Source organism: Lagopus leucura, unplaced genomic scaffold (genome assembly GCF_019238085.1).
Source record: "Lagopus leucura isolate 7727_CA_CO unplaced genomic scaffold, USGS_WTPT01 140-1_obj-0_obj, whole genome shotgun sequence".
Taxonomy (NCBI): Eukaryota; Metazoa; Chordata; class Aves; order Galliformes; family Phasianidae; genus Lagopus; species Lagopus leucura.
In genome coordinates this window covers 1-111,733 of record NW_024965601.1, presented here as the reverse complement: position 1 = coordinate 111,733, position 111,733 = coordinate 1, and the positions used below count along the sequence as shown (strand labels likewise).

General features: G+C 58.2%; 5 protein-coding genes across 7 annotated transcripts; 1 reads left to right on the top strand and 4 right to left on the bottom strand.

Annotated features, from left to right (window-relative positions):
• Nucleotides 1-106: 106 nt before the first annotated feature.
• Nucleotides 107-8,806, top strand: ARL8A (ADP ribosylation factor like GTPase 8A). The gene is made up of 7 exons (XM_042892700.1): nt 107-288; nt 3,644-3,724; nt 4,500-4,573; nt 5,280-5,373; nt 6,499-6,566; nt 7,280-7,350; nt 7,487-8,806. Exons 1-7 carry the CDS (start codon nt 166-168, stop codon nt 7,534-7,536), a joined length of 561 nt encoding a protein of 186 aa, XP_042748634.1. The 5' UTR covers nt 107-165; the 3' UTR covers nt 7,537-8,806.
• Nucleotides 8,807-10,408: 1,602 nt separating this feature from the next.
• On the bottom strand, nt 10,409-14,737 carry GPR37L1 (G protein-coupled receptor 37 like 1). The gene is given in 3 exon segments (XM_042892699.1): nt 10,409-11,654; nt 13,689-14,692; nt 14,695-14,737. Coding segments are annotated over 3 exon segments (1,845 nt in total). The 5' UTR covers nt 14,723-14,737; the 3' UTR covers nt 10,409-10,841.
• A 20,882-nt stretch (nt 14,738-35,619) lies between these two features.
• Nucleotides 35,620-41,486, bottom strand: ELF3 (E74 like ETS transcription factor 3). 3 transcript variants are annotated; one of them, XM_042892702.1, is made up of 9 exons: nt 41,465-41,486; nt 38,737-38,905; nt 38,225-38,446; nt 37,970-38,056; nt 37,763-37,882; nt 37,489-37,578; nt 36,994-37,110; nt 36,658-36,853; nt 35,620-36,561 (listed from the first exon to the last, which is right to left on the bottom strand). In XM_042892702.1, exons 2-9 carry the CDS (start codon nt 38,897-38,899, stop codon nt 36,441-36,443), a joined length of 1,116 nt encoding a protein of 371 aa, XP_042748636.1. In that variant the 5' UTR covers nt 38,900-38,905; nt 41,465-41,486; the 3' UTR covers nt 35,620-36,440. The 3 variants fall into 3 exon arrangements, with proteins under 3 accessions (XP_042748636.1, XP_042748635.1, XP_042748637.1); XM_042892701.1 differs by lacking the exon at nt 41,465-41,486 and adding an exon at nt 39,467-39,547; XM_042892703.1 differs by lacking the exon at nt 41,465-41,486 and adding an exon at nt 39,467-39,547 and having other exon boundaries at nt 37,003-37,110.
• Nucleotides 41,487-44,498: 3,012 nt separating this feature from the next.
• Nucleotides 44,499-73,341, bottom strand: KIF21B (kinesin family member 21B). The gene is made up of 35 exons (XM_042892704.1): nt 73,282-73,341; nt 64,144-64,366; nt 63,724-63,906; nt 63,422-63,571; nt 63,193-63,327; nt 62,687-62,854; nt 62,086-62,201; nt 61,445-61,640; nt 60,701-60,890; nt 60,528-60,591; nt 59,894-60,118; nt 59,531-59,612; nt 58,958-59,081; nt 58,523-58,714; nt 57,802-58,001; nt 57,498-57,605; nt 57,128-57,196; nt 56,750-56,979; nt 56,262-56,409; nt 55,994-56,188; nt 55,468-55,569; nt 55,188-55,353; nt 54,855-54,915; nt 54,489-54,546; nt 54,189-54,394; nt 53,654-53,728; nt 53,389-53,502; nt 52,716-52,754; nt 50,923-51,059; nt 50,464-50,644; nt 49,513-49,677; nt 48,888-49,005; nt 47,744-47,914; nt 47,171-47,370; nt 44,499-45,986 (listed from the first exon to the last, which is right to left on the bottom strand). The coding sequence occupies exons 1-35, from the start codon at nt 73,317-73,319 to the stop codon at nt 45,932-45,934; spliced, it is 4,884 nt and encodes a 1,627-aa protein (XP_042748638.1). The 5' UTR covers nt 73,320-73,341; the 3' UTR covers nt 44,499-45,931.
• A 1,549-nt stretch (nt 73,342-74,890) lies between these two features.
• On the bottom strand, nt 74,891-103,427 carry CACNA1S (calcium voltage-gated channel subunit alpha1 S). The gene is made up of 44 exons (XM_042892698.1): nt 103,057-103,427; nt 100,154-100,259; nt 96,782-96,921; nt 95,884-96,017; nt 95,193-95,345; nt 94,754-94,959; nt 94,120-94,223; nt 93,473-93,621; nt 92,882-92,963; nt 92,528-92,688; nt 91,704-91,929; nt 91,157-91,364; nt 90,783-90,903; nt 90,370-90,484; nt 90,152-90,245; nt 89,939-90,008; nt 89,675-89,807; nt 89,388-89,517; nt 89,193-89,252; nt 88,532-88,638; nt 88,065-88,152; nt 87,716-87,823; nt 87,196-87,248; nt 86,825-86,971; nt 86,371-86,572; nt 86,021-86,179; nt 85,638-85,748; nt 85,305-85,388; nt 83,156-83,212; nt 82,621-82,749; nt 82,274-82,339; nt 81,910-82,001; nt 81,393-81,552; nt 80,864-80,991; nt 80,339-80,435; nt 79,734-79,836; nt 78,721-78,822; nt 78,476-78,600; nt 77,975-78,103; nt 77,383-77,573; nt 76,654-76,718; nt 76,114-76,211; nt 75,534-75,638; nt 74,891-75,364 (listed from the first exon to the last, which is right to left on the bottom strand). Exons 1-44 carry the CDS (start codon nt 103,215-103,217, stop codon nt 75,104-75,106), a joined length of 5,520 nt encoding a protein of 1,839 aa, XP_042748632.1. The 5' UTR covers nt 103,218-103,427; the 3' UTR covers nt 74,891-75,103.
• Nucleotides 103,428-111,733: the final 8,306 nt, after the last annotated feature.

Here is a 111,733-nt window from a genome sequence, read left to right as displayed (position 1 = left end):
GGCGCGCGGACAATACCGGGGCGGCGGCGCTGCGCGGCCCGGCGGTGCGGCGGGGTTCGGCGCGGCCCGGCCCGGTTCCACCCGCTTCGGCCCGGCTCTGCTAGGGTTCGGCTCGCCTCCGCCCGGCTGCGCACGGTTCGGCCCGGCGGGGCTCGGCGCGGCAGCATGCTGGCCCTTTTCAACAAGCTGCTGGACTGGTTCCGGGCGCTGTTCTGGAAGGAGGAGATGGAGCTGACCCTGGTGGGGCTGCAGTACTCGGGCAAGACCACGTTCGTCAACGTCATCGCGGTGAGTCCGCGCCCCGCACCCCGCGGCCGTCGGGGCCGGGCCTCCCCCCCGCACCCGGGCGGCCCCGGCCCGGCGCGCTCTCTGCGGGAGCCCCGGCGCCGCCCTCGGTTCCGCCCCGGGGCCGCCGCTCCGTCACGGTCCGGTCCGAGGCCCGGCCGTCGCTCCGCCCGCTGCCGCCGGGGTTCGGCCCCGCGAGGCCCGTTTGTCTCGCGCTTCCGTCCGTGACGGCGGCGCGGATTTCGCTCTCCGTGGGGCCGCGATGAGCTCCGCTCCCGAGGCGCGGCTCCGGCGCCCAGCTGGGGCTGCAGCCCGGCCGCCGCGTCCCCCGCTGGGTTCGTCTCGCCCCGCCCGTCATCCCGCGCCGCGCGGCCCCGCAGCCCGAACCCCGCCGGCTGTCCTCGCAGGGCCGCCCCGCAAAGCCCCTTCTGCCCCCCGCGTTCGGGCCGTTTTTGGGTTCTCCCCGCCGTCTCCAGACGCGGTGCGGTGCGATGGGAGCCGCCCGCGGTGCGTCCCGAAGGTTTGGGGCTGGGCTCTCGGGAATCTCAGAGCTTCATTGGGGTCTGTCTGTCTGTCCCAGTTCCCGGCTGTGGCCCCGTTGCACGCGCCATCCTTGCTCCTCGGCTCTGAAGCAAAGCGAGTTATTTCTGCTCGCTCAGAAGCTGCTGTGCTGTCAAAGGTGGTTTTGCAGATAATTTGGAAGCTTCAGTGCACTGCAGCTGTTCTCTGTGGGTGGGTTTCCGTTGGTTGGGCATGGCAGGAATGGAAACCAGCCTTCCCACAGAACCGATGTCACGGTGCTGCACCTCCTTGCGCTGAGCCCCGAGATGCAGCTCTGGGTGTTCCCAAGCTCATTGCTGGCAGCTGCTGCATGCGCTCAGCACACAGCCTGGTGCTCCCACCCCCCTCGGTGAGCAGTGGCTGACAGGGAGCTCCGTGCCTGCTCTGTCTGTAAGTCCTTCCAGGGCCCACGTTGTTGCTGCCATTCATTGCTCTGCTTTGCAGTCTCATGTTGGGGTGGGACACAGCAGTGCCATGTGTGGGCTGGTCCTGCTGCTGCCTCTCTGTTAGTAGCAACAGAGGCTGAATTAAGAAAAATCCAGCGGAAAATAATTTCTTCCCTCTTGAAGTGGAGCTTTACTCCAAACCTGCTGAGCTGTTTTGTCTGTGTGTGCCTGGAAATAGTGGGGAAGCCCCCCACCTTCTTGCTTTTCCAAAAGCCCTGTCCCCGTGTGTCCCTCCTCCCCAGCCATGCCTGATGGCTTCTGGGGTTTCCAGTTCTACACGTGAATGGCTCACATGTGACAGTTTTGCAGCATACAGGACTCCAGCGCAAGGCTCAAAGGCTCATCCCACTTAGCCACTGTGGCTGGTGTAGGGAACTGGGACGTCTGGTTATTCCGGCAGCTCTTGAGGGAGGTTCCAGTGCTTGGGCTAAAGCTGGCTGCGTGTTCTGCTGGTGTTAAGCAGCTGGTGATGGGGTGTGCAGCACCTTGCAGTCACTTTGGCTCTGGTTATTGGGCAAGGTGCTCAGGCTCTGCAGGTGGGCCTCCTGTCTGTGAAGTTATTTGGACAGTTCAGATTTTCTTTGGCAGACGCACGCTGAAAACAAACAGAGATCTTTGAGGTAACGTCCTGCAAATGTGAACTTGCCAGAGACAACTGGAAAAAAATCAAGATGCCAAAAAATCCCAACCCAACAGGATCTGCGTGAGGAGCATGTGAAGCATCTCATCTGTCTTTAAGGTGTCGGAACAGAAGCGTTAGAAGGAGAAGTGGCTGTGATTCAGGCTTCTGGGTGAAAGAAAAAACAACTGAACTCTTGAAAAGCATCTGATTTCAGCACTGATGCAGAGATTCTCCAAGAAATCTGTGGGTCCAGATGACATTCTACAGTCTGAAGATTTGTGCTAGCGCTGGGGCTCATGGAGGCTTTGCATCTTCCAGCATTTTTCGCTGCTGTTCTTCACCTGGCTACAAAAATGGAAGTCAGGTGCTTGGAAGATGGGCTGGCTGCCTGCAGAGCTGCAGCCCTGCTGCTGCCGTGCCATGGGAGGGCTTTGCTGCAGGTGGCCACGGTCAGCCAAAGGCAAAGGGAACTGCTGGTGTGTCACCTGGCTGATGTTCCTTGTCCTCGAGTTCCCCCACAGCATAACCTAAGCTCTAGGTGCAGCAAAGAGCTGTGTTGTAATTATTATTATTATTTTTTTTTTGAATGAAAGAGCACAAACTTAAAAGGAAGCCTCAGTGAGAATGTAAACATCAGTGGGTGCAAATGGGTGTGAAGATAAAAGGGCAGCGTGGGACTCAAGCAGCTCAGCTTGGAAATCTGTGGTCCAAACCGTCTCAGAGCCTCAGGGATGGCTGCAGCTTTGAGGAGCTCAGTGGAGCTTTGTTTCTCTGCCTGGCTCTTGTAGCATCTCCTGGTTGTGCCCTGGGAGAAGGCAGCAGCTGGGCAGTGGGGTCTGGCACATTTGGGACTGTGGTGCGATGCTGAAGAAGCAAAAACAACACAAAGATTCTGATGGCGCCCTGGGGGTGTCACGTGCCCGGCCTGGGCTTATTGGATGGGGGAGTGGGTTGGAGTGCTGGAGTGGTTCTGCAGCCCTGCTCTCCACCCTTCTTCCCTGCCGCTGGTCCCCAGGGTGCTTTCTGAGTGCACTTTGGCTCAGAGACCTCTTGGCTGCTGTTCTTTGCTGTCAGAATGCAAAAGGGAAATGAAAAACGGAAGCGGCGCGTATTGCAGAACTGCTGGAAGAGGTTTGGAAAATCCTGAGGACTGGCTAAATTCTGCTTATCAGAAAATGGCATCAATTGCCTTCTCTTTGTGTGGTTTCAGGTCTGGGGCTGCAGGATTTCATCCCGGCTTTAAATGGGTTTTATGAATGGGCTTTCATTGTTGTCCTGAAGTCACCTTGGCGGGCCTGGGGGCTGGAGCTGATTGGAGAGGAGCGTCATTATCTCAGCAGTGTCAGATCCAGGCGGAGGTGGGCTGTGAAGGCCCAGCACTGTCCCAGCCCTCCAGCAGGGAGGCGGATCTCCCCGCAGCACAGGGATGGCTTCTGCTCACCGCTCTGACGGCAGTAACCCAGTTTTGTGGTGGCAGTGGGCTGCTGTGAATCTGCAGCAATTTCATGCTTCAGCCCAGCGCGTGGCTGAGCTCTGCTGCCTGTGTGTGGATAAGGCTTCAGCAGCCAAGGGGCGGCTCGTGGGGATGGGGGGGTGGGAGATGAGGCCCCCGCAGGGGATTTGGGTTTGTTTCTGGCCAGACCCTCAGCCCCTGCGGTGCTGCTGCACTCCCTGGGGCAGGCTGATTGGGTTTCTGAGCCTCCTAATGCTGTTTGGCTTGTCCTTGCAGTCAGGCCAGTTCAATGAAGACATGATCCCAACGGTGGGCTTCAATATGAGGAAGATCACCAAAGGGAACGTTACCATAAAGGTGAGGTGCAGAAGATATCTTCCCAACTGGGGGGAAAGTTGGGGTGAGGGCTGACCTGTGGGCTCTCCCGTTGGAGGCTGAAGGATCCCAGCAGTGCCAGCTGCTTGTTCCTAAGGATTGCTATTAGGAAGATCTGCCCTTTAGGTTTGCACAGTACCTTCCAGAGGAGATTGTGAGTAGGGATGGAAGAGATCTGGATCTTTGCAGTAAGAGCCAGGCCAGGCTGTAAAGCTGGAGCTTGCTGGTTAGGATTTGTAGACATGGTCACCTTGCTGAGAGTGGGAGGGTTGGGGAGAAAGGGCGCAGCTTTTAGGTGTGTTCTCTGCCTTGAGGGTGAAGGGAGAAGAGGTTCCTGTCCCCCTGGGTCTTCCAGGTCCCCAGACTGTACTAGGAGGTAACTGTGGGCTGGTCATCTTCTGCAGCTCAGCTGGAAATGCTTCAGTGTTTCTGAGAGCAGGCCTACTGCTTTTCACTGGCAAATGCATCAGTTCCTCCAGGCTCCTGGGATGGTGGGCATGGGGAAGAGGCCCCGGGCTCTGGCCAGGGTGGCTCTCTGTGTGAGCAGAGGCTTGTCAGAGCCTCTCTAAGTCACAGGAGGCACTGACCCAGGACTAATGCTCTCCAGCTGCTTGCTTTATCGAGTCTGGAGCCTCATCCTTGGGTTTGAGATCAGGCGCTGGTGGGCACAGAGGAGGAAACGGGGCTGCATTTGGTGCGTGCTGGGAGGGCAGCCTGTGATGGGGGGTTGTGCTAATGGCTCTTCTTCCTGTCACAGCTCTGGGACATCGGCGGCCAGCCGCGCTTTCGCAGCATGTGGGAGCGGTACTGCCGTGGAGTGAGTGCCATCGTGTGAGTATCCATCAGCGGCAGTGACAACATGCAGCTTGGCCAGCCGTGGGGCCGTCCCTTCATCCTTCTCACCCTACCTGAGGGTACTGAGCAAGGCTGAGCAGCTCCACCACTGGGCAGAGCATCGCAGTCTCAGTGCCTCATGGGCTTTGAGCACAGGGCAGCAAATGCACCTCGAGTGTCTCCAGAATCCCAGCCCTGTGGAGCCTTCCCTTCCACTCAGCATTCCTCAGCCCAGCTGTACGCCTTGGATCTTGCCTTTCCCTGCTCCCTTGGTTGCTTTGTGCTGCTCAGCCGTAAGAGGGACTGAGCAAAGGTCAGAGGGGTCTTGGCCCTTTTCAAGAGGATAATGTGAGGGCTAATGGCCAGCAGTGTATTCCCGGGTCCATGTTTATGCTGCTGAGTGAACCTTGTGCTTAGAGGAATCTGTGCAATGCTTGCTGCTGACTGCCAGCAGTCTGTGAGTGTCCTTGCATGTCCCCTACTTGCAAATATTGCAGGAAGTTCACTCCCAGAGAGTCCAAGATGGAGACAAGTCTGGCAAAGACGTTCATGGAAAGCAGACTCCTAAGAACAAATATTTACCTGCAAGCTGAGGTTGGAGTTGTTCAAACCAAGTTAGAAAATCAGATTTTTGTGGTCTTCACCAGCTGACCAGTTCTCTCTGCTTGCCACATGCCTGTGCTCAGGTTTCCTTCCCTTTCAGGTACATGGTGGATGCTGCTGACCAGGAGAAGATCGAGGCCTCGAAGAATGAACTTCATAACCTGCTCGACAAGCCGCAGCTCCAGGGCATCCCGGTGAGCTGCTGCCTGGGTAGGATAAGGGTGTCCTATCCACTCGTCCACTGCACACACACCATCCCACTGCACTCCTGCTGAAACTGGGGAAGTGATGCTTTCTATCCCAGGGCTGGGCTGAACAGCACTTCCAGCCCTAGGAGGGAGGCTTAGAAGAGACCAAGAGAAACCCTTATGTGTGAGACTGTCCCCCTGCATGAATTTGCACCTTTTTGTGAGGGGAGACCTTCAGGTTTCACCACCCAGTAGCACAGGTGCTCGGCTGTGATGTTTGCAGGAGATGAGCTGTCAGCAGTGGGACTCGAAGTTGGCAGCTGCATGTGCCAGGGTAGGATGCTGACGGAGCCTCTGGAATTGGCATCCTTGGAAAGGAGCTGATCTAGGACCTTGCACCACATCCCAAGCATTCGTGGCCAACTAAATTAAGCCTCTGACATAAGGCACTGCATTTGCAGCGCTTCACAGTGCTCTTTTTTAAGAACAAGGCTACTCCAAATGTAAGTTGGGGGACGCTGTATTGCGGTGCTGCTGCAGAGGCCCTGATTTACAGCTGCCTCAGTGCTGTCCTTGTCAGATGACAGTCTTGTGGTTCGCTCAGGAGCGATGAGGAAGTCCTGCCTGAGGTTTATTTTCTTTGCTTAGTCCTAGGATTTCTTTGTGGATGTGAAAAGCCTTGAAGTAAGAGATCAGGGGGTACTGCAAACAGCCATTGCTTTTTTTGGGCTGGCTGCCTGCAGGGAGCAAGGCTCTGCAGGGTGTTTGTATCCTGATAATGTCAATTTTAGCCCATCCAGCTTCACTTGGATTTTTTGCTCAAAGATAAATGGCTCCTGGTGGAGTGTCCTACATGCCTCAAGGGAAACCGGTGTCCTTCAGAGAGGATAGATTGGGCAGCTTCTCAGTGGGACAGGAAAGTATGCAGGAGATGCTGGGTACAAGCCAATGAACACCGTTAATGGAGGTGCTCTGCCTTCTCATTGCCTGCTGAAGGGATTTTCTTTGTCCTCTGGTGAAGTAGCCTGGACTTCTCACATCCCAAACAGGTCTTGGTGCAGGGTGCCAGGCTCCGTTCCCTGCACACTCTGGTGCCCAGGAGCTTCACACGTCCCCTCTCCCCTTCTACAGGTCCTAGTCCTGGGGAACAAGCGAGATCTGCCTGGTGCCTTGGATGAGAAGGAGCTCATTGAGAAGATGTAAGTGCAGGTGGCCGGGGCTGGGACAGGAGCTGCCTGAGCAGCACAGCCCGCGGGCTGCAGGAGCCGGGGCGGCAGCTGGGCTCTGTGCCGCTGGGGGGCGCGGGGGCCCGGCAGGCCGTGCTCAGCGCTCTGCGGAGGCACAGGGTGTCACCGTGCCAGGAGCTCGGCCCGGGGCACCTCGGCGCTGCTCAGAGATTGCCCTCATCCTTTGTGCACCCTGTGCAGTTCCCAAGTCCTTTGTGCCCCATCTCATTTCAGGGCCGGGCTGGATGGGGCCCTGGGCAGCCTGGTCTGGCATTAAATGCGCAGGTTGGTGGCCCTGCGTGTGGCAGGAGGTTGGAGATTCGTGATCCTTGAGGTCCCTTCCAACCCTGGCCATTCTGCAATCTGCCAGCTGTGCTGTGTAACTGAATTGTACGATGCTCTGAGCAAAGCTGTGAGATTTCTTGGCCAGGATCTCCTGGAGGCCAGGTTGCTCCTGCCTGTCATGCAGCCCCTGTGCCAGCCTGGCTGTCAGACAGCAGGAGCAATGCAACAGTGTCTTCACTCGGCCTTCCTTGGAGTCCCCAAGATCCTGGGGACTTTGCCCTTACAGGGGCACCCCCTTCTCAGAGCCTGAGTCCAAAGGGACTTGAGGCATCACCCATTGCTGCAGAGAGTGTAGCCTGCAGAGTTTGCAGCACTCAGCCAGAGCTCTTCCTCTCCTGCAGGAACCTCTCTGCCATCCAGGACCGAGAGATTTGTTGCTACTCTATCTCTTGCAAAGAAAAGGACAACATTGGTGAGTGCCAGTGGCTCAGTATGCCGGTGGGTGGGGACCAGGGCTTGTTGTAGTGCACCCAGGTTGCTCTCCCTGTGCAGGAGGGGGAGATAGCTGAAGGGAGAGGCTTTTTTTTAAACACCCCTTGCCTTTGCAGACATCACCCTACAGTGGCTTATTCAGCACTCGAAGTCCAGGAGAAGCTGAGATCCCTTGGACTGCAGCTCAGATCGGGAAGATGCCATTGTACAAGCCCATACCCTTTCCTTCTCCTGCTCTGTCCCTCCAGCTCTTTCTCTCTAGATGGGTATTTTTAGGGGACCCCAGACTCCACTCGCATTGAGGTGGAGCCCTTGTTTTTATTGTAAAGAAAATGTCCGACTCTGCCCTCCTTTCCTCTCTCTGTCTCTTCTTCCCATTTTGGCACTGTTCTGTTGTTGTCTGTGTATACAGTATATATATATGTATATATATTTTAATTTTTTAATTTAAGCACTAGCGCTGTTACTAAACTGGGCCCTGTGAGCTGTAGGAAGGCTGTGGGCTGCCCGAGTTCAGCACTGGGAGGAGGATGAGGTGCGTGGCAGACAGCAGCCCCCAGGATGGGGCCGGATAGGGCTGCAGGCAAGTCCCCCAGGAGGAGCTGCAGCACCCTGGGGCTGTGGGGGGCACATCTGTGCTGTCCTTCCCCAGGCTTCAGTCCCCACAGCAGGGTTTGTGGGGGCAATGCCATCTCCCCCCCCCACCCCAAAGCTCTTCACCCCAGCGTGGGGATGGGATTGGTCACAACCCACTGCCACCAGCCTGCACACATTGCCCTCAGCTGCCCCCGCCTCTCCTCGCTGCCCTGGCCGCCTCAGCCCCGTACCCCCGGGTGCCCCAGGGGTGCCCAGTTGTGCCCTGGCCCTGGCTTTGCTGCCCAGCCTCGGGGTGCTGGGTGGCACAGCTGGCTCCTTGCCTTGCACGTGGGGAGGGGAGAGGAGAGGAGGCCTCCAAGAGCCAGGGTGTCTTTGTCCCTTTGTGCTGAGTTACTGGGTCTGTGCTGGTGCAGCCTTGGGGTTGCTTGGGGCTGGTGGGGGTGGGATATTTCTGGGTAAAGGGGGCATGCTGGCAGCAGCAGGGAGGATGGGGCCAGGTCTGACATAGTGGGAAGGCACTGGCCCTGTCCCCAGCCCCAGTGGGGTTGTGGGGATGACGGGCGATGGGGGCTTTCAGCTCCTGCGTGGCTCCTGGGGGTGGTGAGGCCGGGGGTTCCCTTCTGTTCTCATTTTTGCAGAATTGCACAAAGAGAGGTTTCTTTTTTTTCTTTTTTTTTTTTAATTTAATGGATTGTAAAGTGTTGTCATCCCTCTCCGCCCCATTTTTTTTTTTTTTAAGAGATATTTTGGCGCAAATTTGACCTCTGTTGGGAAATGATTCTTGTAACTGTACAATTTTTTTGCCTCCTAATAATAATAAATTAACAATTTTGCGTTGGTGGGTGTGGTTGCAGTCATTGCTTCCTCTTTGCCACTGTTCCCCCCTCTCCCCCCCTCCTCAGGGCTATCCTTGTGCCATGGGAGTGCTGCCCAGCCCCCTGTCCCTGCTCACCCTGCAGTACCTGGTGCCTCTGTCCGGATTGCAGTCCCCATGGTGACACTCAGGACCTGCTGGAACCCATCCGATGGCTCCTAGTGCATTGTTTGTTTACTCATGGAGATGGGCTCCAAGCCCTCCAGCTGTGGCCATCGCTGCTGGATTCTCCTCTCGCCCACACTGTGTTCTGGGCCTATCCTGGGACAGCAGTGCTGGATTTGGAGCAGCTGTGCTGGGGTGTCTGATCTCTGCCCTCCTGCCTCTAGCAGTTCTTCCCTGTGGGCTGTGAGCCGTGGTGGCAGGGTGCCCCGTACCGTGTGTCTCTTAGAGGCTGCCCTACTGCACCTGGAATTGCGCTTTGTGCTTACAGCACCCTGCCTGCCTGCCTGGGTGCGGGGTCTGAGTGAGACTGGGGTGCAATAGGCACCACGCATCGCCTGCATGGGCTGCACAGCCCCCCCTCCCTGCCCCCAGCCTGGCTCCTTCCTCCCCACACAGCCGCAGCAACAAGCCGGCCTTTGTTCGCCCCTGGCCGGGGCTCAGGACGGAGCGGCACTGAGTGAGCGCCTGAGAGCGGCCACCTCGCCCTTCCTCCCGCCTCGCTGCTGCCTATGCAGGGGGCCCAGCCCTGGGGAGCCGTGCCCTAACCGGGACCCTGCCGGGCATCTGTGCCCCAATGCACGCCCTGTGCCGTGAGGAGCTCCCAAACCCCCACAGCCCCAGCAGCGTCAGCACAACGCGGGGAGGGCTGGCAGAGGGAAAGGAAAGACTCAGTTTTGTGCTACTGGGAAGAAAACTGGGGCTTTTGTTTCCCTGGTAACAGGGCTGAGAAAGCAAAGCTCGGTGGGTGCTGCTGCACAAAGCCCACAGTGAGCCCCTCGCATTCACCCGCCCGTAGCAACCGTCTCCCTCTGCCCGGCATCCCGCGCTGGGGCGGCTGCCAGCCACACACACAAGGAGCTTTCACAGCTCGGCTCTGGGGGCAGCACGGGGGGGCCCGGCACGGCCAGCCTGCCCTCGCTGCTCCCAGCAGCCTGCCTTGGTAAGCCCTGGTGAGACGTGGATGCTGGGTTTGGAACGTGTGCTGGTTTGAGATCGGCACCTCGGGTGGGTTTTGTGCCCCTGATGGGCAAAGTGGACGAGGAGCCAGGAGCGCTGCATGGGGCTCTTTGGATGGGATGTGGGATCTTGGTTCTGCACAGTGCTTTGCAGGCTGTAGGGCACCGCTGCCCAGTGCTGAGCTTTGCTGGGACCAACCCAACCCCACAAAACACTGAGTGCTTGGAGGAGCTCAGCAGAGGCTGCCCTGGCTCTCAGCAGCACGCCATTACCCTCAGCCGCTGCCTGGCCCAACGCTGCTGTTTTCCTGACCCCCGTGTGTCCTCACCCCACTGAGCTGCCCGTGCCCACCCAGAGCCCCCAGGTCTAAGGGAAGAGAGTGGGGTCACACAGCCCACCGTGCTCTGACCCCCCATTGCTCTGCATGTCTACGTGCACAACGTGCTCTAGTTTACTGGTTTATTGAGCTCTTACAGGGCACTGCTGGGATCTGGTCGCTGGGACCTTCTCCTACTGTGGAGGGGGCTGGCAGGAGGGGACGGGACAGGACGAGGGCAGTTTGTGTTTGCTAAGTCCTCTGCAAACCCTCCTTGATAGCAGATGGGACCTTTCCTGCACAACTCCATCAGCAGAGCAGCAACTTCCCAGCCTGGCCAGGCACAGAGGGAGCTGATGTCCTTTGGGCAGAGGCAAGAAGGCCACTCATGTAGCCACGGGGACGGGACACCCCTTGCCCAACACGGGGTTTGAAGCCCATGGTGCAGCCCCTGAGCTGACTCTCCTGCTTGCTCCACGTCCGGGCACGGGGCACTAATGGCAGAAACAACGTTTGGTCTTGGGAGGAGGTGGTGAAATGCTCTACGGCTCCTGGTTGGCACTTAGCACGGCGTGCCGAGAGCCAGGAGGGGCGGAGGGGACTCCCGGGGCTTGTCAAAGAAGATGGAGGAGGACATCTCTGTCTTCAGCTTGCTATCGGCGCTGCCCTCACTGGAGGCGGCGTCGGGACCGCAGCCCTCGCAGCAGCAGCAGCAGCAATCCATGAAGGCCTGGCCCAGGGGTCTGCAGAGGCACAGGAGCAGGACGGGCGTCACCGAGCACTTGAAGAACAGAAAGAACTGGTTGATGAGGTTGAGCAGGTCCAAGGTCTGCTTGGACATGTCGGGGGACATGTAGGCCACCACGATGTTGCAGACGTTCTCAGGGGTGGTGCAGAGCCCGTAGATGACGGTCAACCCGATGATGGTGCAGTTGAGGTGGCTCTCACACTGGCTGTGTTTGGTCCCACGGCACTCGGCCTTCTGCTCGGTGCCACGGATCCTGCGGGTCACCAGCTGGCAGCTCACAGTGAAGAGGAGGGGCAGGCAGAAGTAGCAGCCGAAGTACCACCACATCCGGGCGTTCTGGTAGGTGAGCACCAGCGAGTAGACGGACTCGGGCAGGTTGGACGAAGGCTTCATGGTGCAAAACTCGGTCACCACGCCGGACACGGGTGACGTGTCCTGGGCCAGCTGCCAGAGCAGGACCTCGGGCACCGACAGCGTCATGGAGCCCACCCAGATGACAGCCAGCTTGGCAATGATGGACTGGCACTGCTCGATGGGCCGGGCGCTGGCCTGCGGGCTGGTGGCTGCGTGGAACCTGTCGATGCCCAGGGCGCAGAGGCTGAAGGTGGTGACTCCCAGGGATGAGACCTGGTGAAGAGGAAGCAGAACAGGTGGGACTTCAGTGGGGGCCTCGGAGGGGTTGACTTGATGATGGCACTAGAAGATCCAACAGCCCCAGAGCCTCCCTCCAAGGTTTGGCAGAGGTCGCGTCCCAGGTGTGGAGCCACCTTCCTGTGACTCCTGGAGGGGCGCCGGATAAGTGTCCCTTGACCCACATGTCCCTGCACTGCTCTCTGTTCTGCACAAAGCTTTGATGGATGCTAGTCTGTCCATCCAGCCAGGGTGGGAACAGCAGGATTGTCTCTCAGGCTCTTCTTCTATTCTGGATGTTTTTGGAGAGGAAAAGCATGGACCTCTGCTCCCATCAAAGCCTTCCCATGGCCCTGGCTGCCCAGGCTGGCTCGTCCCTGCCCTGTTCTGCAGATCTGCTGCCTGCTTCCCAGGCAGCCCAATAGAGCTGAGGACACTGTTGTCACAAACCAGCTCGGGGCAATTTCCACTGCATTGAGGAGAAACACCCCTGTTTGCCAACGGGAAGAGGCCAAAGGAGGCAAAGGGAGGGCTGCCCAGGCGCCGAGGGTCACAATCAGCATTCAACCCCGCAGCCCCTGGCCAGGAGCACAGCAGTCACATGCTGCTGCCCGAAAGCCCCGTGGCTGTTCCTGGCCTCACGAAGCCACCAAACATCCCCCTGTGCCGAAGGACATTCCCAGCGCTTGGGAAACCTTGTGATGTGTGTGCAGCATGCAGCAACCTGCCAGTGGGTTTTGCAAGAAACAGACCTGGCACCTCCGACCCAGAACAGCTCTGGCATCCCCGCTGTGCCCTTTGCAGTGGCTCTGAGTTGGCCTCGTTAGTGCTGCAGGGCACAGCAGCTCATGCCAAACACCCAGCATCACCACTCAGTTTCTGTGCAGCGTCTCCTCTGACAGCACCATGGCCCTCAGCACAGCATTGCCATTGCCATCCCATACCCAGCCCCACCGCCCAGCAGTGCTGCTCGTGTCCCAGCACTTCTGCTCAGCACCAGCTGTACCACCGCCTCTCCTTTACCCTAAGGCTGCCCCCAGGCTCTCCTCTCCTGGTCCTTGGGGACTGTGCTGGGACACACATCCCCAGAGCTGCGCTGTGCCCATCCTTCAGCATCCCCCTCAGCAAGATCTCAGCATCCCTCTTTGGTGGATCCTGAGGCAGTCCAGTGCTGCTGGCTCACTGATCCTGGAGGTGCCACCCTCACAGGTGCAGCAAACTGGACCGCCCAGATTCAGGTCACAGCAGCACCTCCCCATGAAGGGCTCTGCTTTGGGGGCATTCCCCTTCCCTTTCCATTCTCACCCAGCACTGAACCTGCCTTGGCAAATGCCCATCCGTACTCCTGCCCCTATCTGAGTACTCCTGCTGCCTCGTCGTGCCATGGGATGCTTGGGGTGGAGGGCAGGAATGCAACAAAGCCCTCACTTAATAAGTCTGGGATGGGAGACCTCCAGGAATGAGCAACTTCTGCTTCGCTGAGCAACAGAGGCATTGCTGGGATGCTGGCAGCCCATCATCTCGTTGTGCCGGGCTGCAACCTGCAGGTGCTGGCTGCGGTCAGGGCACACATAGGGCTGGGCCTGGAATCACCCAGACCTGTACCCAAAGTAGCATCTCTGGGTGCCCTGCGCAGGTGTGTGCATCCAGGCCACGAGCAATTGCTCCTGGGGCCTCCTGCACTAATACCCAGCCTGGCCGCCCCCAGGAGCGTGCAGAGCGCACCTCCAGAAGATTTGGGGTGATTTGGGGACTTAACGTGGACTTGGTAGCGTTAGGTTCCTGGTCGGACTTGATCTTAAAGGTTTTTTCCAACCTGAATGACTCTATCCCATGATTCTATATCTTGGGGTCGTTTTTTTCACCCATAAGGAATGAGCAGAGATCTCAGGTTCCCAACCGCATCCCTGCCCCAGCTCTGCTCAGCAGTCAACATGGAAAATGTTCCCCCAAGGTGAGGTCTCGGCACACGGTGCCAGGCCCTGGGCAGCGATGGAACCCCCAAAAGAAGGGGGCAGAGCAGCTCCTTACCTCCATGAAGGGCACGATGCGGCACGAGATGTCCCCCAGCAGCCTCTTCTTGGTGATCTCGTTGAAGATGACCACAGGCAGGCAGAAGAAGAGGATGAGGAAGTCCCAGAAAGCCAGGCTGGCCAGGATGGAGTTCCAGGCGCTCTTCATGTAGTAGTTGTGCCACACGATGCACATCACCGACAGGTTCCCAATGATGCCCACCGCGAAGACAATGAGGGACAGGAACATGACGGCGTAGGCGCTGTAGGAGTTCTCCGTCACCGGGTACAGCGGGTTCTGGATTTGCAGCCTCTTGTCGGACACCGTGGTCAGGTTGGCGGCGGGCTCAGCCCCCCCATCCGTGGGGACCCCCCGCTGCTGCTCAGAGGGGTCGGTGCTGGACGGCACCATGGCCCTGGTGGGGTGCAGGCTGGCGGCGTTGATGGGCCGCGGGAACTCCACCCGCACCCCCGGCACGTACTGCTGCACCGACTTGGAGTCCTCCACCGTGCCCCGACGCGGCCGCGCCTTCAGCTCTGCGTTATCCTGCGCAGCCACCGGCAGCATCCCGCCTCCACCTGCGCCCTGGTTTGGGCGCACGCCGCCTTCTGCGTGCCGCCCGGCTGCGCCCGGCATCGCCGCGGCCCCCGGCAGTGCCAGCAGCAGGAGGACGAGCGATGGGGGCGAAGGCATGATGTCCTCCGCACCCTCTGCGGGAAGCGTCTGACGGAGCAGCCCCGGGGCTGCGGGGAACGAGGAGGGGCCGGAGGAGCTCCGCTCGGTCCGGCTGCGGCCGCTGCTGTGGGCTCTGCGGGGCGCTCCGGGCGGGATAAAGGAGCAGCAGAGCCGGGCCCTCTGCTGGTCACCCACCGCTGCCGGGACGCTGCCAAAAGCTGAGAGCCACAGCCCGGGCTGCGCATCCTCCACTGCACTCCAGCGACCCCCAGCATCTCCCCATGGGGCCCTGGGCAGCCTGAGCTGGTGGGGGGCAACCAGAACCAGAACCAGAAGACAAGGGTTGGGATCTTCCAGGGCCCTTCCAACCCAAGCATTCCATCTGTGGTTCTGCGGTTCTGTGATCTTTAAGGGACCTTCCAGCCCAACCGTTCTGTGAGTCTATGATTCTGGCTTTACAGCTCCATGACTCCACAACTCCGTGGCTCTGTGATGGTATGACACGATTCTCTGAACCCAGACCGAGATGCCCATGGTTTGGCACCTGGGACCGGCTGCAGTGCTGCCCCCCAGCAGTGGTCTGAGGAGGACTGAGGATCCCTGACCTCCTGCCTTCACCTCTCCCCATTCCCATCACCTCTGCTGTCACAGAACAGTGTGTTATGTAAATTAAACTTTATCCTACGCACTCCTTAGAAAACAAACAGAGCCAACAAACAAAAGCTGAATTCCTTTGGTCCTGGCTAACCTAACATGTGAATCCATTCACTCATCACTTTACTTCACGAGGTTTCTAAGCCACAGGTTCTCCCCCTCGGTTTGTAACCTGTAACTCACATCCATCCCAACTCCTGCCCTGTGCCAGCGGTGGGAGCACTCCTCCTTCCTCCTTCCTCCTTCCTCGCACAGGTATCCCCGCTGTCACACGGGGAAGCAGCTGTCGGATCTGCTCCAAAAGCTTCTGGGGAGAGCTGACCTATTTCTGCCTTCCAGCTCGGAGGTTCGGTCTGTGCCATCTCTGTGAGTCGATGGGCTCTGAGGAAGACTCTGGGCAACGAACGGGCTGCAAGAGGCAGAGAGAAGTGGAGGATTCTCATGCCTGGATACTTCTGAAGGTGAAGCAGCACTCCAGCTCCTGCTGGGGTCTGCAGGAGCACAGTGAGAATGCCTGAGGGCTGTCCTGGGAGCAGTGGCTGCACAGATTTCTGGCCAACCTATAAAAAGGGGAATGGCTCAGCTGGAGCTCAGCAGCGACTGAGCAGCAGGTGAGGCTGCTGAGTGCTCCAGGTGCTCTGTTCCAAGGACACCAGTAGCCAGGGGAACAGCCAAGCAGATCTAAAATGAGTTGCACATTCTCGTTAGTGGAGACCAAACCCCAAAAAGGTGATCTCTAAGAGAGGGAAACCAGAGCTGCTTTGCAGCGCCCAGAGGCAGCGACGCAGAGCCGGGGCACGGCCCTTGGACAGCCGAGCGCTGCCGGCGTTCGGATTACGCTGGATAACCGAAGGATGGGTGACTCCTCCTCCTCCTCCCCCCCGGCGACCCGCAGCGCAGAGACGGGCGGCGCTCCCTGCAGGAGGAGGAGGAGGACGGAGCGTTCGCAGTGCCTGCAGCCGCTCTCTGGATGGAGCCCTCGGCCGCTGCCGCCTCAGCCCGGCGCTGTTTGCAGGGAGCGGGGCTATTTTTAGTTTCATTTCATTGCACAACAGCGGGTGCGGCGTGGAACCGCCTGCAGACAGCAGCGGAGTTCACTGGGGCAAGGTGACACCGCGGCACGGCAGCGACCTCCGGCTCTGCTGCCCGGGGAACCGCGGCCCTCCCTGGGCTCAGCAGCGCCCAGCCCGCGGCGGCCCCGAACCGCGGGGCCCGGAGGCTCTTTGGGAATGGCGCATTTTTCCTCTCGGCCCACATTCGCAGCCGGGCTGAGGCTGTCTCTCTGGAGATGAGTGCGCCGGGCTCTATGAGCATCTCCTCAGAGCGCCGCATCAGTCGGAGCTCCCAGCTGTCAGCCAGGACAGGTTTCTGCCCAAATCCCCTTTTCCTGATATCCCATCCAACCCTCTGCACACACATCACATCCCATCTGACACGTCCCCCTCGGGCCCATAGGGACAATACCACAATGGGCCTGGAGCTGTCAGAAATGGAGCAAAAGAGAGAAGAGTTTCTGAGCAGCACACCAAAGGTCCTGCCCATCTTCTGGGGCTTCTGAAAGCTGCCGCTTTGCAACGAGAGGCCTTTGTTGCAGCCCAAGGGAGAGATGAAGCTGCTCAGCACCGCTTCACCTCCTACCTGCTACATCCCTATCACCACAATAGGGGCTGCCTGGATGGGTCCCAGTGGTGTTGCAGCTTACACGGCATCGTTATGGTCTGACTTTCTGTCAATGAGCCTTTTGGGGCTCTGCCCCACGCCAGGAGAGCAGCCCGTTGTTTGCAGCACACAGCCCTGCCTGCAGCTCCCTGGGAGCAGAGCAGGGGCTCGGCCACACCTGTTTGCCCAGCGCCCTGCCTGCTTCTTTGGAAAGTGGGGAGAGGGCAGGGAAAGGACGCAGCAAGCAGGCAGAGCCACGGCCTTAAAGCGCGGCCCGAAGGCTCGGCTCTGTTCGGCACGGCGGGGGGCGATGGCCCTGAGCGGCTGCGGGATGTCGGGTGCGGGGCCTCCCCGAGCCTTGCAGCCATTTCCATCAGCCCTTCTGTTTGCAGCTGGGTGTTCAGGCAAGGATCTGAAAGCCCAAGGCGAGTTCAGCTTAGGGCAAAGGCAATATTTGCCAGCACAATAAAACGAGTGATGTCCTGGAAGCGGCGCAGGCTGTTTGGAGAGGCGCCGAGCTCAGCCCTTTTGTCTGAACCCGGTTGGCACTTGGCTCACAAATTCCCGTGGAACACTCGAGGACTCGTGAATGCAACTGGGAGCAAAACCACTGAGTTCCTCATAGGAAACAGGCCGCCTTCAAACCCTCTGCTTTCTTTTTTTTGGCCAATATGGTGCCTGGTGTGATGCTGTGAGGGGGGTTTGGAGCAGCACAGAGCTGTGATGTGAGAGATGACTGCAGCATCCCCTTGGGGACATCCCTGGTGAGGGCACTGTGCTGCAAGGGTTTTGTCACCCTTGTTTCCTAATCTAATGGTGTTTCAGTGCCTGAGCTGTTTTCAGCCACTCCTGCAGCCCAAAACCAGTGGGGCTGCAGAGGGACTTTGGTGATGGGACACAGTAGGTCACAGTGATGGTCAGAACTGGTGATCATGAAGAACATCTCCAACCTACATGATTCTGTGAAATTATTTTATGGTTCAGTGATTATTTGATCTCTTCTTATTGGGAACACCACAACTTGCTGTCTGAGTGCTTTGGACTTGGCAAGGTTCTGGCAGCACACACCCTATGGGGCACAGAGGGATGGGGGGCTGCACCCGGAGCTCTGGTGCACCCAGAGGACATGGCTTAATGGGTGATATGGCCATGCAGCAGCTGCCACAGGTTCCCATGCTGCAAATGTGCCACCCAGAGACCCCCATCCCAAACCCAGCCTTGATCTCCTGAGCTGATGCCCCCACTTCCCTTCAAACCTTCAGTGGCTGCTGACAGCCTGACCCGGTGCTGCCCCTTCTGCACACACATCAGCCATCCTCGCCAACAGCCTCTGCCACTGCAGAGATGGTGCCACCAATGCCACCACTGCGCGTCCCTCCCCACCGCAAGGTCAATTCCCTTGGGGCCTCTGCCCGGGGGTCCCTGTCCTTCCAGGGGCCCGCTATGCAGTGCAGGGTGAGTGCAGATCCCACTCCAGCTGCCCGCAGCCCTGCAGAGCCCCCTGCAGCGGGGTTTGTCCTGCCGGCGGGGAGCAGAACCCTGCGGTGACACTTCGCAGCTGCTGTCGCCCCACCCTGGGTGGGGACGAAGGTCATCCTGGAGAAAGTTCTGCTTCTTGCTGATGGAAAAATGGGGGAAATTCCCTGCTTGGCACGCATGCAAATGAGGGCTGGGGCTGGAGACCCTGTGCCCAAGAAGCCCTCCGTCCTCCCAGGGTCACATCAAGACCCGAAGTGCTGCGGGTGTCCCTTGGAGCTGCTCACGTTCTCATCGCTGTTGCCAAAACTGGGGGAGGTCTCACCCAGGAGGCCCAGGAGAAAAGCCACCATCTGTGCTGTGCCACGCAGGATCGGCCGCTGTGCCCAACACAGGGAGCTGAGCACCATGCCAGCGGGGTGGGCATCATCCTGCCGCAGTCCTACAGTGACCCGGGATGGGCACAGAGGAGCTGCTCAGCACTGACCCGCATGGCCACCATCCAGCAGCCCACACAGAGTGGGGTTTCTCCGTGCTGCAATAAAGCAGCACAGCGCAAGGTGTTCTCCCTGAGATCCAGGTCAGTGCCTCCAGCCCCACATTGAAGCCGGCGGCTCTGAGTCACCATGTGCCACAGCCCCATCCCGGTATCTGCCAGGCGTGGCAGCTCAGCAGCTGACGTGAGCTCATGGGCAGTGATGTGGTTGTAATTGCAGCGTGGAGCTGATAGCGTGGCCGTGTTCCCTCCCTGCACTCGTGACTCAGGGTGGGGGACAACTTTGTGACACCGTCCTGCTGCTCACACCTCGCTCAGGGTCTAACGGCCTGGCTGAGAGCCGTCCCACGTCTGCCAGGACTTGGGTCATCGCCTCCTGGAGAAGTCAGGCTCTCTCCCTGACGGGTCTTGTAGCAATGAAAGCACGTCAGCAGGAGCAAACCTGGGGTCGCCAGCAGACAGCAAAGGCAGCGAGGAAAGAGAGAAACTCAGGGACTGATCCCCATGCACAGAACGTGTGGCAAAGCACCTCTTGAGCTGCTGAGTGAAGGGATGGGAAGCACAGGGCAGAGCCCAGCCTGCTCCGCACACCTGGGCTCCTGCAGGCTCCTGGCTGTGGGCACGGAGGTCCCGCAGAATGTAGGAGCACCCGGGGCTGTCCGCGTGATGCCAGCATTCACTGCTGGATGGCAGATACACAGCCATGGGTGAGTGCTTGAGCCTGTGCCACACAGCTGGGCTGCTGGCAGTGCTGCCAGATGGCACAAAGGCACTTCTGCCAGCAGAGCGTGGTGAGAACGGCTCAGGCGCTGTGGGAAAGCTGCAGGAGGGGATGCCCTTTTTGCCTGTATGGGGTAGAAATGGCTTCAACGGGGCGGTGCAGCAGCACTGACCTCCAGCAGCAACACAAATGCTCCCTTAACAAACAGCAAACCTCTCAGTCAGGTGTCCGCGGACCAACCGCAGCCCAAGAGCACAGCCTGAGCCCAGAACCGAGCGCCCACAGCTCCGGACGCCGTCCAGCACCACCGCACGCGGCTCCGGGTCCGTGAGACGCACGGCACCGCCCCGAGGGCGCACCGTGACCACCAGAAACCGAACCCAAGTTCTCACCAATGAGCTTCCAGGAGCGACCAAAGCAGCCAATCGGAGCCCAGGTCGCCTCAGGTGGGACTGAAGCAGTCAATCAGAGCGCGGCTGCCGGCAAGATCCCCTCGGCAGGGACCCAAGCAGCCAATCACAGCTCCTCCCCACCGCACCTGCGGGAGCGCCAGCTGTGCTCTGATTGGCTGCGCTGCCGACACGGCTCGGCGCACGGCGCCTATCGCAGGAGAAGAAAATGGTGTGGGAACCGCTGAGATGGGGGAGGGGGGGTTGGGGGGGGGCGGTGCGCCGGGGGCAGAGCGACCATTGCCCCCCGGTGCCCCCCTGCCCAGAGCTCGGCAGACCCCGCTGTGCCACCGGCAGTGCGCTGCAGGCAGACGGCGCCGCTTCCATTCATCGCGCAGCTGGTCGTCACAGCAACCGGTCGTTTCCTTCTGCCTGCTCCGTCCCTCGGCCCAAACTTCCATTCGGGACTGGGGAGCAGGAGATGCTCTGACCTGGGCGGCAGGTCACCCACCCATATACGTACATCCAGTGCCGCAGGGCGGGGCAGCAGCAGCCGCCCATCGTCACCCGTCACACCGTCACACCTTCACATTGTCGCACCGTCACGTTGTCACCCGTCCCTGCCTGCCATCCGAGGCTGCAGTCGGGGAAAGGCACACGAGTGGGAAAACAGCCGAGGATCTGCCCTGTGCCACCGGCACGGCTGACTATGGATGTGGGTGCAAACTTTATGCCCTACAACAGCCCAAACCCACCCAGCCCCTCTGCAGGGCAGCCCCGGGCACCGCACCGCCAGGGGAGAGAGCTGAGCCGCCTTTGGGGCTGCAGCTCAGGGAAACTGCAGCGGTGGGAGCAGCCGTGCCCATGGCAGCACACGCCCCACGGGCAGATATTCTTGGCACGGGGTGGGTGCAGACGTTTTTCTTTCATCGCAAGCCCTGCCCCACGCCGCGGTGCTGGGGTGAGGGCGCGGGCACCGCTGTGGCAGTGCAGGCAGTCGTGCCCTGCAGCCTGAGTGTGTGCCAGCAGCAGCGCCCAGCCCTGGCACAGCACCATGCGCTGTGCACGTCTCCAGCAGCAGCACTGTGCAGCCACCCACCGAGCCTTTGCTACAGCTCCGCCAGGCTGTGAATGCCAGGCTGTGCCTGCAGTGTGAGCTGCTGCCAGCCTGAGCCGTGCCTGGTAACCGCACGGGGCAGCAGTAAATATCCCAGGGACGATGCAGTGACACAGGTCGCTGGCACTGGGAGCTGACACGAGTGGTGCGATGGAAAGCTGCCAGCAGGGAGCCCGGCAGGATGTGGGCACGCAGTTTGCTCAACCAGGAGCTGAGATTTAAGGTTACCTGCTGGAAAATGGGCACCTGAGCAGAGTCCTCATGGTCACACACAAGCAGCACTCTTGCAAACAGTGGCATTGCTCTGCAGTGCCCTGCGGTGCCCACTGCAGAAAGGATGAATGTGGCCATGCTAAAATTGCCTGACGGCTCTCAGACCTCTTTCCTGGGGTCCCCACGTGCTCCTGCCCATGGCTGGCCTTGGGCTCAGGGGCTGCAGGAACGCTGATGGCCGATTCTTGCTCATTCTTGCAGTGCTGTGACCACAAATTGACATTCACCCACTCCAGGACTGGGGCATCGCCAGGCATTGCCCATTTCAGCTCATGGTGAAATGTTGGAGCTTTCTGCCTCTGACCAGCATTTCCCATCTCAGACTCCACAAGATGTAGAAACAAAACAGAATATGACTCAGGTCTGTTGCCCTTGGCTTTGCTCCAGGGAAAATTTTCAAAACTTTGCCTTTTGCTCCAAAATCTTCTGTCAGAAGGGACTTGCCCATGGTTTTCTGTGCCCTGTCCACCTGGGATACATACACAGGACCTGCAGGAGGTGGGGGTGGCTGGGGCAGCAAAAAGGCATCAGGAAAGCAGGGGAATTTCTGCCATCCTCCCTGCAGTGATACAGCACCACTTCCCGTGTGCCACCACCTCCCCAGGGCTGTGTTTAGGATGGTTTTGGCTGTGCTAGGAGCACGCTGCCTGGCCTCAGCATGGGCATCGCTTACAGGAGCAGAGCAGTGTGGGGTGTGGAGCCTGGCGAGCAGGTTTAGGGCTGAAGCTGCTGTTCGTGCACAGCACAGGCTGCCTGCATCCCAGTAAACACATTGCGAAAGGCTGGGGTTGGTGCAGCCAGGTCACAGCTGAGTCACCGCCGCGTGCTCCATGCTCCGTTCACCATCCCTGCTTGGCCAGGTGCCTCCTGCTCTGTGCAGTGGCACTGATGTGGTCCCTCAGCTCAGAGAGTGGACACAGCAAGGACATCCCCTGCATCCACAAGCTCAGAGCCATGGAGGTGAGAGCGGGGTCAGCTCTCGGTACTTGGCTCAGTCCCATAAGCCCCAAAATCGTGTTCCCATCCACCATACGGGTTTGCTTGTGGGGGGATGCCTAGCATGCTGCACAGCGTGTGGCCGTGCCGTGCACACACTGCTGTGTCACCCCGGCTGCTTTCACCCATCACCTTCCCCAGTTCAAGGCTGCTTTCAGACAGTGAGTAGCTGTGATAACCGTGAGCCATGCTGCCCGGGATGGAACACGGCTCCTGACAGCTTAGGAACCTGCTGCAGGCTGCGTGCTCTCTGCTGGAAGATACCTGGGAGCAGGCTTCCTGCAGCAGCCACAAGATCTCAATCTGCTCTCAGCACCAGGCTGTGGTTTCCTTTAACTCTTCCCTCTTCAGAATCTGGCAATACAGGAACCGCAACAACATCTGGAGAAATGGAAACAGAGAAGGTGCCAGACCGTGTTCCAGGTGTGCTGAGCATCCAGCCTGGCCTTCTCTGCCCGTGCTCCATGCCATGCCCCCAGCACCAGATATGGAGCAAAACTCTGACACTGGTTGCATCTCCAGCTCAAGCCTCAGTCTGCCCTCAGGAGCAGTGCCAGCCTCACCACCTGGGCACTAACCATGAGTCACCTGTGAAATAACAGCCAGCCAGAGGCTGCCAGTGGCATGGAGCTGTGCCCAGGCTGGAGCAGCCACCACCTGGCAGAGCCTCTTGGATTGCAGTGCCAGCAGGAGCCCAGCACAAGCCTTGGTCAGCACTGCCTCCTGGGCAGATTTACCTCTGCAGGAAACAGCAAAAAATCTCCTATTCCCCCCCACCCCCCCACCCCCCCTCAAGTAGCAGAGTCTTCAACCCTACCAAAGAGCCTGCAGCACAGCGTGCTCCTGTACCTAAAGCTCATCCTTAGCACCCCCCAAAGGCAACTGTGTCTCCTCATGCCATGCCTCAGCTTTGGATTGCCCTTTTTGTTTCTCTGTATCATTTGTTGAAGCTTCAAAACAGCACTGTTTGTGTGATGAGTGCAGCCCTCAGCACCCACACCAGCTGCAGTGCTGATGGCGTTGCTCGGGCTGTCCTCTGCCTCTGCTCCAAAAGCCCTGACTGAGCCCAGGGGCCATGGAGGCGCTCTGAGGGAGAGGGAAGCATGACCGGGTAAGATGGAAGGGGGAGGAGAGCTCATGGGCTCCTTGCACGCAGAACCCATGCAGAAGGAGCAGGATCTGTAGCTCCTGTACACTGATCCATCTCTGCATCCATCCCTGCAGAGAGCACTCAGCACCAGGAAAGGCTGCAAACATCTGCGAGAAGCACCGGACCCAATGGCACACAGAGTAGTGCAAAGTGAAGGAGTGAGCAGCAGAAGGGCAGTGGGGTTTGCGCAGTGTGAGTTGCCCTCTGAGTTGCTGATGGAGCAGAGCAGATCTCAGACAGGAAGGATGCAACACATTGGTGGCAAAGCACAGATTTTGGCACTGCGTGCTCTTGGCTCCTCGCCCGTATCAGTGCCAGCTGTGCCAGAGCTGCCAGGATCCTGGGGATCTTGGGAGTGGGTCAGGAGGCTTCAGTGCGAGGCTGGGGACAGGCAGGCACTGCTGCAGGAGAGCAAGAAAGGGTTAGTCCTGCTGGTGATGCCTGCCTGCAGGTATGTGAGCTATGTGCCAGCTCAAGCACACCAGCTCGGCAGGGGAGAGACGCGCCTTGGTGCTGCCCGGGCTGCCTAGAGATTGATCTGCAGGAGGATGGAGGAAGAAGGGAGCAACATGAGGGCTGGTGTGGAGCTGGGTGCACCCAGACCTCCCTGCTGGCTTCGGGAGGGTTGTGCTGCCAGCTGGTTCCAGTGTGTGCTCTGCTCCAGGGGCATTTCCCTGGCAAATGAGCCCATGCCCTGCTCCACCGCCCCGCAGTTGGATTTGCTTTGCAAAACAAGGTGACTTCCAGCACAAAGAGAGGGCAGCAAACATGCCCAGAAATGTCCCACTGGGACACTGCTGGCTCTGTCTGCTTCATCTTTAGGGCCATTGCCACGGCTGTGGTCTCCATAGCAGCTGCTGCCATGGGAGCTGTGTTCTGCACGCCCTGTCCCACTGCCAGCCTGGGCCCCATGGCCAGAGGCAGTTGATGAATGACACCATTGGGGTGTGACACCGTTGGGGTGTGACATTGTTGGGCTTGAGCTGTTAGAGACGGTGACCATTGCTCCTGGTGTTCAGTGCCTCTGGCACATGAGATATATGGCTCTGGCACAGTGTGTGGGAACGATGGGCTGGCATCTGTGGGGCAAGCGAGAAGGGATGGAGGTGCGCTCTCAACTGGGGGAGGCTGTGGAGCTGGAAGAGGCACCAAAAGGGAACGTAGCTGAGCACTGAGGCTTGGGGTGACGCAGGTGGGACTGCTGGGTGAGGCCACCTCAGAGCTCCACAGAGGGGAAATTTGTCTGCCTGCCCCTAAAAGCCTCCTATTTGCCACTAGGCACGTGGTGAGCTTGCCGTGATGGTGAGGCTCAGGCTCACCCCTCCCTGTCCCCCAGCTCCCTCCATCCATCACCACGCAGGGATGGAGCTGACCCTGCTACGGGCTCCCCGTGTGCCATCCCTTTATGGCGCACAGCAGCATAAAGAACTCATTGTTCCTGCATGGAAATGATCATCCGCCCAGCCTGGAAACACAGGGCAGCTCTGTCAGCACTGCTCTAGGCTTTCAAAGGCCGAGATCAAAGGGCCCCCCCGGTTCTGACTGCCAGCCCTCCAGAGACACCTGTCATAAAGGCACCTCCCGACTGCTCCCATTTCGCCCGTGGGAGTCGCCGGGGCCGCGGGCTGCGCGCCGGGATGGCTGCGGACAAAGGGCCGTTGTTGGGGAAGGGCGTCCTGCAGGGATGTCCCCACGTCCCCGCAGCGGGGCTCGCTCCCCAGCGCCGTGCCCTCTGCAGAAGCTGCAATCCCTCCTGGCGGCCGCTTCCCCCACCGCTTATCTCCCGGACTTCGGCCCCGGCCGTCCCTATCTGCAGACACGCCTCGTGCGGGCGGCTATCAGCCCGGCAGCGCCGTATTCCTCGGTCTGCGCGAAGCTGGCAGAGGCGGCCCTGCAAATGCCAGCGCTGTGATGCAACCCCACCGCCGCGGCGCGGCTCCTGGCACGGCTGGGAGCGTGGGGAGGGCCGGGGGGAGGAGGGGCGGAGACCCTCGCGAAAGGGTTGCCGAAGCGCAGAAAGCGCGGCCTGCAGCGCATGTGGGGCGAGGGCGGTGCGGTCTCGGCAGGGCAATCGAGGTGCCGGCAGGAGGAGAATCGGGATGCCGGCCGCGGGAGGTCGTATTGAAAGCGGCTCAGCTGCCCGGCGAGTTGTGGAGCTAATTAAACACGAGGAGGTGGCTTACAGCGGTTCTGAGGTTCCTGCGGTGGGCGGACCGCCAGGTCCTGAGGGAGAGCGGGGCAGCCCCGATGGAGGGCTGCATGTCCCAGAAGGTGGGGATGTGTGACCCCTGTGCTGGAGCGTGGCCTGCCTGTCCCCAGGCAGCACTGGAGTGATGCTGCAGCCCCTCTCTTCCCTTGTCTCCACCAAGGGCAGCTAAAGGGACCTGAGGGCTTGAGGAGCTGGGGGTCCTCGCTCCCAGTCCCTCCAATTGCAGACATGACACCAGCACAGGATGCTACGTCTCACATCCCCACCCCCTGGGGTCCACGCGTGCCACGCTCAGATCTGAGCTCACTCATCCTGGGCCTGCTGGGGCCCTGGGACCCCTCAGTACTCCTCTCGTCACTCACTGTGGGGCTGCACCGGCCCCTGTTTGCCCTCATTTCTGCCCCTCCCAGCACGGCCGTGTTTGCCTTCTCATGGCACCCAGTGCTGAGCAAACAGAGCGTGGGGACAGACGAGCAGCTGGCAGGGAGCTCCCTGTGCTCCCCCCGGCGCGGGCTTTGCAATAAAAACGTGGAGCCAGTTTGAGCCAGGAGGCTGCAGGGTGGGGAGGGATGGAACAGCGGGGCTGCTGGGGGAGCGGGGAGGCTCGGCAGCTTCGCCTGCAGATGCCATCATCCCCACATCACTGTGATGATGGTGACACAGAATTTCTGCATGGCAGTTGCACTGTGCCGTGGCAGGGTGGGTGCTGGGAGGGTGGGCGCACCCTGGGGCTGTAACGGTCTTTAAACTGATTTCTCCAAGTCCGTAAGGATCCACGTAAAGATAATGGCAGATCAAAGCCTGCTGGCAACAAAGCCAACGCACTCCGGTCTCAGTGCGGGGTGCCTTGGAGGCAATAAAGTTGGACTGGTTGGTGCTGGCGGGCTGTCTGCGCTCAGCAGGAATGGGGTGGCTGCTGTGCTCATCAGTGTCAGTTGTGAACTGGTTTAAGCCAAACGGAGGGTGAACAGAGCTCTGCCAGCAAAAGATCCAACAGATCCAACCTTTTCCTAGAGGATGACCCATAGCCTCGGGCATCTCCAGAGATGGGACCCCCACAGCTTCTGTGTGTAGCAGCGCCAGCTCCTCACCGCCCTCTGGGTAAAGAATTCCAACATCTGATCTAAATCTCCCCTCTTTCAGTTCAAGAAAGTGGCACGGCGCCATCAGGCCAACCCATCTTAAGTTCTGGCATGGGCAGACCCTGTACCATTACACAACCAGAAAATACACGGAAGTAATACTGCAGAGGCTCTTTTATAAAATAATCTTAAAGCTACAGAATTTGTGTCCGTAAAGCTACAGAATTTAACACCAGATCCAATTGCAATAGTTTGGGTTTTAAAGGTTGGGTCAAGGGCACGCTGGGCCCCGAGGTGCACGCCTTGCTCTCAAACAAGTTGTCAGCATTCACCTCTATAAATAAATAAACACCAGGAGCCCGGCACTCCTGCTGCCAGTGCTACAAAGGGGCCACTGTCTGCAGCCAGGCTCCTCCTGCACGTTGGCCATGGGCTGCTCCTCAGGGCATGAGATGCAGCGGGGCAGAGCCCTCCGTTCCTGGGTGCGAAGGCACAGCAGGTCTTGGGGTCAGTGGGGAAATTTCACTGCTGCAGCTGAGCGCTCTGCTTGGGGAGTTCAATGGCACGGTGAGGAGGTGGCCAACCCAAGGTCACGCCGTGAGTCAGTGGCACCAAGCTGGGGACAAAGCTGCAAACACATTGGCACGTGTGGTGGCTTCAGCTGCAGGGCTTGGCAGGGGAAGGAGATGGGGTTTTGCAACTGCTGCCAGACCCATTGCCACTATCCATGTTGCTGTGCTCCTAAAGGCAGGGCAGAAGGAACAGAACAGAACAGAACAGAGTAGAGTAGGATGGGATGGAATGGGATAGGGTAGGATGGGATGGGATGGGATGGAGTAGAATAGTTTGTGTGGAAGGGACAAAACTACCTGAGCACTTGAAAAAACGAAGCATATGACTTTTTACACCGTCAGATTGTGATAGGACAAGGAGGGATGGTTTAAAACTGAAAGAAGGGAAGTTTAGGTTTGATGTTACGAGAAAATTATTTACACGGAGGTGGTGAGGCTGTGGCACTGCTGCCCAGAGCTGAGGGTGCCCCAGCCCTGCAGGTGCTCAAGGCCATGGATGGGCCTGGGAAGCCTGAGCTAGTGGGGGCACCCAGCCCACGGCAGGGGTGGAGCAGGGGGAGCTTTGAGGACCCTGCTATAGGGTGTGTGATCTTTAGGGTCCCTTCCAACCCAACCATTCCATGGTTCTTTGATTGTTGAGGGCATTACCCAGATGTCTTTTGTCATCGCACAAGGATGCAGGGCTTCCAGGCTCAGCGCTGTGCCACCAGCAGAACCAGAGCCTGCGCCCCCAGCCCCACAGACCCCCACAGTGGCAGGCGGGCGCCCAGCTCCCCGTCCCGCCCCTCTGGGGCCTCTCTCCTGGGGTGACCTGGATGCAGGCGGCTGCCAGAACCCACACCTGCATTTATGCAGTTCATGACCCCGTGGCTGTTGCAAAATGAATGTCTGGGCGGCGCCGCTCCCCGGGCTGACGTGACGTCCTCGCTCAGCTCTGCGCTCCGGGACCGGCCCACAGGAACACGTGTGCACACACACAGACACACAGACATACAGACAGACATGCAGACACACACAAACACACAGACACACACACTGCTCCAATTGCACAGCAGTGGGGTGGCTGCAGGGTCCCTCCACCCTGCAGGACTCGCAGCCGTGCAGCCAGGCTGTGCGTGCAGTGGGGTTGGGGTGCTTGCAGGGCGCATTTGCTGCAATCCCCAGCTCTCTGTGCTTGGCTCTGGTTAGGAGTGGGTGCCTTGAGAGCTGTCTGTGTGGGACAGCTCTTCCTGAGGTGTTGTGGGGAAGGTGCCAGGTGCAGCCCTGGACTCACAAGGCTCATGGGAGAGCAAAGAGAGATCTTTCATTGATGGACAAAGGTCATAGAATTAGACTTATTTCACATATTTCAGCTTGAAAATAGAAAGTTTCCAACTGTTAGGGCAGGATGCTGCAAGTTTCTCAGGCTGAAGCAAGGACCAGGTGCAGCCCTAAGACAATGATTGACCTGTCTGCAAGAAGGGGACCTCGGGGTCCCTGCAGCCCCTGGAGCAGGAGACCCTGCTGGCCCCAGCAGCTTCGCTGGGGATGTGGCCAAGGGAAGCAAACCCTTGGCTCGTGTCAGGGCAGCAGCAGCAGCAGACCCCAGAGCATCCTCACCTCCCAGAGCACTTCCTACTCCCTGGGCTCTCTGCTGATGCTCTGGGTGCAGGTGGGAGGCCAAATCTTCACTGCAGAGACCACGTGGCACCAACTTTCCCACCCTGACACCCTCCAAGGGAATCCCAGGGTTTCCAAGGGTTTCCAGGGTCAGGTCCAAGCCTCTCTCCCATACCTGAGCCACCAGCCCAACGGACACAGCTCATAAACCAACAGATCATCAAGTCATGGCCAACCCCACTCCACGGTGCCCACTGACACATCCCTCAGTGCCACATCCCCATTGTTCTGAGCACAGCGAGCCCCCATCCCTGGGCAGCCTGTGCCAATGCATCACCGCACTTTCAGAGAATAAATTTGTCCAAATATCCAACCCGAATATGGAGGATGCTTTGGTAACTGGGATGCCCCCTCCTATTTCCCTTCTATTTTTCCTTTTCGGTTCACTGGAACCCACCAGCAGGTTCCCAGGCCAGGGGGATGATGGTGAGGGATCCAGCCAGGCCCTTTCCCACTCTGCGGGGCTGTTTTTGTGCTGCAGGGCCCCAGCGAGGGGCGCTCTGTTGTTCCCCCAAGATCTGTCCCCAGATCTGACCTCGCTGTGACCCCTCCTGACCCCAATCCACCTGTGATGATAATTACACCCCGCAGACTGCTCAGCCTCCCAGCCACACCTCGTGGGTGGGGGCAGCGTCCTGCTCCCCCCATCTGCCCCCCATGGCTGTAATGCTGCGGGGCCCTGGGCTGCTGAGCCCCCACCTCCCTTGGGCTGCCATTAGGGGTCACATCCTGCCTGGGCACCCCCTGCCCTGCTCTGTGCCCTGACCCCCCCAGCTCAGCAGCCCTCGCCCTGGGCCATGCAGACCTTGAATAACCTGTTCCCACTCCTCCTGCCTTGTGACAAAGCACCTGGCATGCAGCAGGGAGGGGAACCACAGCAAAATGAGCTCAGCGTCACCCCGGGGACGGCGCGGGGCAGTCCTGGGGACACAGAGCAGCAGCCCCTTCCCTGTCCCCTTACCCACTGAGCTGTCGGTGCTGGGTGCCTCTTCCCTTGGGTTACTATGGGTATTTGAGGACGGAAGATCAAGCTGTAGCATCTATTCTTGGACTCCCAAAGAGCTGCTATAGTTCCAGGGTGAGCAGTTGCCCCCCCATCCCTGCTGGTCAGCCCTGCAGCTGCATGTCAGCAAGGTGCTGCACAGCATGTCTTGTTTTGCTGCACCCTCGGCCGTCCCCACTGCCCAACTGCAGCCATTTGCTTTGAAGCCCAGCCTGCCTGTGTGCCCCGTGGTAAAGCTGCTCACTGCCTGCATCTAAGCGAGCTCCATCACCCTGCTGTCTGAGGCCCCGTGTCCTGCAGAACCCACACATGCACGTGCTGGGGGTCAGGCTGTGCAGCGTGTGCATGCTTGCAGCCTGCGCATGTTTGCAGCTCGCTCTGTGCATGCAGCCACGTGCATGCAACACACTGCACGTACCCCCGTGAAGTAAGGCTGCGTACATCTGCTGAGCTTCTGTGTTTGTCATTCAGCAGCACGACGCACTGCGCGTGCAGCCTTAGATGTGTGTGGGCACCTGTAGCTGCATGCACAGCTGTGTGCACAGATCGGGGTAACGCCTGCACCCTGCTTCCTCTGAGCTTCCCCACAGGGCAGTGAATGCAGCCCCTGGGGTGACATGGGGGGGTGCTCAGCTCCCCGTGCCCAGGGCGGTGAGCAGCGCCTGGCAGCACAGGGCAGGGCACAGCTCAGCGGGTGCCAGCAGCCTGCCCCCACCCTGCTCTACCTGTCAGGCAGGTGGGGCTGGCTGCCTGCCACCGCCTGCCACCGTCACTGCTGGGAAGGGAGGATGTGAGAGAGGGACAGGTCTCAGTGCCTGAAGGTAAAGGCATAGGGCACAAAGCGACCCTTGGGCTGAGGCAGCTGCAGAGATGTGAGGATGGTTTGGAAAGGGCTCCCAGCCTTGGGGACTCTGCAGGGCCGTGGTTTGTGCACAAGAAATGGGGCTGCAGCCTACGGACAGCCCCTCCGGGAGCACATCTCCTCCCCTGGTCGATGAGGGACCCCAGAGCTGAGGCACATCCCAGGACACCACGGTGGGACTGCCTCTCCCTCACAGCTCTGGGGTTGGAAGGGGGTCCGGCTGTTGGGTGCCACCACCTTGCTGGGGAGGAAACAGGCTGAGTGGGGACCACCTTCTGTCCATCCCATTAGATCCCAGTACCTTTGACCCCAACCCCAGAAAGGCACCAGCAGGAGCCTGCTGCCAGGCAGAGTGAGGGCTTGCGCCTGCTGGATGCAATGGGAATTTTGAGAGAGGAACGCCGGGACTTGCAGCAGCTGGTGAAGATCCAGCAGCCACTCACCGTGCTGTGCCCACAAAGCGCGCTCTGAAACCTGGCTCCTTTCAGAAAGGCCTGGAGCAATGAGATCCTCCTGCAGGACCCACCCTGTGCCCGAAAACAGGCTCAGGTCTGGACTTGCTTGCTCAAAGTCCTGAAGGCAAAAACTAGAAGAGCACCCACGCTGTGGATGGCCTGGGGGTCCCATGGGGTCTGCCACCACTCTGACGTAGGAATGAGTGGTCAGGCATGGGGAAACGCTGCCTGGGGAGTTTTGGGGTCACCGTCCCTGGGGGGGTTCAGAACCTCGGAGATGCAGCACTGAGGGGGCACAGTGGGGAGGGGAGCGGTGGGGTGAGGTGGGGTCTCAGAGGTCTTCTCCATTCTTAACAGTTGGAACCTCCATTCTATGGGTCTGCGTGTGAGAAAAGCCTTTCCAATGGGATCTGCTGGAATTGGAGGGACATCACCAAAAGCTTTGTGATGGGATGGCCAGGATGGACCCCCACCCGATTCATCCCCCCCAGGATCTTCATCCCTCCAGGCTACCCCTGCTCTGGAGGCCAATGGAGCTCTGCCACCTCCGCCCCAGCAGACCTTTACCCCGAGGCTCTGGAGGAGAGCACAGCTGACGCATGAGCATGTCTCAGGCTCAGTGGGGTGTGCCCGCTGCACAGGGCACCTCCGGCCCCAACCCCTGTACACACAGCTGGAAATGTCTGATGTTCGTGGCCAGTCATGGGATCCATCGCTCAGACCGGCGGCCCTGGGGCACACCTAAACTCTCTGAGGCTGTACTTTTCCAGAAGCTTTGGAGGAGGAGAGTCCTGTCCCACATGGCATGGCAGGACAGACATTTCATGGCACGCCTCCTGTCTCTGCTCCCCCACACTTTCAGCCAGAAATAGCCGCAGCAGGGTGATGCTACCTTCCATCATCCATGTGTGGTGGTCCAGCCGTCCCTGTGGGTCCCTTCCAACTTGGGATTTCTATGGTTCTAAGTGTCCCCATCCTCCTCCCTGCCCCGTGGCAACCTTGGCAGGACTCATGGCTTTAGGCCCGACACATCTTCAAAGTGTGGCAGAAATCTTCTTGGATTGCTTTAGGCACCAAAGCCAACCTGCCCCTCACATGGGACCCTCAGGTCCTGCCCCCTCATTCCTGCACTTTCCAGTGACTTCATTTGCAAGTTGGTGCAGTGCCAGGCTCCATGGCATGTTTGGTGGATAACAAAGGCTAGAGTTGGCCAAGAAACAAGAATGCAATGAAAATTTCTTTTTGTCTCACCGTAAGACAGAACTGGGATCTTTGTTGGAAGTGGTGGAGGGAAGGAAAGGGAGACAAGACCAACCAGCGCCATCCTTCTGGGGGTGCCAGAGGCCATTCAGTCCTCATCTGGGCAGCCTGTGATGTGCCGTTGTCTGCAGGAGGGGAAATCTCTGGGCAGGGAATGTGAGATGGGGAGGATTCAGCCCCACATCTGATCTTGTGGACACGTGGCCAGCCAGAGCTCCACATACGTAGGGCAGAGCCTCAGCCCCAGGGGGACAGCAAACAGAGTGTGGGGCAGAGGAACCAAGCCCATGGGTGGGCGTGATGGGAAGGTTTGGGTGGGTGAGGGCTGGTGGGGACTCACGGTGTGCCCCACTGGTCCTGGTGCCCTGCAGTGCCCCCCGTGTGCCCAGCTGCTGGCAGCCTGCTGCCTCTGGTTCCAGGCAGCCACCGCTTCCCCGTTCCGACAGCGGGAACAGCCGCCCTCTTGTTTAACAACCAAACAGCCCAGGGTTGAACAGAGGAGTTACCATCAGCTCTGCTGGGAGAGCCAGGCACCCCCGGGGCAGCTGCTGCTGGCAGCAATTAGGCAAGGAACCCCTGAGCTGCCAGGTGGGGGAGCGTGGTCAGTGAGCCCCAGTGATGGCTGTGACCCAGGGAAAAGGGACGCGGCCCCACAGGTGCCCACCCAACCCTGAAACCGGCAGAGACCTGCTGCAAACCCCCAGCACCACGTCCTACCTGCTGCTATAGAGCACACATCGCCTGGCTGTCAGCCCTTCCCTCCCCATTACTCTCCTTTTGTATAACTGTTCCACACCCTTACAGCATGTCCCCTCGTCCTATCACCTAAAGCTGCTAAGCCCTAAACCACAAGGCTCTTTGCAGGACCGCGATGCAGTCAGCAGCAAACCGCTTTCCTCCCTTGTGCAGCAGGGAGGAGCGTTCCCACACAACACCCTTGCACCTCACTCGTACCCAACTGCAGGGACATCTGTCCCCAGGCAGAGCAATCCCCACTGCTATCCCCTGCTCGGCTGCTTTCAGCTCAGCTCAGGGGTATTGTAGAATCGTTAAGGTTGGAAAAGACCACGAAGATCATCTAGTCCAAGCATCAACCCATCCCTCCATGCTCACACATACAGATTGGATGCCCATCAGGGAGACTTTCCCTGGGTGTATTTATGCCAGCTGAGCTGGTAGCCTGACCCACTGCTGGAAAGGCACCCAAAGCAATGGGCAGCCCAAATGGCACAGCATTGACCGTGTTCTTAGCAAAGTGTGGGAGCTCTGCAGCCTGGTTCTGTCCGTGCCAAACCACACATAGCTACAACTTGCCCTGGGACCCAGCAGGTTTTAGCCTGGGTTGCATGAAGTAAGCCTGGGGCTGGTCAGGGACTGGAGTGAAACGCAGCAGGGAGAGTGCTTCTTATCAGGGCTGCAATAAATGCCTCACAGGTTGGTTCCCAAGGCTTTTCATCGGATGTTTCCAGCAGGACCAAACCTTGTCAGCTTTACACACCTTTTTCTTTCTGCAGAATCCAAGAATCCAAGGAGCAAGAACTTTTTCTTGCTCCCAGAATCCAAAGGGCTGATTCCCACCTGGACAAAGTGCCCCAGGGAGAGGGGCACCAGAGAAACATCCCACCACAGAGAAACACATAGAAGTGTGCTCTGGGAACAAGGGTCCAGGCAAGAGCTGGCCAGGGCCAACCACCCTCATGTTCCCATTGGGATCGGGGGTTTTCAGAAGACAGAACCCCATTTTAATGCACAGCCTTGAAGGTGGATAAAGGCATTTCCGTGGGAGCTGTGTGTAGCCCCGCATTCCACCTGGGACCACCTGGTGGGAGCAGTTCTGGTGCACAAGGTGGAAAATGCTCTGTTTCTATTCACCATGGTTTGCCACAGCCGTGGGATCTGGGCACCTCCTGTGAGATGAGGAAAATAAACGCTCAGATAAATCATCTCCTTTTCGTGCCAGAGGCTCTGCCGGCTTGGCACAGCGCGGGCCTGGAGGTCACGGCAGAGGTTTCCGTGTGTTTGTGTGCACACGTGGGAGCGGCCTCAGCCCCCTTCCATCCTCGGACCCGCGAAAGGAGATGCAGGACCATGTGCCCCATCCCATAAGCACACAGCCCTGCTCTGCCCCCTCACCGCCTGCGATGGCACGGGGCCGTGGGGAGGACGGACCTGAGCGGGGTGGCAGCGGGGACACGGCGAGGCGAGGCAGACAGGGTTCCTGCTGTTGCCAAGGGCTGGTTAAACATTGTCCCGAGCTCGTTAGGTAACACAAACCGCAGCGGGAAAGAAATGAAACTGCTTGAGCAAACAGGGCGCGCTTGGCAAGGCAGCGGGCTGCGTGACAAAGCGCTGCGCTCTGCCTGCCAACCTGCTGGGGTTATCTATGGAGGGAGAATAAACACCTCGCCCACAGCCCTGAGCTCCCCGCCAGGGATGGCAGCCGCGGCGCAGCTCCCGGCTTCTCCTCATCACTGTCCCCCTCCCGGTGCCACCGCCGCGGTCCCGTGCTGCACGCGGTGTTTGCGTGGGCATCCCGCGCATCTCCCTGCCTCCCGGTGCAGCCTGAGGTCAGGATGGGCCCCGAGCAGCCAGGAGAACCCGTTCCCAGCGCTGGGTTGCGTAAGGAGCTCTGCAGAGCGCTGGTGGCTGCAGCCCAGCTCACAACCACACGTGGGACCTCTCCTCACCTCAGCAGGAGGCCCCATCTCCTGGTGCACCCGGGGGCTGCGGCCCGGCGGGATATAAGGGCGGCCTTTCGTTCTCATCCATCACTTTGTCATCCCCAGGACTTTGACTGCGAATTCCCTCTTGGGATCTCCTACTGGGTGGGCTCAGCAGCTCAGCAGAGGCGTGGGGTGCCCGGGGCTATGGCCGCGACGAGCCTGGGAGCGACAGCTTGCAGCAGGGCCTGTGGTTCTCCCATCCCTAAATCCATCCTTGCTCTAAGGCACAGCCCCACCTGCAAGCTGTGGCCACGCGCTGGGGCAGCTCCAGCTCCTGCAGGCAGCACAGCCCAGGGCAGCTGGCACAGGTGCTGTATGTGACACCTTGTGCACAAGTCACCTTGCAACATTACAAGTGCCATAAGGGCGATCCCTAACCGTGCCGTGCCTCTGGCAGCGAGGGAGGGAACAACAGTCAGCCCCCTGCTAAAATGCATTTCTGAGCCTTTGCCAGGCTCCCCAGGGGCATCTTCAGTCCCAACTTCACCTTCAACAAAAGCAGTCACGATAAGACAGGGTTACAAAACCCCAACCAAACAACAATTTATTCCTCTGACATTCCCAGCTCAAAAGGAGGGATCTGTGGGTGCCTGGTGGGTCGGCATCTCCCTCGCAGGGCTAACACAGTTCCAGCCTGTGCCCCCTGACATCACTTCAGTCCAGCTGAGCGTCACCTCCCGTGAGCAATGCAGGACATGCATGTGCCCTACAGTGCACGCCATCATGCGAGAACATCTTACACATGAAAAAATATATCTGTATATTCGTTTTCTCTTACATAAATTAGAAGCTACTCTTAGGGAAAAAGCCTGTTCCTGGGGAGCCGGACTGGAAACGCAGCCAAGCCCTGGTGAACTCAGTCCTTGGGCGCTCTTTGGGCTCACCAGGATCGGGTGAAGCTCTGCAGTGTTTCCATCTTCTCGTGGCAGACGTTGCTCTGAGATGCTGCACAGAGGGGCTTCACCCACCCACAAGGAGCAGGTGGCTGGGACGAGTCATGGGTGTGTGCCAGCAGGAGCCTGCTGCGCCATCACATCAGTGCCTAACGCCACTCACGCTTCTCTTCCCCATTGTTCTTGTCCAGGCTTTGAAACAGACAAAGTCCCAAAGTCACTGCCTCTCCAGTTGGAGGTACAAATCCAGCAAGAGAAATAATGGTTTACAATAACCTACTGGAGCCAAAATATTAGCTTTAAACACCTTGGTGCTGGTGGACACCAGCACACACGAATGTGCCCACGCAAGGCTCGGAGCGCCATGCGCTGCATGGGGCAGCAGCTTCCAGTCCGTCTGCACACAACAAACTCCTGCCAAGGAGCCAGGGGCTGATCCGGGGCTCCTACAGCTCCTTGTTCCTGTTGAGCACCTCCTCCTCCTTCCATCCACTGGAGTTCTTCCCAAACTTGTAGACCAGGCGGCGTCCGTCGACCCTCTCCAAGATCTCCCGTTTGTAGTAATATCTGCAGGGGACAGAGGCGGGCTCAGGGCTCTGGATGCAGCCCTCACGTTGGTGTGTGGGCAGTCCCCCTCCCTGGAGGGGACGTGGGGGCACTCACCGCATTGCTCGGCTCAGCTTCTCGTAGGTCATGCTGCTGTTCTTCTTCTTCTGCCCCCAGAGCTGAGCCACCGCCTCGGAGCGCAGGAACTTGAAGACGCCCTCACGTCGGTCCTCCCACTTCATCAGCCCCTCGTTCAGCTCGGGGTGGATCAGGATGTCACGGATGAACTCCCACAGGTGAGTTCCTCGTGGGGCTGAGAAGAGAGTGAGCTGTTAGGGGAGGGGTCTCCTGCCACGGGCACAGCCAGCGGGCACCACGCTGCCCCTCGTGTCCCATCAAGGAGCCAGCAGGGCCAGGGCTGAGGTAAGGGTTAGGGCTCGGGTTAGGACGTACAGTGCTTACTTTTCCGACCCTCCAGGCACTCTCTGCTGTCCTTGCTGAGTTTTCGGGGCCGGCCCCGTTTCCGCTTGCCGTGTTTGCCATCCCCTTTCTTGCTGCCTGCGAAGCCATCTGCACACCGACAAGGGGACATGTTAGTTACCTGTAGATTGCGGCTCCCTCACCCTGGGCTCAGAGGCGCCTTCCAGGGGGAGAGCTGGCTGGAGATAGCAGGACCAGGGGCTGCACCCTCTTTACAAGCCCGTTCTGTAGAGCAGAGTCTTCCCATTCCATCCAGCATTGTCCCTCCCTCCTCCCACCAACATCCCCACTGCCCCAGCTCTGTTCCACCATCCCCATGCACCATCGCCACTCTCAGTGGGAAGAAATGGGCCCAGGGCACAGAGAAAACCCATCCCAGTGGGGCAGGCAGATGCTCCAAGATCACTGCCTGGCTCTGCTCCTCCAGAAGATGGGAAGCAGCCATGCTCTGCTCTCCCAGCAACTCACCCTCAGGAAAAAGCTTTGCTTCCATGGGATCGAGGTCGAGGTCACTTCCACCGGAGTCCTGCGAGTTGGGACTGTGGGACATGACGGGCCCTAGGGGGCACAGGGACAGGGCTCAGATCATGGCTCTTTGCAGCACAAGGAGCTTCCCTCGGGCTCTGCCCCCTCCTCCCAGCATCAGCCAGGAATGGAGCCACACTTGGTGCTCTCTCAGCTCTGTGTGAGCAAAGGGAGCTCTGAGCCAGGTAAAATTCTATGGCTCTATGAAAGCACTGACCTGAGAGGTCAGAGCTGCCTGGGGACATGGCGCCGGACAAGCAGGTGAAGTCTGTGGCGAGGAAAGGGTTTGTGGGCTTCAGGTCCTCCAGGGAGTCCTTGGCACAGGGATTGCCGAGCTCTGGAGGAGGCAGAGAAATGAAGAAGAGGGTGAGCCCTTCCTGCACCCCTTGTGGCACTGGGGAAAAGCCTGTGGCCCTCCTCGTACCCAGGTGGCTGCTGTCCAGGGAGGTCTCTTGGGAATCCGCATCCTCTTTCTCCAGCAGCTCAATGATCCAGCTCAGCTCGTCAGAGGCTGCGGGGTTCCAGGGAACAGGGATTAGTGATGCTTCAGCACAGAGGGGAGCAGAGCCCAGCCCTGCATGGGCCTTTCTCTGTGCCCCCGCCCTGGGCTGGCACAGGGCTCTTGGCCTCACTCTGTGAGCTGCCAGACCTGGGGACTGAGGGGACGCGGGACACTCACTGATCTCATGCAGGCGGTCGTACAGCTCATCCCCCAGCGGCCCAAATATGAGGCGCATCTGGTCCCTGGTGCAGTGGCAGAGCGCGCGCCCATCCATGTTGCAGCAGGAGAAGTCAATGGAGCTGGCATCGTATTTGTTCTTCTCCACATGGTAGCTGATCCACTCCAGCACCTGCACCTTGGTCCAGAAGTACGGGAGCTCACCGAACCACTCCGGCTTGTCTGTAAGGGACAGAGAATGAGACTTAGCGTAGGGCTGGGCACCTGAGCCGGTCCCACAGGCACAGTGTGTTATATGGGGCTGCCATCACACCTTGTGCCAGCTGAAGTACCCTCCAGCCAAAATACTCCTGGGGAAACTGAGGCACGATACAAGCCTTGACCTGTCCCAGTGGGACTGTGTCCTTGCAATGCTCTTCCAGCACCACCTCATTTATGGCCTATGTGCTGGGCACCCCACCTGCACGCCAGCCACCACCACTGCACCCCACCGCCGCTGTGCCCTATCCCACCTGTGCCCTCTGCCAGGGGTTGGCTGGTGGAGAGGCTCAGCCCCATGCTGCTGTCCTCCCCGGGGCATCCCAGCACATCCAGGGGCAGCTGCACCTCCTCGGGTTGGTACATGGCGCTGATGTAGTTGGAGAAGATGTTGCTGATCTCACAAGATGCCGCCATCAAGTTCTGTGACGAGAGGTGACAGTGAGCCCTGGCGCCAGACACCCAAACCCACAGCGCCCACTGTAACCCCACGATCTCCGTGCCTCCATCCGGCACTGCTGCTGCTGAGCCCCCCACCCAGTGCTGCACTGATTGCCATGGGGCTGAGCCGTAGCAGGATGAGGACATGGCATCCTCCTCACCAAAGCCCCCTCCCTATCCGTGCTCACACACAGGGACGGCAAGCAGGTGGTCCCACTGTTGGTGAGACAGCCCCTCCATGGGGATGGACGTTGCAGGACCATCAAATGCTGCCCAGCCCCACAGATGCCCCACGAGCAGGGCCATCCTCCAAGTTGGTACAATAAGCAAATCCCATCAGCTGCAGGGCTGCGAGGCCACAGTGGAAGAGTTGCATCCTGCTGGTCGCCTGGAGCCCACCGCCTCGCTGCTCCCCAAAAGGCAACGATGGGAAAACCAGTGAAGAGCCAGAAAGCACTGAGCACATCCCCAGCACACACGGAGGGAGCAAAGTGGCCGCCGAGGCTGGGGGACTTCCCCACCAGAGAGGAAAATCTTGGGTACCTTCTGCGCTGTAATCCCTGGGCAGCGGCTAAATCCAGAGAGCAGCGAGCGAGCCCTGCCCGCCGCCACCACAGCTGCGCCGATGGGCAGATCCTGCCCTGCCTTCTCTCTTTTATAGCACGCGTGGCGTAATGCGATCTGGAGGCCGGAGGGGAATTCCAGCCCCGAAACGTTCATGCTCCCTGATCCAGGTGATTTGCATAATATGAACCATCGGCCCCAGCCCAGCGCTGCCTTGCCGGGAAATCTGGGTTGGCCAGTTTAATCATTGTCAGAGCCTCGGACGGCGCTGCCCGGAGTTTCACCCACTCCGGCTGTGCGGGCGCTGCTCTCGGCCGCCGCTCGCGGTTGTTTGCTCACGGCAGTGGGTTCACCTCCGTCCTGCTGCCAAGAAGCGTGCCCAGGAGGGACAGACCAACCCCAGGGCTGCAGATCCCACCTGGGAGCAATGCCCAGGGAAATGTACCCCCACCACGCACCCCTTCGCCGAGGGGAGGGCAGCAGATGCCTGTAGGGTGCTCAGATGTGGCCATGCCCCGTGCTGGGTCACTCACTGGTGACCACGCATGGCAGGTCTGGGAGCAGGCTGTCTGCCCAGGGCTGGTGGCCAAGCATCACTGCTTGGAGAAGATGTTGCTGATCTCACAAGTGGGTCACTTTTTGCCCAGGAGGGGTGGCTGGGTGGGCAGTGGAGCTGTGCCGGCCCATTTGTTGCCATTTCCCAAGTGCACTGGTACACACAGGGCAGGACTGAGGGATGCATGGGGGATGCATTCTGTCTGTCCCTCAGCTGGTATATTTGGGACCCAGGCTGGATGCGCTCCTGCTAGGTTCAGCCCTGTGCTGGCAGTTGGGATCCGTCTCTGGGATGCACCCAAGCCTCCAGCCTGGCACCCATCTGCCTGGTGCTGCCCCTGCCACGTCTGGGTGCTGGGATGAGGGGGGACCCCCGCAGGTTCTCCCTGCTGCTCACCTCAAACCAGTGTGCGAGGTATGATGGTGGCAGAGCGGGGTAAATACGAGAGCCCTCCTCCAGCCCAGCAAGGGCAGGTGGCTGCGTGCCCATCCCTCGTGTCACGTCACCCTGCCCTGCTGTGCCATGTCGTGGCCCTGGGCAGCAAGGCCAGTGTGCAACCCAGGAGGCACTGAGCCATGCGAGCTGAGCACCTGCCCAGCTTCATTCCTGCAGGCACAGTCACGAGTGCTGGGCGCTGCCAGTCCCTTTTGTTTCCCAGGCTCAGCATCCTGGTGCCTGGCAGCTGCCCCAGCATCATGGCCAGGTGGCACCAATGGAACGCTGAGCTGCAGCACTGATGGGCGCAGAGCAACCCGTCCTGTGCAGGTAGGCTCAAATTCCCTGCTGCAAACATTCTGACCAGTTTGACTCTTTCCTCTGTTCCTCCTGGCCTCGAGATTTCAGCAAGGCCACGGTTGGGGTGAGACAGAGCACCCTGCAGCAGGGACACGGCTCTGCGAGGTCTTGCAGGGAGCGCAGCGCGCTGTCAGCCTGGCCTTTGTGTCATGCTGGGGTGACAAAGAAGCGGCCACGAGTTTGGGGTGAGCTGCTGACACGATGCCAGCGAGGTGTGGGGGACAGCAGGCAGGAGATCGATGTCCCTGCTGTCACCTGCCCTGCTGGAGAAGCTGAGCCCACAGTGCCCCACATTTGTGACCCGCTGACACCACAACCCCGGCGTGGGGCACAGCGCGGCGCCAACATCGTCACCTCTGCGGGCACTGCAGCGCGGTCGCAGCTCAGGGGGCCCCAGAACGGGTTGGGACGGAGGGAGGAACCTCACAACATCCCCGCAAAAGGCCCCGCCGCCGCCGCCGCCCGCCGTCCCCGCACCGCAGCCCGCGCTGCCACCTGGCGGCGGTCCCCGCAGCACTGCGGGGGCTGGGGGGGCTCCAGCAGCCGGGCGGCCCCCAGGGTGGAACAAAACGCGGAGGCAATTAGAACTGGAGGGAGCAGCCGGAAGGGTCCGATCGGGTCCTGACCTGAAGTTAACGCAGCGCATCGGGGCGTTGTTCAAATGCCACTCGGACGCTGACGGGCTCAGGGCATCGCCACCCCCCGCAGGGCCGTGCCAGCGTTGGACCACCCCCACGTGTGGTTGGTGAAGACGTGTTTCCCAGCGCCCCGTCCGAGCCCTCCTTCACATCCATCATCAGTTAGGGACAGCTCTGTGCCATTCCCCTGCTTAGGAAGCCACAACGAGAAGTGGGACAGATTCTCAGCCCCATTTCCTGCAGCTCAGACAACCCGGGGGTCCTCAGCCTCTCACACAGGATGTACCTTGCAGCCCTTTCCGGCTTTCTTGCCTCCTCGGGATGCTTTCAAGGACCTTTTCGGAGGGTGGAGCGCCCCCAAATGCATTTTGCCGCTGTTGCCCGGCTCAGCACTGGCTCACTGAGCCCAGGCAGCAGCTCAGGCACATCCCAGAGGCACACTGACATCCCTGCAGTCCCTGAGGGCCCGGTTCCCATTTGGTCACTTCCTCGCAGCTCCCAGGCCATGCTCATCAGGTCGGGCGGCTTCCAGCTCTGTTCTTCCCCATAACAGTCATCACTGCTTTGTCTCTTCCTTTCAGTACGCTTTATTTGCGAAGACAAAGAGGCAAGGAACAAACACATCCATTGGGAAAAAATCCAAACAAACATACATCATGAGACCGAAATAAGTTACACTATTTACAGGAACACATCGAGGTATAAAATATTTGTACACACCTTGTCCTCTGACAAACCCAGACCGCAGCGCTGGGCTGCGCCACCCAGCAGAGACAAAAAAAGCCTTCACAAACAGGAGTTGGCCTCTGTACAACAGCTCCGAGCAAGAAAAGGCACCTGCTGCTGTGCCAGTTGTGCAGTGGGATGGGCTGCTGGAGCAGGCGGTGCAGCGCAGGGAGCAGAGCAGGGTGGTCGTGGATGCAGAGCAGTGAGCAGATAAAGGGGCAGAGCTGCTCCACTGGGAATGTGGACAAAGCCCTGGGGTGGCAGGGAGGCAAAGGGTGACGCTTTGCTGGGGACAAGGCCTGGGGGGAGTGGGACTGTGCTGGGATCCCTCCCAGCTGGAGCGGGAGCACCACGGGGTGCGAGACCTGGGGGAGCGGGAGGCGATGCTGCCTGCAGGATGGAGCAAGGCAGCAGTGAGCAGGCTGCAAGGCAAGGAGAGAAGTGACAAGTGCTCTGTGGGATCGTACCTGGACCCCATCCAGCGTGGGATGGGAGCAGAATGCTGAGGCAGGGAGCCCAAAGCAGCTGTGCTTGGAGGTGCTGGGGAGGAACAACGTACCCTTGTGCTTCTCACAGCTGGCTGGGCTGGGGACAGCCCTACAGCCTTGTCGTTTGTGCTGGGAAAGCTGCAGCTCCCTGGATGGGCTCACAGTGGTTTGGGGGCCCAAAAATTTGGGCTTCTGAGTCAGCTCCTTCCCTACTGTGCAAAGCTCAGCTCCAGGCAGTGCTGTGCCCTCAGCAGAGCACGAAGCTGGCCCCTGTGTGCTGGGAGGAGGAGATTCAGGAGCAAGAGCCAGAGCCCAGCAACAAAAAGTCCCCCAGCTCTCAGCAAGGGAAGGAGCTCCCAGGACAGCAGTGATCATCCCCATGCTTGGCACAAAGGCACGGAGGGAGAAGCAAAATGAGGTGCAGAGAGGCTCAGAGACCACAAGAAAGCAGTGCAAGTCCTGAGCCCCAAAGGAGCACCCAGCACAGTGCGAAAGGACCGACCCCATCTGCATCCCAGCCCTTCACCCTCTGCGTCCAAAACCACAGCCCCAGCCAGGGCCTGCAGGCACCGTACCCCGGGCCTTGGAACAGATGGCAAAATGGGCAAATGCAGCCCCAGGGCCTTCTGGTGCCCGCCCAGGCAGAGGCAGGGCAGCCACAGCAAGGGAAGAAGCCGAAGGACCAGAGGCCAAGGGGCCACACTTGGTGGACTTCAGCTGGGGTGGGACTTTGTGCTTTAGCGTTCGGAGGACCTGCCCCCCCCACCTGACAGCATGGCTCAGAGCTGCCCCCTCCCACAGCCCCCAGTGCTGGGGAGCAGGGCAGAGCCCCGCGCCAGCTTCCTAGGGCTGTCCTAGTCATGCTCAGTGCCTGGGACAGGATCTAGATTGAACTACATTTGGGGGACAACTCTAACAGCACCTATGAGATTCAGTTCATCTTAGGCTGCCTCCGTTTTGGGCAGAGGCTGTTACAGCACCAGCTGCCTGCTGCTACCACATCACAGCAGGTTCTGGAACACAGGGACCAGGACCAGCCCATTCCAATAACGTGCCCTGCATGGCGTTGCCCAGACAAGAAGAGCTGCTTTGCACCCACAGCAAATCTCTGTGAGAGCAGAGGCAAGAACACAGGCTGAGCTCAGCCCGACAGAGGGACCAGTCTGTCCTTCAAGGGAACCACCGCCCTCAGGCTGCACATCGACCCCACGCCTAAGAGCAGCAGCACAGAGCCCTGTGCCGAGCAACAGGAGGAAACAGGAGGGGCTCAGAAACACAGCAAGGCGCAGTGAGGCCGCGCGTCTTTGGGACAAACTCAAGTGTCAAATCCATAACAGCAATGGCCAAAGGAATACAAACAAAGCCTCCCCAGCCCACCCCCAAAATGAAACCAATGACAACAGCACCCAGCTTGCACCGTGAGGTAGCTAAAACAAATCAACATCCCCCTCCCCCCCCCCAAAAAAAGTTACTCTTCCACATGGGAAATACCAACCCACACAGGTACTTAGACACCAATGCCCATGGTACACCCAGCTACAGCCACACAAATGCAGACACACACATCCCAATGAAAAAGAACAGGCTGAGAGGGCAGCACTGCCTCCACCTCCTGCTGCTGTGCGTCACGGGGCAGCCGTGGGGCCTCTGAGCCTTTCTGCCCACCCCCAGCCCCACAGCACAGGGCTCAGCTGTGACCCAGGTGCAGTCAACATCCTGTCCTGGGCAGGGTGACCCTGTGCAGCCATCATGCCCTCCAGCGGGGCGTGTAAACAGCATTTTCTTCATCCCCCCCCCCCCCCCCCAAATGATAAAAGAAAGATTTCATCAAGTCAGTAGAGATGCTCCTGTTTCAAGGTGTGCAGAAATTCCCTCCTGCAGTGGTTTGAACAAGGGCTGGTGACAAAAAAACAGGGCTGCAGAAAGCAGAAGGAAATTGGTCTGTGCTTTACGGGGCACATCCTGGAGCTCCTCCGAGATCCTAGCTCAGCACCAATGGGATCACACAGAGAAATCCTTAAATCCGAGTTCAAACGTTGTTTCTTCAGTGTCAAAAGTGAAGTGAGAGCACATAAGGTGAGAACACCACTCCCAGGGTCAACACAGCCGCTCCCCCACGAGCCCAGCGTGGGGCAGGGCAGATGGAGCAGGGGATGCTCCGAGGGACCACAGGAGAGGTAGAAGAAAGCTCCAGTGTGAGACCAGGGCCTTGTCGGCCCCCTGACCAGCGAGCAGGGCAGCTGGAGAGGCTGCATCCTCGTTGACACTCCTGGGCTGAGCCTTCAGCCTTCTGAAGGGCTCCAGCTGTGCACAACCATTCTCTGTAGGATTGTCCTTCAGGTGTGCAGCCATGGGGGGGACTCATGCAGGACCAGCGTCCAACCTGTCTGCGCTCTGCTCCTGGCACAGCCATCTCCATCCTCACCCACCTGCAGCCGTAGCTGAGGGTGAGAAGCCCTTCCCTACCCCACCACAGAGCAAAGTGGGCGCACGGGGAAGGGGAGAGGGTCAGCAGAGTTTGCGGTCGGAATTCAGAGATGGCTGCAGGGAAGCACAGCGGGTTGGGCTGGAAGTGGTGTGATGGCACAGCAGGGAAGCTCCGGGTGAGCCAGGTCAGATGTGCAGCTCCAGCTGCTGCAGCCAGGTATGCTGAGGTTAGGGAAGGATGGAACAAACTGAAGGTCCGTCTGCAGATCCACTGCAGCACAGAGGACGACCCACAGGAAATGTCTCCAAAGGAAAAAAGAACAACCTGACCTCTGGTCCCGGCCAGAAGACTTCAAATAGCCTTGAGACTGTGGAACAGAGAAAGATTCTTGCAGGAACCAGCCTGGAGACAGCGGGGACAAAAGCAGCAAATCCAGGCAGAGGCTGCATGAAGCCACAGAGGCAGGAGGGAGCTGGGTGTCTCTGAAAAGGAGCCAGGAAGCTCACCTGAACTCCAACCCCTCACAGACCTGGCAGGCAGCACAGTAGGGTGGGTGAGAAAAGAGATGAAGTCTTTCCTGGTCACTGGAAAACCACTGAGAAACTGCAGCAGGAGGCAAAGTGGAGCGGATGGTGCTTTGTTGAGCTGCCTCTTCACGGGATCTGTCAGTGCTCAAGGATGGGACAAGATGGATCTCACCCACCCTGCCGGGTCAGGCACAAGAATCCCCATCCCTGGGCAGAGTTCCCATAGATGATGGGGTGAACCACAGCCTTCACCCTCCTGCCACATCTTCTAGCAGTTCTGCAGTTCCTAGTTGGAGCTGGTGGGTAACCTCCTCCCACTCCAGAGCTTCACTGTCAGGTCGCTGAGAAACAGAAGCAAGAGAGAGGTGTGAGCCAGGAGCTTCGCATGCCTCAGGCAGGCACTGCGAGAGAAGCGCCGCCCACCCCCAGCCCATGGCAGCATGCAGCCCACGAGGCTCCCAGGCTCTTGGCAGGAGGATGCTGCGTCTGTCTGAGGGAGCAGGCAGGCCCAATGGGGCTCAGCCTCCAGCTCACCCCACTGGCAGAGCTGAGGACAAAGGCAAGCAGTGACCCGCAGGACTCCCACAGCCCCTGCATCGGCTCTGCCTATGGCTCAAAGTGGTGGGGTAGAGAATTTGGTCTCCCCAGGGCATGGGTTGGTTGGCAGGGGGCTGCCGACTCCCCCCCACCATCCATGCAAGGGTGAGGGCAGAACACAGCTGCCACAGATGTGGGCATTGGGCAAGAGGTTAAAAAAAAGAAGAAAAAAAAAAAGGAAACAAAACAAAACACCACAGGGGAATGACTGGTTTGGCTGGGACAAAGGGGCAAGTCACCTCCAGCACGGATTTATCAAGTGGGGAAAAACGCAAAAGAGTTTCATACCGTTAAGAAGCAGCTCAGACCAGAGAGAGAGAGAGAAAGAGAGAAGAACAAAAGCAAGCAACAGCAAGAAAGACAGAGGGAAGAGGAGATGGAGAGAGAGAAAAGGAAAGAAAAGACAGAAGAGTGCATGTGCAAGAGAGTCAGAAAGAGCAGGAGGGTCAAGGCAGACTAGTAGCACGGCCCTTTATGGCAAGGACGCGTCGTGGAAGGCAAGGGGTGAGCCCAGGCACGTAATTCCATAACTTTACCCGGCAGTCACTGTGGCACAGATGGGAGGTGGGGAGGAGGAGAGACAGAGAGAGACAGAGAAAGGAAGGGGGAAAAGGGACATGGTGGAAAAGAGGACATCAGAGTCTTGCTGCCAAATTGCTCCCCGAGAGCAGCAGGGGACGCCCAGCCCCAGGGAAGAGGGGTCCCTGTGTGGGGATATCCCAGAGAGTGGGCAGGGGACAGACTAAGATGGGCAAGAAGAGATGAAGGCACGGAGGGACCAGAAAGCTGCGAGATCCCTCCCACCCTTTTCTCCCTCCAGGCTCCCTGCCCTGCTCAGTGCAAACCCACCCAGGCCCAGGGATGACAGGTCAACCCAGGGCTCTCCCACCTCCCGGGGGCTCTGGGGAATACCAAGCCTCAGGCTCACCTGGAGGCAGTGAAGATGTGCTTGGAGTTGGTACAGATGGCGTTGATGGGGCTGTCGTGCCCTTTGATCTCCCCAACTGGGGTGAAGTTGTCCACATTCCAGACTTTGATCATGCCTCCTCGGCAGGCACTCAGCACCATGGGGCGGCCGGGGATGAAGGCCAGGGCACAGACCCAGTCTTTGTGTGCATTTGGGATTTGCTGTGGGCATGGGGACAGAGCAGAGATCACAATCGGCCTCACACACTCAGCTGCAGGGCTGCAGATCATCACTGCTGCCCTGGGGTCGATCCGAATCACCGAGCCGGACTCAAGATTTAAGGCTGAATCCTGTTTTCAGAGTAGCACAGTGACCGATGCTGCAAGCCTATGTCCCAAGGGGAGCTGGCAGTTCTGGGCGCCCTGCAGTACACATCTATAGGCACACTGAGCCACTTGGCACACGCTGCCTGATCCCCAGGAACCGGTTGCCCTCCCAGGATAGCAGGACCCGGACCAGGTCCCTCAGCCTTTCCCCAGACACACAGCAGCAATCCTGCTCTGCCCCACATTACCCCTATGCTCCCCTCCTGACCTGGAGAAGTTCCTGCTGCTCCAGATCCCACTTTTTAATGCCGTTGTCCCTGGAGCCGCTGAAGAGGACGTCTCCCTGGATGGCCAGGCACTCGATGCCATCGTAGTGAGGGGGCTCGAAGTTGTGAGTGGGGCTGACATTGCCCACCACACCCTCAGCAATCTCAAACACCTGGGGGGAAAACAGCAGCTGGGAGACCCCGGATGGCTCTGGAAACAGAGGACAGCCCTCCTCGAAGAACATGGCCACCACCCTCCCTTCCCGACGCTCAGCACACCGAGCACACAGAAAGCAGATCTGCTGAAAACAGGGTTGTGGTTAAATAGCACCGCTTGGGTGGGTGGTTACAGTGATCCACACATCCCTCAGCATGGGCACAGGAGTCCGTGTCACAGCTGGAAATTGTTCTCAGGGTTCCAAGACAATATCTCAGGTGCTTACTTTCTCCTTACTCCTATACTTTGCAGTGGAACTATCACTTCATTCTACAAACACCTAACGACTTCCTACAGTAATGGAGAACTCTCCTGCCAGCACGGCTCAAGGATGTCACAAAAGGGAAATGCAATTCAGAGATGCCATCAGAACTCAGTTACAATTACTGTCTTCTTCATTTCATCCACCGGGAGAGATGTGCCACCACAGAGCCTCTGCTCTGCTACATTTTACCCATCATGAGCTTTCACACATCTTCACGATGCTAAGAAGAGTGGAATCCTGCCACCCCCCACCTCACCACCCCTCTCCACTCCCCTGATGCCAGCTCCAATTCAAACCTACTTAGAGCCAGAAAAATAAAATAATAAAATAAAATAACATAAAATGAAGATGCAATCTTTTGTTGTCCTGGAGCTGCAAATGAGCAGGTGCAAATCACCTGTAACAGGAGGGAGGATTGAGCAGAATAGGACAAACGGCTCAGCTGAGTCAGATGTGACATGGAAGCATGAGCCACAGAGTCCAAGGAGTGAGAGATGCAAACCCCCATCTCCAAAGCTGTATTTGTAATCACACATGAAATAAAAAGCAAGATTTGGGGTGAGAAGATGGACAAAAAGCCACATGCAGAACAGGGAAAACCAGAAACCTGGGCAAGGAGAGAGAAGAGGGCTCTGGGCTCTGCCCAGCAGCCACAGGAGAGTACCTTGACGTAGTGATCTTTGGAGCCTGTCACCACCAGGTCATGGTTGCTTGCAGTCTGGTTTACCGTGAGACACATCACAGGCCCAATGTGGCCACTCAGCTTTCCAACAGGCTGCAGCCTGCAAACAGTGACAAGGGTCAGTCAGCCCCTTCCCAACAGGGCAGCTCCTTCAGGGCCCTCCCCCAGCACAAACCCCACCGCCCTCACATCAGCCCCCAACAGAGGAAGGTCCTTTTGGGGACATCGCCATCAGAGGTACCCTGCTTCACAGTGATGCTGAGGGATGAAGGCAGCTTTGGAGGACAACAGCAGCCACCTGCAGAGCCCACGCTGCACTGAGGGCTCAGTGTCAGTGGCACAGCCTGGGGAGACTGCTGTTCATCCCCCATCTCTTCCCTCTTCCCACAGATGGAACCCACACCTCAAGTAGCCCCGTCGCTGCTCATCACCCCTTGGTCCCAAAACAGGGACTAGAAAAGGTGTACAGAAGGGTTCTGAAAGCCCTCATTTCAGGCAGCTTCCACAGCTAAAAAGATTTTCCCTTTCCTTAGGGCAGTATTTTCAGATGGACACTGTCCACACAGAATCAGTAAGTTGTCCTGCCTGCCTCTGTGCTGCCCCTCACCTGCTCAGCTCCCAGATGCGGACGGAGTTTCCCGTGGCAGCATAGAGGGTGGTGCCAGTGGGGTTGAGAGCGATCTGGTTGATCTGGTGCTCCCCCTGCACACTGGTCACAGTGCGCGTGGTTGTCCCAGCACACGCATCCCCAGAGATCACCTGGCCAGAAGACCTAGAGAGGAAGGGAGGAGAAAGGATGATCAGAGACGAGGTCAGAGCCTCTGAGGCCCTGCTGAGGAGCCCAAAGGGGTTGCTGGCTCCCAGCTGGTCCCACACTGGGAACGGTCCTGCAGGTATCATCAGTGATATCATCTGGCCATGGGACCAGGATCACCTCCACCTTCCAGACCAGTGCTCTGCCTGGGGTGAAGCCAAGGATGGCAGGTGTGCGCAGAACACAGAATACCCTGCCCTAGTTCTCACTTGGGTGCTGCTGCTTTCTCAGTCCTCCTGCACGAAGAGCTGGATTATTGCTGGCCACACTGGGAGGCAGAGATATTTGGCCTCCCCATCACAGGAGAGGGGGGAGGGAGAAAGACCTTGAGGCACAGAAGTGAGCTGGTAACACTGGTCTGCCACGCTCTTTGAGTCCATGAGTCGTTCCAATCTTAGACTCCTCCTTAGAGACCCACGTTTTCCACTGCAAAGCCTGAGATGGACTCAGCTGCAATGCTGTTCGGGTCTGGGCCTCCTCTGCAGAGCTGCTGGCGCTCTTGGCCGCCCCCAAGAAGGGCTGAAATCCTCTTCAAGGCCCCTTCCTTTGAGCCCTTTCTGCAGAGGGTCCTCACAGATTCCCTCTAAGATCTCCTTAAGCCTCCCTGTTTCCTACAGCTACTGGTAGGTAGTACTGGTAGTGCTGGTACTAAAGCAGCTGGGCTGTCTCCACCCTGTGGGATCCCAGGAGTTTTGGAGACCTGCAAAGCCAGAGGCGCCCACAGCCTCCCTCCCCCCCACGTACGTGAGGGTGCGGATGCAGCGGGCTGAGTCCCGGATGTCCCACACTTTGATGTACGACGTGGACACGGTGAACACCAACCCCGTATGGCTGCAGTACTTGATGGAAACGACGTTATTTGGGTGACCCTTGAGGGAAGCGATTTCCTGACCAGTCACCAAGTTCCACATCTTACAGCTCCGGTCTGCAGGAAGAAGAGCACGTCTGAGAGCGTCAGGCTGGGGAGATCCTCCATGGCACGGAGGCACCGATCCCTTCCCAAACACTGCCTCCCGCCACCCTCAGCTCCTTTCCAGGGGAACGGAGCCCGCCTGCTCCAGCACGTGGACATCAGAGGGCAGGGACAGGAGAGCAGCCCAGGAGGAACCATGCCCGCAGTGCCCACGAATTCCCCATGCCAACCTGCTCCCATAGCACATAAAAAGCCAGCAACCCCCAACGCCTTCTCTGTCCACCACTTACCTTTGGAGCCAGTGAAAAGCAGTTCATCGGTGGCATCCAGGCAGAGCACTGGCTTGGTGTGTCCTTCTGCCACAGAGACGCACTGCAGCGGGGCTGTCCGCGCGTTCTTGGTGCCACCCACTGGATTAATGATGCCCCTTGCATGGGAAAGAAAGAACAAGTGTGGTGGGGTAGGTGTGTGGAAAGGCACAGCACCACAAGGTCCTACGGGCATGAGAAAGCACGAGGCACCTCACCCCAAGCATCTTCCTCTGCCTGGCAGAGCAATGGGCCCCTCTGTCTGAACTCAGGCACGTGAGCAAACACCTTCATGGAAAACCTGGGAGTCTCCCCACGGCAGCCCCAGCCTAATGGCTCTGCCAGGGGACACAGACTGTGAGACACGGTGCTCATGGCCTCTGCTCTGCTGCTGAGCCACTCAAACCTGGGCAGCACTGAGATGAACCAGGAGGCTCAGCTCACTGGCCTCAGCTCAGTTTAGGACAAACTGCACTTTCTCCATTCTGAAGCTAGGAATGCTTCATTATGATGGCAGCTCCTTTGAGCCCGCCAGCCAGCCTGTGGCTGGTAACGTTTGGAAACAGAACTGCACTCCTTTTAAGACCATAAGGATGACAGAGGCAGCACTGGTATTTCTACCCAGCATCCCTGTGCCCAGTGCTGGCCCAGGGCAGGAGAGTGTCTATCCTTGCCAAACCTTCCTCCAAGGGACGCCTGCAGACACACGCAGCTCAGCCCTTTGGGCACAGCATCTGCCAATCACCTCCACATCAGAGTGCTCAAAGCACCCCACAGCTGCAGCCCTGATGTTTATGGCCATCAGCAGCTCTTCCCTGCTGGCACTCCAAGCACTGCCAGGGGCTCTGAGCTATGCTAAATCTTATGAGTAGGGAAAACAAGGCAGGAGGCTGGAGAAGGACAGGCCCAGGGCCACATAAGGTTTGCATTAGTCAGAAGGATGAATGTAAGCTCATTAATTCGGGTTTGGAAGTCGCATGCGTGCGATCTCTTTCTCACTTAGCAGCTGTGCTCACAAATTAAGCAGCTCTCCTCTGACCCCTAGTGTTTCCACTGGTCTTGAGGTGACACTGAGACCAAATGGAAATTCTGGCTCCCCAGGGTGCGACGTGATCAGAGCAAACAGCTCAAGGTGACAAAGCACACGCACATCTGGTGCCACATCTCCAGTATCCTCTGCACCAGAGGTGCTCCTAAAGGCAGGGAGAAGGTTGTCCTCGCACCAGGGATCCTCTCTACTGCACTGGGACAAACCTTCGCCCCTATGCTGAGCTTTGCACAGCAGTGACTTGGCTTCTGGGGCAAAGAGCTCTGCCCACCCAGAACCCAGTGCTGCAGAGATGCAGCCAAGCACGGGGAACACCTGCACATATTTCCCTGGAAGACGCTTGCAAGAAGAACACACTGACACAGTGTCCAGTGTTGCTCATCCCAGCAACACAGTCCTGCTGGAGAGCCAGGGATGGGACAGGACATGCTGACAAGAGCCCATCAGAGATGGCACAGAGCATGCTGCCTCTGCAAAGCAGCCCGTGTCTGCAGGCAAGCCCAGTGCCTGGCTTCCAAAGGCTGAGCAGAGCAGGAACGGTTCAAACTCACAACCGGGGGGACACTGTCAGGGACTGTCGGTGGCGTGCCAAGAGGGGACAGCACACACAAGCTGGGAGATGGGCAAAGCAGCAAGGCACAGGTGAAGCATGCAGGGACAAGGGAGAGCAAACTCGTGAGACAGAGAAAAGAAGAGGAAGGGGTAATAAATAGAAAGTTGTCTATACCTCAGCACCTCCGAGACAGAGGAATCGCTGTCATCAGACCTAGGGGCAGAAAATTAGCAGGATTATGGGAGAGAAAACCCAGACTAGAAGAGGCAGCAGAGGAGTCAGAGTGGAGGATTGTTATTGCATCCAAGCCAGGGGAGGACACGGAGAAAGAGGAGAGAGGGAAAAGAGAAGCACACACAGAGAACAGAGGAAAGGGCAGAGGAGCAGCAGGGACCGTGAGGGTCAGACAGCAGATCTCCGTCAGGAACGTCCGCGCTACAAGCAGTGCTCCAAGGTGAGGGCAGCTGCCCAACCTGCCCTGCGGGCGGCCGGCGCTGCGCCTGTGGGTCAGTGCCACCCCATCAGCTTCCTGCCAACCCCCACCCTGCCTCACTGCATCCTGCTTCACATCTTCCAGCGGTCCCAGCCTGGCACTGCACGGCTCAACCAAAGCCCAGGACTGGGAGTTCCTGCAAGCAGCTCAGAGGGATACACGCAAGGCAGGAGTGCAGCAGGGTCCAGCACAGCATCCAGCTGCTCTTGCAGAGGGGCACTAAGGAAAAGCAGTGCCAGGAGGGTGGCTCGAGACAACCTGGGCGCTCCAACACCCACAGTGGGACCTGACAAGGTTTTGCTGTTACTGCACAGGTGCCCCTCGCTCAGACTCTCCCACCCCACCTCGACTTACTTGTCCAAGGCAGACCCCTGGCTCTGGTTGCTCGTGAGACGAGAGAAGACATTGCGGTCATTGCGAGGGCGTGTGGGTGGGGATGAGGGAGGAGTGAAGCCGACATCTGGAGGCCTGGGCCAGGAAGGATCAGAGGAACACAAGACTTGGGAACCGCTCACCTGGCAGCTGCCAAACTGCCCAGGGCGCAGCTGAAGCAGCAGGAATCTCTGCCAGCCTGCCCAGACCTCCCAGCCTCCCCCTGCCCAAGGCCTCCCAGGCTCACCTAGCAGGTTGCCCACGGTCGTAGGATTTCCTCCTTGTGAGAGGCGACGTGTCTGAGACACGAGATTGTCTGGGACTTAAATAAAAAAAAGAACATAGCAGGTGTCTGCCCCCCTCCATCCAGAGACCTCTGTGCTGAACCTCCACATCCCCCCCTCCCAAATGGAGAAGGTGGGCTGCCTGGTGACACAGTCATGAGATCAGAAGATGCCTCTGAGCGCAGAAACCTTTGGCAACGCAAGAAGCCTCCATGAAGGCTGATCAGCCAGGGCAGTGAGACAGGGCCCTCACACCGCCCCTTCTTTCCTTCCTCTTGGACCACTCTCCACCCACACTGAGTGCCAACGTAAGCCTCAACGTTCTGAAAAGCCTGCTGGAGAAACCCACCGCTACGTGCTGCAGGCTGAGCTGCATGGCAGGATTTGGCTCACCCTCATTGCTTTGCCCCTTGACATCCAAGGCAGAGTTTCCCGCCCCGTGGCCCACGCCTCCCAGCCAACCTCCCGGAGCCTGATGGACCATCGCCCTGTGCTCACAAAGTGCTCCCCCGCGTGGGCAGGCTGACGGTGCGCGACACCTTCTCCTTGTAATAGGGGTCTCGGATTGAGAAGCTGATCCCATCCTCTTTGATCTCCATGAGCGATGCCAAGGACTTGGTGATGTTCTTGGTGGAGATGTCCAGCGTGGGTCCTAGACATTCAGCTGACACTGCCTTCATCTGCCCCGAGAGCTTGGGCTCTCCCTAGAGCAGGACACGGGGCTCAGGCATGGACCCAACACGTCCCTCAACCCTTTCTCCAACACCCTGTAACAGGGCCACGCAATGGCCAACTCACCTTGAACTTGAAATCATCCTGACTCGCTGAGCCCTTCATGCTGAAAGACTGGGAGATGCTGCAAGGAGAAGGTGGCAGAGATGGATCTTCAGCACTGAACTCCTTTCACAGACTGCTACCAGTCCCTCAGCCTCCCTAGGTCACTCCCTGCTCCTCAGCACCTCTTCTCCAAAGGATGATCAAGTCTTTTAGTGTCTAGGAGGTGTCTGTGCTCCCCTCCCCAAAGGGCTACGCACCACAAGAAAGTGTAGATGGTGTTTTTTCTTCAATATCTACCTGCCAGTTCCCGTAGGTGACAACCCTCCCCACCTCCAGCCACCACACACGAACGCACAGCCTGCAGGCTGTGAAGGGCTGGCTGCTCACCTCCCATCCGAAGCCAAGCTGAATTCAGAGACCTCCTCATCTGTGCTGGTGTAGCCGTTCTCTGCACACAAGGGAGAAGGCACATCAGCAGCACGAAGGGAACCAAGTCCCAATCAAAGCACACTGCGCTGGAGCTGGGGGCACAGTCTGGGCAGCCATGAGGCAGCAGGCCTTCTTCTGCACCCTCCGTGCAGCCCAAGGGCATGCTGATGCCAATGGCAGCACCTCCTGGTGCTTCCCGAGCGCCCAACACAGAAAGTCCAGCTCTATCCCACGGGGAAGAGGCGGAGGCCATACCCAGTGTAAGGGAGGGCGGTCTGGGCTCTGGCCCACCTTGCTGGACATTGTGAATCAGCGCCTGGAGCTCAGGGTGCGACTCAGCCTTCTCCCGCAGGGCATCCAGGATGAGGTGGTTCTGCGAGGAGCCGGTCACATCCGTCTGCTTCAGCCGTCCCTCCAGGAGACGAATCTGGGCCTCCTTCTGTGCCACCTGCAGGCCCTGCCGGATGGATGATCACACCGTCCTCAGACAGGCGCTATGGGATCCCCACCACACGACTCACAGGTGGGAGGAAGCCCCACGTGCAGACAGCGCTCCAAGCAGCAGCAGCACCTTGTCGATGGATGCCTTCAGGAAGTTGTCCAGCAGCAGCCGGGCTTCAGCAAGGGAGCAGGAGCTGATCACCACCGAGGTGTCCGTGGAGTCCAGCTCCTCCTGCGAGGGGAAGGAACTGGATGAGGCTGGGGGAATGGCAACGGGGCAAGGCCTGACAGAGCGGGCACCACAGCCTGCACAGACACTCGGGGCTGAAGCTGCTCCACTGCTGCCCCATGGGGTCCTGGCCGGTGGCACAGCCACTGTCCCAGAGGCTGCAGAGACACAAAGCCTCCTGATGACAGAGGGGTAAGGAGCCATTGCACGTTGTGTCTGGTGTCAGAATTGGGCACTAAAACCTGTGGGGTTTGTGCTGAAGCCCAGCTTTTTTCCCAGCAAGTTTCCAGTACAGGCCCCACAAAAGCTTGCATGGAGACTAGTGAAGTAGGAGCATGCAACTTTCCCACGCCCAGGAAGCACTGTGATGCCTGAGTTCCCTCCCAGGGACGTTCCCATCTCCCTCCCAGCCTCTCCTCCTGCCCACCTTGGTCTCCTCAATCTGCATGATGGTAGCTTGGCAGTCAGAGATGCTGTCATTGATGTAGTCAATGTTGGCCCCCAGCACCTCAATCTCCTCGTTCAGCTCCTGCAGCCCCTTCTGCTCCTTCGGGCTCTCTGCCTGCAGTTTCGCCCTCTTGCCCAGCAGGGCCTCCTGCAGCAGTGCCAGCTCCTCTCGTTTCTGAAGGAAAAAGGGAGAAGGATTGGCACTGTGCTGACACAGCCACCCGCAGCCCCACGGCCACCCCCCTCACCTTGATGAGCCTCTCCATGTCAGCCTCCAGGTTGACGATGGTCATCCTCTGCATCACGATGTCGAAGATGCGCCGCTCCAGCGACTGCCACTTGAGGCGGGCAGCTTTACTGAAGGTCTGACTCGATCCCTTCTTGGGGAACTTCTTCCTACAGCGCGAGGGGAGCAGAGGCAAATGGGCACCCAGTTGCACCATGTCTGGGAAGCTGTGCTGTCCCCAGAAGGATGCCCAAGTGCTGGTTGCATCACAGGAGGCTGTCTCGCTTTTGGATTATCCACCTCTGCAGTCACCCCTCCCTGCTCTAACAGCTCCATAGAGAGCACACTCCAAGCACAGCCCATCCCTTTACCTCCAGGCACTTTACCTCCACCCAAACACACAATGAAGAGTTGGCCTCCAGCCTCTGCCATCAGCCAAAAGGCAGACCCCTGAGCCCTGGGATTCCCCGTCTCATTAACCCAGCCCCGCAGTGCCACCACTGCCCTGACCTGACTGGCCGAGCCCCATTGACAGAAGGTGAGGGGTCTCCCAGGAAGTTATTGATTTTCCTGTTCCATTGGCGCACGATGCTGGAGACGGAACGAGCGCCGGACTCTGGCTCAGACGAGGTGGTGCTGGCTGAGACCTCTGCACCAGAGTCCAGCATGGCTGGCTTCTGGCTCGTCCTGCCTGCAACTCGGTCCGACATGGGCTTGGCGAGACGGCGCAGCGCTGAGACCTGCCCAGAAGACAGTGTGAGCATGCTGCCATCAGTCATCCCCAGACAAACCCATCACCGACCTCAGCTCCCAGATTTGGTGCCACTGAGCCACTGTTTGGGATCCCTCTTGGGGCTGAGGGCTACACGAAGGTGGTCCCCCCCTCACCTCCTGAGTTTTCCTTCGCAGCACAATTTCCTGCTGCCGCTTCTGAGACTCCAGAGCCCGGATCTGAAACTGTATAGGAGAGACAGACTATGAGGTCCTGCTGGGGAACGACAAGCTGCCCAGACACCTTAGCAATGGCTGCAGAACCAGCACTTCCACCACCAAATACTAGAGCAGTTGCTTTGGCATGAGCATCACTTGTGATTTTAACAGTGCAGAAGCCTCCATTCCAGCCTCAAGGCTAGTTTTGGTGGCACTATTCCCCTGAACGGGGTGGGGAGCTCACAGATCTCCAACAACCACACTGCGAGATTCAGGATCGTCCTGGCACCAGGTGACCCAGCAGCACACAGGCAGGCTGCCTTCTCACCTCCTGCCGGCGCTGCTCCTTCTTGAGCTGTGCTATTTCCCTGTTCCTCTTCGTCTCTGCCAGTCGTCTCCGCTGCTGCTCCTCCCGCATCTGCTTCATCAGCGCGACCTGCAGAGGGAAGGTGCGATGTCTGCATGGGCACCTGGTGTTCCCAGCAGCCAGGACAGCCATCCACCAGGCAGGCATCCTGCATCACCAGCAGGAGCAGAAAACAGCTTTTTCCTTGAGCTGAGAGGAAGCCAGGCTTGGCCAAACCAGTCTCAGCCTCGCTGCTCCCAAGCAACGCCCTTCCCACCCTGAGTACCTTTGCTTTCTTCATCTCAGCCACCTCTGCCTGCAGCTTCCTCAGCTCCCGCTCGTAGCGGGACTGGTTCTTGAGCAGGCGAGCATGTTCCTTCTGGGCAGCCTGCAGCTTCTGCAGGTCCCTGTTCATCTCCTTCAGCCGTTTCTCATAGTCTGCTTTGATCTTGTTGGCCTTCTCCTCTGTGTAGCACTCCATGGTGCCTGCAGGAGTAGGGAGAGAGTTTGTAAGGGTCTCTGTGCCCCCTGTTTCACTAGAGCCCTCTGTCATGCTGCACAGGCAGGGGTCTGTCTGGGGCACCCAATGGGATGACACAAAACAGGGGCAGTGGGTTACACCAATTGCTGGGCTGAAAGGAGATGTGGACCTGGACCTACAGCCAAGTGCAGCCTCCTTGGCTCATGCTGAGCCTGGAAATCAGCTATGCTGAGGGTCTTTGCGGTCCTTCATATGCCCACAGGACAATTCACCCAGGAATCCCTACACCCCACAAAGCAGTGTTCAATAAAGGCTTTGCCTCACCATCCTCCCCAGCAGCCTCCAGCTCCCACTCCCACAGTGATAAGAGCACAGCCTTGGGATCCCAGCTGCTCAAGCAGAGCAGGGTTGGTGGCAAAGCCTGTGGCTGCATGCAGGGGATGGATGTGTCAGCCCTTAGCCAGGTGGGCAGGAGGAGAAAAGGGACCCAATGCTGCTGGGATGCTGTGGGTGAGGTGGCTCTCACTGAGGTTCTGCAGGACCCGGTCCCGCTCCAGCTGTGTGTCCCGGATCTTGTTCTGCAGCAGGATCAGCTTCTCCTCATACTGGTGCTTGAGCGTCTGCAGGCGCCGTTGGCTGTTCTCCAGCTCATCGATCAGCTTCTGCTTGATCTCTATCTCACAAGTCAAATCTGCAAGGTCAGCCTGGAAATTCACCGCTGGAAGCCAGAGAGCATAGTCAGGCCAGCAGGGATGGGGACAGCATTGCTCCCATGGTCCCACAGAGCCACAGCGCAAGGAGGGAGCAGGGGGGGCTGATGGGAACTTGGGGGCTCCCTGCACCGACTCTGGTGCTCTGCCAGTCCCCCAGAGAGGAGACAACCCAGCATCTTGGGGAATTCTCCCTTCCCAGGACTGGAGTCCAGCAAATGCACCCCCGTGCTCTGGGCTCGGTACTTTACCCTTCTCCTCTGCATCCGAGTCTGAGTCCACCAGGCTTTCTTCACTGCCTGAGTCCTCATCTTCATCCTCACGTCCATCCTCTTCCTCACAGCCACTCTCATCCTGTTCCTCCTCCTCCTCCTCCTAAGAGAAAATGCCATATTTAACTTGCAGCATGGCTTTGCCCTTCTCTCTGTGGTTGCTCCCCTGCTCCAAACCTGAGCTCACCCCACAGCAACCAACTGCAGCCCCTGCAGTGTGACTCAGTCTCCTACATGGGATTCCCATGGACTGAAGCATCATTTCTGGGCCCACAGTGCACACCACAGCTAAGGACAGCTGTGTGCTACATCCATTCCCTACCAGCTGAACAGCACTGCGTCCCCTCAGCCTTCCTTCAGCTACCTCTGAAACCAGGCCCCAAAGAGACATGGGCTCCTCACTGCACAGCAGGGCTGACTCCTGGCTGTGTCTGCATGTCCACAGCCCCTCCTTGCAGGGCCAGGGCAGAACTTGATCACCCTCCCTCTCAGGGTGACGACAGTCCTCCATAAGTGAGCATCCCTTCCATAGGAACATGAAGCCCCTCTCACCTCTTCTGCTTCATTCTCATCCGTCTCCTCCCCGTTGTCCTGCTGCAGCTTTGGCCGCTTCTTAAATGCTTCCTTCTCTGGGCTGGGGGAGAGCAATGTGGTACAGGTGAGTCTTAATGTCAGAATGAGCCTCGCAGGGCTACCAACGTCCTGCTCTTGTATTCTATGGGGAAAGCAGCCTCCAGATACTTGGTGGATGAAAAGCCAACCAAGGCAGTGCCAGGAAAGAAACACACGTGCCCAGGCTTTGTCTGGGTGCTCTGGTTTTAGCAAGGATAGGGGAAAAAGTGAGATATCCATCCCCATGAGGACAGAGAGGGCTGATGCGGGGCATCCCCCTTCCCAGCATCACGCAGCCTTCACCTTTTCCTCCGCTGCCTCCTCTCTTTCTTTTTCAGCTGCTCCAGGTCCTGCTTGGCCCGTCGCAGGACATCAGAGGCCTCGGTTTCCACAGGGGCAGCAGGGCTGCCCAGCCCAGCCAGGCCGGGAGCTGGGGATGAGCCCACAGAGTAGGGGGGACGGGCAGAGAGGCGCGAGAGGCTGCGACGCAAGGACTCATTCATGGATTCACTCTCCAGGAGCTTCGTCCTGGGGAGCAGAGACAAGATGTGGTCAATGAGGAGACGTGCCACTGACATGGCAAACACAAACCGTGCCCAGACACCTCGGACTGGAAGGCCAGGATGCTGCAGAGAGGCAGTATCCAGGGGTCACATGAGGCAGAGATGGACACAGATTTGTGGGTCAGCAGCCCCTGGGGGACAACAGAGACTGCCAGCAGGGTCTCCCCATCCATCAGTAGCCATGCAAAGAGCAGTACTGGCCAAAGCACTGCCCAGCACCGAGACTGGGACTACCACAGGCCCAGTGGTCTTGGCTGCTTTGAGGTTTATAAATAAAATGGTGGAGACACAGAGACAGGAGCAGCATCTTGACTTGCACCCCGCATTGGCACCCACCAGCCCAAACGACCCAACAGACATCGTGCGCAGCTCACCTCAGCTCCTCAATCTCTCGGATGTAGTTCTGGATGAGAGCACCGATGGCCTCATTGCTATCACCTGGAGAAGCAGAGGCTTAAGGGGCTCAAGGCAAGACACAGACAGTGCTGCAGCACCCATCCCTCCCGCACTGGGTGGACCAGGCCAACATGCGTGTGCCCAGCCTCACCTGCCTTGGCCAGCATCAGGTTGGCCTCCTGGCTCATCAGTTGGGTGACCCTGTTGTTGATGGAGTCGATGGCCTCCTGCATGGCCTTCACCCGCATGCGCAGGGCGCTGTTCTCCTTCTGCAGCATGGCGTTCTCACGGAACAAATCGCTGTAGCCCTCTGAACCGTCCTCCCCAATGACCCTCTTGCCCTGTGGGGACACACAGGCAGTTCCTGAGCGCGGGGTGTGCCAGGACACGGAGCCCCACCACTGCCTTCCTGAGTGCAACCCCAGTCTCCAAAGCAGGGGGATGAAAAACCTAAGGACCAGGAAAGCCTGAACTCAACAGGTCAGAGATGCTTCAAGGCTTCTCTCTGCCTAGAATCCCCGAGCCCTAGTCTGAGCCTTCTAAAGCTTGATCCACCAATCCAATCTTCCACCCCACAGGAGTACTGGGCAGGTAGCAGCTCAGCAGCTATCATCAGCAATGGCAAAGTGCCATCCTCACAGTGTCTTAGCTTCACTCACACCATCCACTGTCATCCAAACACTCATCCAGAATGAAGCTCAACTGGCCAGGCCACGGGACACACTCTGTAGGGGAAAGGGCCTCACAACAGGGCCAGAGACGGCCACTTATCTGTGGGAGGAAGAATCATGGGCAGGAGGGTCCTGCTGGCTAAAACTGCCCCAAACCAAACACAAGAAGGGTTCCTCCTCCTCCGGGCTCCATTCCACCTGCATGGACTCGCTTGGGCACTCACTGCCTTGTACTCCATCAGCTCCATCTGCAGACGGGCGATCTCAGCCCGCAGGGCACTGATCTGCTGACTTGTCTTGTCCTGGTTCACCACCACCTTGTTCTTGATGTTGCGAGCTCGGTTGGCATACTTGAGAGTGTTCAGGGTCTCCATGAAGTCGCGGTCAGATGGGCTCACACAAGCGATCATGATGGTTTGGCTTGGGAAGGTGAAGGGCAGGGTGAAGGGGTGGTTTCCCCACTCAGTACACTCAGCTCAAGCCCTGTGCCTTGGCAGCCATCCCAGCCCTCCTATGGTTTATAACTGGGTTCAATCCCTCCTAGTGACAGAGCACCATCAGGAATGGGCTCTACAAAAAAGTGCCCTCACAGCAGGCAGAGAATCCTGGCTGTCATGCCACGCAACAGCACCCATTGCATCGCAGATCTGCAAGGGCTCCGGAGCATTTAACACCAGCTAACTCTACCAAAGCTGCCTAATTGCAGCTGGGACTCATAAGCAGGCAAGGCATTCACATCTGCAATGCCATGTTGCCTGTCAGGAGGCACCCAACCCACAGCAGGCAACCCACCAGTCATCTGAAATAGCTCCCACACACTCCACGGCCCCTCAGCCCATCGCAGCCCTATGTGGGGTCCCCACACCTGTTGCCACCGAGGGAATCCTGCAGCAGGCGGGTGAGCTTGGAGTCGCGGTAGGGCACATGCACAGCTTTCTTGCTCTGGTCTCCGAGGGCACTGATGACATTCCCCAGCGCCAGCTGCCAACACAAAGGAAAGCCACCATCCAACTTCAGCCCCTGCCGAGTACACAGCTGCCACACAGCCAGAATTTCAGGCTGGGACTGCACACTGCGACACACGCGGTGCAAGATGGGAAGGCATGGGGCTTTCCCAACCAGTTTTGGCATTTGCCCTCCTTCCCTGTGTTGCGCCTCTCACTCTCACAAGCACCAGAGCAGTGAAGAAAAACACTGAACTTCAGGGTAGTTTTTAAGCTCAAATTAGCAGCCCTCAATTTTCTGGGGACTAGCACACTTGTGCTGTACACCATAGTCCTGCCCTCAGCAGTAAAGCCATGCCCTCTAGAATTTTGGATCACAGAATCTTCCCTACAGTTCCAGGCAACAAAACCCACAGCAACTCCAGCAGCACGGAGCAACTGCAAGCAGGACCCAAAGGTCCCCTGGGTCCTCAGGCAGCCCCTGCCCTCCCCCTGCTGCCCCTCGCATGCCCAGGGTCATACCAGCCCACAGTTGATGGAGATGCCTTCCTTGGCTCTCTCGCCAGTAGCGCCCGTTCTCTTCAGCCTCTCCGAGCCAGCCAGGTCCACAAAGTGAAACTTGGCTGTGAGGGTCTCGTACTCAGTGGTGGGCTGGGCTCCATCCGGCAGGCCGGTCACCTCCCCATTCACCTGCAGCCAGGCACACAGAGGGCTCGCTACCACAGACCCTGCAGGAGCCCCCTCAGCCCTACGAGCATTTACCCTCGGCTTGCAGCCCCCTGACGATCAGGTGAGAGGAGCCCAACAGCAACTTGCTGCAGGTCACCCCATCCCTGGGACAGGGCTGCTTTGGCGAATATCTTAGCTCCCAATAAATGCTAATATTCCCTACAGCCACAGAGAAAGAAGACAAAACCCTGCCTGTCTGGGAGACTTCAGACCCTCTCCCCCTCCCAGGGAACCCACACAGAGCCAGGAAGAGCCCATCTCGGAAGCAAGAGCAGAGGGGCAGGGCCTCTCAGTCTCACCAGCTCCGGGCGGGCACACACTCTCATCTGGCACAGATGAATGGTGAAGATGGCGTGGGACCGGGAGCTCTGCACATTCATCTGGGTGCTGGCAGTGGTGCGGGAAAGAGCTCCCTGCTTCAGGCACTGGATGAGCTGCAACAACACACAGCAGAGGAAGAAAACCTTCAAGCACAAAGTACATCCCTGCCTTCCATCCCTCTTCTGCACTCACTGATGCCGCACCCACCTCGTCCTGGGAGCTGATGAGCCGCGATGTGACCCCTGTGGTGTAGATGCTCCCGCTGGCATCCTCGTGGATTTTGATGTTGGATTTGCGGTGACGTGCATCTGGGTCACGGGTGCTGTCAAACAGGTCCAGGATCTCTTCATTGTAGAGCTGAATGGGGCAAAAATGCACATGAGTAACAGAAAAGAGGAAGCTGCTCACTTCAAAAGGTGCCAGAGGACGCCTTCCTGCCACCCTTGCTGGGAGGAGGGCTGTGCAGAGGACGCAGGCCATGCCATCAACCCCGACTCCTCGTCACTCACCTCCAGGAATTGGGCGCTGACTTTGAACTCAGGTGCTGCCACCCCCTGACTCTGTGCCGCCCGCTTGCGCTCCTCAATGCCGCTGAAGAGGTGGCCGATGGCCCGCGGGATGATGCCCTGCTCATCCTCAGAGATGCTCATGTCGAAGCCAGTGCCCATGGTGTATGTCTTTCCCGCACCAGTCTGCAAAGGTGGAGCTGGGTCCTGCGCTGCAGCCACAGCTGCCCGTACCACCCCGAGCTCCTCTGCTGAGCCCCCCGCACCCATCACGCACCCCAGCCCCGCCACCCCTTCTCTCCCTGCTGCCCAACCTCCCACCCAACCCTGAGACGGCTCCATCCCCTCCACACCCTGTAGCTCCTAACTTCTGCGCTGCTACCCTGGGAGAGCCCAAAGCCCAGGGCAGAGCAAAGCGGGTACCTGTCCGTACGCCAGCACGGTGGCATTGTAGCCCTCAAAGCAGCCTTCAATGAGCTTGCCCACGCACGTTGTGTAGATCTGCTCCTGCCACGTGTCCAGGTCAAAGACAAAGTCATAGGTGAAGGCTTTGTCCTTCCCCAGCAGCACTTGGGGCTCACCGGGCGTCACGGAGGTGCAGATGTGACATCCCTCGATTTTCTCTTTGGACAGCTGGGGACGGATCCTGCAGGGGGAGGAACACACTGAGGGTGGCCTCAGAGATCACCCCACTGCCTGGCTCTGGGGACATGCTCTGCATTGGGACTGCGGCTGCTCCAGGCTGAGGCCCAGCAGTGCCACCGCTCACAGCGCGAAGCAAACAGCACACAAAGCAGGATGGGGTAACAACCCACAGACTGCACTACAAGCTACCCTTGCACCAACCCACACCTACAGCAGCTCATTTGCTGCAGCGTCCGCAGCCAGGCAGTGAGCTCTGGGCTGCACGTGGGAACGATGCATGGAAGCAACCTGGACTGCCAGGGCACGGTAGGCAGAAGAGACGCACGGCAGTCAGACACAGCATGGCTGCACCCGCACAGGAGACAGCGAGATCAAACTGCATTCAAAAGCCTGAAACGCAAAACGCAACCAGACGGCCCCAGCACCAAAACAACCGTCTGAACCAAAGCACCGCCCAGCCCGATGGCTGTCCCAGGCTGTGGGCCCTGCAGACGGAGCCGGGACGGCAGAGGCTGCGCTGGGCTCCAGCGGCGCCGTGACAACACCGCACTCCCCACCCCGAGGGCTTTGGAGCACCGACGGCGCCGACGGAGCCGCGCAGGCGCAGATCTGCTGCACGTCAGACAGCGGCGCACGTCGGGGCCGCACAGCTCCAGGTTTTGGGGATGCGTTGGCTGCGGGAAGCAGCTGGGCGCCCCAGGGAGCTGCGGAGAAAGGGAACGCAAAGCCAAACGCCCTGGCAAACAGCTCTCATTAGAGCTTAATGACTGCACATCTACCCTCCCTGGATGCTTCATAAAAACAGCTATTAATTCCTCCAAAGCCGCACGGCTGGCAGTGACCGCAGCGGAGGCTCTGCAGGTCGGGGCTCCCATGTCTCACCAGGCTGAGGGCAGCGAGAGCCGGGGGACCACCGGCCCACGACTCCCCCGGGAAGCCGCACAGCAGACGTGTGGGAACAGCTATCCGTGTCTCGGTGTATTTAGCACCGCAGCCACAACAGAAGGCAGCTTCTGATGTGCTCAGCCCAACTCGCTCCTGTCGCCTTCCCAGGGTCCCACCCTCCCGCAGGAAAATGAACCCCAGTTTTAATTACTTTCTGACTAAAGCGAAGTGCTGCCCCTCCCCAGACGCGCACAGCGTTTCTGGGGATCAGACAGAACAACAAACTACAACCACTGTATTTCTGGAAAATTTTTCCTCTCAAGAAAAACGAGAGCAGAGTTTTCAGCAAAAGGCTTTTTTCCCTTCCCTCCCCAGAAAGTGGTTTAATACGTGCATGTGGGTTTGGGTGAGAGGCTGTGCAGCAGCACTGTGTGACTGCATATGGACTTTCCATAGGACTTCTGGGGACCACAACTGTGGGACCTGCAAGGGTATGAATGGAGACCCAGGTGCCAGCATCCCCTTGTACCATCCCGTGTCCCCAAGAGTGGCTGGGGACATGGGTGCCCCACAGGCTGGTCTGAGCCCCAGCACTTGTCCCAAATGTCATTTCATAGAACCATAGAATTATTGAGGCTGGAGGAGACCTCTGAGAACACTGAGTCCAACCCCAACCCACCCCACCGTGCCCACAGCCACATCCCACCGTGCCTCATCTCCACAGCTCTGAACGCCTCCAGGGACAGGGACTCCATCGCCTCCCTGGGCAGCTGTGCCAATGCTGACCACTCTTTCCAAGAAGAAATTGTTTCTAACATCCAACCTGAACCTCCACCAGCGCAACTTAGAGCCACTTGTCTACAGGCTGGAAGCTGCTGCAGACGGTGCAAATACCAGCCCCTCCTCACACCATGAGAGCAGCAGAAGGAGACGGGGGCAGAGATGAGCCCAGGAAGCAGCAGCAGCTTCCAGCAGACACAACCCTGCATGGGATGTTCTGGGGAAGCAGCGACCCTCACCAGCAGCCCTACCAGCCAGCACAGGGAGATTTACGTGGCCACCACCAAGTGCCAGCACAGAAGAAATCTCTGGGTCAGTGATGCTGTTCTTCCTGCTCACAGCCATCAGACAGTCCCAGCTCTCTGTCATCCATTCCCATCCCTGCCCCACCCCTGCAGGCACTCCAGGTGAGGGGGACAGGGCTCTGAGCAGCTGATGGAGCTGTGGGCGCCCCTATTCACTGCAAGGAGTGGGAGCTGATGGCCTTCAAAGGTCCCTTCCAATTCAAATGATTCTACTGTTCTATCCCCTCCTACCCCAGGAGGAGCATCGCCATGCCACGCACTGGGCAATGCAGGACCTGACCAGGCGGGTCACATCACATCAGCCTCCTCTTCTCTGGGCCAAAGCAAGGCACTCCAACCACTCCTCACACGTCTTGCCGGCCCTCCCTGCACTTGGGCTGGTGGCAAAGGTCCGAGGGGGTGACAGACGGCCCAGCAGATCCTGCCTGCTTGGCATCGGCACACAAACCCCGCAGCAGCAGCAGCCTCTGTGCCAAGCAGGGCCCAGAGCCGAGCAGGGGACACAAAGGCCCGGCAGAGGCTCAGCATCTCTCTCTCTCTCTCCCCCCCCTTTCCTGCCATGCTGGCAGGCTGTGAAAGCACTCGTCTCCATGGTTCGGCTGCCAGGGCGACAGAGCATCTGGGAGGAAGCAGCGGAGTGGGGCTGCACCCTCAGGGGCAGGGAGTGTGGGGCACACACAAAGGCAGGGCTGTTGGGGCCAGGCTGGGAGCCAAGTGCCCGATGGGCACCACGGGAAGCAGATCCCACAGGCAGCCCTCAGGGCCCCTCTTGCCTGGGGGAAGAAGCAGAGCCCACAGGAAGAACCCAGCATCTCTTGGCCTTGCAGACAGCAGAATGGGCTTTGGAAGGGGTACAGCCCACATGCTCATGGCAGGGCTTCACCCACTGCTTGGCCAGGAAAAGGGGCTGCACCCACTGGGAAACCCCACACAGCCTCCAGCGCACAGGAAGGTTCCATTCAAGTGAAGCGGATGGCTGCAATCATGTCCTCATGCCCCCTGCTGCCTGAGCTTCTCCTCTTCCTGTTTCACAGCTACAGCAAACCCAGAAGGCTCCAGAGCTCCCTTCTGCAGGGTATGGCAGCACACTCCCACATCCCACTTCTCCACTGAACTCCACACCACCAGCAACAGGATCAGAGCAGAGAACTCCAGGCTGTCCCATATCTCCACACCAGCACACACAGCACCTTGCTGCCCATCCTTGCCAACAGACAGCAGCTCCCAAAGCATCGGCTCAGTATGGCCTGGTCCCATAGAGTCCTAAGGAGGACAAAGCCCAGCCCCACTCCCCACTGAGTCCTGGGAGAATCCTTGCTGCCCAGAGGCAGCTGTTGGCACACAGGTTGCTCTGGACCCAAATCAAGACAAAGTTAAGCATTTAATTACCACAGCAGGGAAGCAGCTCAGCAATCAGAGAAAATTGAATAAGGCTCCCATGGGATTGCCAGGTCTGGTCAGAAAACACTCAGATTAAGAGATATAGCAAGGCATTTCCTAGCAGGAGCGAGCACAGCACGGGGAAGGGCTCAGCCTCCCTCCACACCAGCGTGTGGCTGGCACCAAGGACACAGCAGGGATGGCTGCCAGGTCCCCACACCCCTGCTGGGGAAATGAGAGAACCTCTGCAGAGCCAAGGGGTGTACGGAGACCTACCGGACACGGCTCAGCAGAGGGACCTGCCACCACACTATATCCATTCCCTAAGTGACCCCAACATAGGCCCTCTGCTTGCCACAAACATGGGGTGCTGGCTGTGCCCAGCTTTATGGGGCAATCCCCACTGCTGCGAGCCCCAGAGGACCCTGGGCCCCCTAATCCTCAGGCTTAGGGAAACCTTTCAATCAGGTCCTGGCAGCCACCGTGTGCTGCTTATTAGCTCTGGCAGGAGCACGCTGGCCCCAAGCTGCACCATCTGCTCGGCACCAGGACCCGCAATGGAACAGGGGACACACAGCCTGCACAGGAACCCCGCACTGGGGAACCCCAACCCAAGGCCACAGGAAAGGGCTGGCAGGGCCTGGGGGAAGCACGGAACTCAGCTTTACCCAGAGCATCACCTGGAGGGCACCAGGAGCGGGCTGAGTTTGCAAAGTCCCTGCACTCCTCCTCAGCTCCCATAAGCCGATGAGCAGCAGCTGGCAATGCCATCAACGTCATGATGGACCTGGGGTGGGTGATGCCACGAGGATGTCTGTCAACAGACTCCGGACAGTCACTCACAAAGGGATGCAACCAGCAGAGCCTGGCAGCAGTTCCCCGTGCAATCCAGCACATCCCAAACCTGCCGGCTGTTTAACCCCACAGCAGGGACTATTTTGACAGCAATGGGAAGGAAACAGACCCCTGGGACTCAGGGCAGTGGGAAGGGCACAAAAGACAAGGCTGGCTCCTCAATTAGCACGGGCTTGGTGGGAGTATCGCCTTCCCCCTGTGAGACCAGGGGCTGTGCTTCTGACAGCTTGGTTTCAAGCTTTGGCTCCTGTGATTTGCTCTTGGTCGGAGCTCTGTCTCCTGCAATTTGCTCCTGCCCGCCCCCAGCTTCGCTCCTGGTGCAGGAATGCCACAGCTGGTCCTGCCCTCTGGCTTAGGGAGCCCCGCGTTCCTGGTACTTCGGGGCATTAAGGATTTAAGTCCCCACTGACGGCACTGGGTGCAGGCACTACAAGCTTCTTACAGCCATGCTGCCCGGGGCAATGCTGCAGGCAGCGCCGTCTGAACCGCAGAGCGGAGCCGCGCTCCCCCCCTGCACCAGCAATGTTTCCATCTCCTTTCTAACATTTCCGCTGTAAAAGCCAGCAAGCGTGCGCCTGATTGAAGCCAGGCGCACAAAAAAGCTTCTCGCCCACACACCTGGGCTCTGCATTTCCCCCAGGACTGAGCCCTGGGCTGACCTGGGGGGAGCGAAGGATGCGGAAGGTGGTTTGGGGTCCCCGTGCCTGTGATGCTGCTTCCCTTACAGGCCTTGGGGTGCAGCCGTGAGTCAGTGCCGTTCACTAGGGAGCACCCCGGTGCCTCCAGAAAGGAAATCCCATGGCACTGTAACCCTGGGAGCCGGGCACATTCCCAGCTTTATCTCACCTCCCTCTCTGCCCAAACATCCACCTCATAAGCTCAGCCTATATGGCCCCATGAGAGCTGAACAAAACTGATCCAACACCACCCAGACTTGGAGATGTCACGGAATCACAAGAGGACTGCGTCCTATGGGTCGCCCCAGGGAGTCATTTCATCACAGTATAGCTTGGGTTGGAAGGGAAACTGAAAGAACATCCAGTTTCAACCCCAGGGACACTTTCCATAGATGGTCTCCCAGGAATGACGCAGCACCATGATGACAGTGAGTGCTGGGTTCCATCCCCCTCCCTGTGCCATCACCCTCAGGCAGCACCCACAGCTCGGGCTGATGACACCTCCCCACCCGCATCCAAAATCATCCTGAAACACAGCTGGTCCCAGAGGCTTCATGTTTGCAGAAACCAACCCAGCAAGCAGAGGAGCCCCAGCCACGCAGCAGCAGGATGCGGGCAGGATGCTTTACAACCCCGTTCCCACTGAGCTGAGGCCCTCCAGGGCACGCTGCAATGGCTGCAGGAATCTGTCCCTGAGAGGAACATCCCATCATTGCTCCCAAGGAGACCGGATCAGTTCCCAGGGCAGCCAGGACCCACGCTGCTGTGCAGGGGCACGGAGCATCTCAGCAGGAGTGTTTATGAGAGCGGCAGAGCACTGGAGGTTGCAGGGTTTAAATAAACTTGAAACCCGACTCAACTTCCTTCCCCAATTTCACAAGCTCTGCTTCCTGAGTCGCTGCTGGCAGGGCACACTCGTGTGCTGCACTCCCCCCAGCCGATGCTGCATCTGGGGTCTCGAGGAGTTTTTCTGCAGCCGCCCCCACTCCTCAGCCCCCCCCCCACCCCCCCACCTCCACCACGAGGCTGAACACTCCAGGTTTACACACACCATCCTGACACTATAAAGCCACACACCCTGGAGAGCAGGGCCCTATCTGGTCACCAGCCCCAGAACACGGCTCTGCAGCTGCGGGAGCTGCCTGTGAGCCCACGTGCCCAGCAGAGGGGACCCCCAGCCCCAGGTAACCACTGTGCTCCAGGGTGGAACAGCAGCTGCAGAGCGAGCTGCAGCAGTCACTGTGAAGGTCACCTGCCAAAGGAAGCAGACGTTGTGCCTCCCCAGGACTCCAAGTGAGCACCCAGAGCACGAGGAGCCCTGGGCTCCCTACCCGGCGCCCGAATGTGGCACAGCGCTCCTGGCTCAGCCCCTCCCGAGCCAGGCAGCCCCGAGGTGCCCAAAAGCAACGCATCAGCTTCACGCTGATGGCAAAGGGAAGGCAGCCCTGCCTGCAGCCACAAGCTTGCCGCGAGGCCAGCAGCAGCCACTGGGCCTGCGTCCTCCCTGCTGACGGCAGCGCTGCGGCAGCCACCAGCCATTTCGCTGCTGGCACACAGGAAGCACAAACACACCCCCCTGTGCCCTAAATAACCCCCCCCACATCCAGCTCTGCGGGACCCCAGCGCCAGCTGGGGATCTTGGAGGTGAACGGAGGAGATTTAAGCTGTGCACTGAGGATGACAGCAAGAAACACCACAGCATCTCCCCTGCTTCATTGTGCCAGGGCAGGACAGCTGTGGGAATCGGGGATCAACAGGGATGGGGCAGCTCCACCACCCAACCCTAGGGACACCAGAATTGGGTCCTGCCTGGTGGCTGCAGCACCTCCTGACAGCAGCGGGACCACACACATCACCCATTTAACCCCAGCAGCACACAGCACCTTCCCCAAAATCCCAGTATCCAGCATCCCTTTCCCCCACACTGGTGAGCTCACCCCTCTCTCACCAACAGCAGCGACACCGAGACTGAATAAACATCACAGTGCACCTTCATGTTATTATAAAGGAACAAAAGGGAGATTTTGCCCCTGTTCTGCCACACCCTGAGGTAGCAATCCTCCTCCTTGCTGCCCCATGCAGGAGCTGGGACTGCACGGATGGCACGGTGGGTGGGGGTCTGAGGGCTTTGCAGCCCTGCTGCTCCCCGGCAAGGTGCCACACAAAGAGAATCCGCGCTGTGCTGGGAGAGGACCCAGCGCCAGCCCCCCGGGGCTGCTTTGACACAAAAGCAGTGGGGCGAGAGGCTGTTTCTCGCCAGCCCCCGACCTGCTTGCTGCCTGCTTTGTCTCTCAGCATCGTCACTCTCAGCCCTCCTTTGTCTTCACCTCTGCTACGACATCCAGCGCTGCACCAAGTGTGGATCACTTCACCAAGGAGGGGGTGGGAGAGGGATGGAGCCTTCTTTTCCCACCCAGCTCTCACCATGGACACCCCATCCCCACCAAAATACCGCATGGGGAAGACTGCATTTCCAACACCTCCTGCTCGTGATCCCCTCATCACAGGACAGCTCTGGCCTCACGGCACACAGGGATGAGGTGGAAACAGAGCAACCAAAGCAGCCCCACAGCCACCACCCCTGACAGCACTGCTTGAGAAAGGAACACAGCCCGGGCCTTTGTTACGAGGCTCCATCCTAAGAAAAGCGCAGGATGGAGGATGGGAAGAGTCTGACCAGCAGGAAATCTCCACCCGCAGCAGCCGGCATCACTCGGACCCCGGGTCAGTGTCCTGCATGGACACCCCGTCCTGCCTCCACACAGGCACCGTAGGAACACCCACATGACAAGGACGCTGTCGCCTCCCCGCTGCTCCCCAGCCTGTGAGACTGCAGCCTGGCTCAATTCTCAGCCCCTTGGACAGAGAGGTGCAGAAAACCCCAATGCTACTTGCAGGGCAGCAGTGCAGGGAGGTGTTTGGGTGCACAGACACGTGGTACACGCAGCCACACACCCACCATTTCCCCTTCATCACTGACACTGCACCCAAAGCATCTTTTGTGCTCTTGCTCTGCCCAAGGCAGCACCTCCGTGTTTCCTCCATCAAGGATTAATGCAGTCCCACCGCATCCCATCAGCACCCATGCTGCCACACACAGGATCCACACCCATAGCAGTAACACAGCACCTTCTGCCCCATCCCACAGCTCCATGATGGAAAGCAACGCAGGAGCAGCTGGATGGGGAAGGGCCCAATCATTCCCTCATCCTGCACAGGACTCAGTGCTCCCAGGGCTGGCCTGGAAGGCACGGGCTGAGCCAGGGCAACCATAGGGCGAGTGGGAGGAACACACACATCCAGTTCCCACCACGCAGATGGCAGCTCCGGGTCTGTCCCTGCCTTCCTCACTTGATGGGGCTGATGAGCCCTTTGGCGGGGGTTGTGGGGACTCTTTCCTCCTTTCCCAATAGAGAGAAGCAAAGAGAACAGCACCGAACTGCAGGACCCCAGCGGCAGCACTCAGAATACACCCAGCCCGGTCCAGCGCTAACAAAGAGCCCCCTACTTTCATCCCTCTTCCACCCATCGCCGTGCAGGAGGTTTGGGATGTGCCCACCGCCCGCAGTGCCGCTCAGGGCCTCGGCCCCGACCCCCCCCTGCAGCCCACGAATTAGGTGCTGCCGGCAGCTCCTTTATTTAGGTACAGGAGCCGTAAGGCGCATTGTTCCCAGCTCAGAGGCAGTACAAAGGACACGGAGATGCTGCAGACATCCCCCCCCCTCCACACGCACACATTGCAGGGACCCCCTCCTCAATGCCCCTTTGACACCACCCAGGGGAGGGGGTCTAAGCCCTTCGTGCGGTGCGGTCAGACGGCCCAGGGGTCCCCCCGCACTACGGGCTTCAGAGGTCTTGTGGTGTCGGAGCAGCCCCAGGGCAGCACGGAGCGGGACGGGGGACAGCGGGCACGGCTCGGGGGTGCCGGCGCAGAGGGGACGGGCACGGAGCTCCCGGGGCTGCACAGAGCTCCTTCCTCCCCCCCGGAGGCCGCCCCCGCCCCGGGACCGCGAACCCCGCAGCTCCGCGCTCACCTCACCGCCACCTTCACGCAGCTGTCCGGGGCCGCCATGCCCCCACCGCCCCGCACCGCGGCCACCGCTGCCCGAGAGCATCCGCGTCTGCGGGAGGGGAAAGAGGAGGAAGAGGGAGGGAGGAGGGAGCGGGGAGGTGCAGGAGGAGGAGGAGGAGGAGGAGGAGGAGGAGGAGGAGGAGGGGGCGGCGGGGCGGCCCCAGGTGCCGCGGGGCGGGCCGGACGCTGCCGCCGGGGTCGCTCCCGCAGCGGGGGCTCCGCCGCGCCTCGGCCGCAGAGAGCGGGGCCGGGCCGGGAGGGGCGGGGCGGGGCCAGATGGGATCCGCCCACCGGCAGCGCGGCCACGAGGTCGCCGGGCGCGGAGGTGTTGCGGGGTGCGCGGCCCCGCGCGGACGGACGCTCGCGTGAGCACGCGCGCACGGACGGCCGTCGGTCCCTGCTGCCCTCTGCCGGGTCAGCGGCTCCGCTCCGGGGTGCGCCGGGCTGTGCAGACTCGTGCGGGGCTGTAGCGGGGCTTTCTAGGGGTGTGTAGGGCGGTACGGAGCTGTGCGGGGCTGTACTGGGATGTCCGGTTTTCCCGGGCTGCACGAAGTCCCCAGCCTCAAAAAGGGACGCGCGGAGTTCTGCAGCTCACCCATAAACCAACCCTGTCCACCTTGTAGGAAAAGCAGCACATCCTCAGTATCCACCGAGCAGAGCAAAAGCCAGCAGCTCCGCAGCCTCACAGCACTCAAGGGGTGTCAGGGGGTGTCCTGCCCGGGGGCAGCGCCATGGGGTGCAGGGCTGTCCCTATGGGTTCTCTGCTGCCTGCGTCCCATCTGCAGGCACAGCTCTTGCTGCAGATGGAGTTCAGCAACAGCCATCTCCCTTTTATTCCGTTAACAAAACGCCCTGCTGGAGGGCAGGCATGCCCCGTTGATTCAGTATCTCTCCTGGGACCTATCAGTTTGCTGCATTTTGATAGATATTAGGCAAGGAAAAACCCAGCAGTGTTCGGTTTGGATGGGCTGGAGGCCCTCTGAAGCAAGAACCCTGCCAAAAGCTGACCCAGGGGGACAGGGCTGCCCCAGCGCTTGGCAAACACGTTCCTTCTGGGGCACTGAAGTCTGTAAACCTGAACCCTCAGGCAGACCCCTTCCTGCAGAGCAATGACCCCTCTGCCCCGAGTGGCAAAGTTCCCAGCCTCAGGCAGATCTGCTCCAAGCTCCTCCAGTGGTGCCCATCTCCTCCCACAAGTCAGGCTGGGCTGCAAGCAGGAGGAATGGGGTCTGGCAGGGCCATGACCCAGGGTGCAGCTGCTGAGATGCAGTGTGTAGCCATCCTTAAAGTGACTGACTGAGGCAGGAGCACATGGGAGTGGGGAAAGATCTCAGGACCAGGACTGGGACTGCCACATGAATCACAGAATCATTAAGGTTGGAAAAGTGCATTAAGATCACCAAGTCCAACCGCTGGCCCATCCCCACCATGCCCACTAACCACATTTCTAATCACTGCCAGCTCTTCTTAAAGCTCCCTCCCTCAGCTGGTCTGAGTCTCTGCCAGCTCAGGCAGGCAGCAGCCTGCAGCCAGGAGAGCAGAGGAAGGAGGGGACAGGGGAACCCACGGAGTCACACATCAGGGACACTTTAATGATCTGTGCAGCTCCTGCAAAGACCATTCTGGCACAGCATCACCCTGTCCTGTCACCAGCATCCTGCAGCCCAAGTCCAAAAAGCCTCCTGTGGCCAGACAGAGCCCAGCAGCCCCACAGGCAAAGATGGGGAGAGGTGCAGCACTGCTCTGTTATCTGGTTGTACCCATGGGGCTGCATGGCAGGCAGCTCACAGGCGAGCAGCAGAGCTGGTCTGATGGGATGTGGCCACACTGAGCCCTGGGGCGCTGACTTCTGATGCAGCCAAGGTGTCCCGGGGGGCAGAGCTGCTTTCTGTGTCCCACAGTGCTTCTCTTTCCTTTAGCAGCTCCACTGCTGCTTTCTCCACTTCATCCACCTCCAGCTGACTGCTGGCTGCCATCTCATCCCTGGTCACTGCAACGAAGGATGCGTCGCGGGCCAGAGCTGCAAGGCCCCCGGAGATCAGAGCCTGCAACAGAGGAAAGGATCAACAGCCCCGTGTGGAAAAAGTCTGTAGCAGAAGGGCTCACACTCACTGCCTTCGCCCTGCTGCCCACCTCCCCAGCTAAGCTCTTCCCCTCAGTTTCCCACCATGGAATCTCACCACCCCCTTTTCCCTCTGCCAGTCTGCACATTACCTCTTGAATGAGGAAGGTGATGGCAGGGGTGGAAGATGTGTTTGTGTCAGTGCTTTCATGCCACTGGTGTTCTGAGCTGGATGCTGCTGCTGTCACTGTGCTGCCCTGGATGAAAGGAGCAAGGATCTGCAGCTCAGGTATGGTGATAATCATGGAACACCTCTGTGTTAATTTTTTCAGCTGCAACCCAGGCTGCACAAGGATTCCCATCCTTCTGGATTTCCTGGGTCCAGTGCAACACTAGCAATAGGACCAGCAGGGAACCAACCCTTCCCCCCCTACCTGGGCACTGAGGCAAGAGCCAAGCACCCAGGTAACAGGGCACAGACGGCCAAGGGCAGCAGAGGAGTGTGGGATCAACTCTGAGACCCTATTTTTTCTGACCTGTCTCCAGAAGCATGAGGGATGCTGCTCTGAGCTTCCCCAGCATGGATCAGCACCGAGGTGGGGGCTCCTTCCCCGAGCTGATGAGGAAAGGAGGCTCCAGCAAAGCTGGGCCCATGCAGGGAGATGCTCCTTCCCAGGATGTTTAGCCTATGACCCCACTTTGCTTCCCTTGGACTCACGCTGTCCCCTTTACCTGCTGGGGATGGAGGCACTGCCCCGATGCTGGGTGATGCTCAGAGGCAGCTCCTCGTCTCCGCCGCAGCCTTTCCAAAGGGATGGGGAGGTCAGTCTCTAGGAGAGGGAAAGGTGGGAATTGAGATGGGCACACGAGCAAGGCCATCACAGCCCAGAGGGGATCAAGACCGAGGAGACTGCATCTAGGGGATGGGACGAATGGAAATCCCAGCTCCCGCCTCTGCCCCACATTTGCTCCTCAATCCGAGTCAGGAAGGAGGAACAGTCCATGATCCTCTACTCCTGGAAATGAACATGGCCTTGTGGCGTCGCTGCATGGGGCTCCTGGTCCTGCCTCAGCCCAAGGCACAGCTCCACGCTCCACCACCATGCAGGTCTTGGAGCTCTCCAGACAGGTTCCACTGAGCTCAGGGGTCTCAGTTGGCCCTCCAAGCTGCTAGGGGCTGCACCTCCTCCTCCTGCATTCTGTCACCAGCCCCTTCCACCACCCCAGGCAGGCTGAGATATGCCCCAGAATTGGAATCATGCTGACACTCACCCCGCGCTGGAGGCCTGGGTGCTGCCAGCACTGCTCTCCTCAGCACCTCATCCTCGTACTCCAACCTGGTAGGGACAGGCAGAGGGGTCAGCGGAGCAGGGAGCACCACCCTGAACCCAGGATGCAGCCCTCCCCATCTTCTCCACTCTGGGATGGGTGAATAATGTGCAGACCCCAAGAATCAGGATAAGGATGTTCTCTTACACCGGTAACCCTTATACTCGCATTAGGCACTGGTGGCCCTTGGCACTCAGAGATTGGTGGGGAAGGGAAAAGGTCATCCCTGCATTTCCTGTGTCTACCTTGATCCTAATGGCCCTAAGATGAAGGAATGATGAGAAAGGTGTTCAGGGTGCACAGTGCACAGAGCCACATGTTTACCCTATACATTAATAATTAGGGTCCTCTTATGGAGGAGGAAACTGAGGCAGGAAACAGGCCACGCAGGGTGACCTGATGCTCAGGGAGAAGAAACACTGACATATTCCTGGTTCTCATGGCCCTCTCCGAGGACCACAACTGCTGCTGCCTCAGCACGTTGCAATTAGGTAAGACAGCCCACATCCAGAGCGCGCTCCCCCTGCATATCCCACCCTGGGGACATCTCTGGCGACGCCTCCCATCCAATGGCCAAATTTCTCCACAAAGCTTCTGCGTCTGCAGGGTCATTTCTGCACTGGCACCCAGCCCGACTCCCCCCCAGCCCGCAGGGCGCTCACCAGCCCTTACCCCTGCAGCCAGTTGGCGTTGTTGACGTTGGTGTTGCCTTCCTGGGGGAAGTCATCGAGGAAGACGGGGGAGTCGAGGTCTTCGCTGCCCACCTCTGTAAACTGCAGGGGCCTCTGGCTGGCCATGTGGGGCTGCAGGGGGCTGCTTGGCTCCAGGAAGCTGTCCACCTGGCCAAACAAACCGCCCGTCCTCTGCAAGCAACAGGAGGGCATCAGGAGACGCAGAGCTCTGGGGCCGTTCCCGTGGAGGAAATGTGTTTGGGTGCCCATGGAATGGCAGCCTCGTGCTTGTGGTGTTCTAGGCTGCATTGCCCAGGTGGGGAAACTGAGAGGGGATGTAATAAATAACGCAGCAGCACCGGGGTGTGACAAACCCTCTGGGCTGCCAGCGCTTTTGGACGCAGCAGAAATCCTTCACTGCGAGACCAGAGCCCAGACTGCCCAGGATGTCCTGATCCTCAGGGAAGAGCACTGTTATGTACTTCTTGCTTATGTTCAGGCTCATCTCTGAGGACTGTTCTCTATCTGCTGTACCCATGCTGAGCCCCAGTGCATGGCAGTGGGTAGGACTGCTCCCACCTGGCTGTGCTCACCCTGTAGATCCCCTCCTCCATGGCAGCTTCCACCATTGCCCTCTCCAGCTCTTCCTCAGCAGTCAGGTCCCCAGAGATGGCTCGATGAATTTCAGGAGCGGCTTCTTCTTCAATGCTCCTCAGCCCAGCCTGATGGACAGGAAAGCATGGCCGGATGTGGGCTGGCACTACAACCCCTCTCACTTTGGGTTTTAGACAAGGAAATGTGTTGGAGTTTGGTCTCCAGGCCACAGTGAACCATGCTGCCCTGCCAGCTGCCCCTCCCAGGGACCCTGAGGCTGGTTGGTTCTGTGCTTGCTGACCAACTCAGCACTGATTCACTTGGGGCCACCTCATTGCCAGAACCTAAGGGACAGACGTCCCCATGTCCATTTCAGCCCTGTCTCTCCCAGTCACCAAGGGCTTTCTAGAGTTGGGAGAGCCCCCTTCCCCCGTCTGCAGGATGCCCCATCATGCCTCCTGTCCTCACATAGCATCACCTCCACCAACCACACTACCAACCTGGATCTCTACAGGGTTCTTCTTGGGACGGTACCCATAGTATTCCTCCTGGCGCTTCATGAACTTCCTGAAATGCTCTTGGATGAGGAAAGTAGCATAGAATTTGCCCACTGTCACCTCATCATCTGGAGGGGAGGAAACCAACCTGATGACTTTGCCCACCATGCTGCCTTGAATTGCTGCAGAGCTGAGCCCCCCGGGCAGGGGGAGGTCGGCCCTTGGGGAAATACCAGTGGGTGACGTACCTCCAATAGGTGGGATGACCTGGTCCAAAAGCTTCATACTGGTTCGCTTCCAGATTTTTTTGATAATGGTTCTGAGCTCCTCATTGGCCTGTTCAAAATTACCTGTGGGAAAAGGGAGGACAAAGATGTTCATTCTCAGGGGAACATGGACATGAACAAAGACAAAGTGTGTGGAAACCTGGCCAGACTCCTGCAGGGTGTGACAGCTCCTCGTCAGTCTCCCTATCCAGCAGACTGTAGGAATTAGGCTTTGATTTTAACAAAAAGTCTGTGCTCATCCATGCTCTCAGATCTCCTGTGATCCTCCCAATGCTCCCTGCATCGTGCTGGATGCTGTGTTCCCCACCCCAGCTGAAGGGAAGGCTCCGTGCCCTGCTACTGGGAGATGCTGGCCTCAGCTGGCCCCACAGCCCAGCTCCACCTCCTGCTGTGCTGGCTTCTCATATGCTGCTGCCTAACCCACAGGCATGGAAACAAGTTGGTGTGGTTTCTTACCAAAGCAGAGCTTTGCAAACCATGCTGCTGGCAAGGAAGAAAGCAACTCCTCCCCAGCACAGCTAAATTCAAAGAGGAGCCATCCTTTTGCACTCCAGAGGTCTATGCACACCTGGGGAGATGCAGAACTGGAACAACCAGTGCTATGGCAGGTGCAGGGGATCAGACTACACTCAGCATGTGGGAAGAAGTCTAGCAGCTGAGCGCTGAGGCAAGAATTGGAACTGGGTCTGAAGTGCTCCTGAGCTGCACAGTGAAGTTACACAGCTGGGGTGGCATTGGTTTGCTCATCATGGTTGCAACACAAACAACCTCCAGGCTTGGCCTCATCCCCGTGCATGTGCCCATGGTCTCTGGACCTACACTGATATAAAGCTGAGGGTTGGAACAGAGCGTCTTGCCCCACCAGCAAGACGCCCTGAGGTCCTCAGACAGGGCAGGAAAGGGTGCACAACGTGCACTCTGCAGCACAAGGAGACGGTTCCCCATGCTGGGGAAGCAGACATCAGCCTTCATACCTTCTGTCTTGATCTTGAGGGCTGTCCTCACCAGCGCAAAGAGTGTTGCATTGAAGGTGACAGTGCCATCGCTGTTCAGGGGCATGTTCATGCACACCAGGCGCTGCAAAACAACCAGCAGCTGTGAGCTGGGTGGCAGAGCAGGCTGTAAGCTCCCCACAGATGTACAAGCTGCCCTCCCTGTGAGCCTCTCACAGCCCCTGGCTCTGTGCAGAGATACGCCAGGAGCGGTGCGCCCAAGACTGGAGGCTTCAACTTCCCCGGTGGAGATGAGGATGCACAGATGGGGAGAACCCCAGCACAGCTTGGAAAACTCTCTGCAATGAGGGTTGTGGGGGAGCAGCACCTCAGTGCCATTCCCTGGGGATGGAGATGAGCTCAGACATGTCCTGAATCCCAGAACCCTGAAATGCATCAATTCCACCCAGCTTGCAGTATTGCTCATTTCCCTGACAGATCCTCTCCAGTAAATACCAGAAGTTGGAGTATGAGCATGAATGAAGACAGTGGAAAGCCAGCTGAACTCTTCTCCTCATCCTCCCAGGGGAGGATGCAGCCTGGGAAGGTGCTCTCTGCCCACACCCTCCCATCTCCTTGACTCCTACCTTACAAGCTACACGGTGAGGGCAGAACTTCCCAAAGCCCAGGGGAGGTTGGATACGCCTCAGCAGGGTCACCACATCCAAGTGCTTGATCCTGCCCCTGGGGAGGAGACAAGTTGTGTCAGCAGGGCTGTGGCATGCAAACAGGGACAGGGTTTTGAGCAAGGGCTGTGTGGAATCATCTTCATGGCCTGCCCCGTACTCCTGTGGTGGGTAAATCCCTTCTCTGTGCTCCTTTTGGGGGAAATGACTGCTCCCCAAGGCAACAGATGGTAGATAAAGGTGAGCAGTGCATGGAAAGAGTCAGCAGCAGCATCTGGACTGGATGAGGCTAGGACTGGGGGTCTGGTGTCCCCAAACCTCCTGATGGCTTACGTCAGTCTGGGTCAAGCTGGCAAGTCCACACACACTTCTACTGTGGAATGTAATGCCAGGCAGCACTACAGCTCACTCTGCCCTGGGCTGCAGCAAAGGGCAGCCCCAGGTCCTGGCACTGCTCTCCACCTGCCATGCCACATGGTCACTCACTTGGCTTCGGGGTCGTACTCAGCCCAGATCCGTTTGAACTCGTCCAGGTGGTGGGGGCCCAGGATGGACCAGTCACGTGTGAGGTAGTCAAAGTTGTCCATGATGACGGCCACAAAGAGATTAATGATCTGAGGGCAAAGGAGAGGGCTGAAGGTTGCTGTCCTGGGCCAGAAGGGGCTCACAGATGTTTCTGATGACACCACACGGAGCTGAACCTCCCATCCGAGAGCATTATGTGAAAGGCTGCAGCAATTTGGGGCAGCTCTCCCCCTCCACCCATATGACACAACATGGACATCAGCGCTTGTCTGGATGGCAGCACACGGAGCTGTGTGATGGGACTCAGGGGATTTGGGGCCTCAATGGAGCGCGGCACCAGGTGCAACACGGCCAGGGAGATGGGCTGGGGGATTTGTGCCTCTGGGAGGAAGGCGCAGTGGTCAGCACCAGGAGATGCTCAGCAGCCAGGAGCTGCCCCGAAACAGGAGCGGTGTGTGAAAGGGACTTCAGACTGCAGCAGCTGCCATACCAGGAAGGCACAGAGCATGTAGAAGCTGATGAAATAGAAGTAGGCAAAGCCCGTGCCACAGGTGTACTCCTCGCCCTCCGCGTAGTCGGACTCAGGGTCGCACCGCTTCCCGTAGCTGCAGTCCAGCAGGATCTCCTGCCAGGCCTCCCCCGTGGCACACCTGGGGAGAAGGGTTGCTGCTGGGAGCTGTTACTGCATGCTCCGCTGGGAAGTGTTTGGAGTCAAGGGAAGCCCTGGTCTGCTTTTTTGTTTCCCCTTTTCTGAAAAATTCACTGATTAAAATCTAGCCTTGGAAGGAAACATTCAGAACAGAAACCCCACAGGGCTCCTGGTCTGCAGCTCAGCCACACCAGGCAAAGCAAGAGCCACTCCTAAAATGCTTCCATTCCTACAAGACATTTTTCTTGAGGAAAGCAAATTAAATCAGCTGCAGAAACGCTAGTGTCCCTCACTCCAAACCAGAGGGCTTCCACACTGACCTGCAGCCCAGCTCCCCTCTGCAGCTGCCAGCACTGACCTGAAGAGCAGCAGCACAGCTTGTGGGAAGGTTTGGAAGTTGTTGTTTCGGTTGATCTGGGTTCCATCCACCATGGCAATCTTCCCAAACATCTGTAAATCACACCTTCAGGTCTCCAGCATCCTTCCTCAGGCACTCTCTGCCTTCCAAAGCCTCTGTCTTTAAGTTCCCTTTCTGCTTGTTCTTTGGGTGCTGAGGCTTTTGGGGTTGGGGGCATCCTTGTAGACCAGGGGAAAATGGTCCCAACATATGCAGTCCCTGGGAGTGGCTGGCAGAGAAGCCAGTCCCTCTCCATCCCATCTCCCAGATGCTACCAGGCTGAGGTCTATCTCTGTTCAAGAGGAATTCCCTGTGCCTCTCTCACCTGCATCCCAATCACAGCATAGATGAAGAACAGCATCACGATCAGCAGGGCAACATAGGGCAGAGCCTGTGACAAAAGGACCACAGCGTGTGAGAGACATCAGCGTAGGACCAAAGTGACCCGGGGACAATAGACTGGCTCTGGAGCTGCTCAGGGGTCAGCACTTTGGCCCGCACATGAAGAAAAGACAGCTTTCTGCCCCCCTCAGCCCCCAGACACCCTCCCACCAGCCTCACTCTCCAGTTCTCATGCATGGATGCCCAGCTCCCTGCAGCCTGAGGGGAGGAGTTCTTTGCCAGCCCAGGGTGGATGCTTGTCTATGGAGGGGAGTGCTGTTCCTCACAGACCTGGAAGGATTTGATGAAGGTCCACAGCAGGGTCCTGACACCTTCTCCCCGGCTCAGCAGCTTCACCAGCCGCATCACCCGGAACAGCCGGAAGAAAGTGATGGAGACACGGGAGTTGTCATCCGGGTCCTGCAGGCAGAAGAGGACAGCAGACAAGAGAGGAACAGATCTGGGGGGGGGGTAGGGGTCCCCAGTCCTCCAGAGATGGGGCACTCGCAGCTTCTCTGGACAGCCTCTTCCAGTGCCCAGCACCCTGGCACCCCCAAGAAGATTCCCTGGGGGCAACTGGGGGCACAGGGATGCACCAGCCTCCAGTGCTGCACATGGGCCCCCGACAGGCAAGCTCTACCCGTTTTTGAAGCTTGGCACTTGGGCTTCCAGAGGGGAGATCTGCACACCAGGGGAAAGCAGCAGGGCTTGGTGTGTCTTCATGACATGCAGGACACGTGCACGTGCTGGCCACAGGAAGGCTGGCAAGGGTAAGGGCAGCAAAGGGGGAAGGGAGCCACTGCAAGCACATGCAGCTGATATTTACAATGTTATCACAGCCTCCGCCAAGGCAGTACAATCCACCACTGGATGCAAGAACAGTCTGTCAAGAGAACAAGAGAGTCAGAAGGGAGGCAGAAATGAGAGAGGAATGATTGCAGAAGGTGGTGGTGCAGACACAGAAGAAAGAGTAAGACAGAAACTGGGGACAGGAGGAGGAGAATGAGTGAGGAGCACAGGGGAAGGATGGGCAGGAAGCCAACACTGGGGCTCATCAGACAAGGCACTGCATCTTTTGTGGGGCTGAGGCAGCAGACAGATGGCCATAGGAACATAGTGACCACAAGGGACTTATCACCTCCATGCCCCATTGCACCTCACCCATGCGCCTGGAACAGAGACACACAGGCCAGGAAATCTGTGCAAAAGCTCAGGACAGGGGGATTTAGCTGCCTGCCAGCAGTTACCTCCAGACCAGGCACATGATGCGGCAGGTGGGATCTGGAGGCCAGCTGACAGGTTGAAGCTAACCCACAGCTCCCTGCCCTGCAGGCTGTGCTGCTCCTGCTCTGCCTCTTTGAAAACCCAGCACACAGCACTGGTTTGCTGGGGAGCCAACTCCAACGTGCACAGATACTGCCAGCCCCACGTTCTGCACGGGGCGGCACTGCCAGAGGGTCTCCCATCTCCACTTCCCCCTTCCCGAGAGCAGAGGGTTCCCCATCCCCAGAGGTGATGAAGGCCAGGCCGGGTGGTGGGGCTCTGGACAACCTGATCTAGTGCCTGATTTAGCGGCTGGCAACACTGCCCACAGCAGGGCGGTTGCAACTGGATGATCTTTGAAGTCCCTTCCATCCCAAGCCTTCCTTTGATTCTATGAATATCCCATGGGGTCTGCGGGAACCTGGTGGTGGAACAACAGTGAGAACTTGGGCTCTGGGAGGAGTCAAGGTCTCCTGATAGCACATTCTCATCCCAGACAGACAGAGACATGAAGGAGTGGAAAAGAAGCAGAATGGAAAGAGAGGAAGAAAGGACAGACTTTGCAAACCAGAGCCTTGGGGCACTCAGGAGTGGCTCAGCACTGAGAGGTGTGCACAGACTTCTTTTGTGAGGGTCACACTTTCAACAAAGCACCAGCCACCAACAACCCTGCAGCAGCAAGGCGAGCAGTGGTGGGTGCAGTGATTGCACACAGCTCCTGGGCACTCACCGGGAGCACAGTGAGGCTGAGAAGCCCAGAGGCTCCAAGAATGGCCATGCAGGGTGGAACATCTGAGGCTCCGTGAGCCCTGGAGCATCCTCGAGGGAGGAAGGTGGTTTGCCAACAAAGAGCCCCTAAGCACTCTCTGCCCAGCACTGAGAGCAGCCGGAGGTCACTCAGCACACTGTGGTTGCGGCACCTGATCCTACAGCTGCTCCCAGTTACTGTGGGATGTGTCAAAGGCAGTGCATGACCCCCCTCCTTCCACATGGGGCGTGGAAGTCCTGGTGCTGTGACAGGCAGTGGCACGCTGGCTCACCAACGCTGCTCTGAAAGTGCTCCCAGTAAAGCATTCAGCAATTAGCCACTGCCTGCCTCACCCCTTCACTCAGTGTGTGTGGTGTAGAGTTCTGCAGTAGTGCATAGTGCACACATGTGCACGTATACGCAGACAGCGTATTGATTGCTGCATACAAGGACACACACAAAGCAAATGCACTGAAATTTGACGTGTCTGATCCGCCCACAGTGCGGGCCAGCAGTGTGCTGTGAGCACAGGGAACTGAGGGGAGCACCTTCTCTTCCCACGTGCACTGAGGATCTGAGGATGGACACATGGGAGATTCCCTGTCCAGAGGGGCACATGTGGAAGACAAGCAGGGCAAGTGGGGCTGGGGTTGCCGCGCACTGTGCTGCTCATGGCCCAGCTGGGACCAGGTATGCTGCTTGCCATGGGATCCCAGTGTCTACAGGCTCTTGGGAAGGGAGGGCACAGAGTGACATGTTGGTAGGCTGGGTACAGACCCCTGTGTCCATGAAATAGCCATGCCACAGGCTGATTCTGGCTTATCCCTCCTCAGAGCATGGCAGAGGGAGAAGAGAGGATGGCTGTGCCCCACAGAGCTGCGGCATCACCAGCTCACCCTGGGGCAGGTGCTGCAGGCACTGATGCTCCTTGGGACACCCTCTGCTCGACCAGCGTGACACTTACATCAATCTCGCTGAGGATGACATCGATGATGCTGCCAATCACTATGAGGAAGTCGAAGACATTCCAGGGGTCCCCAAAGTAGCCCTGCCAGGAAAGAGCAAACCTGTGCTGGAACCCATAGAAATGAGAGTCTAACAAGAGGGGCTCAGCAGACCCCACACCTTAGCTGCCAGGCTGTGGTGCTGCCCCAAGCACAGGGCTGGCAGAGCCCAGCGGTCCACGGCAGCAAGGAACACCAGGAAAGTGAGCAGCCCAAATAGCGTCACCCAGGATGAGGAAGACCACCTCACTGCAAAATGCAATGCTCTGTGAAAGACTGTGCCTTGCTCTCACCTTGGCTTTAAAGGCCATGAGCTTGAGCATCATCTCCAGGGTGAAGAGGACAGTAAAGGCCACATTGAGGATGTCTGAGACGTGGTTCATTTCTGCAGACTGGTTGTAATGCTGAGAAGGCAGGAGAATCCCATTAGTCCACAGCAGTCCCAGCCTCCCCTGTAAGCCCAGAGGCGTGGGCTGCATGAGGTCCATCCTCTTCCAGACCCATGGCTCAGGAGGGGTCAGCAAAAATGAAAATCCACTTCCTGCAGCTCCCCTCATTCAGTCTGCCCCACTTTGTCCCTTGCCAGCAGCGTGGCCATGTAAGAAAGACCCCAGGAAGGGTTTCGGGGAGCCATGCGCACCCCTCCACCTGCCGAGCCCTGCACTCCATCCCTTACCTGCATGCCCAGGCAGATGGTGTTCAGCATGATCAGGAAGAACATGAGGTACTCAAAGTAGGAAGAGGTGACCACGTACCAGATCTGGTATTGGTAGGGGTTCTTGGGGATGTACCGCCGCAGCGGGCGAGCCTTCAGAGCGTACTGCACACACTGGCGCTGGGGAGAGCAGGGCAGTGTGACCACATGGAGCTGCACGGGGCAGTGCCAGGGCACAGGCACAGAGCCAGCATGAACTGAACCTGGGGAAGGGTCAGTTCATCCAGGGCAGCAGTGCCAGCACCCAGAGCTGATGCAGTCAATCAGAGCCGGGGCTGGTCCAGCTCACCCCATCCCAGCAGCTCCAGTACCTGGTTCTTGTCCAGCTCGCAGTTCTTGTACTCGCTCTCCCCCTGCTCCTGGAAGGTGACAATGACAAAGCCCACAAAGATGTTCATCATGAAGAAGGCAATGAGGATGATGTAGATGATGAAGAACATTGCGATCTCCACCCGGTAGTTGTATATAGGGCCTTTGTTCTCATCATTAGTGTCAATGGCCCTGTACAGCAGCCTACAGGAGGGAAAACAAGGCAATAGAGACCCCGGTTAAGGGAGGAAGCCCATCTGTCTTCTTGAAGGACACGGAGAACACTGGGGACATCCTAAATCCAACAGAGGTGGAACAGGAGATTATCCCATTGGCTCCACAGCCCCTACCAGGTTAGCCCTGCTCCTCAGCCCGGGCAGCTCTTCTTTCCCTGGTAAAGGCTCCCCAGCTCACAGCACAGACCCGGCCCTTTGGCCCTGCACACACCAGACTCACTCTGGCCAGCCCTCGAAGGTGGAGACAGTGAAAAGCGACATCATGGCTGAGAAGACATTGTTGAAGTGAAAGGCATTGTGGAACCAGACCCGCTCCTTCAGCTCGATCTGTGTTGGGTCCCCATCCACGTAGTTGATGAAATGCCCCCTGCAGCAGAAGAGATGCGGTACTCACCCAGCACAGCCCCTGCCCACCCACTGCTTACCCCTGGGAGGGGACGTGACCTTGTGCTATTTTTGCCCCAGGATGAGGGGCAGCAGCACAGGACCTCCAGCCCCTTATTTTTATCTGCAAGATCCCCATGCAGGCACAAAAATGTCCCCATACTCTCTGCTGCTGCCCCGCTGGGCTGCGCTGCGGGGAGCTCTTACCTGCACTCCTTCTCTGTTAGCTTGGAGGGATCTGTGCAGCTGTAAAACTTGCCCTGCATTTGACAGAGATCAGAAAAAGCTGTGATTTTGCTGTGAGCTTTGACTTTTGCACAGACCCATCCGTCCCTTCCCAGCCACCATGCTAGCTCTGGCCTCTGCCTCAGCCCAGCATGCTTATGTGCTGCCAGCACAACCCAGCCTGGCGCTCACAGGGCGCCCTGGGGCATGGCAGACCCTTTGGTCAATCCTAGGTCAAGACAGACAAACGCTGCCTAGTGATGCAGTGGCAACGTTTCTTCCAGAGCCCCAAGCTGAGGCATTACCAGCTCATTCTGCCTGGCAGCAAACTACTTGGAAAATAAAGAGGCAACCAAAGTAAATGAACTGGAAGTTAACACATGCTGATAGATCAGCTCAGTCTGCAGGGAGTCCTGGAAGCTACCCCCACATCAGTTAGGAATTCAGGCTCAGTTTTTAGAACAAAGCTGCCCATCTCCTGCCCATCTGAGACATCTCTCACCTTGAAGAGCTGCACCCCGATGCAGGCAAACATGAACTGCAGCAACGTCGTGACGACCACAATGTTACCAATGGTTTTGATGGCCACGAACACGCACTGGACCACGTGCTGCAGAGTTTGAGGACAGAGGACACGTGAGTGTGCTTGCGGCAAAGTCTCACCTCCTGCTCCTGGCCCACTGACAGCAGGGACAGATGTGTAAAGCAGGAATCTGCCAAGGGGCAGTGGATGGAGCAAGCTCCTTCCATAGATGGGGTGTGGGAACTGTGTTCCCAGCCCTGTGAACCCTACAGGGCGCAAAGCCTGACACATAACCTCCCATGGGTTGAGGACCCCAGGCACCTCTTACCTTCAGACCCTTTGCTCTGTTAATGGCTCGCAGAGGCCTCAGCACCCTCAGCACCCGGAGGATCTTCACCACTGAGATGGTGCTGGACCTGAGGAGGAAGGCAGGACTGAGACAGAGCATTTCCCTCCATGCTGGCACCCCAGCACAGCCCCACCAAGGCTCCAGCACTGAGGGATGGCAGAGATGTCACTACAGCCATCATTCCACATCAGGGTTAGGGACACCACCACTGGGACAAAGCAACTCCAGACTGAATTCCCACCCAGAACTTTTCCTTTGTTACTCAAGGAGTTTGCTTCCAGCCTCCCACCCACGCCTGATGGCCACAAAGCTACAATTTTTGGGTGCTAACACGCCGCCCAGGGTTAGCAGCTCCTTTTCTACCCAATAGAACCAGCTGCACCACCCCAGCTGCCCCACCAGCCCAAGCAATCAGTGCCTGCTCCACAAAGCATGGAGGTGCTTACTCGAATCCCATGGAGACAAGGGACACAGCAACCACCAGCAAGTCGAGGATGTTGAATGAGTTCCTGCAGAAGGAGCCTTTGTGCAGGAAAGCACCGTATGCTGTCATCTGGAGAGCAGAAGCAGTTAGCAGAGCAGCAATGCAGGGCTCGGGGCAGTGTCCCTCTGCAGCCCCAGGCAGACAGGGTGCAGGGAGCTTCTTGCAGCTCTGCGGGCTCTGTGCTGCTCACACCCTGGCTCTGAAGCCAGGCAGACAGCTGGCTGCAGCTGGAATCCTCTGCATAGCACTGGCTGGAAGCAAAATTCTTCCAGTCATTCAGCAAATTGGAGAAGAGTACATGTCTTACAGTGAGAGCAATATGCAGCAGCTGCTTGAATTACTGTTTAACTCACAGATTGTCATTGCTTACTCTTTCTGTTTTTTTTTTTTCTTGACAAAAACGCTGTCGCTGTAGCCCATCTGTCCCAGCACCACAGCACAGCTGACACAGCTGCCTGACCTGACTGCACAAGGCCCCTGGGGCAGATCACACATTGCCAAGGCATCACGAGCTCTGAGAACTCCAGGCTCAGCTAACAGCTTCCCCTCGTGGGGACTGGCGCTTGCACCCATGGCCAGAGCACATCTAGACCCATGTGCTGGGACCACAGAAGCAGAGTTACCTTCAAGACAATTTCAACAGTGAAGACAGAAGTGAAACCGATGTCAAAGTATCCAAGAATCTGGGGGCACAAGCACCAGAATTAGATGAGATTTGGGTGATATGAGAAACGCAGCAATTTCAAAAGGCCTGCCACTGTTTTTTGCCCTCCGCTCTGCGCATGGAGGAGCGCAGCCCTGCAGAGCCACACAGGCACCTGGTTGCGGAACGACTCGGCTCGGATGGGATCCTCAGCTGCCAGGGAAATGCTGCTGAGCAAGATGAAGAGCAGGATGAAGTTGGTGAACCAAGTGGCGTTGACGATTCTGTGGCACAGCATCCGAAACCTGCAGGGGACAAAGACAGCGTAAGACACTGCAAGAGGGACATTAGGTGGGAGCCATGGTAGCCAGCAAGAGAATTCTGGCTAAGTCTTGAGAACAGAAAGGCCCCAGGCACAAAGGGATATCTGTGCCAGTAGCAGGGAGAAGGCTCAGTGCTTACTTATTTGTTGGGCTGAAGATGAAGAAGGAGCTGGCTTCAGGCATAGGCACAGCCTTCTCTTTCAGCTGGAGCTCTGCCAGAGGACGCGGCCGAGGACTCAGGGGGATTTCAGGCTCATCCTCCTCATCATCACCTGCAGGGTGGTCAATAGGAAGTTTTGCAAGAGAAGCAATGTAACCTCAGTGCCCCGATGTCATAACCTTCACTACACAGCCAGGCTGCAGCAGCGTCTCTCTGCAACATCCCCACTATTTCTGGACTGACCTGGGAAGTCTGCGGAGGGGTAGGGATCTTTGATTTCATTGACATTGGATTCAAATTCATCCACTTTTAACTGAAAGAGAGACCGAGAGGCAGACATGCAGGTAAGTGTGCCATATTCAGGTGAGCTCCAAGCCTTTGTCAGCCCTTGCTGATGGCAGGAGGCACCTGCTTCTCCACCAAGACCTCCCCAGGGCCCAACCCACCAGCACTGACCTTGGCTGTTGTGGGAATCCCTTCTCCCTTCGCCTTCTGCTCAAGCTTCTTTGCCAACATCTGTTTTTCATCTTCAGACTTTTCTGGGTAACCTCTGAGTGGAGGGCAGAGGAAAACAAGGACAGAACTCAGGGCAGGGGCACAGGTAATACCATTCAGTCCTGTTGTCCAGAGCACCTGGCTGGGGAGTTCCCACTGTCCTGTGCTGCAGCACTCACCTGGACATCTTCCGGCGCTTGCGTTCCTCAGCTTTGGCCTTCTGAGCTGAGGTCAGGCTCTCAGCCTCAGCCAGGTTATCAACTGCAATGGCCAGGAAGACATTGAGGAGGATATCTGGAGGGCTAGCACTAAGGACATGAACTTGGCTGTGTTTGGAGGATATGGCCAGGGCTGTCCGTGGCCTCTGCTTTGCTCTGAGAAACCTTCCTGGAGATGAGCTTTTGTTACAGCCCTGGCTGGTGATCCCTGACCCTGTGTATTCAAGTGCTGAGCTCTGGGCTGATGGCCCCGTCCTTCAGATCACTCCTTACACACACACACACACACAGAGCAATCTGCACAGTCCTGTGCAGCTGGAGCAGTCTATGGGGGTGGGACGGAGCCTGGACACAGCTTTGACATCAGAGGATACAGTTCCCACAGACAAAGAGGATGATGAAGTAGATGCAGACCAGCATGCCGGGGAAGGATGGGCCCCCATAAGCCATTATCCCATTGTACATTATTGAATTCCAGTCCTCTCCAGTCAGGATCTGAAAGAAGAGCAGACACAGTGTGAGGAGAAGCAGGACAGAACCCCAAGCTCAGTCCTGCTCCAGTGTCACTGCCAGGTCTCGCATCCTGTTCCACCCCTGACCCTACACTCTTCATGACCCCATTCCTATCTTTCTGTTCCAGCCTCCCATGAACCCATACCTCTCCCAGTTCCGAGGAGCCGCACAGCCCAGGGAAAATCCAGGCACCCCATCTTACATCTCCCTTGCCCTGCTTGCTGCAGCGCCATACCTGGAAGACACTGATGAGGGCCTGGGGGAAGTTGTCGAATGTGCTGCGTCGGACTTCCATGTCCTCAAAGTCATACATGCCCCCAAAGAGCTGCATGCCCAGCAGGGCAAAGACAATGATAAACAGGAAGAGAAGGAGGAGCAGAGAGGCAATGGAGCGCACCGAGTTGAGCAGAGAGGCCACCAGGTTACTCAGTGACGTCCAGTACCTGGAGAGAGAAGTGTGCAAGAGCCCAGTGAATGGGCTCTGAGTGCTGGGACTCCTCCAGCCAGGCCCCAGGAGGTGGAAATGGAGCTCCAAGAGTGGTGTGACAGGCAAGACAGACTGAAGCCACTGGTCCTGGGCCCCAGCACCCCCATTTATCTAAGCTGAGCACCCAGAGCTCCAAGGGACGCCACAAGACTTCCACTAAGCCCTGCTCTGTCTTCCTCCTCACTCTCTCACCACATCTTGGGGACAAAGAGAACGCCAGCATGGCCTCGTTCACCACCCCAGGAGCCACTGGCACCTGCGGACACCAGCTCTGCTTCCCAGCTCCCACACCAACCTGGTGATCTTGAAGATGCGGAGCAGCCGGATGCAGCGCAGCACAGAGATGCCCAGGGGTGACAAAGTGCTGAGCTCCACCAGGATGATCTCCAGGACCCCCGCACACACAACAAAGCAGTCGAAGCGGTTGAAGAGGGACATGAAGTACTGGCGCAGGCCCAGCGCGTACATCTTCAGCAGCATTTCGGCCACAAAGAGTGCAAGCAGCACCCGGTTGGCATTGTCTGGGGGGGGACATTCAGGCCATCAGAGCATGGACCTGTTCATCTCAGCATGGCACAGCAGGAAGAGATGGAGGACAGCACTGCCACATCCTGCCCTGCCACCATCACAGCAATAGCAACTTTCCAAGGAGGACCCAGGAAAGGAGAAGGAGAAGGGTGACACATGCAGTCATGTTCGAGTCCACAGAGTGTGTCTGCATGCAGTGAGTGTACGCACGGCTGAGCTGTGTATGTGTGCTACACGCCATGTCTGTGAGCCGTGCGGTGTGATAACATGCAGCCTGTGCTGTGTGTCTGTACTGTGTGAGCGTATGCAGTGTGTGCTTATGTGCACTATGCATGTACACTTGTAAATGTATGCACTCCGCCTGTTCATCGTGTCAAAGAATATGTTCTATGCATGTATGTGCACACAGCACGTGTGTGCAATGTGCAGTCGTGCACGTGTGGATGGTGCACACACACCTGTGTGCGTGGGTATGTCTGCACGTGTCTGACAGTCGCTGTGCTTTGCCAGTGGCTGTGCAGGCACAGTAAGAACCCACCATGTCTACATGGCAGTGAGGAGTCCAGGACCCTCCCTCTCCCTGGGCCTTACCTTGTACAATCGTCAGCCATTCGGGCTGGAAATGGTGCTCAGAGGCAATGGAGAGGGTGTTCAGTGCCACCAGCAGGATAACCAGCCAGTAGAAGAACTTGGATTTCACCACATCCCTGCACTTCCTACGAAACATTCGGTTCCAACGCCTCCACTGCCGGCTGGAGAGAAGGCCACAGGGTCAGCAGGGCCATCAGTGCCAGCAGAACAAAGCAAAGCCACCTCTGCTTCCTTTTCCTGGGACTCTGCTCCTCCTGAACACACAGCCCCCGGCTCTCCCCACAGAACAAAAAGCCTGGCCCAGCCAGGGCTGCCAGCCAAACCCAGGAGATGGTTCAGCCTGTGCATACTCACAAGTAGAGAATCCATTTGTTCATGCCCTCGATTTCATACAAGCTCTCTGTCTCCGACCCTCCTTCATCCAGCGGCATCATACCTACAGAGGGAACGACAGCCCAGGCTGTCCTTGGAGCCCTTGGGTAGAACATGCAGGAGGGCATCTCTCCCAGAAGCACGCCTGGAAGAGAGCCCCCTTCAGAAGAGATGCGGAGAACCGCTGTCCAGTGAGACAGCAGAGACAGGCTGAGCAGGAGGCTGCAACTGTCAGATGCAGCACACCCAGCAGGCCCCAGGAACACCGCCCTGCAGCAAGAGCAGCAGCATCAGCAGCACAGAGCAAACTGGGCCCAGCTGGGATGTGAGTAAATGCAGAACAGAAGGAGAGCACTGGCTGCAGGTGTGGAAGATGTGTTTGGTCTTTCCCCAGGCCCTCTTGGGAAACTCGTGCATCTGCCAGTGGGAGAGCTGGTAACCCTGCAGTCTGCTAAGGACAGCAGCTGAGGTAGAGCTTCTGCAAAAGCATTTTGTTTCCTGGGTTTTTAGACAAAACAAGTCTGCAACTTTTCCAATGCTCACCCAGGAACCCAACCCACAGATTGCTGGTACCTTCTCCTCTGGTCCGGTGACTGTCCATCACCTCTGCATGGGTGATCCAGTCCATGTAGCCCTTCAGATCCTCCTCCAGCTGCTGCTTCTCCCGCAGCTTCTGAAATGTGCCTCGTGACTTGGCCTTCTCACGCTCTTTGGTGAACTCCCTGGGACAAGGCAAGCAGCAGAGAGGAGCTGTGCAGAGGCCGTGTACCACAGTCCTGTGGCAGACGGGTCCTTGGACAAGGATACAGCCTGAACTCCCCTAGCATCAAGAGACCGCTCTACTGACTGTTCTCCATCTTGGCCTCACTCCATGATCCAAGATCATGGGATATCACCAACTCCTTGTTGGCTTCCTCCCCACCACCAGTGCAGCTCCTTGCTGCAGGAGGCTGCGGCTAGACAGGCCAGCCAGGGCTAAAGGCTGCATCTGCTGATGGGTGCTTGTACTGCAGGAAAAGGATTTCTGCATTGAGCTAAAATCTCAGATGGTCACAGAAGCTGGTACACAAGGTAACTGGAGGTTCAGTGTTCCTAAGCATGCAAGGAAAAAGGCTGACTGAAAGAGGACAAGGAACAGAAAATATAAAGGCTTTCTTCCCACACGGGCAATGTCCACACTGCTCACCAATCTGGCAAAGAGAAGGGACTGGGGCACTTACCCACTGAGCACCCCCAGCACCAGGTTGAGAACAAAGAAGGAACCAAGCAAAATAAGGCTGACAAAGTAGATCCAGGGCCATTCATTCCCAATGGCATCATTAACCTGGCAAGGAGAGAGGCAGACGATGTATCCTCAAAATGCTCTTCCAGCTGTCTTTCCTGGGAGCCCCCAGCAGGCTGCAGAAGCTTTGTTCCTCTGAAGGGAGCGTTTGGGTGGGACGTAAATTCACCCGAGAGCCTAGCTCCTTACCTTTGTGGAGGAAAAGCCAGACCTAAGCATCTGGGAGCAGATTTACACATCAGCTTCATACCTAAGCCTCAGCAAGACAGTCTCCCAAAGACTGAACAACACATTTTTTCGTTGGAGAAACACTGAGTGGTCTATACCCTTTCCCAAAGGTGGGAGATAGAGCTCTCTGCTGTCTGTCTGTATGGAGAGCAAAGGCTTCCTGGATAGTGACACGTGGACATGCGTGGCGCATGATGGGATGTGCACCACAGTATGAAGATTGCTGGGAAAGGGCATCTTTCGGTGGGGGGCTGATCTAACCTCCTGCGTCCTGCGTCCTGCCAGGCAGAACTAGCATTCACCAGCACCGAGCTGGGCACCCAGCCCAGGCCACTGAAGCTCACCCAGTAGAGCACTTCGGTCCAGCCCTCCATGGTGATGCACTGGTAGACAGTCAGCATGGCAAAGCCAAAGTTATCGAAGTGAGTGATGCCGTTGTTGGGTCCCGGCCAGCCACCTCGGCACTCGGTGCCATTGATGGAGCAGTGACGCCCATGGCCAGAGATTGTGCAGGGGGCTGGCTTCTCTGACCCTACTGTGGCAATCACATCTGCGGGGAAAAGCCGTAACATAAGTGGCAGGTTGGGCAAGATGAGCAGTTCCCAGCACCCCCCGATCTCCTGCAGAGGCTTTCACCACTTCCTCACCCCATCCATGTCCTGTACCACGTGCCTTTCCAGCCTGCCACACCACACTCCCAGGCTTTCTGCTACCACAGAGGCTCTGTGGTCCCAAAAGCACACAGAAGTATCTCTGACTTCTCACTCCCTGCCACAGCCCCACCTGTCCCGAGGTAGTAGCAGGTCTTGTGCATCTTGCCCTTGAAGAGCTCTTGCCCCACAATGGCATAGATGATGATCATGAAGAGGACGAGCAGCGCGATGTGCAGCAGAGGCACCATGGCTTTGATAATGGAGTTCAGGACAACCTGCAGACCTGCACCAGGGAGAAAGGAGAGGGTCTCAGCCACATCTCAAACAGCTTTGGGTGCACCCTGTGTTCCTGACAAGCCCCTCTGGAATGCCCCACACCAAGGAAAGTCCCAACATGAACTGAAATCTCTGCAGCAATTTCTTGCTGCTTTCCACCCGCAATGCAGGCAGCTGGAACACCCCAGCAGAGCCATTCTCCAGGCAGTGCTGGAGACTATTTCATGCCCATCCATCTGTTTTGTTGTTCTCTTCACGGCTGTATCTACATAAGCTACAGGAAAATGAGAGCTCTGCCAAGAGAAACTAAAGTGAGACCCTGAATGCACCAACCACCCAAAGGTGCTGACACCAAGCCACGGTGGGAGTTATGTGCATGCTGACCTGCAGATCCCAGCACTGACAAATTCAAGCAGCAGGGAGATGTGACACTCTGCAGCTCTTCTACATCCATATTGTGGCTGGGTGTGGACCAGCAGCAAACGGAACCTGTCCTATGGCCAAAACCCCACAGCCCCTCCTGTTAACAAGGGCCCAGCACTCACTTGGCACTCCAGACACCAGGCGCAGAGGTCTCAGCACACGAAATGCTCGCAGGGCCTTCACATCAAAGCCACCTTTCCCTCCCAGAGACCCTCCCTCCTTTGCATTGATCTGCTCCAGGGTCATGGTGACAAGCCTGAAAGAGCCAGGGCACAGTGCAGGGAGGGGAAAGGGGAGAAGGAAGGAAGGACGAGGAGGAAGAGAAGCGCATGAGGATGGAGACCAGGAATCTCTGCTGGAGCAGCTGGTGCAAGCAGCTCTGCCAAGCACCCAGGCACCCTCCCGTCCTATCCCTAGTGGGCCCATTCCCTGTGCCAAACACTGGAAAACACTGTGCCCTCCTGCTACCCAGGGCAAGGAGATCTGACAGGAACTGGGAGGACAGGGAAGAAGAAACGGGAGATACAGAGGGTTCCAGGGCAAGAAAATGGGGCCCTTGGGAGAAGGCAATGAGCTGAGATCAGGACAAATGTTATTGCTCTCTACGTCTATCTGAAAGGAGTTTGGAGCAACATGGATTGGTCTCTGCTCCCAGGTAACAGTGATAGAATGAGAGGTGATGGCCTCGCACTGCACCAGTGGAGGGTCAGGTTGGATATTAGGAACAATTTTTTCTCCAAAAGAGTGGTCAGCATTGGCACAGGCTGCTCAGGGAGGTGGTGGAGTCACCGTCCCTGGGGATGTTCAGGAAATGTGGAGATGTGGCTCTGGGAGACATGGTCAGTGGGCATGGTGGGGATGGATTGGGGTTGAGCTCGGGCATCTCAGAGGTCTTTTCCAATCTTAGTGATTCCATGATCTTGTCCTAAAACCCACTGCAGTCAGCAGAAAAAAAAGGAGTGTGGTTGACAGGCTATGGACCATGCAACCAGAGCGCCAGCAGCTTCCCCCCTTCATTACCCCAGGGACACGATGGAGAAGTCGAGCACATTCCAGCCATTTCGGAGATAGGCGTCCGTATGGAACAGAAACCCGTAAGCTATTATCTTGAGCATGGCCTCGATGGCAAAGAAGATCAGGAAGGCATATTCGAACTTCTCCTGGGGATTGCAAGCAGCAGAACGCACCCTGTTAGAGCAGTGCCACCAGCCTCAGCCTCACACCACACGGCTGCAGCATCGCTGTCACCACTGCCCCACAGCTCTCCTCCCACAGCCTCTCCCGCTGAGGCCCCGTGGGCCGTCCTGCAGCCATCCCACAGCCGCCATGACACGAGCTGGCTGTGCCGTGGCTCCCTGGTGCCTCCCAGGTCTCAAGGCCCTCCGCCTAACACCAGACCCCAGTATGGCAGATTGAGCTGCTGGAAGGAAACTGGCCCTGGAGATTCACCATGCAGAGCTGTGCCCGCTGCCAGCTGAATCTTGGCACCCCGCACAGCCACCGGGCCCAGAATAGCTTGGCCTCCACGGGAGCACGGCTAAGAGCTGGGTGCCCACCTGGCTCTGCCTGTCACCGCCATTGCAGCCAGCCATGCTGATGGCTCTTTCCAGGCCAGGATTAAAATGCCTCTGAAGCAGTCGAATGAACTGGGATATTTATATTTCTGGTTTTCCACAGCCCCTCTCCTCACTGTGCACCCCATGGAGGGCACGGAGCAGCATGCCTCTGCACCAGGAATGGCACCCAGAGGGCAGAGGGAAGCAGCACACCATGGCTCTGCATCCCCCCCAGGGCCATTGCCTTGACAAATAGAAAGCACTGCCCATTTACCAGCAACCACAGCCAAGGCTCAGATGCGGTGCCTGCTCAGTTGCCACATCCACAAGCAGTGGGCATGCCAAGTGTCCCTGCATGACTGCCATCCTACAGCACCAGACCTTGCTAGGTCTGAGGGAAGCAGTGGAGAGAACAGAGATCTCAGCACTGCACTTACGGGTCTTATCAGGGCTGCACTGCAAGCGTTCAGCTAAGCAGATTCAATGCTTGCATTCCCCGTTTATCAGTGACGGATCCCCCACAGCCCATCCTTGCAATCCCAGACACACAGACACAGTTACCACACACGTTTCAGATCAGCAGCTGTCAAGGCCCAGGCTGGTCCCAGAATCAGCACCCAGCCATCCAAAAGTGAACTCCTGGGCCAAGAGAGAGACAGCAGGCAGCCCCTGCTACCTGAGTTACTCCATCCTTGGAGGCTGCAAGCATCTGTACAGCTCCAGTTCTGTGATGTGCTTTGCAGACCCAATCACATACACAGAGCTGGATCATCCTGACCTGCCCTGCTGGTATCACCTCTGTAGGAAGTAGGAAAGCTCACAGCATGGTCATTAGGTGCTATGCAGGGTTCCATCAGTGCTGGCTGGAGAGATCCCCCCCATAACCTGTCCTACGGCTGTGGGTCTGGTTTCCCCTTCCTTGTCTAGCTGTAATCTGTAGACAGATGCTAATGTCCTGACTGTCAGTGTGTCACTGAGCTGAGGTGGGACAGCCTCTCACTCAGGCAGATCACAGCAAACCTCCTGGATTCCCCGCATTATGGGTGTAGCTGCAGGACATGCTGAGCAGGAGACTCACGAGGCCACAAAGCCGTGTCTTGAGCCAGGACAAACTTATTGCTGCCACTGGATAGCAGCAGAAAGCAGCCAGGGGACGTTTTGTTCTGGCAGGGTTGATACCTGTTCTGGCATTGCCCTGGGGCTGGGTGCACAAGCCCAGCCTTTAAAACGTACTATAAAAAGCTGCAGATCTTCATAGCCTGCTGGGCTGCACAGACATGCTTCAACAATGTTAGGTGACATGGAGTAACCTGACCTGCAGGCTCTGAATGAGACCCAGCAGCAGGAATAACACTGCGCACCACACCGATGCAATGGAACACGACACAATTCCAGCCTGCAGAGCAACATCAGCTCCCAGACCCTGAGGCCACACAGGACCCTCCACAACAAGCCGCCTCTTTCCCTGCAGCCCCCAGCCATTGCAGCATCTCGCTGCTGCTGGAAGGAATGCCTCCAACGAGGCTTTGCTGCTCTGTCTGCAGCCCTGCGCACAGCACAGCATCACCCGCGGCAATGGGCATCTGGCTCTGCTCACAGCAGGGATTGCTCATTCGAAGGCACCAGAATGTGAAGACAAAGAAACGTGCAGAGCGGGGCTGCCAGGCTGCTGATACCCGGGGCTGTTGATATGGCAACGGGCTGAGAAAAATAAAATTGGGCAGAGTATTAAAAAAAATGATTTGTAATAAATACAAGCAGATGAAATCCCTTCATGCAGTTAGCTCGGTGAGGGCCCTGCCACGCGTCCCACGGCTCTGCACCCACCTGCATCCTGGTCTCAGCCAAATCCCATCCACTGCTGCCACCCCTACCTCTTGCTTCTCCCCTGTCACTGCCGTCCCCATCTCTTGGTACAGACCTCTCTGCACCTTTCAAACCCTGTCACATTCCCATGGCCAGGGAAGAAACCCGCTCAAATAAAATCCTTTCTTGCTATTCCAGATCTCAAATTTTTGGACCGCTTTAAGATTTTTCTGTAAGGGACAGAGAGAATACAGAGAGGTGCTTTTAAGCCACAAGTCGCCAGCACTGCCTGCACACAACATCCACCCCAGCACTGGGGAGTCCTGAAATTAGCAAAGAGAACATTTTGGTATAAACAACATATTTGGATGCTTTGGTTCAGTGCCCAAACTCAGACTCACAATAGAAATCAATACGGATTGAACTACAGTCGGCATCTAAGAGGGGGAAAGGGACAGTGAACTAAAAATAATGAAAGCTATTGATTTGGATCACACCAAAACATCTTATTCCAGGCAAGATGGAGGGACTGGAAACAACAGAATAATGGACTGGGAAGAAGTGATCTCTCCTTAACAGAGGTTTGGGTGGTTTATTTTTCCCTCTTTAAAAAAATGTCCCAGAATTAAAATTCAGCTTAGAAATGAATGGCCAGGCAATTCAGTCCCAAATATGCTAAAACAAAGCATTTCAGCCTTTCTGGAACAGGAAGTTTCCTTTTGGAAGCATTGAGATTAGAAAAAAAAAAAGGAAGAGAGATACCCTTCCTTCCCCTGTACTTCTCACACCACCCAGCTGCCTTTGCCCTCAACCTGCAGCTCTTTCCAGCCACTCTCCAGACCCATTCTGCAGCGGTGTCTCTCTGATTCGTGGCCTCTCGCTGCACTGACACGTGGTGCCACCACGCAGGGCAGCAGCCCCACAGATGCCATCGCCTGGCGCCCAGGCACACTGAGGATGAGCTCCATGGAGCAGTGAAGGCCGACCACAGCTTTACAGAGAGGAGGGTGGCAGGAGGGCTGAATCTCACCAGGCTGGAGTTGGCCACGTTGGTGTCATCCTCCGGCATGGGCAGGTAGATGGCCAGGGCAACGCAGTTGGCGAAGATGGTCAGGAGGATGATGATCTCGAAAGGTCTGAAACAGCGTTAAGGAGCAGAGAGAGAGATGGAAAAGCAGTCCCTGCCTTGCTGGGGTGTGTGTGGAGGAAGCACAGGGAAACAGCCTCCCTCTGCCCATTCCTGGGTCTCTGGAGAGGAGAGGGAATTGAAGCAGGGTTAGACACAGGACCTGGAGAGGGGCAGCACCCGCACAGGACGTAAGGGGACAAAGCACAGAGTGAAAGGCTGCAGCTGAGGACTTGGAAACCTGGGAGTTCCCCCTACTCATCCTTCAGCGAGCCACTCTGAAGGCTCAAGGTCCTCTCCCATAACAGAGATCACAGAGCACTGCACTCCAGAGCATGGTGGCCCTGGCTGCGGTTGCGGTGCTCAGCTGCCAGGAGGGAGATGCTGCAGAACAGCAGACCTCAGGTGCGCTGTGCCACCCCAGGCTGGCAGCTGAGCCAGCAGACACATGGCTCACACCTCAGAGTTCCCCAGCCCACACAGCAGCGCACTCATGGCTGTTCTGCTGAGTGCCAGAGTCTCTCTCCCTCCATGGAACAGAGAATTGGGTCATCTGGGCCCTGGGGCACCTCTGAACGAAGGGGGTGGGCTGTTGTTTACCTCCAAGGCCCAGGGACAGCCACTTGGTCACTCCTACTGCTGTCACTGCTCTGCTGTGCTATTGAAACCTCAAGGTCAAGCTTCAGCTGTCACATTCCAGCAGTCCCAAAAGGGCTCACGCTCCCACAGGACCTTGGCCATGACAAGGCTCCCACCCCATGGACCACAGCCTCTCCTTCTTTTAGCACAGCTGAAACCCACCACCCCACGCCACCCTGGAAGAACAGTAGCCAGCCATGCTCTTTCGCTGTCCTTTGCCGGTCACACCCAGGCCACACAGGCTTGTGCTCCAGCTGCGCACATGCCTAAAAGCAAAGGAGTCTTCTCTGTGCACCTGGTGACCTTGTGGCTGCCAGCTCTAGGTACAGCATGGCACAAAACATGTAAAAGTTTTTGGTTCCAGTTCACTGCTGAGTGCTTCCCAGTTCTCCAATTCGTTTGCCTTTCCTGCGCTCATCAGCAGCACTGGAGCAAAGTGCAGGTGGAGGAAATGAAAGTGCTGCTCCACCTTCACGTGGCTCCTCCTCCTCTCCAACCCACAGTTACAACCACAGCCAGTGCCCACTTCTGAGCTGTTTTGAGATCTGCCATCCCCATCCCTACCCATAACTACACTGCCAACTGCAAATCCCCCGCAGTCCCATCCCGCCCTGGGCAGAGCGTCCTGAGAGCACCTGAAGCTCAGCCCTTGAAATTCAGCATCCCAGTACAGCAGCCCTGAAGCCATACTAGCATTTCCCTACCCTATGGTTAATCAACTAATTATCTCAATTCCCAGATAATTACACAGCACAGGGCTGCAGCGGTCTTGCCACTGTCTGGTTCAGCACCGTAGGGTGAGCAACACCTGGGTGCCTGCTCAAAGGGCGTGAAAGGAGCAGCCCACCCTGCCACCATTCATCACAGCCTTTGTGTGGGTGCAGGGATGGAGAGTGAGGGAGATGCGTGACTTTTTGGTGAGAGCTGCGTAAGCAGAGCAGGAATCACAGCTCAGGTCCTGCCACTTTAGCCAGGCAGTGCAGTGCTGGAAGTGGATTCTGATCTCTTGTTCCCATGCTGCAAAGGGACTCTCTGACCATTAAGGACAGCAGAGCCCAAATCGGAGAATTCTCCTTTTCTGCTTCTGGGATGCCCCACCAGCACATCCTTCCCTGAGCTGTTTCTCTCAAATGGGCAATGGGTGTGGAGGACACTTGTGCATGCAGCCGAGAGCAGGGGAAGAGTTGGAAACAGACCCTATGTCTTCCAGCACACCCAAACACATCCCTTGTCCTGAGTCAGCACAGGCCAGAGCGTGCAGATCACAGAGGACCTCTCTCACATCAATGCATCAGGAAAGGAGTGTCGAGGGAGAGGAAGGTGTTTCTGACCTGGGCAGTACAAACAATTCTGGGCACTGGATTTCAGTGGCATCACCCGGCTGTATTTATACCCCATGCACCTGACTGCCCTCATTTCAGGGTCAGGATGTACGAGCCCTCGTGGGACAGTTAGGGATGTCAGGCCAGGAGAGCTGCCAAGTAGGGATTAGCTGTGACCATCTTCTGCGGGGATACCTAGTGTATGGGTCTGGTATCGCTGCACACATTCCCATTACTGGGGCTCATCTCTGCTCTGCAGCATCTGCTGTCAGAGCCACAAAGCTGAGGCACTGACATGGCACAGGATCTTTTCCAGGCAGCTGGAGAGCAGGCAGTATCATTACTCTCAGCCTAGGGTGTCAGAAAGGCTGAATAGATGCCACCATGGTTTCACTGCCTAACCCCAAGCCCCTCTCATTGAAGTCTCCAGCTCCATCTTCAGCTGCTGCTTCCCAGGCTGGCTCTGCTGCTCTGCCTGGCCCCACCCCCACCACACCTCTCCCATCCCGGCAGGCTCTCCTGGTTCTCTCAGCACAGCTCCTACAGGCACAAAACACATTCACACCCAGCAGCCCCTTGCCACCCCGGTTGTTCCTTCACCACCACATAAAAGATCCCCATGGCTTCACAGTTCCATCTTCCCACACAAGCTCATCTGACCCCAACTGGCACAACCATTGCCCTTTACACATCCTCCAGGTGTCCCCAATTGCTTTTCCTGCTCCCCCACTGGCTCAGTGGAACAGCCAAGCACAAAGCCCAAGCACGGCACCGCAGCAGCATGCTGCGAGCTCTCCTCCTGCAGATCGAGGGTCCTGATCCCCAGCACCCCCACCTGAAGGATACTTCCACTCCACGATGCTGATGCATGCCTTCCGCAGTGGGTTCTGTAGGGTTAAGCAGAACAGAGCCCTGGCTGGCCGAGGGGCTACTGGTGGCACCGGTTTCTTGGACTTCTCCTTCTGTTGCCTCTTCTTTGCATCATCCTGGTGGGACGCAGGCTCCATGGTGGTTCTCCCCACGCTGTTTCTCCTCCTCTCACCCCACGGCTGAGCCCCCAGCCCCAGCCAGCCAGAGCTCCTCCAGATCCCCCTCTCTGAGGAGCCGGACTCTGGGGGCTGGAGGCTGTGTTCGCATGCACAGCACACAAAGCAGATTTAAATTTAGATCCCTGGCTCCCGGGTGCTGTCGCAGCTCCTGAGGCAGCAAAAGGACCCCAGCAGCTGTTGCTTCCTTACCCGGCTCATTGCGAGGCGGGCGAGTGCTTCGCATGCCACTGAGTGGGCTGGGGGTGGGGACGGCTGCGGGCACCAGGCTCATCTTCTCCAAACGAAAAGTGCTTTTGTCCGTTGTCACCTCTTTCCCCAGTGCCCCAGCCAGCAAGGAAAGCCAGGCAACCAGGGGAACACACTCAGTTAAATCACATTTTTTGGGGTGAAATGGACAACAGGACTCCAGCCAGTAGGGCACTTTCCCAAAGAAATATTCTTGAGGCCCCTTGATGGGTGTAGCTGCAAAGGTGAGCTATCTACACATATATGCACACACACACTTCCTGGTGATAGCTATAAGAAGTTGCTATCCAGATACATTAGCCTTTTAAAAATTATATTTATTACATTTATTTGCTAGCGGTGGTTTGTGGTCCCTAATAAAAGGGAAATAATGCCTCCGTGCCCCTGTGCATTACAGAATCTCACAACCCACTGCTGCAATCTCTACACATGGCCCACACCATTACACTCCTCCCTTTGTAGGATCTCAGCTTCGTTTGGTGTGCTCTGCTCAGCTCAGTCCTCATCCTGTAGCTGCAGGCTCTCTGGGGCTGAGCACATCACACTGATGCAGGCAGGGATTGGACCCCAACCTCAGACTCTAGTGAGTCCAAAACATGCTCTGGTTTGCCATTCCAGGCGGTGAATGAAAGACACAGGAATTGCAGCAGGCAGAGGTGGGCTGTCAGCACCTCTCTGCAGCAGGGGAAACCAGGGCACAAGGAAGCGGTTTTGCTGGAGCACTCAGCAGTCACACTAACCACACTCCCATCCTCCTGAAATGTTATGGTCCAACACAGACACGTCCCGGCCAACACCCCGCACCACAGCGAGCTGATCTGCCCACTGCATGGCGCTGCCCAAAGTTTCCTTGCCTTCACTTTGCACGGTTCACTTAACCCACTGTGGAGCTGGCTCTGCTGGGCACCGGGAGGATCTCTCATCTCATTTAGTCCTCGTTCTTCCCCCATTCCTTTGTGGAAACTAGAGCTCAACTTCTGCTACTGCCTCCTGCAGAGCAGCAAGGACTCGGGGCCCACCTAGCGGCGACACAGCAGAGGGCAGGCAGTAACGGACACCAGCAGCACAGGACCTCCAAGAATCACAGAATATCCCGAGCTGGTAGAGAACCACAGGGATCCCCGGGTCCAACCCCCGGCACCACCCAAACCCTACGGCTGAGAGCGGCGTCCCGATGCTCCCTGAGCTCCGGCAGTCCGGGGCTGAGCCCACCGCCCCCGGGGCCGAGCACGGCCGGACCCCCGGCCCAGCTCCGTGCCATTCCTGTGCCACAGAGAGCGGAGATGAGCGCCGCCCCTCCGCCAACCAAATCGAGGGCCCTCAGCCGCCCCTCCTCGTGTCGCCCTTTCTTCTTTTCCCTCTCCCCGCTGCCCTCCTTCGGACGCTCTCCGATAACTTTCTCCCTTCTTACAGCCAGGTGAGGCCGCAGCAGCGCAGCGCCGGCGCCGCCCGGCCCCACAACCCCATCCAAGAGGCCTCCACAGGAAACTTCAACCCTCGGGCACCGCCGGTTAAAGCTGCCTCAGCACAGACGCCTCCCGGGGCCTTCCGTACGCAGCACTCCCTCCCACGACAGGACCCGCAGGCCGCACGCACCCCGCGCCGGCCGCCATGACACCGCCGCGCCAGCACGCGCCGTGCATCGTGCGTCATCACGTCGGGCGGCGCCACGCGGAGGGGTGGGCGAGACCATTCGTGGGAGAGGCGGGGGGGGAGCGGGCGGGGCCATTACGTGAGGTGGGGGGAGCGAGGGCGGAACCACTGCGGGAGGGCGGGGGAGGGCGGTGACTCCTGCAGGGGGCGGCGGCCCCGCAGTGCTGACAGCGGCCGCCCGAGGGCAGCAGCGCCTCAGCGCCGCTCCGCGCCCGGCAGCTGCGATCCGCTCTCCTGCGCGTCCCCGGCGCTCCGTGCACCGCGACCCCCGCCCCGCCCCGCTCCGCTCCCGGCTCCTGGGGAGCGGCGCTCCGGGTCGGGGCCGGGTCCGCGCGCAGCCCCGTGCGGGCGGTGGCGTCGCCGCTCTGCGGACTTTGGGGGCCGTGGGAAACCGGCAAGGGCCGAGCTCAGCCGATGGCTTCACCTCCTCCGGAGCAAAAAAAAAAAATGCCTCTGGGGAGCAGTGAGAGGAGCTTGGACCCACGGTGCCACCCAGCGCGAGGCCGGCAGAGTCACAGAGCCACCACAGAATCAGAGAATTGTTAAGACTGGAAAAGACCTTTGAGGTCGAGTCCGGTCGCAACCCAACCCCACCATGCCCACTCATAGGATCGGTGAGGCTGGAAAAGACCTCAACCAGCAGCCCATCCCCATACGCCCGTTCATAGGATTATCAAATCATTATGGTCTGAAAAGTCCTTTAAGGTCATCCAACTCAGCCCGTCCCGCCGTGCCCACTGACGGCTGGGACACAGCACAGCGCTTCCCAAATCCTCACCCACCCCTCCGGCCCCTGGAAACCCCACAGACGGAGGGGCTGGGGCGGCTCAGGGATGCAGAGCCGAGGGGAAGCCCTCGGATCGGAGCCCTCGGGTCAGATCGTGGCGTGGCCGCCTTCCGCCCTGGCGTCACCGCGTGCCGGCGCGGAACAAAACAAGCCTGGAGCGGGGAGCTGCCACCGGCACACGGCTCATGAATGGGGCTAAGAATAGATTTCCTGTTTACTGAGCTGCTGGGGCAGAGGGCGCCCGGTGCTATTTTTGCCAATCCTGCCCACCCCGCTGCCTATGGGAGCATGGAGCATCCCCTGGACGCTGTGGGCCGTGAGCATCCCCCATACAGGCACTGTGGGACCCAGCGCTGCGATCCCCCGATGTGTTTTCCCAGAGGGAAGAGAGCCTTGCACACAGGGCAAAGCGCTGTGGATTATGGCACTTTCTCTGCTCCTCTTGGCCGCTTACAGGAGCAGCACAGCAAAACGCCGAGCAGAAGTCACGCAGTTTCCTATTCTTGAGAATGAGGAAGGCCAGGGGCCATTTACTGGAATCCCCAGCCACAGCCCTCGCCGCAGCCTTTTCTTGTAAACACTGACCAAAATACGTTGTGAAACCCGCATGTGGCTGCCGCATGGGGGGCTGGGCCACCCATCACTGAGAAAACCCAAAACTGTGGCAAAGGGGGATCATTATGGGTAGCAGCATCCCTGCAGGGGCTGCAGCACCCTGCACTTGCCCTGAACCCCAGCCAGGGGCCCTGATCCCAAATCCCACGCCCCAACCCCCTATCCCTGGGCCCACAGGGATGCAGGAAGGTGTGTGGCTGCTGTCACCTCCCCACTGCTGCCCCAGCATCACACAGACATCGCTGGGAGCCTGCTTTGTGGGGTGGGGGCTGGAAAGGGACAGGCTTCATAGGGTTTCTCCTCTCCATAGGCACTTCCTATCTATAGTTGCTACTCTGCTGGGGATATTTTCTTGCTTTGTAATTGCAGATGCTGCACTCTGCTGTGCAAAATGGGTTGTTGGGTTTTTTTGTTTGTTTGTGTTTTTTTTTTTGCTTTCTGAGGTCTTTAGCAGACTGCATCACTAGGGCAGCATCTGTGCTGGTTTGGGTCGGGATACATAAAAGCTGGGCTCTAGAGGGGCTTGCTCTATAGCTGCTGGGCTCACAGGTACATTCCTGCTGGAGCAGATCCGGGGAATCCACACTGCGTGGAGCTGAGCTGCTGCTCCACACCTGCCCTATGGATCTGCAACCCTGTGCTTGGTGCTGCTCTGTGAGCATTCCAATAAAGCCCTTTCTGAAGCACGGCAAGAAGAATGGAGCCTCTAGTAATTGCACCCCACAAATCCCCCTCAGGGAGCAATGCAAAGCTGAGGGTTCCCCAGCACCCACCCTGCTGCACCCCCCTCACACCGCACTGCACTCCCTCTGCATTGCGCTGCACCCCTTTTGCACTGCACTGCGTGCTGCAGGCTCTCACCAGGCTCAGGGGAGCTTTGGGAGGATGCAGTTTCTGCCTCCTTTCCATGGCCTCCAGCAAAGGGCGTCTCATGCAATGGAACCAGGTCGTACACTGCGGCGTCTGGCGAAGATGCAGGAGGTGTTTCCCATTGGCGCAGGAATTCACTGTTTGCGCGTGTGTTGGGGAACGGGGGAGGAGGGGGGAGGTTGTTATTATTTAATTTTATTTTCCTGCCTCCATCCAGGAATCTCTGCAATGTGCTGCTCCCGGGGAGGCTGGGGCAGCCGTGAGTCACTGGAACGTGACTCAGTGCCGCTGCTCTCACACAGGACATGAGCAGAATGCAGAATGCCAAAGGAGGGGAACAGCCCCGCAGAGCTGCTCAGACCCGCATTTCTCACGGGGAGACCCCCAGTGCAATGGAAGCTGAGCTCCACGTGGGATCAAAGCGTAGCACGGGGTCACAGCACTGCATGGAGAGGTCCTATGCTGAACCCCAGCACTCTCACTGCATCCCATGGCCGTGTGCTGCCCCTCCTTGTCCTCATGGCGACGGTTTCTGGGGGTCCAGGGGCAGTGCTGAGCACTGTGATTCTCATCACACCCCAGGCATGGCCTCAGCTGCCTCTGTCAGCCGTGATGGAAAGCCAAGCTGGGCTGGCAGGCCCTTCTCTGTGATCTTGTTAATTAAGAAGTACATTTAATTAGCAGCACCCCAGCTGTGACTCAGCTCATCATCATGATGGAAACAAGAGCTGGCGCCGTGAACCCCCAACCCCAGTAGGACCCCACTGACGTTTTGGGGTGGGTTCCCATGGGATGGGGTGGACTGGGGCCATCCCTGGGCACAGCTGCTGTCACCCCCTCCCAGGGGCAATTCCTCATTGCCACGCTGCAAATAATCACATTAATAACCCATTTACCACGCTAAAAATAGTCTTGATAATGACACCCAGAGCTTTCCAGGAATAGATCTTAAAAACACGGGGAAAGCTGTTCCCAAAACGCCACGATGTGCAGATGGGGAAACTGAGGCACAGCCACACCGTGTCCCCGGGCACGGAGCCTCTGCCAGGCGGCTGCGGAATGCGCTCCTGAATAAACCGCCGTGGAAATGAGCTCCTTCTGTATATGTATAGGTGCCGTCCTGCCAGCTGGATCCCCAGAGGGGACAGAGAGAGGAAACTGGGAGGCTGCCTGGAGCGTGGGGGCTTCGCTCGGCACCACCGCCCCGCGCTGGGGTGGGGGCGTCGGAGGTGGTCTGCGGTGTGGGCTTGAGGAGCTGGGACGTGTGGGGCTGTGCTGGGTAATGCTGCAGAGCAGCACTGCGCGCGGGGTGTGGGGTGGCAGAGGAGCCCCCCCCTCCCTCCCAGCAGGGCCATCGCCCCCTGTACCCCATCCATGGTGGCCAAAATGGGGGCACTTCCCCTCCCGCTAAATTCATCCCCGCGAGTGATTCTCCCCATCTGCGTCTGCGGCGCAGCTCCCGGTACCACCTCCACCCGCATCCCATCACGCACGCACCCCTCCCTGCACCACCACGTGCAAGGTGGAGGGGAGCTGCACGCACACGCGGGGCCGCACCGGGCAGGGCCGCCCTCGCTCGGGTTTCCCGCAGCTCCCGCAGTGGTGCTGCACCCCCCACCCCCCGGAACGGGAGGAGCCGCCGGACCGCTCCATTAGCGATGCAGACAGTGCCGCTTCCCCGTCTGGAGCAGCCGCAGCCCCCGCAAAGCCCCCGCCCGGCTGCGGGGCTGCACCCCCCGGAGGTGCTATTCTGAGGGTCCCCGCCCGTGGATGGATGCTGAAGGCGGCGGGGGGGTGGGGACTGCATGGGGGGGTTCCTCCCTCAAAAGGGTGGGCGGTGGGAGAGGGGTGACCGCCGAGGTTCCCCGCAAGCGGCTGCAAATATCGCTGCGCGCCGCTGCTGGCGGGAAGGGGGAGGTTATCAGAAGCCTGTGGGGGTGGGGTCGTGCTGTCCCCGCGTCCCCCCGGCCGCTGCGGTAAGGCCGGGCGCCCCCCGCCCCGCTGTGCCGCTGGAGGGGCGGACGGGGAGGTGAGGACGGAGCCACTGCCCCCGGGTGGGGAAGCAGAGGGAGGTGGGGCGGTGAGGAAGGGGTGGGGGCGGCGGGGGGGACAAAGCCACCACCGTGTGCAGCCCTGAACAGAGCCGTCCCCTTGCAGCAGCTCCAGCCCCTGCAGCGGGTCCAGCCCCTGCGATGGGTCCGTCCCTTTGCACCACAGCCAGCCCCGTTCCTCTGTATCACACCCAGCCCTCCGCACCGCATCTGTCCCTCTGCATTGCATTTGTCCCTCCGCGCCGCATTCTTCCGTCCGCATCCATCCCCAGATCATCAAAAGCCACAGCGACGCCAGGGGACAAGCGGCTATGGGGAGGGGGACGGGGTGGAGGGGGTAGCAGAGGGTCTCCGCCTGCTGCCCTTTGGTGCGCTGCCCCACATCCCTCCCTGCTCCGTTACCGGCGCGTCCCATTGGAGCTGCCGAGCGCGGGGCAATCGGGGACACGCAAGGGAGGGAGCGGCTGCGTTTATTTTCTTCCATCCGAATCCACCCGCCGCAGAGAGAACGGGGTGGGGAGGAGGAGATGAGGAAACCCATTCGGATCTGCAGAGGAGATGCTGCCACCCAAGCCGTAGCGTTAGATTTATTATTATTTATTCATTTTTTTGGTCGGTTATTTTAGCGTCTCGTCTCGTCTCGTGGCGGAGCCGGGTGATAAATATCGGCATTCTGGTAAGCGGTGAATCACCGCCTGCTGACACGAGTGCTCCTGGCCCCCCCCCCCCCCCCGCCCCACGCCGCCCCACCACGGGGCCGTGCTGGCCGCAGCAAATATGTTTGGCCACGTTCCCCTGGCTGCCGCCCCAGGACGGTGTCGGGAATCGGCTCCAAATCATGTTCTGTGGGCAGGCAGCCGCTAGGTAATGGTATTTCCATGGGTGATGAGATGCTGCGGGGATGTGGCGACGCTCCTGTCCTCCTCTGGGATGTGTCCCTGCTGCAGACCCCACAGCCACCCCATTGCTGCCTTGTCCCCGCACACTGGGTCCCACTTGGGGCTGATCTCTGTTGTTTTGCAGCCCCGTATCCCCCCCAGCATCCCTGACACCCCCAGATTCCGCTGCCTCCCTGCAGCCTCACCCTGGGGGATGCAGCTCCCCACCCCAGGTCAGTGCATCCCCAGTTCTCATCCCTGTGCTGCCAGTGCTTGTGCCAGATGGATGTCCCAACAGGGTACCACTGCTGCTGGGACCCCAAATCCAAACCCACCCTGGGTTCTGTTACTGTGATGGGGCCAGAACACCTGGAGGAAGCACACGTGGGGCACTGACTGTGCGGTGTCACTTGGTGCCGTGTGGCACATCCTGTCCCCAGTGCTGGCACTGATGTGCTGTGGTCCGTGGGAGCCCAGGGGTGGCACCGCAGCAGAATCCAGGCTTTAAAGACTCCCCCCAGCAGCGGCTGATCCCCTCCACAAGTTACAGAAGGTCCTTGGACCTCGTGAGCAGCTGGTGTGAAGCTGTAATTACCTTAATTAGCTCTGGGATTGCATTCCCTCCCTGTGCTAATTTCGTTTCTACAGTAACCAGCCTGAGAGGTGTGTGTGCGCCCGGTCCCGTGGCACAAAGCAAAGCAAAGAGCAAAGCCCTGAAGTCACCCCAAAACCAGGGAACCCCCCTGAATCCCTCGGCCGCCCCCAGCCTCAATGCCCCGTGCATTCGGTAACCCACTGCAGAGCTTTGGGAGGGCCCTGGGTGCTCCTCACTGTCCCAAAGGGGTAACGTGCACCGCCCGACCCTGGGTGCAACGGGTTTGGGATCGCGCAGAGCCCCGGCTCTTTGCTGTAACCCAATATCCCCCTGATGTAAGAGCCATTTGGGAGGAAACCATAAAAGCGTCAGGAAATGGGTATTAATTCACATCGAGGCAATAAAGGGGAAGGAGGGCTCCAGGCAGAGCGCTGGGCCCTGGGGAGGGCCAAGCTGTGCCCCATCGCAGCAAAAAAAACCCAGATAGGAAATCATCCCGAGAGCTTTGGGGTTCAGACCTGCGGGGTTCCGAAGTGGGAGCACCCAGCAGCGGGTAGAGCTCCCTGCCCGTGGAGCTGGGCAGCACTGACCACTAGAAGGCAATGGGAACAAGGCGCTGGGCTGCCTTCTCGCCCGGCACATTCCACGTGGGGACGGCGGTTGCCCTGGAAATGCGGGGAAAGAAAGAAAGAAAGAAAGAAAGAAAGAAAGAAAGAAAGAAAGAAAGAAAGAAAGAAAGAAAGAAAGAAAGAAAGAAAGAAAGAAAGAAAGAAAGAAAG

Bases quoted from the DNA above. Each gene is read 5' to 3' on its own strand.
- ELF3 (XM_042892702.1), bottom strand. From the start codon at position 38,899: ATGGCGGCATCTTGTGAGATCAGCAACATCTTCTCCAACTACATCAGC. The intron at 37,579-37,762 runs GTCAGTGCTTTC...TGTGCCCCCTAG, and splicing joins AGGCAGCTCTGACCTCTCAG to GGCCCGTCATGTCCCACAGT. The intron at 36,854-36,993 runs GTACGTCCTAAC...CTCTCTTCTCAG, and splicing joins GGGTCGGAAAAGTAAGCACT to CCCCACGAGGAACTCACCTG.
- ARL8A (XM_042892700.1), top strand. From the start codon at position 166: ATGCTGGCCCTTTTCAACAAGCTGCTGGACTGGTTCCGGGCGCTGTTC. The intron at 289-3,643 runs GTGAGTCCGCGC...TTGTCCTTGCAG, and splicing joins CGTTCGTCAACGTCATCGCG to TCAGGCCAGTTCAATGAAGA. The intron at 7,351-7,486 runs GTGAGTGCCAGT...TTGCCTTTGCAG, and splicing joins CAAAGAAAAGGACAACATTG to ACATCACCCTACAGTGGCTT.
- KIF21B (XM_042892704.1), bottom strand. From the start codon at position 73,319: ATGGCGGCCCCGGACAGCTGCGTGAAGGTGGCGGTGAG. The intron at 60,891-61,444 runs GTGAGTGCCCAA...GTGTCCCCACAG, and splicing joins AGCTGATGGAGTACAAGGCA to GGCAAGAGGGTCATTGGGGA. The intron at 56,189-56,261 runs GTGAGGGGGGTG...TTTTTCCTTCAG, and splicing joins ACATGGAGAGGCTCATCAAG to AAACGAGAGGAGCTGGCACT.
- CACNA1S (XM_042892698.1), bottom strand. From the start codon at position 103,217: ATGGAGCCTGCGTCCCACCAGGATGATGCAAAGAAGAGGCAACAGAAG. The intron at 92,689-92,881 runs GTGAGTATGCAC...CCTTCTCTCCAG, and splicing joins AACAAATGGATTCTCTACTT to CCGGCAGTGGAGGCGTTGGA. The intron at 77,574-77,974 runs GTGAGCACAGCC...TGTTGCTTGCAG, and splicing joins TGGAGGAGGGGATCTACAGG to AGGACGGGCGGTTTGTTTGG.